General features: G+C 39.9%; 1 protein-coding gene, 1 non-coding gene and 2 pseudogenes across 7 annotated transcripts; 3 read left to right on the top strand and 1 right to left on the bottom strand.

Moving 5' to 3' along the window:
- Positions 1-52675: 52675 nt before the first annotated feature.
- KATNAL1 (katanin catalytic subunit A1 like 1) lies at positions 52676-142552 on the bottom strand. 5 transcript variants are annotated; one of them, XR_004054666.1, is made up of 12 exons: positions 142364-142552; positions 115660-115835; positions 112519-112679; positions 96004-96172; positions 82595-82722; positions 82098-82203; positions 72374-72532; positions 71532-71658; positions 68495-68629; positions 55495-55549; positions 54976-55102; positions 53243-53403 (listed from the first exon to the last, which is right to left on the bottom strand). XR_004054666.1 is itself a non-coding variant. In XM_010367086.2 (11 exons), exons 2-11 carry the CDS (start codon positions 115819-115821, stop codon positions 53205-53207), a joined length of 1473 nt encoding a protein of 490 aa, XP_010365388.1. In that variant the 5' UTR covers positions 115822-115835; positions 142364-142552; the 3' UTR covers positions 52676-53204. The 5 variants fall into 5 exon arrangements, 4 of the variants coding, with proteins under 4 accessions (XP_010365388.1, XP_010365389.1, XP_030777949.1 ...); XM_010367086.2 differs by lacking the exon at positions 55495-55549 and having other exon boundaries at positions 52676-53403; XM_010367087.2 differs by lacking the exons at positions 55495-55549; positions 142364-142552 and adding an exon at positions 141975-142136 and having other exon boundaries at positions 52676-53403.
- LOC115894697 lies at positions 114157-114259 on the top strand. The gene has a single exon (XR_004054827.1). It is a non-coding gene; the product is annotated as a U6 spliceosomal RNA (small nuclear RNA).
- Positions 124773-126420, top strand: LOC104665314 (annotated as a pseudogene). The gene has a single exon (XR_748397.2). The product of XR_748397.2 is annotated as a eukaryotic translation initiation factor 4E pseudogene (transcript).
- Positions 131068-131662, top strand: LOC104665315 (annotated as a pseudogene).
- Positions 142553-144179: the final 1627 nt, after the last annotated feature.

Raw genomic sequence — 144179 nt, 5'->3', positions numbered from 1 at the left:
TCATGAGAAATCGTACACTGAACCAGACCCCAGGGCCAGTTCCCAAAGTGGGTCTCACACCTATCTGTCTGTTTTGAATACCAGATATTCTAAATATAACATCATTGATATAATCTGAGGTTCTAGATGATGTTATCCGCCTGCCTGCAGAGGATTTACTTTTGCTTTTGGCAGGCACTTAGGCCAGGGGCAGATTGCCTTAGGCCAGACTGGATGAGCTGATTCAAAGCTGGTTTCAGTCTTTGTGAAGATGGGTCCATTTCCGGTTCAGCATTTTGCCTGGGGGTATCCCCTCTGCTGCCCCACCTGAAAGTCTGGAGTGCTTGCTCAGCCCTCTCCTGCACAGCAGGACCTGAACACTGAGGTGGGTTTCCCCAGCCCTGTGAGACTGCCCAAAGTTCTCCTCAGCTTCTCAGCCCCTCCACAGACACTCTGAATTGGCAAATGCCTCAGCGGGGAAAGTAGACCTGAATGTCCGGGACGCCTCTCTGCGATCCCCTTCTCCTCTTGATTTTGGTTCCTCAAGTCCTCACTGCCCTGGTAGCTCTCTGATACCCTCAGCAGTTTCCAAAATATTTTATGCAGTTTTTCTAGTTGTTCTCAAGGGGAGGGTTCGTTGGAGAAGAACACTGTAGCCAACCATCTTGGAGGTGACCATTCCTATTTTACTTTAATGCTTATTTAGGTATTTTAAAAATTATTCTGTTTTCCTGTATGTCTTCTTCATTTGGGCTGCCATAACAAAAATACCATAAACAAGGTGGCTTATAAACAACAAACATTTTTTTCTCACAGTTCCAGAGGCTGGGAAGTCCAAGATCAAGCCACTAGCAGTGCCTGGTGTGGGCCTCTTCCTCATAGATGGCACTTTCCATGTGTCCTCACATGGTGGTAGGCACTGGTTAGCTCTCTGCAATGTCTTTTCTAAGGGTACTAGTCCATTCATGAGGGCTGTGTCCTCATGACCTGATCACCTCTCAAAAGGCCCCATCTGCTGATACCATCACCTGGGGTGTTAGGATTTTGCATATGATTTGGGGTAGGGGCACGAATATTCAGACCTTAGTGCTATGCTGCACTGATTTAAGGAAGGTCTCATTGGGATGTTGGGGGTAGCAAAGATCCATGTCTTCCATGCTAGTCTAGGAGTGCATTCTTCAGGAGGCAGAATGGCAGAACAGGAGGAGGGTCTCCAATCATGGATGCTGGTGGCCCATTGTTATAAACCACAGGGCAAGGTCAACGAGGGCACATTGGCTGGTGGTTTCCTCCAGCTGAGTTCAGAAGGCATTCTTCCTTGGCAAGTCCACAAACTAGTTTGATCAATAACTTCTCCTCCAAGTAGTACAGTTTGGAAATGAAGTAAGAGAGCCATCTCCTGGTAAGAAATATGGCAGTGTGTGAGGGAGGCCTGCAGCGACTCCGGCACTGTGTGGAGCCCTGTGGGTCCCTGGAAAGTCTGGGGTTTGGGAAGGTGCCCAGAGTGAGTGGATTCCTGGCCCTGTGTTCACCTGATCTTCAACAAGTGCAGGTCCTGTTTTATCTGTTTTATATACTGGGTTCCTAAGAAAGGTTTTCCACCATCGTGGAATTTCAGAAGTTGCTCCACCATCAGATAAATTGGAAAACCACCTATCAAGTTCAACTGCTTCATTTTATAAACCAAAGTCCCCAGAGGTCAAATGACTTTCCCAAGGTCTTGTAAATGATTCATGGTGAAAACAGGACAAAACAGTCTGACCTCCATCCAGCGCTCTTCCTACCACCCTACGCTCTGTCTTTGGGAGATGCGGTTTCCTAGAAGATCTTTATTTTAGAACAACACTTCTTTTATTTTTTTTTTTTTTTTTTTTTTTTTTTTTTTTTTTTTTTTTTTTTTGAGGCGGAGTCTCGCTCTGTCGCCCGGACTGGAGTGCAGTGGCCAGATCTCAGCTCACTGCAAGCTCCGCCTCCCGAGTTTACGCCATTCTCCTGCCTCAGCCTCCCGAGTAGCTGGGACTACAGGCGCCCGCCACTTCGCCCGGCTAGTTTTTGTATTTTTAGTAGAGACGGGGTTTCACCGTGTTAGCCAGGATGGTCTCGATCTCCTGACCTCGTGATCCGCCCGTCTCGGCCTCCCAAAGTGCTGGGATTACAGGCTTGAGCCACCGCGCCCGGCCCAACACTTCTTTTAACGAGCACTGCTCTGTGTTTTTGTGTAGAGCTGCATGGACTTTTCTCACAAACTTCCCCAGAGGACATGGAGCAAACAGGGCTGTTGATATTTTCCTGCAGGGAGGTCAAAGGCAGCCGGCCCACCAGAGGAGCTCAGTGCCCTGCCAGGGGCATGTCCTGGCTCTCCTGCTCACCCTGTGACGCTGACTCATCCTGCCACCTTGAGGGTCTCTGTTTCTTCTTTTGTAACATGAGAAAACCAGAAAGCCTAAGATCTTCACATCCTGTGGGAAGCACTTCAGGGGAATCCCCAATGTGGTTAGAGTCACCCTAACACCACCACATAATGATTCATCCTTCTCTTGGGGAGCCAATGAGATCAACGAGCCCAGAATATGGGCTCTTTGCAAGGGAGGAGTGATGTCTGCATCAAGGGAGAAGAAACACTACATCAGCAAATCCCTGCTTGAAGATCCCCGATTCCCTCTTTAGGAATCATTTATATTGCCGGGCATGGTGGCTCATGCCTGTAATCCCAGCACTTTGGGAGGCTGAGGTGGGCGGATCACCTGAGGTCAGGAGTTCCAGACCAGCCTGGCCAACATGGTGAAACCCTGTCTCTACTAAAAATACAAAAATTAGCCGGGTGTGCTAGCAGGTGCCTGTAATCCCAGCTACTTTGGAGGCTGAGGCAGGAGAATCGCTTGAACCTGAGAGGCGGAGGTTGCAGTGAGCCAAGATCAGGCCACTGTGCTTCAGTCTGGGCAACAGAATGAGACTCTGTCTCAAAAAAAAAAAAAAAAAAAAAAAAAAAGGAATCATTTATATTTGCTCTTTTGACAATGTCTCTATCAGTGAATTGGAGAGAAACTCATCGCTGTGGCTGATTAAGATAAAATAAAGTTATGATGACATGTTACTAGGGACCTACAATTCTTCCCTAGGGAAAAGGTCACACACACACACACACACACACACACTCTCTCTCTCTCTCTCTCTCTCTCTCTCTTTTTCTAGAACAGGCTGGAACTGTCCTTGCAAAGACTGGGCTGAGATGCACCAGTAAATCCGATGTGTGCACCCTCATCTCTACGGGATCAGCACCAGCTCTGGGGCCCAGGACTGCCTGGCTCATTGAAGAATCCCGCCATGCAGGTATGACCTGGATAGTACTTGATATTGCATGTAGTGGGAAAAAAATAAAAAGGAACATGAAACCTATTGGCTGGTCTTTTATGTCCTCTAATTCCCATCTCATTGGAGTAAAATGAACCAAAGTACCACCTGGTACAGGAAAGTGAAGTTGTCCTATGTCTGTCAGACCCTAAAACATACCTGACTGGGTTTACTGACTTGGGGCTAGATGGATAGCTGCTCCATCAATTGAGAAGAAAACAAAACTATAGCTCCCAATACAGAGATATGTTTAAAGAACTACAGATAAACTCCTCAGATTGGCATGATCAATGGCTGTGCAATAGCTGGCCACCAGCCATCATCCCCAACCCCCACCCCCATCAGCACTGAAGCCACACCGTTGCCTGAGTTCAAAGGCTGTGGAAAGAGCATGAGCTTTGGGGCCAGGCCTGGCTTCAAATCCTGGCTCTTTCACTAACAACCGTGTAACTCAGGCTCTCTGACCCTCAGTTTTTATTTTTTATTATTATTTTTTTGAGACGGAATCTCCCTCTGTCGCCTAGGCTGGAGTCCAGTGGCTCAATCTCAGCTCACTGCAACCTCCGCCTCCCAGATTCAAGCAATTCTCCCGGTTCAAGAAATTTTCCTGTCTCAGCCTCCTGAGTAGCTGGGACTACAGGCACATGCCACCACGCCCGGCTAATTTTTGTATTTTTAGTAGAGACGGGGTTTTGCCATATTGATCAGGCTGGTCTTGAACTCCTGACCTCAGGTGATCCATTGGCCTCGGCCTCCCAAAGTGCTGGGATTACAGGCATGAGCCACTGAGCCCAATCAGCTTTCTTATCTGTAAAATGGGGATAATAATGGCTTCCTCATTGACGTCAATGAGACTGGGAGCGGTGGCTCACGCCTGTAACCCCAGCACTTTGGGAGGCGGAGGTGGGTGGATCACTTGAGGTCGGGAGTTCGAGACCAACCTGGCCAAAGTGGCAAAACCCCATCTCTACTAAAATTACAAAAATTAGCTGGGTGTGGTGGCTGGCGCCTGTAATCCCAGCTACTCAGGAGGCTGAAGCAGGGAGAATCGTTTGAATCTGGGAGGTGGAGGTTGCAGTGAGCTGAGATCACACCATTGCACTACAGACTAGATGAGACAATGAGACTCTGTCTCAAAGAAAAAAAATAGTAAATGAAACAAGGACATTTCGAAAGTATCAAGTGCTCAGAATGTGGACAGCCTGTCATTTGCCACCATTAGAGAGAGCACCTTCCACCTGTCCCATCACTGAACCTACGATAGGGCTCTGCACACACGAAGGTATGACCTCATTGAAATTTCTATTGCATTGTGAAGTTGGATGGGGCTCAAAGAGCAGAGAGACTACTTTTCCATGGCTTAGAAAGACCAGAGGACAGGATACACATAGGATGACACAGTGCCTGAACCCTCTTCAGTGAAGCAGAGTGCAATTTTGTACTGTATTAAAGCTCCATCTGGGTGTGGGGGCTCACACCTATAATCCCAGCACTTTGGGAGGCTGAGGTGGGGCAGATCTGCTGAGGTCAGGAGTTCGAGACCAGCCTGGCCAACATGGCGAAACCCCATCTCTACTAAAAATGCAAACAAATTAGCCAGGCTTGGTGGTGTGTGTCTGTAATCCCAGCTACTTGGGAGGCTAAGGCAGGAGAATCACTTGAACCCGGGAGGTAGAGATTGCAGTGAGCTGAGATTGTACCACTGCACTCCAGCCTGGGCAACAGAGCAAGACTCTATCAAAAAAACAAAAACAAAAACAAATAAACAAAAAAAAAAAAACCCTCCTCCTTTCGGTTTGTTTGCCAACAGACTTCGGCCTCTTGAGCAAAACCCTCATCAGTTACTTTGCTCCAGAAGCTGAAGTCTGTTGGCAAATAAACCAAAAGGAGGAGTTTTTGGAAGAACTAAAACACTGTGGCCAGCCATCAGTGAGCAAAGTTCACTGATACCATGTTCAAAAGCACCCACAACTCTAAACGTCTCAATTAAACTTGAAGGAAGGGCCGGCACAAGGAGAGACACATGTCTCTTAAAACAGCTCACTGCTCCTCCAGTCTAGCTAAGCAACAAATAGAATCAGTTCTTATGTGCATTGGTGGTCTTTACATTGTAGCCCAAGGTAAGGACTGCGGAGAGTGTAATTATCCATAATTAGTCTCCCACTGTTGCCAGGGCTTAAACCTGACAAATTCCAACACGCCTAGAAGTGTGCTGCAAGGGCCGGCTGCTTATGTGACGTGATCTGAGAAAGCCCCTGTGTGAGTCTGTTTTGCATTGCTATAAAGGAATATTGAGGCTGGGTAATTTAGAAAGAAAAGAAGTTTATTTGGCTCATGGTTCTGCAGGCTGTGTGCATGCATGGCACTGGCATCTGCTTAGCTTCTGGTGAGGCCTCAGGAAGCTTACAATCATGATGGAAGGTGAAGAGGGAACAGGCACGTCACATGGTGAGAGGGGGACGAGAGAGAGGTGGGGAGGTGCCAGGCTCCTTTCAACAGCCAGCTGTCATGTGAACTAAAAGAACGAGAACTCACTCATTACCGAGGACAGCACCAAGCCTTTCATGAGGAATCCACCACATGACCCAAACACCTCCCACCAGGCCCCACCTCCAACACTGGGGATCACATTTTCACATGAGATTGGGAGGGGAAAACATCCAAACTGTATCAGCCGCACAGGCCAGCCTGCCCTCAAATATCTTCTGCCACAGTTGTGTTAGGCACAGCCCCAAGAAACCTATGTTGACTGTACCCAGGTTGCCAGAGAGGGACATGGGCCCACGATCACTAATCACAATCTTCACACTGCCAGTCCACCTTCATCAGAAAGTAACTCTGCCAGGAACACAGGGCAAAGACACTTTCTGATAGAGGTAGAAGAGTCAAGGAAAGATGCTAAAAAAAGGGGCCATTTCCTGGAATCCCCAGGCCTAGCAGGAGATGCTAGATGAAGCCCTGGTCTTTCCGAGTCAGACGGACCTGGGTTCCAATTCTGGCTCCACCACACACCTACCAGCTTTGTGATATAGAGAAAAATATTTAACTTCTCTAAGTACAGACATCTGCAAAATGAAGCTATTTTCTATTGTGTGGTATTGCAAGGATTCAGGGAGATCATACAGAGGAGGTCCTAGAACAGTGCCTGGCACATAACAGATGTTCATTAACTACGAGTGTCTCTCCCTGTGGGCAGGAACCATGGGAGCTTCCTCTTTCTTGTAACCTCTTCAGTGTGGAAACTTCTCTCAGATCCTCCCAGCCTTGCCTTTGCTCTTCTTTCAATGTCAGGTCTGGCAACACCTAAGGGCCAATTCCAGCAACTCCAGGCTAAGGTTGAGGCTGGAGGCCACCTCCCCAATGGCTCTGTGCCATGCCCTGGCATCGCCAGCTCAGGCACACATCAGGACGTTTACATGTTTTCCTTCCTGAGGCGTCTCCAGAAGCGCATCTAGGAAGGCTATTAATGCAAAAGTCTTTTTTAAAAATTGTATTAGAATTATATTTACCTCTATGCTTAATTGCAAGACTTGAATTTATAAGATCTGAAGCAACAATGAGTTGTGAGTTTTCTATTTGACCACGTGTCAATGTGGAAAATCTAATATCAGCAAACTTGATGAAATCCCTGCCGTTCCTACGCACCATACTCGGCACTAGGAAAACAGACAGATTTTAGATTAATCTATGTCCTCGTGGAGTTTACGGCCTCGGTGGGGAAATGGAAATTATGCATGAGAAGAAAGAACGGTGTTTCACAGAGGAAAGCATTGGGTGGCAAATGGAAAGTGCAGGCTGCGAGCCAAACAGGAGATTGACATGTGTCCTGGAGGGCTTAGAACTGGAGGAAATCCGATTGCTGAGGCAAACCGTAAATCAGTCAGGATGCAGAGCCTGCTTAGACAGAGAGAACGGCTCTGAGGCCGGGAGACATCACCGTAATCTGATTGTAGGTATTTATATCTAAGGAAAGAACGTGTCAATCTGAAGAGCAGCTGGATTCCCAGAGCCTAGAAAAAACAAGAATCAGTGAGATGGAAGTGGTGACCACGAAGGCAGTGTGGGCACCTGCATCCGAGGGATGACCAAGAGGATCCTGCAGGTCACGGGACAAAACAGAACTTCTCTTTATATCTTGCTTATCCCTTAAAATGTCTCTGTGACTTGTCCAGTGTGACTAATTAAGTCTATGACCAAGTCAAGCACATTGTCAAAATCGATCCCTAATCGTTCAATCTAGAACCTTAGTAAGCAGGTGCTCCCAGTATCTGCCAAATGACTTTAAGACATTTTTGGCCAATTCTCTATATAGGTATGCCTTATACTGTGTAAAATATTTTAGCCCATTAGAATACACTTTGTAATAATTAAATAGACTTAATGGGCATTCGTGCTCAAAATGTTTTTTTTTTTTTTTCCAGTGGGGCACATGACAAAATTTATCTGGAGACCACAGTAAAACAACTGTTATAGACTAAATTATTTTTCTCGCAATGTGTATATGGAAGACCTAAACCCTAGTTCCTCAGAATATGCCTGTATTTACGGGCAGGGTCTTTAAAGTGGTGATTAGGTTAAAATGAGGTCATTAGGGTTGGCCTTAATCCAATATACCTGGTGTCCTTATAAGAGGAGGAGATTAGTGCCCAGACACACAGGAAGACCTTATGAGGACGCAGGGAGGAGATGGCCACCTACAAGGCACGGAGAGAGGCCTCAGGAGAAACCAACGCCACCGACCCCTTCATCTGGGACTTCCAGTCTCCAGTACAGTGAGAAGATAAGTATCTGTGATTTAAGCCACCCCATCTGTGGCGCTTCCTTATAGCAGCCCTGGCCACCCTACACAGCAACCCTCACATGGACTCTCCCATCTGAATCCAATCCTTACCTCCTTATTTCACCCCAGGGGTTCTCCAGCTCCCAGCCTCGCTGTTCCCTCTCCCACATGGTGGAGTCCATCATAAGCTGCAGAGACTACATCAGGAAATGCCTCCCCAGCCCGGCCTAGGCCTCTCTGTCCCTGCCATCACCATCCTGTCTTTACACTTGCCTGCAGAGACTCTTGTTCTAGCCCCTACCAGGACAGCACCATCACTGGGTCAGTGACTTGTCCACTGTGACTAAGTAAGTCTATGACCAAGTCAAGCACATTGTCAAAATCTATCCCTAATCATTCAATCGAGAACCTTAGTAAGCAGGTGCTCCCAATATCTGCCAAATGACTTTAAGACATTTTTTATCAATTCTGCCTCTTCAAGAGAGGGTATCTGCTAGTAGTCCGAAAGAAATTAAGATTTAATGGGAATTCCTCATTGCCACCATAATGTCTTTCTTTCACCTGAGCCTCTTGGCTGGAGTTAACTTGTCATGCTACTGTAGCCCAAATTTTATAATTCTTTGGTTGTTGTATAATCAAAAACTTTCAAGTGGTACAAAATGCTTGCTCTAAATCAGGGCTACAGGTTTGAAAAATAAACCATTTAAAAGGAGTTCTAAGCCTTACCATCCTACACAAACCTGTTACTCAGTGTAATTGGTTACATGAGTCTGCAGCATCTCTTTAGGAGTTGACATGCACTGTGTTAAACTCTTTGGCAAAAATGAAGCCTGAAGTATTTTGGTTCAAATTGTGATTGCTATGCAAAATGCACAAACTTGGAAAATAAGAGCTTCTTCCTGCGAGGTGCTGTTGATCTCATGAGGGGCAGCAGATGCCATTGTGAAGAGCACTCACTGGCTGAGCTTGTGTGTGGCCTTAGGCAAGATATTCAAGTTCTCTGGCTTTCATTGCCTGGTTAATAAAGTTGGATTAAAAACAAGTTTCCTCACCTGGTTGCTGTGAAGACGGAAGGAAGTACTATCTATAAGCATTGCGTTTGGTACATAGGTAAAGCTCAGCAATAATTTTTTTTAAATGTAAAGTTGCATGACATATGCATAAACATTTCATCTATTTCATAAATATCCTGTGACAAAGTGAGGGCTTGCAAAATAATGAAAGGAGACAACAGCAGATGGTTTTTCACTGATATGAAAATAGTGGGGGTTTTTCCATCACAGAATTATGAGTTGGTCAGAGGAAAGAATGGTGAAGGCTTCAGTAAGGAGTAACCCAAATGTCTGAATAAAATATGCAGAAACAATTGATTTTCTTCCCGAGGACTGGAAGTGTCATGGACAGTTGGGCAATAAAAGAACAGCAGCAATTTTCTGCTCCATTTCTACAACAACAAAAAAACGATGGCAGAAAACAACGCCAAGTGGAAATCTTCCTTCCTTGGGGATAGAAAAACACATCCCTCTTCTTTAAGAACCATAACCACAGATTGCAGCAACAAGATGCTGCAGAGAAAAGCTTGGTTGGGTTGAGCCAACCGTATATGGCAAATGATTAGAAAGATGGTTTCCCTCTGGGAGAGCAGAGGGCCAGTCACCAGGAGGAGCAAGAGGAACAAAGAGCTCTCATTCACATCCACAATGCTGACGGGACGTGCGTTTTCCTCGGCAGACTGGCAAGCTCCCTGGAAAGGGAAGATTAATACGAGCAGGGAATACGAACTCTCTCCAGCAAACCGTGCCCACTGTCAGCCTGGGGAGAGTGCTGAGAAACCAGTGGACGGTCATTGATCCTGGACTAGGAGGACTTGAATGAATTCCTTCCCCTGCTTCCCAACTCCTCCCACCTCTCATACGCAGCAGTTCTTATTTATCCAATGTCCCTGGGCAAGAGCTCGTCCACGTGAATTCATTTTACCAAAAACTGAGCTGATCTGTTTGAATTTCAGATGCACGCTTAATTAAGGTTTAACTTTTCTTGGTAGAAATCTTTTAAAAATTAACGTCAGAGCTCTTCGCCCTCTGGACGTACAGGGAACTTTACTGAGATGGCCCTGGAGGGAGCCCCGAGCGTGGAGTGCACACCTGGGTGCTCAGCTGCACCCCGCGCTGTTGCTTTGCTCATTTATTTCTATTTATGAATCAAGGACTGTCATTAATTCAATGATACCTCTGTAGAGGCAGACAGGGTGGGAGACAAGGCTAAGGAAGGACAGAGGGCTGTGTTTCTCCGGTATTCTCGTCTGTGATGTCCATCCCTCCTGCCCTGAACTGGAAGGCTGGTATTGGTCATTTCCTCTCGTCCCGTCTACTCCTGCTCATCCAGACTCATGGCTTTCATTGCCATCTATATGTCCACGCCTTCCCTCAACAACAGACTTGTTTAGACATCTGCCTACTAGGAAGCTCTCCGTGAGGATGTTGAATCCGTAATTCAAGCGAAACAGCCCCAGACTCAGCCTTGCTCCAGTTCCCCAGACCTCTTCCTCCCACTCTGCCGCATCTCAGCAAGGACAACTCCATCCTTCCAGTTGCTCAAGCCCAACAACTTGAAGTCATCCTTGGCAGTTTTCTTTCCTCATTCCCTACCTCCAGGCCCTCAGTAAATCCTGTAAGCTTTGCCTGCAAAATACAGTCTACAGAGGCTGACTGCTTGTCACCTCCACTGCTGCTCCCACTTCTGACCACACTGCTACTGCTCTTTCCTGGATTACTGCAAAGCTTCCTGCCTGGCCTTTCAGCTTCTGGCCTTGTCTCCTTGTTCTCAACACAAAAATCAGTCATCCTTCTAATCACATCACTCTGCAAAGTCAAACTCCTGTCAGTGGCCTGCAAGGCCTGATGGATCTGGGTCCTCATGCCTTCTCTATCCTCATCTCCTCAGACTCTTCCCCTGCGCTCAATCAGCTTCATTCACCACCCAGGCCCCTTGCTGTTCTCACTCAGGGCCTTTGCACTTGCTGCTTCCTCTGCCAGCAATGCTGTTCACCTGAATATACATGTGACTCCTCCCCTGACTTCAGGTCCTTACTCAAACATTGCTCTCAAGTGAGGCCTTACATGGCTACTTTATTTAAATATTGACATGGTTTGTCTGCATCCCCACCCAAATCTCATCTGGAATTCCCACGTGTTGTGGGAAGGACCCGGTGGGAGGTAATTGAATCATGGGGGGCAGGTCTTTCTTGTGCTGTTCTCACGACAGTGAATACGCCTCATGAGACCTGATGGTTTTATAAGGAGTTACCCTGCACAAGCTCTGTCTTTGCCTGCCACCATCCACATAAGATGTGACTTGCTCCTCCCTGCCTTCCATCATGATTGTGAGGCCGCCCCAGCCATGTGAAACTGTAAGTCTGTTAAACCTCTTTCTTTTGTAAATTGCCTAGTCTCGGTTATGTCTTAATCAGCAGTGTGAAAACAGACTAATACAAACATCCTCCCACATCCATCCAATACCCTCTTTCTCTCCTTATTGTATTTTAACATGTTTCACTACCCTACATAAGATATCGCATGCATATATATCTTTTTTATTGTCTGCCTTTGCCAATGAGAATGCAAGCACCATGAGAACAGGGAGTTTTCTTCTTTTTTTCTTTCTTTTTTTTTTTTTTTGAAATGGAGTCCCACTCTATTGCCCAGGCTGGAGTGTAGTGGCACTATCTCAGCTCTCTGCAACCTGTCTCCTGGGTTCAAGTGATTCTCCTGCCTCATCCTCCCTAGTAGCTGGGATTACAGGCGTGCACCACCAGCCTGGCTCATTTTTGTATTTTTAGTAGAGATGGGGTTTCACCATGTTGGTCAGGTTGGTCTCAAACTCCTGACCTCAAATGATCCACCTGCCTTGGCCTCCCAAAGTGCTGGAATTATAGGAGTGAGCTAACACACCTGGCCAGTTTTTTCTGTATTGTTCACTGTTATATCCCCAGCCCCCAGAATAGTACCTGCAAGGTCATCAGTGTTTGTCAAATGAGTAATTTTTTTTTTTTTTTACTATAGTCATTAAGCCTGCATCTAGAAATACAGGGTCGTGATCATAAACATGGATTTTAAAGTCACACAAATAGATTCCAAAACCTGCTCTAACCCCATTTTAGCTGTGACCTTGGGCAAGGTATTAATACTTTTATCATTGTTAAAATAGGTACAATGATGTACAAAAGAGGAAGCAAAGCACTGAACACAGAACCTGGCAAGCTGTCATCATCTGGCACATCTGAACTGTTTGGGTAGTGTCTCCGCTGCTACCGCCTCAGTGCAGGTTTCCATCATCTGTTGCCTGTTGACCACAAAACTCCCAACTCATGCCTCTCACTCCAGGCTTCCTCAAACCCTGGTGTCTTCCACACACTAGGACCAGAGAGATCCTCTGAACATAAAACTGATGGATAACAGAGCATCCAAATGGACTAATAACTGACCAATTAATAACTGACAATCAAAAAATTCTCTCCTCCAAAAAAATTAAAATAAAAATAAATAAGAAAACTGGCAAAAATTGTCAAAATCAACTTTTCTAGAACTCTGAAAGTTAACCACCAAAGGCTTGGAATAATCTGGGAAGCTTTTATTTAATTAAAATGGCCGAGTCTTGGTATGAACAGCAAACTTTGTGATGTTTCAACTTGCTCTATTGCTATCTCCCTATCTCCCACATGGTGGTTCCCTAGAAAACTAGCAATCACAATAAAAGGCAGCACCTGATAGCCATCAAAGAGAGAAAAATGGAGTCAGGGGTCCTTTAAAGCCTCATTCCCATGGAATCGTCATTATTTAGCCTCTCTAGTAGTTCCCAGGAAGACCCCATTTATAAGGTCATCTTTATTTGGCCTGACTTAGAACTCACCTAGTGCAAAAGTCTTTTCTCCAGGGGTGTTTGTAAAAAAATAAAATAAAAACATTAGAGACTGTTGTTTAACTTTCTGGCTGGGTGCTTCGTGGCTGGCTGAGGCTGTGGGTAACAGTTGGGCAGACAATAAGCTGATCATAAACCATAAAAGGAAAATCTGGGGAATGAGCTCTCCATGGGGTCTCAGACAAGCTTCACCCACTTCCTGGGCATCTAGAAGGTCACGGGCCTGTGTAGGACTCTGCATGTGTCCAGGGCTGTGCACATGCTCAGAAAATACCGACGAAGGCCCAAAGAGCTCACTTCTGGCCGATCCTGGGGCTCTGTAGAACCAGAAAGTGAAAGCTGAGGCACAGTTTCAGCTGCCTGGCTGAGTGTTGGAGGAGTGCCCAACGTGCACACAGAGCAGCTTTCCCAGGACTGGGAGATTTGCTGGTCCCTGGCGTTCAAGGAAACCTCTGTCCATTCATTAACTGACTGCTGAGCTCACTGAGCAGAGAGCTCAGTGACTAAACATGATAGAGAATATAGACTTTACAGAAGATATTTAGAAATATCACTAAGTAAAATAATAACAAACAGCAACAACAACAGGCCCAGGGGATGGAACAGAATCTGACTTCCAGAAAGCCTATCAGGGAACTTCTTGGCCTCTATAGTCGTGTGAGCCAATTTCCATAATACATTTAAAAATACTTTGAGATTAATGAAAATGAAAACACAACATAGCAACAATGAAGGATGCACTAAAGCAGTGCTTATAGGGAATTTTGTAGCTGTAAACACGTATTTTTAAGAAAAAAAGAAAAGTTTCATATCAACAATCTAACATTCCATCCTCAGAAATTAGAAAAAGAAAAACAAACTAAACCCAAAAATAAGCAGCAGGAAGAAAATAATAAAGATTAGAAAGAAAACAAATAAAATGGAGAATTTTTAAAATAGAGAAAAATCGATAAAACCAAAAGATCACCAAAATCACAAAACATTTAACTAAACTGACCAAGACAAAAAGAGAGAAGACTCAAATTACTAAAATCTGATATGGAGAAAGGGCATTACTTGCAAAACTAGAGTTTGAAGGAAATACTACAAGCAGTTATATGCCAACAAATTAGATAACCTAGATGAAACAGACACATTTATAGAAACAAACTACTGAAACTCAGAAAGAGAAAAATCTGAATACACCTATAACAAGAAAGATGTTGAATTAGTCATAAAAAATTTCCCACGAAAAAAAAGCCCATGACCAGATGGCTTCACTGATAAATTCTACCAAACATTTAATGAAGAATTAACATCAATCCTTCACAGATTCTTCCAAAAAATAGAAGAGGAGGGAACACTTCCCAGAAGCTGTCTCAGAGGCTGCCTGTCAAAATACTCTATTCTAAGTCTAAATCCTGAACACAGCATTACCAGTTTTTTATAATCCGGCCCCTGCACCACCTACCCCATCCTAGTGCGTGTGGCACTCTAAACTTCCTCTGTTGTTTCTAAGAGTGCACCATGCTCTCTTCTCACCTCCTGGCCTTCATACCCACTGGTCCTTCTGCCTGCTATGGCCTCTCTGCCTCCCCTTCTCTTACTGATTCCTGTCCATCTTTTGAGACAGCTCCATCCGCAGGAAATTTCCCTGCACCCCCCTACTATGTGAGGTGTCTCTCCTGAGGGCACCTATACCATGCGCCTATGCTCCTGCAGCACTTCTGACTCTGGAAAAAAAATATGCCCATGCATTTATCTGCCTCTCTTCCCAGTCCTGGCAGACAGGAATGGTGATTTCAATAGCTTGCAGGGTGCTTCTCACTAGCAAGGCACATCAACCTTTGCTGAATAAACGACCTCAGGATAAGATAAGGTATTCCCAAATGACTGCTGTTTCTGGGGCTAATTTTGACAATTTTATCCTAGTCCCAACAAGGACTCTCCCTCTGTAGAGACAGCATTCACAACAAAATGAATCTTTCTCAAGACTAAAATAAAGAAAAGAGCATTTCTAGGTTCAGACGGGCTCGTAGAGTAAAATAGACACGGCCAGTCCATGCCTGTCTGAGTACACGAGCTGCGTTCTCTGTGAGTGCCCTGGTCACCTCTTGGGACACAGCCCACCAGCAGCAGCCTTGCCTGAGGCCACGGTGCTGTGTGGTGCTGGAGATGCCAGGAGGCAAGGCTAGAGGGATGGGAGGCAGGAGACACCAGCCTGGTCGCTAAGGAGCTCAAGCATCCAGTGAGAAGAAATGGGCTGGAAAGTAGAAAAAGGCAACGTTGCTTCCAGGAAAACTCAAATCAGTCAAGGAAGTGAGGCCAGCAGTCACTGCTCTAAGGTGCAGGGGCTGTGCTCAGAGTGGCCAAGGAGCTCCAAGAAGGCAAGACTTTAGGGAGAGGAGAAACTGGGTAAGGCTTGGAGGTCAGAAAGAACACAGTGTGTTGGAGTGTAATGAGAAGGGGCAGGGAAGAGACAAAGGAGATATACATTTGGGAGGGTTTTAAATACTTTGCTAGTGAGTTTAATTTTTGCCTGTTTAATTAATTTAAACCTGCCAATGAATTTAACTTTTCAATATGGGGGCCATTAAATACTTTTGGGCCAAGGAGAAAGTGATGTGCATGCCAAGAGGTGTCTGATGAAGGCGAAGCAGGCAGGAGTCCATAGGTGGTGGTTAGAGAGTAGAGGCAGGGGGCCCAGCAGTACAGACTCCAGGCGGCTTGGCCCTAACAAGAAAGGAGCCAGTGGGAGGAATATAAGGGCAAATAACTTGCCCTGGTCCTGCAGTGGCAAGCTGGCAGCGAAGCTGGGACATGAACCTAGGGGTCTGACTCCAGCAAACTCACCCTTTGCTGCTAGGCACACCTGCGTGGCAACCACCTGGCTGTGCCTTTAAAATAGCGGTGAGCTGCTTAAGGCTTCAATAGCTACATATATGCATTTCTAGTGTTATGCCCAGACTGTTTGTTCCCTGAAGAAGACCACCAGAGTCCAGAGTCAAAGCCAAGCGGCAAGGATCTTTAATGCAAGTTCGAACTTGGTCCCTCCGTTCTACAACATACAAGAGGGCCCCGAATGATGCATGTGCCCGCTTTTTATAGCCCGATGTATATAGGATATGTAAGGTTACAGAGGTACAAAGGAATTCTTTTGGTTGCAGCATCACAACTGGTAATTGGTTAATATTTTAAGTTTTACAATTAACAGTTTTCTATTTGTTCCCGCGCATTTAGTAAAACTACAAACGGTTGTGACCTTATCAGGGGCTCTCTAGGTGGTGTTTCTGAGATGTGTGGGTGGGGGGATGTGTTTGTGTTGGGCTCAGGAAGTTGGGACAAAATAGAGGAATGTGTTTGTACTGGGCCCAGGACTAAGATATGTGGCAGACATCGGTAATTAGAACAGAACAGAGCAGGACAGAGACTTTCACAACGTTTGTCCTTACAATGTCTGGAGTCTATAGATAACCTAATTGGTTAGGTCCGGGGTTGATCTTTAACTAGGCTCAGGGCGCCGCCCGGGCTGTCAGGGCGCCGCCCGGGCTGTTTGCCTGTGGACTTCATTTCTGCCTTTTAGTTTTTTCACTAGCAAATGACAAGAGTGATATTACTTATGCTAATGTAAGGGTCATTATGTATTTAAGTGCAACACTAGTCTCTTACAAACACTAAAGGGGTGGAATTGGTCTTCCCTTTCCACGTACCTGACAGTCGCTTAAGACAGTCTTCCGCCACACTAGATACTTCGTAAATGTCCATTGAGGGGAAAAGTCCAGTGGCCAGTGGAAGTCACTAGAGTGAGGCTGTCTGAGTCAAGACACTTTCATGTGTCATATCTATAGGTTTCCACTTGGAGGCTGAATGACATTCATGATGCCCTCTGTCCTCTTTCACCCACAGGCTATGGGTGGTTTCTTCACAGGCCTGTTTCCTGATGGACGTTCATAGATGGGGACCAAGTGACAATTTTAAAAACATGTTCAACTGGGAATTGGCACATTTTTGCTTGTGTCTAGTAACTGTTTAAAAGTTGAATATATTGTCTAAACCTGGCCCTGCAGTCTTGCAGGGCTAAAAGACTCTCAGGGTCCCTGCCTGACAACTAAGAAGGCGTGTAGTGTTAGCATCCTCTGCATTGCATCACTGTAAAGTGGCATGCTGAATAAAGGGACTTAAAGCAGTATTTCACAAGAAAAAACAATTCTATTACATCCTCAATTTAAAAAACTTTTAATTTTGTCTTTCTTTCCCTTTTGTAACTAATAGCTTAGTTTGAGCATGAAAATAAACTGGGGGGTGGGGAAGAATGGCCTCCTTTGTTTGCTAATGTTTTTTCCTTTTACTCACTATTGTGAAATGTGATTCTTTAATAGATGGTGTTGAATGTTCTGTGTTAACTTCCCTTAAGGCTCTGTTGAGCATGACAAATATGTGGATCGTTACTTCTCAGTTCTCCTTGAAAAGATAAAACAATAATACATTGAAGTTTGTATTTTAACCCAGTTTTTCTGTGTGAGGCCTTTAATTTTTAGTGTTGTTGACAAACATACGTGTCCCATTTTCCAAGTGGATGCTACCCGTCCCTTTAGGACGTCATCGCGGCTGGGCATAGTCTGGCTTCTCAGCGCCTTCTCCACCGGTTCTGCGGAGCGGGGATGTTGGTGTCAGTGCAGCGCCATTGCACGCTCACTTCTGACTCTGAGGACTATGGAGCAGTTGGGTGTCCTTCACAGTTTAGGAAGCAAGGTCACTGCTTTTGAATCAGATACCCTCTCTCTAGAATGAACCTCTCAGAATGCGCTCGGGATTGCAAATTCGCTTCCTGTCTCAGCAACATGTCATGGAAAGTTTTGAGCCGTGAAACAGCCTGTCCTTTTATCTTCAAAGCTTGAAAGCTCTTGGATCTAAGAAGGAAATCATTTATTTGGGTTGAAAAAGACAATTTGGTTTTAGGATGATTAAACACAGAGTTAACAAAAAATGAAAACCAAATGACTTTTAGCCTAATAAGAAACTCACATGTTTATAAATCTGCTGTTCTTAACTCATTAATGTCATCCAAAAACCAGGCATCCTACTGTTGGAAACTGCAGTATTGAAGTACAGAATGGGTGGGGTGAGAGGAAACGAGAATCTGCCAAGCAGAAGAGTCTGTGCTTCAATCACCTTATTAGGAACTCCAAGAAAGCAGGCAGAAAAACAGGGTTTGAAATAGAACTACCGACCATGGGACAGTAACAAGACGGTCCAAAGTTATCCACCCCCCACACGTGCACACACACCCCATACACTTATAAATGCTTGCAAAGGTTACTTGCTTACTAGGTCAACAGGCATTCTGCTAATCACCATGTCACTGAATTGCAGGTTCTTCCGAATCCAATTAAGAAGAGCACTTTCCTTCTACCAGAAAGAAAGCTTAGGGGAAGAAGTACAGGCTTCCTGTCTTATGGCTACCACTTCACTTTTGGAGCAGAATGTGGTAAATTTTGGCTGGGCACAGTGGCTCACACCTGTAATCCCAGCACTCTGGGAGGCTGAGGTGGTTGGATCACCTGGGTCAGGAGTTCTAGACCAGCCTGGCCAACATGGGGAAACCCCGACCCTTCTAAAAACACAAAAAATAGCCAAGCATGGTGGCAGGCACCTGTAATCCCAGTTACTCTGGAGACTGAGGCATGAGAATCACTTGAACCTGGGAGGCAGAGGTTGCAGTGAGCCGAGATCGTGCCATCGCACTCCACCCTGGACAACAGAGTGGAAAAAAAAAAAGAAAATGGGCAATTTTAAAGCGGGGTACTACACAGTGGTGGAAGTGAGCAGGTGAGTGGGATGTGGGGGGTGTCTGTGTACTCCCTTCAGTGCCTTATCTACTGGCCAGTTGAGCTGGCGTCTTCCTGGGAAAAAATAGGTTGTAAAAGTGGTCAAAAACTCTAGTGTGTATACTTTGGGTTGAAAATGGGCTATTATCTCTTCAGGCAACCTCCTGGTGGGTAGAGTTCTGCTCTGGAGCTTCTAAGAACAGTTAGATGAACTTGCCCTGTAGGGAGCGTCTGGTGAAGAGGAGGTAAAAGGCTATGATTACATTTCTAAAGGGCTAAGTAGGAAGTGTGGAAAAGTAGGAAAAAGAAAAGAAGAGAGAGGAAAAAATTAAAGTATCTCTTAGAAAAATGGGGGTACTAGCCGGACGAAGTGGCTCACGCTATAATCCCAGCATTTTGAGAGGCCGAGGCGGGCAGATCACCTGAGGTGGGGAGTTTCAGACCAGCCTGACCAACATGGAGAAACCCCATCTCTACTAAAAAATATAAAATTAGCCGGGCGTGGTGGCACATGCCTCTAATCCCAGCTATTCGGGAGGCTGAGGCAGGAGAATCGCTTGAATTTGGGAGGAGGAGGTTGCGGTCAGCTGAGATCGCGCCATTGCACTCCAGCCTGGGCAACAGAGTGAAACTCTGTCTCAAAAAAAAAAAAAAAAAAAGAAAAGAAAAGAAAAATGGGGTACTAGGTGGTTACAACCACGGCCTCAAAGGACTCTGATAGAATAGGTCTGATATAGTTATTTAAAACATTATTATTAGGTTTTTGGACTAATTGTGTGAGCTTAGTCACGGTGTCCAGGCTTTGTGAGCCTCAGTTTATTAATCTATGAAATAAGTTAAATAATTCCTTTTACACAACGTTGTGGGTGGGGATTAACAATAACATGGGTGAGCATCAGCACAGCACCTGGAGCAGAGCAGACGCCCACTACACAGTGCTGATTGATGTGAATTTGTTCTTATTTATAATTAAGGTACAAAGATAAGAAACTGAACAATATGAATTTCAATGATCTTTTTAAAAGGAATATCCAAGTGCTAAGGTAGCTTTTCTTTAAAATATTGCTTATAGCATCCTATCTTTGTAGATTTTTTTTTTTTTTTTTTTTTTGAGACGGAGTCTCGCTCTGTCGCCCAGGCTGGAGTGCAGTGGCCGGATCTCAGCTCACTGCAAGCTCCGCCTCCCGGGTTTAAGCCATTCTCCTGCCTCAGCCTCCCGAGTAGCTGGGGCTACAGGCGCCCACCACCTCGCCCGGCTAGTTTTCTGTATTTTTTAGTAGAGACGAGGTTTCACCGTGTTAGCCAGGAGGGTCTCGATCTCCTGACCTCGTGATCCGCCCATCTCGGCCTCCCAAAGTGCTGGGATTACAGGCTTGAGCCACCGCGCCCGGCCTCTTTGTAGATTTTTAAGACTGTGGCTACGTATGTGTGTGTGTGTGTGTGTGTAATAAAACCTGCATATAGAGCTATTTTTAAATCTTCTTAAATGTGTGGAAATCTCATGTTTAAAGAAAAGGATACCTTTAGATAAGACAGTTTGTAATAGAAACCACTGTGTGAAATTATTTCTAGAGAACTGTTTAGATGGTATGCCACCTATATCCAAAAAAGGACACAGGCAAAGAAAATGAAAAGTTATAAAAAATAAAAATCGATTTTTAAAGTTTTTTTTAAGACCAACTACAAAGCAATAAAAATTGAGAGAGAGTTGTATCTAAAAACCTAAGCCAATATACCTTTTATGACTGAGCATTAAAAAATCTAACTAAGAGCTAAGGCAAAACAAGAAACACACAAGTTGTACAGCTTTCAATATGTAATAAAAGGAAGTTCATCAATTTTAAGGCCTCCATTTTGAAAGGAACCAGTCATATATAGGTCTTCAAATAACAGTGATTTTATATGATGTTTCTTACATGAATCCTCTTTCAAAGTCAAGGGTGCCATGGATTTATAGGTCTTTAATGGGATTTCCCTGGGGAACCAACACAGTATAGCCTGGGTAGGTAGCTTTCTGGTGATCAAGTTGGCATGATGTTAGATGTCCACACACTACACATAAGGGTGACCCAATGAATGAGGAGAATGTGAGCTGAGCACTAATGCCTTGGTGGTATCTATTGCATGCCAAGGAAAGCCCAGCTGTGCTCACTGGATTTCCAGTCACATCTCCCTCCCTGGTGTCTGGCTTTGGCAATTTCCTTGCTGCACCTCCCTCTGAACTTCTGCTACCATCTTCCTTGATGCTCTCCAATACAGCTTTCTGAATGGTAAGTCACACCAAGCTTTATTCCTTTACTATTTGGTACTAATGCGGCCCAACTAGAAAGACGTTTCCACTGTTATTCGCATGTTGCCTGGTCTCCCCATTCCGGAGTAGAATTTAATTAGGGAGTCTGGAGCCATCTCACATCATCCTTTAAATCTGTGCCCTATTTGTTGATAACCACAAGAAGCTCAGCCCACTCATGGGGGATGCACAAAGGATGAGCTTTGCCATTCCATTACCTCTATCTGCCAGAAGAATCCACAGAGCTTCACATTCTGTGGTTTTTATTTTTTAAAATGATCGGTCATTTTTCACTTTGCGAAAATGAAATTATATAAATTGAAATATTCCTTTTCCAAGCCCACCTCCCCCACACTCCAATGTTGGCGAAGGGTATGCCCCCTCATCTCCAAGAGCCACTTAGAGGAAAGGAAGGTTAGCAGGCCCTTTGGCTTTTTATTGAAACTCATCTTCCTCATTGCTGTGTTTATTCATGCAACACAGGAGTTAGAAAAAGTATCATAACAACAGGTGACTTGCTTGACAGACAGGTATTCTGGGAAACTGACTGAAAAGAAGGCCCAAAGCTTTGCTGGCAATGATTGTAGGAGGCAAAATTACAAATTTCTTGTGAAATCTGAAGCGTCAATTACGTATTGATATAATTCAATCAATTACTGGATAAAAGATCATCTCATCTCCACCCAGGGTGGATTAGAGGAGAACATGGATGCAGGGCCAAGACTTTTCTCAGGAAATGATTTCCTGAATATGTCCAAGTGCTGAAGCGCACGGCTGAAACCCCAGGGCTTCCCCTGTAGAGACAAGACAAGGCCTAGGAGAGCTTTAACATGGTTTCTAAAATGTGTGGTTTTGAATGGCCACATCATGTGACCTGCTAAAATGGGTTGGTCATCAAATACACCTTCAGAAAAGTTAACCTGCTTACTGGAATTTAAACAGTCCACCTGGATGCTGAAGAGAGTTGCCAAAACCAGTAGCATTTAGCAAAATGTATACTGGGTATGAATATTAAGCAGTACTTTCTGATTATAACTGGACAGCAGGTTTTCTTGCCTCCTGAGAAGGTTACTGGCACATGAGAGGAAGATCATGTCATCACGAGTCACTTGGCACTGTAGAACATATGCTCATCTGAAGAGAACATCCATTTTTCTAATGTTATCAAACCAGAAGTTGAGAAGGATAGGACTATTACATTATCTAGTGTTATGACACTTGGAGTTGAGATTTGCCCTCTCGGGGCAGTTTTTACCTTTCTGTGCCTTGAGGTGGTTCTTTATACACTCTCCAGAGGTGGATGACACACCCTTGCATAGGCCATTCTGGGGGAAGCTTTTATGTAGGGAATCAAAGACCAGTGGTTGATTAATAAGTTTTCAGAGTTTCAATATTGCAAACATTTTCTTAAATAAATGAAGCTGAGCGTGGCAATAGTTCATGGTAAAATAATTCTGCCTTAGAGTACTTGCTTTTCATGTCATATATAATACCAAGAGGCTCAGGCCTGTGGTTTCCAAAGAAGAGAGCTGGTGTCTATTGACAAGAGCCTGAATGTTCCCCACAAAAATCAATGCTGGAGAAACTGCAGATGTACAAGAGAAGCAGGCATGGATCTGAAGACAGACAAGGAGTGGTGAGACAATCCTGGGGAGACTGAAGGTTGTGCTACCTGGCAGGTGAGGGGCAGGTGGGTGGGGCTGTCACCAGCAGAAGGATGGAGTTCAGAATGACACAGGCTCGGTATGTAGTGGCCCCAGACGACTCTCCCAACATCATCTCCTGCCATTCTTCTCTAATACCTCCTAATCTAGCAACACAAAAATCTGAATCCCAGGATGGCCAAGAGCACTGATGCTATAGATTTGCTATACCTATCTGGAACCCTTTGCAGAGGAGGAAGAGGAGAGATTGCTGTGGTTGGTCGGCTCATCAGCCATGGGTTTGGGAAGTGGGGAGTGATGTGACATGCTGTGAATTAACAAGCCTCTACTAGATGTTACCCCCACACACTATGGTTTGCATAACTTCATGCCTTTGACAATGCTGTTGTAGCTGACTTGAAGGTTGTTTCACACCCTGTCCACTGATTAAATTCCCACGAATCCTCCGAGACTCAGCTCCATGACACTCTTTCTCAGAAGCATCTCTTATCCCCTTCCCAGCCCCAGCTTCTTGCCAGCAAAGAGAGTGTCAGCCTTTCTCTGTGGCCACAGCTGTGGCTCCAGCACCAATCACATGGCACTGGTAGCACTTGTGTATGGATCCATCTCCCCAGCCTTGAGCTCCTGCGGAACAGGGACCATGTTTTACAACTTCTTTAATCCCCTGTGGGATGTGCAATGCCTGGCATATAGATGCCATTTAATAAATGCTTAATTAATTAATTAAATATCAATGTCTAACTAGCTAATTGATTACAATGGGTAATTAAACACTACAGAGGACCTGTCCAGGATGGTTCTTGGAAATTCCTGCCTTGAGGGAGGGTAAACTTAGCTTCACTTGGCCTGGCTCATCCTAAAGGCCTGACTCAATGGCACACCTACCCCCAGAAGGCCTGCCTGTTCTCAGCCCGAGGCTTTCCTCTGAGCCTCCTCCAGCTGCCTTCTCTGTGCAGAGCTTGGCTGCCCAGCAATGCTAGCCAATCTCCTCCTGGACCTGAAAGATGGCCTTGTTCCAGCACACCCCTGGGTCTGTCGCAGGACGCTTCTGGTTCTTTTGCAGGCAAAACCTGGCCCGTTGGACCAGCCACAGTGAATGATTTTTAGTGCAGCTCTGCACTTTAGGGTCAGGGTGCCATCCAGAGTCACCCCCAGAGTGGAGGGTACCCCTTGTCTGCTCACCCCTCACTGCACCCTTCCCCCTGTGCATAGCCCTGTGCTGTCGCTTCTTTGTTCTAGGCGCTTCCTCTACCTGCAATTCTCCATGCCCTTCCCCTGCAGTCTGCTGGTGAACGCCCACTCATCTTTCTGGGGAAGCCTTTTCGGATCCTCCCCCACCACTCCTACCCCCTAGCAAGCCCTGATCCCTCCCTCTTCCAAGCCTTTCTGTCCTAGTCACCATCATTCCATAATGACCCTAGCTGTGGGACACAGTCTGCTGAGATTCCTGCTGTGAGGCCGGGACAATTAGAGAAAAAGAGCCAGGTCCTTCCATCATCACAAGAAACAGTCCTGGGCCGAAGCCTGAGCCACTAGCCCCAGATGCAGTAGGCAGCACCTGGCACAGCAGTGTTAGGAAGGTGGGTTGTGTGGTCCTGCCGAGTGTGGATGATCAAAGGCCAGTGTATGGGCACGGGTGGGCGCACATGTGGGCTGGCAGTCAGAGAGGCCAGGCTCTCCAGGTGATGAGGCCGCCGGCTGTGACTTTTGGGCCTGTCTCAGGAATTTGTCTGTTCTCAGTGGTGACATGCAGCTTTGAAGCACTTCTTTCTTCCCTCTTCTGCTGGAGAAAGGAAACTAAATGGAAGCATAAAAATACTGCAAAATAAATTAAGGTCTTTCCTGCAAGGAACACAAACATCCTTAGCAGGGTGGAGAGGCCACCTGTGGCTAAGAATGAGCGGCAACAGCTCAACCCTGAGAGACAAGGAGCCCTGTGCTGTGGCAACGAGCCAGCTGCAGAAAGACCCACTCAGAAGAGCTCTGGAGTGAAGATTCCCCAGTTGGTTGACAAAGGAGATTGAGAATTTGAGAAAACGGCACCCAGTTTTTGAAGGCATTTCTTCCATTGGTTGCTCTTCAAGAGCCATCTGCTTCAGGAGCTAATATTAACTTTAACTCTTTCAGGGAAGACATCACTCTTCAAAAATTAGACAGAAAAGCATCCGGAATTCCCTTCACCTCTATTCAACCTGGTTTTGATGTTAGCCTTCGTGTTCAGGCTGGGTGGCCAAAGCATGCTAAGCATGGTGCAACAGCGTATTCCTACAGGGGACAGAGGTGAGCTTTTACAAGCTGGCTTACTTCTTAAAGACTAACTTAGCAAAACAGTAAACACCTACCACTTAATGTGTGTGAGGCCCTGTTCTAAATACTTTATATAGATTAATTCATTACTCTTCCCAGTAGCCTTGTAGGGGAGCTACAATTATGATCTAGATTTTATAGATAAGGACCTCAGAGGCAGAGAAAGGCTCACTAACTTGCCCAGGGTCACACAGCTAGGGACGGGTGAAGCCAGGATTTGAAGTGGGCAGCAGCTGGGCTGCAGAGCCCCCCGTTAACCAAAGTGCCATCCTGCCCTTTAGCATGAAGGCCATGCACATAGTGAGGTGTACAGGATGCAAAGGATGGTGGCCTCTGCCAAGGTAGGGTCACGGAAATGCTAAGCGGATTCTTGCAGTGACTATCCATGGGTGAGGATGGATGAGGTGAATCAATGAAGGGAGGAGGTGCTGGAGCATCCAGTCAGGGCTCAGGTCAAAGAGGCTATTGCCAGGATGGGCGATGACCAGGAGCAGCCAGGGGCTGGTACAGATGGGCCCAGGCGAATGTCAAGGCTCAACACTAGAGAGGCCCACTAGATGAATCCCAAAGGTGAGGTGCTGGACAAATGCAGAAGCCAGCGAAATGGATGAGGAAGGAGAGGCAAGCCCCTATGCAGAGAGGTGTGGTGTGGGGTTGATGCTGCTGCCTGAGCCCATGGGTTCAGGCTGGTGTGAGGAGAAGGCCTGGGTTTAGAGGGGTCACGGACAGCAGAAGTTTGAAGTCTGGGTACTACAGTAAAGATGCTACCATAGTGGCCAGGCGCGGTGGCTCACACCTGTAATCCCAGCACTTTGGGAGGCCGAGGCAGGTGGATCACGAGGTCAGGAGATGGAGACCATCCTGGCTAACGTGATGAAAGCCCGTCTCTACTAAAAATACAAAAAATTAGCTAGGCATGGTGGTGTGCGCCTGTAGTCCCAGCTATTTGGCAGGGCGAGTTAGGAGAATCATTTGAACCCAGGAGGCAGAGGTTGCAGTGAGCCGAGATCTCACCACTGCACTATAGCCTGGGCGACAGAGCGAGACTCCATCTCAAAAAAAAAGAAAAAAATAAAAGGTGCCACCATAGAAACCTGAACAAGGACGGACTTAGTAGGAGGATGTGGTCAGGAATGTTTGGGCTGGATCTCTGAGTTCTCTGGTCCGGAAGGCCAGGATGCAGCCCTTCTCCCTAAAAGGCCTGGGGGCAAACCTCCCCTCTGAGGCCACAGCCCCACTCGCTCTGGCCTCATCCGCTGGCCCACCTCACTAGGCTCACCAGGCAGACCTGCCACCACATGATGTCCTGTAAATTTTAGGTACAGAGCAAATGCTAAACTAAAAAGCAAGAGCACAGAAACCATTAACAACATACTGGTGATCTCATAATGCCACTGCAGAGATTTCCCAAGTAAATAATTTCCTTTCCGACCACCAAGTATCATCATCATACAAACATGAGACGTTTCCACTTACTCCTGGCCAGTCCCCCTCAGATTTACATTCCTGTGGTGACATGGGACCTCGCTGCATTTCAATGCATTACTTAATCAAATGGTTCGCTGGTTGACCCCGGCGGGTCTTGAAGTTGGGATTGTTTATGGATATGGTTTCTTACGTGGGGTCACTGTGGGGCCTAATCTGCATTATGTCTCAAGAGCTGGAAAGTTATTTGCATAAGAACCCCAAGGTTTCCTGGGAGGACCTACAAAAGGGACTGCAGAGTAGCTTATGGGCATTTTCCCTACATTTAGGGCGCAGGTGCCCAGAGAGACTAGCAAAATCCCAAAGACAGTATGTTGGGAAAGTAAGCCCCCACCACACCTCAAGAGGGAGCCAGTCCACATTAGCCCTGCTTCCTGGAGCCTGTCCTGAAGAGGAGTGTAGACCTGTGAGTCAGACTGCAAGAGCACTTGACTTCCGCTACAGTTAGTTAACAACATTCCTAAAGCACATCCTGGAGCAGGTGGGGTGAGAAGCAAGACCAGACACTGTGATCTTTACTCTCAAAAGCTCTTCAGTCCCATGAAGAATGAAGAACAGCAACCAGGACAGCGATTGGTCTTTATGTTACTGTTTGGTACCTTCCCGGCAGCTTGAGCCTGCTGGCATTAGCAAATGTCCCTCCTTTGTCTCTAGTAACTTGCTCTGAAGTCTGCTTTATCAGATAAGAATATAGCCACTCTTGCCTTTTATAAAATTCATGTTTGCATGGTATATCTTTTCTAGCCCTTTACCTACATTGTTGTATTTGAAGTGAGTTTCTTGTAGACTGCATACGTTGAATCATACTTTCTTAATCCACTCAATTTCTGTCTTTTAATTGGTATATTTAGACCATTTATATCTAAGGTAATTGTTGATGTGTTAGGGTTTAAATCTGCCATTTTATTATTTGTTTTCTGCTGTTTCTTTTGTTTCTAATTCCTCCATTTCTCTTATCTTACTATAGGTTACTTGAGTATTTTTTAGGATTTCATCTGACATACAATCATGTGTCACTTAACATTGAGAACACATTCTGATACACGTGACATTAGGCAATTTTGTCATTTTGTGAACATCGAAAGTGTCCTTCCATAAACCTAGGGTTTAGTAAGGACCTCAGGTAGTAGGCTGTACTACACACCTACTACACACCTAGGCTGTGTGGTAGAGCCTACTGCTCCTAGACTACAAACCTGTACAGCATGGCGCTGTCCTGAATATCGCAGGCAACCGTAACATGATGATAAGCATTTGTGGATTTAAACAGATCAAATATTAAAAAGGTATAGTAAAAATATAGTATATAAGATAAAAAATGGTACACCTGTATCAGGCACTTACCATGAATGCGGTCTGTAGGACTGAAAGTTGCCGTGGGTGTCAGTGAGTGAGTGGTGAGTGAATGTGAAGGCCTAGGACATTACTGTACACTATTGTAGTGTGGTACAGTTTTTATAAACGCTAGACACAGACTGCACTAAATTTACTTAAAATTTTTTTTCTTCAACAATAAATTAACCTTAGCTTGATGTAACTTTTAAACTTTATCCTTCAATGTTTTTAGCTTTTTGACTTTTATAATCACAGCTTAAAACACACACCCATTGTATAATAGTATAAAATATTTTCTTTCTAGAAGATATATAGAATAAGATGTAAATCTTATTCCAAAAGATTTTTCTATTTTTACATTTATATATATATATTCTTTATGCTTTTTAAATGACTGGCAGCGCAATAGGTTTGTTCACAGCAGCATCACCACAAATACATGAGTAATGCACCACACTATGATGTTACAGTGGCTACATCATTACTAGGAAATAGAAGATTTTCAGCTCCATTATAATGTTATGGGCCACGATCATAGATGTGATCCATCATTGACTGAAACATCATTATGTGGCACATGACTTGTATTTACGGTGTTTTCAAGTATCTTGTTTTGCACAATTTTCTTAGTGGTTGCTATAGATATTACAAGATACATACATAGCTTATCACAGTCTACTGGTATTGAAGTTTGCCACTCGACTGAAGAATAGAAACCTTACTTCCGTTCTTGTCCCTTTAATTTCCCTGCTTTTTAGATATAACTGTCTCAAGTATTTTCTACACCTACACTGAACACCACATTAGATGGTGCTAAAATTTCTGCTTCAACCATCAAATATGATTTAAGGAACTCATGAGAAGTAGGATAGCCTATTTTCTCCTATTTTTACCCACTCTGATACCCTTTTTTCCTTTTTGAAGTTCCAGGCCTTCGTCTGTTATTTCCTTTATGTATAAAACTTCCTTTAGTCATTCTTAAAAGATAGGTCTGCTAACAACAAATTCTCTTAGTTTTTGTCTGATAATGTCTTTATTTCCCCTTCATTCTTGAAAGATGTTTTCCCTTGATAGAGAATTTGCAGTTGGCAGCTCTTTTAATACTTAAAAAATGTTGGCCAGTTCCTTCTGGCCAGATGAGAAATCCACTGTCATTTGAACTGGTGTTCCACTACGAGCAGTGACTGTTTCTTTCTGAGCACCTTCAAGAATTTAAACCTTCAAGAGTTTAATTATGATGTATCTTAGTATGAGTTTCACACCATTTTGGTTTATCCCTTTTGGGTTTGACTCAGTCTCTCAAATCTGTAAATTTATGGCTCAACCCCACAGATACCTTCCCAGCCAAAATAGGGCAGGACATAAACTCACCTTGCCCCCTTACCTCCAAGGGTGTGGGCTCAATTTCCCCCCTGGGCCCCACTGACACCAAGGAAGGGGAAAAGAAATCAGAATCAGCTAGTCCCGCCTCCTACTTCATTCTGCCTCTTTAATACCAGGTGTGAGGCTCTGCTGGCCACTGGACTTCATTCACATGATCCTAATGGGGAAATAAGCACACCATCTGCTTCCACAGAGCAGAGGATGGAAATCTAACTATCCACTCAGCCCACAGACAGCACCCAGTGGGTGCTCCCAGCACCATGTCAGAGATGAGAGATCTGCTTAGCCCTGTTGAGTAGGTTAATTCGAGTGCTATTACCCACTCTGGCAGGGCAGGAAGGCTGCAGTACATCAGCTCCCAGTTCAGCCCTGATGAAATTCCAGGTGAAGGGGTGTATTAGTCCATTTTTCATGCTGCTGATAAAGACATACCTGAGACTGGGCAATTTACAAAAGTAAAAGGTTTAATGGACTTAAGGTTCCACGTGGCTGGGGAGGCCTCACAATCATGGTGGAAGTCAAGGAGGAACAAATCACATCTTACATGGATGGCAGCAGGCAAAGAGAGAGAGCTTGTGCAGGGAAACTCCCATTTTTTAAACCATCGGATCTCATGAGACTTATTCACTATCATGAGAACAATATGGGAGAGACTGCCCCCTTGATTCAATTATCTCCCACCGGGTCTGTCCCACACTCACGGGAATTATGGGAGTACAATTCAAGATGAGATTTGGGTGCGGACACAGAGCCAAACCATATTGGGGGGATGTAGTTTTTCCATCGGTATTTAGCTTAAGGGAGACAGATATTGCCGGAAAGGTTTTCTGCTGTTAGATCACCCATTTCTCAGTGTTTGGGGTATGGGGCACAGGCTTTTCTTGGGGATTTTTGTTGGCAGCTCTGGGTTGAAGCCTTATGTTGGATCCCTGTCTGGAATACATAGGAGGCGATAAGAAAACCTGGGGGACCCGCCACTGTGTTTCTCCTCCAGTTCTGAGGGCCCTGAGAAGTCGGCCATGTTTTTTCCGCCCTGTAGGGGTCTTTTTATGCTTCCTTGTTGTGTCATGTCCAGGGTCTTGAGTTGCAAGAGGAAGGAGCTGGGAGGAATAAGGCTACTTCACCTTGGATGGAACCAAAAGTCTGATTATACTTGGCATGTTTAGGAGAGGTCAGATATGTCCCATGAGACCTGCAGTTCCCTTTGGGGTTACAAGGCAATCACAATGCTTCCTCATAACCAAATGGGGTAGAAAAGTAGCTGAGAGAAAGAGCCAGTGAGTTTGCCAAAGGTTGGTGTGACATGGAAGAAAAAGTTTTTACTGCTTTAAACATAATGCCTTTTCCACAAATTAAAATTAAGTAATGATCCAGGAAACTTGTACATTGAGCCAGTTTCAAAACATAAACTACAAACTTTATAGAGCACAGCTCACTTTCCCATGTTGGGTGAATACACTTGGTTATTATTATTTTTTACTCACTAGACTTTCCAAGGTGCTTACAAGAAAAACATCATGAGGACCATAAGTAAGCCAACATTTCTAGATCCTAAGTTCTAACATTTCTCAACGGTGGGTTTTTGAGACACTATCTTTGAAGGCCCTTATGAAGTGTAACATACATAAGGCGCTATGGTTGCAGCCAAGCATGCTGGAGCAGCATGCATGGTTAATTTAAATGGGATTTTTGGGAAATATAGTGTGAAGGAACCAAATCAGTAAGATGACCATTGAAAGAGAGAATGTGATATGTTTCAAGGAACGGTGACTTTTGTCCCCAATTTCTGACATTTTTTTAACAAGAAGTTTTTAAACATCTGTTTCTGAAGCAGAGCTGGAAATCTCTAAGCAGCCACACAGTTCTTTGGTTGTGTAACATGGTAACTACAGGCTGTCTGCACTTTTTTGTTTAATCCTACCAGGAAATGTTTTTCCTTTTAAACTAGTTCAAAGCACAGGATTTAATGGCCGTTTATATGTAGGGAGAATTTGAGAGGCCACTTTTTCAAACGGTGTCATCAGTCATGGTCAAGGATGTGATTCTGCTTCAGTAGGTTATCAATGGGGCTGCTTTATCAGCAAGCCGGGGGTGCGGGCACCAGAGTCTACGTCAGTCCCATAGAAAAGACCTCTTTCAGGTACTTCTCTTCTGGGCACGACTTTGAAGCAAGAATAACTGTTCTGGCCCTTTGTTTGATTAAATGGCTTTGGGAACTGTGTTTCCGATCTCTGTGACAGGCTTATATCGCTTCAGTGGCCGTGGATTAGACAAAGGGTGTTGTGTGTGTGTGTGTGTGTGTGTGTGTGTGTGTGTGTGTGTGTGTGTGAGAAGGAGTTTGTATGCGGTAGCAGGGAGGTCAAGGCAAGTTTTTTAAGAAATGAAATATATGAGGTACCATATGCGGGAGCAACCTCAGAATGCCAGGTGTGCCTGCATCAGGATCTAATGTGCAGTTACCATGGAGACCAGAGCTCCCTCAGCACTGCAGTGCCTCTGTTTCCCGCCTCTGAGGAGCCTGCTTGTCTAATAGGAACAGGTGCTTTAACATACAAAAGAATTAAGCCTTGAAGGCAAGCCTTCAGCAATTTTCAATTTGTTTTTCCCTGATCCTTCCTAGAGTTCTTTCCTCTGTACTCACAACTCTTATGTGAGCCAATGCCTTGTTGAAATAATAATAGTGACATTTATTAAGGGGATACTTTGTGTTATACATACCACATCTACCCTCTGGAGTCAGTGTTTTATCCACATTTATGAGAAAATCAGCACTTCAGGAAAACGAGATTTCTCTAAGGTCATAAATCTCTGTCCTAGTCAAAACCTGAACCCAGACCTGTCCGGCTTCAGCCTGTGCACTAACTTCCTGCTAATGGTGATGATGGTCATTACATCAGGAGTATGTCTTTACAAAGGATCACCCAGCTTTCTTTATCCTATTTCGGCTTTTATAACTAAATTCACACTAAAATCAGAGATGGGAACAGACTAAGAACTGAGAAGCATAAGAAAAAAACAGGGTATGAAGTTCCTGAAGCCTTTAGAATAGTCAGGTAGTGATTTATTCACCAACACGCCACACCACGCTGAGGATGAATGGCTAAGATTTACTAAGCACATCTGTATGTGTCACTCATTCTTTCAACAAATATGTATTGAGGTCTACTTATGCCAAACGTTGTTCTAAGTCCCGTGGGTACAGCAGTGAAGAAAACGAAGTAGACAGAAATCTGCGCCCATGAGGACTCCCTGCTCCGAGCCTGTGCATGCACCATGGCCCCAGGAACTTGGAAAGGGGTAAAATGTGGTCCTTATGCTAGAGAAGGTTTCCATTTAGGGGCCAAGACAGGCACACAAGTAACCTAACTGTACTGCCCTGTGGCAAGGGCTGGACTCAGGGAAAGTATATAGTGCTGTGAGTGTGGGTTACTGGGTGAGCCTGGGTGTTCCAGGGTTCTTCTTGTTCGCCTTTTAGATGATTAGAGCCTACAAGAGATCTCGAAAGGTCCTACAAGTCCTCTGGGATCCTCCTGACCAACTTCTGAGAAGCTGGAATCCTCCCAGTGACGCATTTAGGAGCCGGCCTTTAGCACGTAGTGGCTAGTGCACTGGGTCTCCCTATCTTATGCATCAAGCAAGCGTAGGATTTTACATTTGTTCCTAACTCATTTCATTTTGCTCATTTCGGCTCTCTCTTCCATCCTACTGAGTTCTTATCCTAAATGTAAATCTATACTTTCCAACTTTGGGTCATCTGGAAGTTTGACATCTTCATCTTCACTTTCAATTAAAACACTTGGAGAACAGGGTCAAATACAACGCTCCATAACATGGAATTAAAGCCTTTTTTTCTAGTCCAGAATAGGTCCATTAACTAACACCCCTTGATGCCGTCATTCAACCAGTCAAGAACCCGCCTATCTTCTAGGTTGCATTTCTCTACCTGTCCACAAAGACATCACTGAAGGTGTTACCAAGTGCCTTGGCAAAGAGCTTTCTTCTGTCCCCAAAGACACACATACTTCTATTTCGGTAGAAGGCTGGGAAGATGGAAATTGATTTGAAATCAAAATGTGAAGTGAGACTACCCAACTACCTGGCTCTGGCCATGCCAACAAACTCAGAGCTCTTGTTTATGCTTGGGCTTTATTGCATGGTGCCAAACTGTCAAACACAAATAAAATGCTAGCAGACAACTGTCCCCTTTTGTTTTCTTAATTTGTGGGCAGACAGACATAGTATCAGGGCAACACACAGAGTTCAGCATTAGAATTAAATAAAATGTACAGCAGAGTGAATCTAATACATTTTAATGATATGCACTGTCATGGTAGTGCTACATGGAAGTTAAATAGGAATGATGAGACATTCACAAAAATTGAAATAATTTCCCTACACAGACAAAAAATCTCTGGAGTAGATTTGAGTAAAGAGAGGTCTGAAAAGAAGGAAGATGGGACACAGGGGAGGGAATTAGGGCCATGTATAAGGTCAGGTTTAGGGGTAACTTCTTCCCTGTTTTAAACCAAGAAATTCCAAGGATTATAGTGTATCTTTGTCCAAGTGTTTCCAATCCCTGGAAGTGGCTGAATTTACAAGCTAGAAATTTGGGCAGGGAGAATAGAATATTAAGAATACTTGTTCAATCTAAGAGAAAATAAACTAAAGAATTAGCTCCTGGGAAGCCAATTCTAGTATTATGAAGAAACTAACATGAAAAGTAAGTACCTCCATCTATTAAGGCAAACAACAAAAGCAGGCTTTCCTATGCAAGAGTTCTTTGCCAGGTATGTCCATTCAAATCACCCAGGAAGATCTTCAAAACTTCAGACGCCCCCAAACCTACCAAATCAATCTCAAGGAAAGGGGTTTAAGCGTGTGTGTATATATATATTTTTTGAGACGGAGTCTCGCTCTGTCACCCGGGCTGGAGTGCAATGGCGCGATCTCGGCTCACTGCAAGCTCCGCCTCCCGGGTTCCCGCCATTCTCCTGCCTCAGCCTCCCGAGTAGCTGAGACTACAGGCGCCGCCACCTCGCCCGGCTAATTTTTTTGTATTTTTAGTAGAGACGGGGTTTCACCGTGGTAGCCAGGATGGTCTCAATCTCCTGATCTCGTGATCCACCCACCTCAGCCTCCCAAGTGCTGGGATTACAGGCATGAGCCACCGCGCCCGGCCATTTTTCTGAGACGCAGTTTCACTCTGTGGCCCTGGCTGGAATGCAGTGGTGTGATCTTGGCTCACTGCAACCTCTGCCTCCCAGGTTCAAGTGATTCTCTTGCCTCAGCCTCCCGAGTAGCTGGGACTACGGGTGCATGCCACCATACCCAGCTAATTTTTTTTTTTTTTTTTTTTTTTTTTTTTTTTTAGTAGAGACACGGTTTCACCCTGTTAGCCAGGATGGTACCGTTAGCCAGGATGGTCTCCATCTACTGACCTTGCGATCTGCCCACCTCGGCCTCCCAAAGTGCTGGGATTACAGGCGTGAGCCACCGCGCCTGGCCAAGTACGTATATTTTTTAAAGCTCCCTAAGTTGTTCTAATAATCCCCCTGGTTGAAAACCATTATGTGTACAGATTTTGTACACAGAGATAGTTAGAAATTGCAACCAGAGAGAGAAAAGATTGGGGAAGTCAAAATGAAAAAGTAGGATCCATAAAATGCTAGAATCTCAAAATGCATAATAAAGTTTAATCAGATTGCTTTCCTAACACCCATCACTTAGGGAAAAGGTGAGCAAGTTTTCCTTCCAAAACTGACCACTCAGGTTGTGTTTTATTTCTCTCCCAGAAGGGGTACGATTTCAGGAACAACTGAGCATTTTATTTTCCAATTAGGAAAGTAGCAACTCTTCTCTAACATTTCCCAAGCTGATGTTATGAAGAAAGTACTGCAGTGAAGTCCTGTTGTGTGATCTTGGGCCAATCACCTCACTAGGCCTCAGTTCCCCTACTAGAAAAGCCAGAGCAGGCCAGGTGCAGTGGCACACGCCTGTAATCCCAGCACTCTGGGAGGCTGAGGCCAGTGGATCACATGAGGTCAGGAGTTTGAGACCAGCCTCACCAACATGGTGAAGCCCCGCCTCTACTAAAAATACAAAAAGGAGCCAGGTGTGGTGGTGGGTGCCTGTAATCCCAGCTACTCGGGAGGCTGAGGCAGGAGAATCGCTTGAGCCCAGGAGGCGGAGGTTGCAGTGAGCAGAGATCATGCCATTGCACTCCAGCCTGGGCAACAGAGCTAGGCTCCGTCTCAAAAAAAAAAAAAAAGGAAAGGGAAAAAAAGAAGTCAGAGCACTAGATAAGATCTCTAAATGTCCCAACCCTAAAGCTTTCTGACTTTCTAATTCTGAAACTTCCAAATAAGAAAAAATGTAAATGAAAAACAGAAATTCAAACTGAATAGCCCAGTCAGCCAGAGCGGTGGGCAACTGGCTGCCAGTGAGGTGCATGGGAGCCGGATGCCCCGGAGTAGAGCGTGTTATTGTTCTCAACCACAGTCTCCCTCCCTGGTAGAGGATGGCACATCTCCACCCGCTGCCATGGGAAGCCTTGCAAAGAGAATAACGTTTCCTGGTTCTGATGACAGGAAGTTTGGATGTATGACTTGGTCAGTGGAACCCAAGCAGAAGTGACATATGCCACATCGAAGAGAAGTCTTTAGAGCCCCTGAATGTTGCTGAGCCCTCTTGCTCTTTTCCCTATGCCTCAATAATAGAGGCTACTGAAGACATCTTGGCTCTCAAAATGAGATGATGCACAGGGCAAAATCACAGCTATGGCAAAAATGCAGGTGACGTATGTATGTGAACAAGAAATACCTTTATCACTGCAAACTGCTGGGATCTTGGGGTTATCTGATTAGCTCCGTCTTACTCAGAGGAAGCTGGCTGGCTCATCACCCTTCAGTGGACATATATGTGATACATACAAAGAATGACAGGGATGGCTTGACCGACACACACCCTTAGAATGAGAGCTCCTGGCAGCAGAAGCTTTGCCATTTCAAAAGAACCATGGATACACAACTATAAAAGAACCAATGATACACAACTACACAAATATGTAATGCCAGCTGCTTCCCACAGGAATTTGGGGCTGGCATGACACAGTCGTCATGGCCATGCCCCCCATTCACCATATCTCCAGTTAGAATTCAATTGGCCAAAGGAGGACTCTGGACTCATCATCTGGAACACCCAGGCCACTCCTTAATTGCTGAATCCCTCTCGGTTGCAGACTTTGGTCCTATCCCTGGAGTCATGTGACCTTGAATCTCAATTCAGAGAGGTCATCCCTATGGGCCAGATTGTGTTCATATTTCTTGTGGTTGCTGCTCTGAATGAAAACACAGTTACTTAAAAATGTCTCCTAGAACAAATGAACTCTCTAGCTCAGTCTGAGAAACACTGGAGTCAATGGTCTGTAATAGAGGAATCTGAAAGCATTACCTAATCTGGACATAATTTTCCTCACCACTTCACCGGTGGGTACCATATCTACCGGCGACAAACATCAACTGGATGCAGCAAATTACGGCAGAAAAAAAAAAAAAAAAAGATGTATTTCCAAGTGAAGTGCCAGGACAACTCAGGTAAGATGAACATGGTTAGAAGGTAAACCTGCCCCTGCTTATCAGTCTTTGTCCAGAGAGCAATGTGCATGCGACTTTAAGAGAAAAAAATCCCAGAAAACTAATTAGATTTACAGTCTGTGAACACAGTCAAAATAAAAAGCTCAAATCTATTTTTTTTTTACATAGCCTGAGGGCAATAGCCAAAAGAAATTACTATTAAGCCTGAGTAATGCAAAACAGATTGTGCGAATTTCAATCTGAGATGTGTGAATGTAATATACAACTGCAAATTAGGAAGCACCTTTTGAGTTTCAAAATAGGCTCAGTTCACAAGTGGAACAAATTCTACATCATAGACAACTTCAGGATGGGCTAAGACCAGATGTGGGCCTGGAAAAATGGAGGGAAATGTTGTAGCACTGAAAAGATATTGTGACTGGCAGCTGTATCATCATCCACGGCAAGTAAATAATAAAGCACTGAGAGGAATGCTTTTGCAAAGTCAGCATGGCTGCAGGACCTGCTGCGGTGGGGCAGTCACCCTCCCTCTTGAGAAAGCAAGCAAAGCAGTTTTATTAGGGACTCAATAAACAGAAATCGGCCGGGTGTGGTGGCTCACGCCTGTAACCCCAGCACTTTGGGAGGCCGAGGCATGCAGATTACCCAAGGTCAGGAGTTCGAGACCAGCCTGGCCAACGCGGTGAAACCCCGTCTCTACAAAAATACAAAAATCAGCCGGGTGTGATGGCGGGTGCCTGTAATCTTAGCTACTCGGGAGGCTGAGGCAGAAGAATCGCTCAAACCAGGGAGTCAGAGGTTGCAGTGAGCTGAGATCGCACCATTGCACTCCAGCCTGGGCAACAAAGTTTTGTTTCTGTCCTCAAAACAAAACAACAGAAATCAATATAAGGCACCTTCAAGCTACAAACTCTAAAAGACAATTTAACTCTGTATGCATCTTGACCATGTCCACAGACTAGACAATGACTTTGCTCCAGATTACTGCTTAGGAGCTGATTTTGAACCCCAGCTCTGGCGTCATCTGCAGCGAATTCAGTTTTTCCTATCAGTGCTCTTTGGAACTGCTTTGCTTACAGGGTCCCAGTGAAGAAGGGAGATTTTCTTTTTTTTGTAGGCTAAGGTTCTCATTTCCCATCTGGGATTTGAGCACCTACAACTTGCAAAACCCCGTGGAGGAGGCAACAAGAGTGCTCGTCCTCACAGAGCTGTCCATCAACAGCTGTCAAAGAAATCATGCTAAGGGGCAAATGTAACTAATAGTAAATCATCCGGAAGGTGGGGACTGTCACCCACCCCTGGGTTAGTATTCCCTCCTTAGCCACCTGGCAAACTCCTCTGCTTGCTTCAGCACATGGCTGACCTCACCTCCTCCGTGAAGCCTTCTTTGTCCTTCTCCTCCTCCAGACCATTTCTCAGGTGCATGCTGTTATAACCACACACAGTATCCTAGGACTGCTTCATGGCTTTCTCTACCAGGACATGAGTTCCTTGAGGGCAGGAGTTGTGTCTCAAATTTGTTGGCATTCAGTAAGTTGGACTAATATACAGGTGTAAATAATAGGCCTATATAAATATTTGTATAAGATTCAAATTAGAATAGACTAAAATAAGTCCTGGCGAGTCTCCAGACTGCCTCCCTGTGTAATCTCCCACGAGCTGCACAGAAACTTTCGTATGAAAGATCTTGGGAAAGTCCCCGTTATGGAACCTGAGACCCTCGGACATCATGTAATGCTTTTTCTTGTGAAAAGCAAATGGGACTAACAAATCATGACTCTAGTCTGCAATTTTTAAGCAAAGTACACAAGAATCTGTGTGATTTTCTCTAGAAGGTATGTTTCACAGCTGCAACAGGAAAGACAATGTGTAATGTTTGTAAATTCCCTATTTGAAGTGCCTCTTTATTGAGCATTTATGCTTTGCTTCTATTGAAAATACAGAGAAATTTGATGATCAGTGTGCTAAATGAGGCAAGAGTTCTAATTCAGTGCTACCACCAACTTCCATTTTTTGGTTCGGGTATTAAAAATAGGTGAGAACAGAACCTCTCTTCTGCCTTCCTCTCCCAACTTTGCTGGAAAAGGTGCCAAATAGCTCTCACAAGCCCTCAGCAAAACACCTCCATACACACGTCTACCACAGCCACTAGGTAAGCCATGCCAATCATGGGACTCAGAGCCTCCTGGATGACTGATGAATTCCACTTCCGGAAAAAGCCTCAAGCCAGTGTGGATATTGCCTAGATACAGCTCAGACTGTATTTCTCAGGAATTAAAAGGGAAGTGGAATATGCCTGTCCACGACTAGTGTCCTAAGACTTCTGTAACATTGCAATAAAAGTATCAGAGTATATAGTCTAGTTCAGTAAAGAGAGGGGCCCCTAATTTTGGCAGACACCAAAACAGCCATTCACTGAGTCCAAAATGGCTCACTGAAAGTCAGACGAACCTGTTCATGACGACTGGCAAGCTTAGGAGTATTACCCAGAGGGAGTGACGAAGAGCCAGGCTACACACCTGGACCCGTATTACTTGCAGTGGGAGGAAAAAAACCCACAAAAATTAAAAAGAGCTAACCTGTGATACGCTGGTAGACTAACTCTTCCAGGGGGATGGGGGATGGGTAAAGCCCTGGTGTAGTATTTGCCGATTTCCACGTGTGGATCCTCTCACCGCGGCTACACTTTCAGCTATCAATGGTGGAAAGGTTTGCAATATTCCTTAACGTTCCACAACTGGCTTTGGGACAGCCTGGTACGTACCAGCCCTCGCACATCACTGCAGCTAACATTAAGGGTTTGTATGGTGCCGTGATGAGCACTTTAAATCCAGTATGTCATTTAATCTTCCCAATAGTCCTACAAAGGAAGGTCCTGTTATCTCCATTCTGAGGTGAGATAGATAACACAGCCACAGAGAGGATAAGTAACTTGCCCAAAGTCACACAGCTTAGAAGTGGTAGAGCTGAGGATAAAATCGTTTTCTGACTGCAGAGTTGAAGTGCTCACACTACCCAAATACGTCTCATGATCCAAATGAGGCCTTGTTTTAAATATCTAGTCAAATAGCAGGAACAGTGCTTTGGCCACAGGAGGCACAGTCCAAATAAGACCAACTATTTGTAGCTTCTGTCAACTGTCTTCAGGCGGTCACAGCAGAACACATAAGCACTCCTTTCCCTTGAAAACTCGATCCTCTCCTTCCTTGATTCTTCCTTGCAGTCTGACTCTCAAACCTTATCACTTTCCTGTTAGTGACTAAGAGTCTCTGTTCCTCTCTTGGTCCTCCCTTGAATGATTCCAGTCCCATGTCCTGTAACTCAAGAGCCCTATTCCTCTTCCAGGAACAAGGAGAGGTCACCAAGCAGCTGTGCTGCCCTGGGGAGCTGGCAGCTATCTAAATGTCCTATACTAGTACAAGAACCACAGTGACCTGGTCCTTCCCCAGGGGATGTTTGTAACATCAGTTGGAGAAACTGTTTTTGACACTGGCACAGGGATCACTGCTGACTTTTTTAAAAAGAAGGAATGAACAGTGACATATTCATATCATATCTAGAAGTCAGGAATAATCTTAAGACTGAGGAGAAATGAAAACTCAACAGAAATTAAGCGTGTCTTAAATCTTTCAAGAACTATCATGTCTAGACTGATCAAAATCAAGAAAACCACCACTGGGACAGAGTTAGAATCCCCAGGCATTTGACGTTCAGGGAGGCAGGCAGAGAGAGGGCAGATGCCCAATGCCTGACCCTGAGAACCTGACTGGTCAGGTTCAAACGATAAAGAGACTTACAATGGCCTGTCAGGAACAGCATGGTGAAGGATGAGCCCCCGGGTGGCCAGGAAACCAGGCATGGCCACTGCTGCTCACCAGACCACTTATCAAATGTGTCACTGAGTAATCCGCACAGAGGAAGCTGGGAGAGGGCCAGGGCTGCAGCCAGTGGCACCCTGCAGTCCAGGAGGAGGTCTGAAATTGCAAGCTGTCCACCATTAACAAGTAATGAAATCAATTTCCTGGGGCAGGTCCAGGAATTTTACAACATGAAACCAATTAGAAAATATCAGAATGTATCAGATGTAATAAAGGCAAAGCTATTGTTTTTATTAAATTTTTGCTGTATGCACAGTAACAGGCTCATATACACATCTAGGTAAAATGAAATGCTTATTTCCTATACTCTACAACTTTTTTCTTTTTTTTTAAAAGGGATGAGAAAATAATTACTATATGAAAGAAATCCATCCATGTTACATGAAGAAAATTGATGTTGGGAAATATTTTTCCATTGTTACATGGTTTTGTTGGCAAAAACACTGAGCCTCTTTTTTAAGAACTCTAATATGTGCAACTTAAAATAATTTTCCAGTTTTAAAATCTTCCAAATGAAGAGGTACAGTAGGTTCTGCACATTCAACATAAAATGCCATCTTTCAATTAATTTGCAATAACTCACTGACATCAAGAACGATGCAAATAGCCAAATAAAAACTTCTGCATAGTGGGCATGGTTTTAAAATGAAGCTCATTACTTGAGATTGCAGCCAATGATCTGCTTCTTCCATTTGGATCTACACACCTTTGTGAAGTTACATTTTTAGCTGTAATGGTCATTATAACTAAGCATTGAAATAAAAAATAAAATCACTGTCCCTAAGTTGTTATCCTAAGATTTTAAAAAGTAAGAAAGTATATTTAATGTCATGGCTCTCAATGAAAATATTACTCATGTTTTTTGGAGGGATTTTGTAGCAGTAAGGATTACTTTTCAGTGTCTTCATATTATAGACTTTCATATTTCTACATTTTATGGATTTTTATAAATTATATACAAATACTACTATAATTTACAAGTATCCTTAAACTACCAATGTAGTCACAGTGTGTAACTCACACATTTATTGCTGGAGAGACATTGTTAATGAAGCCTGGAGAGCGCTGTCCTAGGTGAGAGTGACAGTGGTCAACACACTCCTTCCCTCTGGGTCAAATGAAATGGGGTCAAGAGCTATGATTGACTCTTATTTAGGCCAAGGGCTTTTGAAAGACAGAAGGGCAGACACTGATTTGATTTCTACAAATATTGCTTTAAAAAATCTTTATAATTTTATATTTCTTTTACAAAGTAAATAATTATCATATGAAAAAATACAAAGTAAAAGGTAAAAGTCTCCCTTAATGCAAGAGGTTTTGCATTTTGATTTAAAGACAATTTTAAGTGTTGGTTTTAAAAAGGAATGATCATGAAAGTTTTTTCCTAAAATATTAAGAGTTCATCCATGGCACAAACTAATGAAATATGTAAGAAATCAGTTTATATTTTGAAAAGTACAGAAAAGATGTTTTTATTGTCTAATAATCCCATACTAAACAACTCAGGGAAAAAGTTTCCACTAAAAGGAGGAACTGATTATTTCTTGTGATGAACGAATATGTATTTTACACAATTCCCTAATGAGAACCAAGGAAATGGTGCCTTTCTTTTAACATGAATATTGCTGAATGCAGTTTCTAGCTGCCTTGAACAGACTCCCTTCTTTTGTTGCTACGTTTCTGCAAATCTCTTCCAGATCCGCTGTGGTTTATGACATTCTATCCAATTAGTTGTCAGCATAGTTCCTTTTACCTTCACTGCAATGACCTTACTTTTGCTATGATTTCATGCAATCAACCTGTTCAATTAAAGCTATACAAAAAGCTATTCTCAAAAACCTACTGCTAGGCAACAGAAACCTGTTGAACTAAATCTCAGGCGAAAAACATTTCTAAATAGAAATGAGAACGATTGTAGCCACTTCACACAATAAATTATTAATATAAAATAAAAAATAAACTTTGTTAAAATTTGTAAGTACAGGTAAACACACACAAAAATGACTTAAATGAGTATTTTCACATGTACGTATATGTGTGACTATGTACTGTATACGTATTTAGCATACATGGTAGATCCCCACTAACTAGCTGACTTAGTTTAATGTTTGCTCAGCCCACCTATGTCACCTTTGCTGTGAATCTGAGAAGACAGTATGGAATGTCAGTGTTCTGTGTTTTCAGGAGAGCACAGTTATTGCAAACCCTTTGCAGTTAGTTGCTTTGAAGAGCAACATGCGAAGTGAACTCTTACGGTAAAGGCAGAATAGTTTATTATCCTAAATTCACAACTAGGTTAGATTTTGAAATGTGGGCTTTGTATTGTAAACCAAACTAAAACATTTCATCCACATTTATTTATCTTTGGGGAAAAAAAGTTTTGATTGGAAAAAGGCTTTTAAGGGCTGACAAAATTCATGAGAAGAGTTCCACAGGCTTCTTAGAAACCTAATTCTTAAGAAACAACTTTGATGAGTTCATTGTAAATGAATCAGAAACACATGGATTAAATTTCCCCTTAAACAAACACTTTAAAAAGGATTTAAAAATTAAAGGAAATATGTTTAGTAAAGTATATTTGAGAAATGTTACAAAACATATTTCGAAATGTTTGAAAAATAGCTTGAGGTATTTTACAAACTCCAAATGAAGTTCAATTCATCCACCTCTAATTACGTAATAATTACTAACACTATAGTTTAGGATTTTTGTTATGGAATACAGTAGTCATACCATGGTTAGTTATTTGTTTAAAAAATTATTTAAGATGCAGTGACAGACGTTTTGAATATTCAGACGAGATTAGGGGCGTTCAGGCGTGGCCATGGTCAGTAATTTGAACATTCAGAATAAACTTTGTTCTGATGCTTCAAAGTTGGACAATGAGCCCCCTCCATGACTTGGTGATGCTCAGATGACAAGTACACGTCCAGCTAAGGACTCTGAAGCTGTCACCCAGTCAGCAGAGGACTGCTGGAGGTCCCAGGAATAAAAGTAACTGTCAGAGCTCTATGCCACCTAAGTTGTTGGCCCAAATATGATTCGTGGGACTTCTTAGAATGATCAGTTCATTTCATTAAGCGTTGCCCTTAAAAACAATAGGTATATATTTGCACTCTGATAGAGCAAACGGCAGTCACTAGTCTCAAATTCATTTAAATCCCACAAGAGCCCTCTTTTCTTGTCTTATCAACATAGATTCTGAAACAGAACCTATCACAGTAGTCTACCTAAAATCTGACCAAAAAAGCATTAAGAGAAAGGGAAGATTAAAAAGTGATTCATAACCTCAGAAAAATGGGTGAATGCTACATTTAAAAAATTGAGTGCTTTTTGTGTGTTTTTAACATTGTTGAGAGTAAGCTTAGAATATGGCAAATGAATGGGTTCTGATACAAAATTGACCTAGGTTCCTATCCTTCTTCACTTCTTAGGAGCCATTCAACTAGAACAAGTCACTCTATAAGCCTTAGTTTTCTCTTCTGAAGAAAAAGAATAAGAATAAATATATCTTTTAGGGCTAATGTATGACTTTAGTAAATAAAAGTATCTAGCACACAGTAAATATTATGTTAGTTCCAATCCTATGATGTCAACTTATCTTACATTTCTTACTTTTAACCATCATCAGCTCAGGTAATTGTCTATTGGTACCTGCTACAATCTTAAAGGTCCTTAATAAATGTTTTGCCATCTGACCTGCTTTCTTTACGCCTTGTCTGCAGCACTCTTCAAGATCAGAAACGGGTATAAGTTCTGCTTCCAGGTCAGAATATGATCTTGAACATAATATTTTTAAATTTTCATGGGTTCAACTCTTCACCTCTAAGATGAGGGGACCAAGTCATTTGCTCTTAATTTCAGCTCTCAATGCTGTAGGTTGCTGGTGAGTCTCTCAAAACTTACAGTGGAGGTCTTAAGAAGACATTAGAATAGGTAAAACTAGGAAAGAGTTGCCCATCAAGCTTTTCTGATTGTAAAAAGGATAAGAAGTAACCACCGAGCACATGTGCTCTCTCCCCTGATCCCTTTCTGCCCTGTTCTGGGTGTAGCAGGAGCCAGAGGAATGCCCAGGTGAAACCCCATGTCTGCCTGGCCAGGTGCAGTTGACGTGGTGACATCCAGCCAGGGAGGGGGAGGAGCACCTGAGACCAGCCTCCAGCCTTGGGGCATCTGTTGTTGGAACCCGCCAGGTGAGACTTGAGCCCACCCTGCCTTTCTGCTTATCATTAGAAAGGTAGCAGCTGATGCTGGGAAGGGACGGAGCCAGGCAATGCTTCTATCTTCCCTCACGATTTCTACTTAAACTCCTGGCATCTCTGGGCAAACACTCCAACACTGCACCATGCTCTGCCACGGGAGCCAGGTCAGTCACAGGTGGCACTGGTCCTATGCACTGGAGAAAGGACTGCAGGGAGAGTGGGAGGGCTCTAGCCACAAATGTCTCCTGTGTTGGTCCCACTTAACCTAATTCTTTTTCTTTATACCTCCGAAGAGATCGAAACCTCCCTTATGGTCATAGGAAGAAAACCAGCTGGGGCCATGGAATTAAATTGTTGCTAGCTCCCTTCCAGTTGTAAGTATTACACAACTGCATGGCACCATAATTATGCAAAAATATCTCCTTCACACTTGGTCCATCAGGAGCACTTCTGGGATCCAAAGATAAAGCTAAAATGGCCACGGAGAGCCCAGAGAAACAACACACAGCATTAGAGCCCAAGAACAGACCTCCGCACCACTCCTCATCCCTAAACTGCAGTACTCATTTACACATGATGCTAACAAGCCTAACAACTATTTCTCTAGGTTCACTCAAGACTGGAAACAGGACATTGGAAGAGGAAGAAAGGCTGGTAAGAGACCAGTGGAAATGTTATAAAAGCAAACATCAAAACTCAAAGACCAGTCAGTAAGAGAGATTTAAAAAAAAAAAAAAAAAAAAAAAAAAAAAGCCTTCAAAACTCAAAGACCAGTGAGAGAAACTTAAAAAAAAAAAAAAAAAAAAGCCCTCCTACCCCTCCACTAATTGCAGAGAGTGGCATAAAACAAGGGACTGACCTCATAACTCTGAATCCTAAAGAAAAGGGTAAGTTCCAATTCTTCAGTTTACAAACTCAAGGAACAAATGTGATACGGTTTAGCAAAGTTTCAAATTGATAAGCATATGAAAAAATGTTCCACATCATCTGGAAACTGCAATGGAAACAACGAGGTACTGTTACACACCTATCAGTGAACCTAGTGAACCAGCTGTTAGGCTTGCTAGCATCATTATTGCTATTAGAATGGCAAAACCCAAACTACCGACAACACCAAATGCTGGTGAGGATGTGGAGCAACAGAAACCTTTATTCATTGCAAGTGGGAATATATAACGGTACAGCCACTTTGGAAGCTAGCCTGGTGGTTTCTTATAAAACTATACGCACTCTTACCATACATTCTGGCAATCACATCCATAATTACTCAAGTAAACTGAAAATTTATGTGCTTGCAAAAATCTGTACATGAACATTTAGAGCAGCTTTACTCATAATTGCTAAAATTTGGATGCAAACAAGATGTTCTTGAGTAGGTGGATGGATAAACAAATTGTGGTACATCCAGACAATGGAGTACTATTCAGTGCTAAAAAGAAATGAACTATCGTGCTAGAGGAAGACATGGAGGAACCTTAAATGCATACTGATAAGTAAAACCAGCCTGTCTAAAATGGCTACATCCCATACGATTCCAACTATATGACATTCTGGAAAAGACAAAACTAGAGAGTCAGTAAAAAGCTCAGTGTTGCCAGGAATTGGGAGGCGAGAGAAAGATGAATAGGTGGAGCACAGGGAATTTTTGAGCAGCGAAACGATTTTGTCTGCTGTCGTAAAGATGGATACATGACATTATGCTTTTGTCAAAACCCATAAAAGTGTATAACACAAAGTGAACCCTAATGTCAACTATGGACTTGAATAATAATAATGCATCAACATCAGTTCATCGATTATAACAAATATACTACACTAATGTAATGTAAGATGTTAGTAAGAGGAGAACCTGGGGCGGGGGTTGTGAGTAAATGGGAGCTCCAAATTTTCTGCTCAATTTTTCTGTAAACCTAAAACTGCTTTAAAAAAATGAAGTCTATTAACTAAAAAAAAATGTTTGGAGGAGGTCATAAAGTAAGACTTAGTCATCTAGAAAATTCACCATATGGAACATCCACTTTGCAATGGTGCTACACAAGTAAGACAAGTGTATTGATTATGCCAGTTGGAATTAATTGAAAAAACACACATCTTACCCGAATCGACCTTGAAATTACTGGCATAAGCATAGCCAATACAAAATGTCAGGTTTACAATATGTGATTTTATGAGAACAAAAATCTGGGGAAAGCCATTCCTTACTAGTGAGGGGTTTCTTGTTCCCACTGGTGGCAAGAAGTGTGTCCGTGACTCTAGATCAAAATGAACCACAAAGAAAGCAACGACAACCAACACTCTATAAGTTTATTTCCAAATATAACCTATGCACAAACACAACTAAGCTAATGAGATTGGCAAAGTAGCAGCACAAAATGTAAGGAAAAACATATTTAATAAATACAACTTGGAAACGTCTTTTTCTTTAAATTAGGTTAAGATACTGGGAGACAAACACTGAAACAAAAGTCTTAACAACGCACTTACAAGCCATCATAATGTGCAGTGATCCTGCTGGACACTGTCCACTCACAACCATGCTAACGGGGGCCACTCCCTGCTGCCGTACCATCATATGAATATACATTTGTCAGTGAAAATGTCACAAAAATGTGACATTTGTCCAGGTTTGTGTGTTTTCATAAAGTTACTCAGGTTTTCAGAGAATGAACATAGGAACATGTAGGATCCACAATTTTTAAGGTCATCACATTAGTAATAAATACATTAATGTATTTATTTCATAAATACATTAGTTCATGTATTTATGAAACTATAAGAAAACAGATGTGTGTCATGTTTGACACTGCTGCTTTGAATGCAATACTTCCAAATAATGAAGCTGACCACAACAAAGAAGGGAAAAGTAATTCAGACATTTCACAGAGGCCTTATATGGAATATAAACGCTTTGCTAGGGAAAGAAAGACGAAATATTTTAAACAATTTCAAGATTAAAAAGAAAAGTTAATGGGAGGAGGGCAACAACAGGAGAGAAGGACGTGCCTAAAAGAAACAAACCTGCATAGATGATGAACTGAATTTAATTCAATTCATTCGTGCCTAAAACTAAGCCTGGTTAACTGAGGTAGACTCTGGGAATTACATGTGCAAAGATCAGGTTTTCCAAAGGGCAATATTTTGTCATTTCAGATATGGTAAAGTAAAAGTGCATTTTATAGTTTCAAATAATCAAATGGGAGTCCTTTTACAAGAGGGAAACTTCTCTATACTAATTCCCTATGTTTTTGTGCCAAATTTCCAAATGTACAAAAACCTACACACTGCTGGTAATAAAGCAATATCCAGGTTTTTTCATTTAATTTCTCAGGAAATGAGAAAGGTAAAATAAATTTCATGACATTATCTAAATATCTTTCCTGATTTTATTAATAAGTCACTGGGAATTCAGAAATATCATTAAAGAGTTGTCTGGAGCCAAAAACCCAATAAAAATTCAAAGATCTATTTGTTAATGAGGTGAGTGTTTAAAAATATACCTACTATCCTAAGAATTTGATTATTAAAACACACAATTTCCACATTAAGAAACAAATATTAAAAACCAATGTCGAAATAATTAAATAAGTACGAAAAGCCAAATTTAAACGTATAAATAAGTAAACTTACAATAATTACAACAGAGTTTTTAGCTTTCTGTAAAAATAGTTAGTGGAGATGAGAGTAAAACATTTGAAGCTTAAATATTTTTATCCCCCTAACACATCCCTCAACTATAATTTCTTTTTTCTATTGTGACATATTCTTAGGTTCACATAAATATTATGTGCATCACAAATTAAGCGGTTTCTTAAAAATATACAATCAAAACAGTTAAAGAAAAAAAAGATACATAAAAGAGAATAGTTAGGACTTTTTCTTCATACGAGTTAAGGTGGCCTTTTCTTGGAAAAGGCCAGCATTCACCCTTAACATTTTATGCCTGTCATACAGAATATACCCTAAAGTGATTTATCATTAATAAGATAAAACTTATGTTAAGAGTGGGAATCCACTATTAGGCAGAGAAAGACTCAATAACCTAGGCAATATTGAAGGAAGCAAAGTCCACTCACACAACATGAAATACTTGCCCAGGCCCTTCATTTTGTCTCAAGTTAGGGTGGGGAGAAAGTGAATCACAGCTACCTCAGCTGGTTACTCTTTTGATTCTCATCACAGATTTAGCAGTGTATATAAAAACTTATTCCTAAGGAAGGAATTCAAATGAACTCAGGCTATCCAAAACCTAGAGTACTAACAATTTTATGTTCAACAGAGTCAGGCTACATAAAGCAAAGTCAAATAATGACAATCATATTGTAAATTTGGGTTGTACACACACATTTTCCCCTGATGTATGTGTATGACCATAGATTCACCAGGTATTGGTTTGCTTACTTTTTGAGCAATTTGTGCTCTAAGCCTATGTTTTGAGAGTGAAATATGACATCCCAAAAACTGTGCGCTCAGAAGCTGAAATTAAGCCCCAAGCTATAGCGCTAGACCACCATGTTTTCCCCTTCCAAAATGGCTCAGTATTGTGGGAGGTAGTGGTCAGACCCGAAAGTGTGTAGGTACAGTCTGTGATGCCACCATCTATTGTCTACTTGGATCACTAGAAGGTTGCAGCTTCCATTAAAGAGGTGTTTGATATATTTCACTAATATTAATTTCCTTTAAAAAAAGAAATTATGAAACAAAAGGTTTATAGTAAACACATTATGCTTATAATAGGCAGCTTGGGAAATGGTAAAAATTGTTCATTAAAATAGATCCATAATAGTTACACACTATTCAAACAAATGGATATCAGTTCTAATTTCAAAACAGATTTAAAGTGCTAAAAGGAGGGGAAAAAAACTTTTATATATTATTTTTCCAAAGTGCAAACAGATTACTATGCCTCTCCATCAGTGATCTTGTTTCAGTAGTAGAAGCCAAAGCTATATAGAGCCGTTAGAGAAACTGCCAAGTTGGAACTGTACTCTCTAGTTCAGCTTTGTCTTGGTCCACAGAGCTCCCACCCACTGTGTCTTGGACCAACCAATATACATCTACAGAATGAAGGGACTATCTGATCAGATATCTGCAAAGCAGACTTAGCTTAGTCCTACAGTCATTGTGCTGCAGAACTCAAAATACTCATGTTTTCAGAGGAATTAAAGGAGCCAAATATTTTTCCTTTGATAATGCATCTGCTACCACAACACAGAATAACAAAACAAAACGAAGGAAAACAATTCAATCTCGTTCTGGGTAAGGCAACACACTGTCTTCTGCAATAAAGACAGAGTGTGTGTGTGTGTGGGGGGGTGTGTGTCTGTGTGTGTGATGTACATTAAAAGGGCTGGGCACCGTGGCTCACACCTGTAATCCAAGCACTCATTCTGGGGAAGGCAATGCACTGTCTTCTGCAATAAAGACTGTGTGTGTGTGTGTGTGTCTCACGCCTATAAGACAACACACTGTCTTCTGCAATAAAGACTCTGTGTATGTGTGTGTGTGTGTGTGTGTCTGTCTCACGCCCGTAATCCTAAAACTCATTCTGGGTAAGGCAACACACTGTCTTCTGAAATAAAGACTGTGTGTGTGTGTGTGTGTGTGTGTGTGTGTGTGTGTGTGTGTGTGTTGTACATTGGAAGTTGGGGCTGGGAGCAGTGGCTCACGCCTGTAATCCCAGCACTTTGGGAGGCCGATGTGGGTGGATCACCTGAGGTCAGGAGTTCGAGACTAGCCTGGCCAACATGGTGAAACTCTGTCTCTACTAAAAGTACAAAAAAATAAGCCGGGCGTGGTGGCACCTATAATCCCAGCTACTCAGGAGGCCGAGGCAGGAGAATGGATTGAACCTGGGAGGCAGAGGTTGCAGTGAGCCGAGATCACGTCACTGCACTCCAGCCTAGGGGACAGAGCAAGACTCTGTCTCAAAATAAAATAAAAATAAAATTAAAAAAATAATAATAAAATAAAATAAAATAAAAGTGAAATAGAACACCTGAGGGATGTCTTTAAGATCCTTTAAGGGATTTAAGACATACAAAGCATTTACCATCCACTGACAGGGCAAAATGAGAGGAAATACAAAGCACAGCTGACTCACTGAACATGGTAAAGATAAGCTCCTAGGAAGTTTGAGTTGCCAAATACTGATTAACTGGTATTAAAAGAATCACAATTACTATGTCATTATCCATGAATTCAGAAAAATAATTAAATGCACACCAAGATAATTAATACAAAACCCAGAAAAGATCTCAGTAAGCAACCATTAGGCTGGTGCAAAAGTAATTGCGGTTTTTGCCATTGAAAGTAATGGAAAAACCACAATTACTTTTGCACCAACCCAATACAAACAAGTTTTAACAATCACAACACTAACGTTTTAGTGATGGCTCCCACAACTTCAGGGGAAAAAAAGGACATTTCTGAATGGCAATAGTTTGCAAAATAATCTCAATGAAACTACTAATTTCTTTATTTTAAAAGTTAATAAAAGGAAACTTCTCTCAGTTTTTAGGAAGAATTCAATTACAATAAAATCATGTTGTCTTATGATCTGGCATCTTATAATCTGTGTCTCAGAAAGAAGGGCAAGTTACAGCATCAGATGAATACTGGAGTTTAGAGTCAGACTTAAGTTATCTGAAAAGAACATAAGGCATTTATAGTTTTTAGTGGGGAAAAATAATTAATCTTTTTTTAAAAAAAAAAAAAAAACCTTCTTAGTATCTTGATTAAGTGTCCAAAAAGCTGTATTATTTTTAGTTTTAAACCAGTAGGTGCTATTCAAAACTGAGAATTCAGGATGTTATCAAATACAAAGTTTTAAAAGCTTAACCATTAAAGCATAAATTGCCTAATAAGACACATGTAATCATAAAAACTAACGCCAGGATCATTTACTTGTGATTGGATATATGCCATTCACTTTTTCTGGCTTCTTTCTAAGGTGTAATTCCTGCTGCATTGAGTGAGCATGTCAGATTTCTATCCTTATCTTACTGTGTGTAAAAGTTCTCAACCTAGACAAGGACAAATTTTAGAATTTTCAAATGAACATCATTCATTATGTACAATGCTATTTTGTTAAACTAGCTGTCTGGAATACTATAAAGATTTCATTTGTTTTGTGTTAGCCACAGAGAGTGGATTTGTTTAGAACGCAAAAGTATTTATCTCAAATACTAAAATCGAATTCAACAAAAATCAAACAATGTTGGAGCTGAGAAAAATAACGGCTATACATTTGTTAGAACATATTGAAAGAAAAGTGAAAACACAGCCAGGCATGCTGGTGCGCACCTATAATCCCAGCAACTTGGGAGGCTGAGACAGGAGAAAATTGCTTGAATCTAGGAGGCGGAGGGTGCAGTGAACCAAGATCATGCCACTGCACTACACAGCCCGGGTGACAGAGTGAGACTCCTTCACACACACAAGAAAAGTGAAAACAAACTTGGAAGTCTAGAATGAAGAATTACATCTAATGCAATATTCTTCCCACCTTTCCATATTAAGTATAAGAAGCACCAGCAAAAAAACACTAAAGACAGAGAAATGACCTGGCAAAATGATTCAAATACCACAGAGCGTGAGAATATTCCTCAATAAAGCTCAAGACGTTATTAAGTAGCTAGTAGAAGAAATGGCAGCGGGAGGGGAAGTAAAAATTCTAACCATATGACAGACTCCTAACAGTAAGTCATAAATTCTAAAGGTTTAATCAGTAAATTCATTATTTCCTCCAAAATACACTGTCATTCTTCTCTTAACAATAAATATAGAGTTTGACACAAATCCAATTTTGATGTTAAAAGTCAACCTATATAGATAGGTCCCACATGTTGACAGAGCAAAGAAGTGGAAAAAAACAAAAACAAAGAAAAACAACTGCAAATGAGAAATAGGGGCATTTCTAAATCTTCTGTAAACAAGTTCCTAAAATAGCACACTGCTCCCTCTCTTCAGCCTTCCTGATAGCCTGGTCTGGGTGTGCAATATTAATGCAGAAATACGTGGAATACCAGCACAAAGCCAGGAAGGGAGACCAGCAAACTCTCGCCCTGAATTATTTCTCAACTACATTTAGTATTCTTCACAGTTTTAGATGTTTTTTTTCCTTTAAGTGAAAATCACTCCACTGAAAAAAATTCCAAATCTGTTTTTTAAAAATTGCAGGAATTTCTTCATATTTTATAAACAAAAATACCAGAAATTAAAGAGCTGACAGAAATTCAAGCAGATCCAAATTCAACCATCCATTTTTCATACTTCTCCAAGTCTGCAGCAGAGACAGACTTAGCAATTTTCTTTAGGGCCAATTCAAAGTCTCCTTTGGTAACAGGCATCTGAAGTTCCTCTTTAGAAAGTGCACGGATCTCTTCTGGACCTAAGCCATTGATACGCCGTCTCATTGCCATTAAAGAGGCATCCCTAAAAACACACCAAAATCAGTCAACAGTAATTTCTGTACGTTTTAAACACTTTCAATTGTAACAAAGTTACGAAAAAACAATCAAAAGATTATATGTTTTCTATGAGGCTTCTTAGAATTTTCTACTTAAGAAACATCCTGGGGGTTCAGCAGAAGTTAAAACAGGATGCAAATAACCAGAAACATGAAATGTACAGTTAATGAACCCTAAAAGTCTAAGTTAAGCTCAAACAGTACTGAATTTTATTTTCCCCACTTGCTCCTCAAAGACAGCCAAGAAGTTTAGGAAACCAAAGTCGAATTTTGAAATACTGAATTGTACACTTGGAAATGAACACATGGCTAATGTTAAGATAATTCAAATCACAGACCAGTTTGTCTACAGCCTAAACAGAGGAATAAAGCCACGAATCACTCTCTCTGAAACATGAATATCCACATACAGTGGACATGGAATTCCCTACATGGAGTATTTGCAGGCAACTAAAGGCATAAACTCTGGCTTCTCTTGATCCCATGTGCAGCTCTCTTTGACCAACTATAAATAAATATGAAGGTACGGAAGAAAAGGATAATTCATAAACACAAAAAAGCTATTAGGAAGGCCAAGCCAACAAAAATGTCAAGTTCTTAAATATTTTACTATAGTAGCAGTAGAAACTATTGCGACCTTATTGTATGCTACTAAACTTGGATGCACATGGGAAAAATGCGAGCAGAAAAGATGAGAAAAACAGATGCTACGGCTTTAAAGAAAGGCTACTAAAGTCAATTTAAGTACAGTTAGAAAAATAAGGAAAAAAATAACTGCACAGACAGGAGCTGTCTAAAAATTATGATGTCGCTAAACTGAAAAAATTTTAAATGTGTATCTTCCCCAGCTTACACTGATCATTTTTGCTCATCTGCATGTGTTTAAATAATGCCAACCAAAACTAAATAATATTACTTTATGTTGATGTAGAAAGGCTCCAACACAAAGCTAAACTAATCTTAGGCTGTCAAAGCCATTATCATCAAGTTAGACAAAACAGTTGTTTTTTTTTTTTTTTTTTTTTGCGACGGAGTCTCACTGTCTCCCAGGCTGGAGTGCAGTGGTGCGATCGCGGCTCACTGCAAGCTCCGCCTCCTGGGTTCACACCATTCTCCTGCCTCAGCCTCCCGAGTAGCTGGGACTACAGGCACCCGCCACCACACCCAGCTAATATTTTGTATTTTTAGTAGAGACGGGATTTCACTGTGTTAGCCAGGATGGTCTCGACCTCCTGACCTCGTGATCTGCCTGCCTCAGCCTCCCAAAGTGCTGGGCTTACAGGCGCAAGCCACTGACACAACAATTTCTTAAAAATCCAAAGATCAAAAACATCAGTGACCAATGCTATATAATTTTCATCTCACAATGAAGAATAAAGTTATATGGAAAAAAAAAAGGACAAATGGGAAATCATTTCAAAGAAATGGGTAGCTGCTTTCATGTCTAACTACACTGGGCTAACTACACTGACTTTAAGACCAGTCCTCCTGCCAAGTCTATAACTAATGTCTAACATCACAGATCATTAAAAAAATACCTGCAAACATTAGTGATGTCAGCACCAGAATAGCCCTCAATCTTCTCGGCTATATCTTCCAGTTGAATATCAGGATCTAATTCGACCTCACGAAGGTTGATCTTCAGAAGCTCGGCTCTTCCTTTTGCTGTTACAAGATTTTGGTGGTGTTGTTAGATGTTTTGCTTTACAAATAATTTTGCTGAGAAATGACATATTAACATTCAGGGGGAAAAATGAGGCCAATGCAAAGAAGAGTCAATAACTGTGTGTCCATTAGTATTATTACCAATTCACTGCATGACTCATGGAATCATTTAAATTCCTATGTGCCTCTGCAGCAGTAACTAAAAATTGAAAAAAACAAAAAACTAAAATCAAAAACAAAAACAAAAACCACCTGGGTTTTCTTTATAGACTATGAAGATATCTACTATGAGAACAAAGAATCTGAGATCCTTCATGAAAAATAAAATACTTAGCCTGGTGTTAGAAAATTAGACTGCATCAAGTATAACTCCTATGAATTACTTTGCTCACCTGTTAGTATGACACGGATCTCCAGAACTCTTATCAGTAGTTTAAAGAACATTTCCTGAAAATCAGTAATTGGCACAAAAAGCTCATTAATGTATTTTTTACTTGGAGAGCCAGCCCACAGACATGTGCTGTTCCAGTATGATTTAAATGTGAACTGAATAAGTTCAAACATACTAGAGAATTTTTAAAATAACCAATCATGCTTGCCATTTCACTAGTGCTTTTAGTGGCAAATCTGCTTAGCACAGCACACTAAGATAATGCATTACTAGTTTATCTGGCACTCTACTATTTCCTGAGATACAAAATGAAATTTAATTCTACTTTTATTTTGAAAAATGCTAAATCTACAGAAAAAGAACATCAGTGAATACCCATTTGCCTTTCACTGAGATTCACCAATTGCTAACATTTTGCCATTATCACTCTAGCTGCCTCCTCATCTCTCCTCCCTCAACTTTTTGAATTGAGCGCTAGCTGTAGGCATCACAACACTTTCCCCAACGTGTATCTCCTAAGAAAAAAGGTAGACATAACATTTCTCACCCTTATCAGGAGATTTAATACTGGAACATTAGTGTGTGATACACAATTCAAAGCAAAGTTTCCCCATTTGTCCCAAGCCTTTATAACTTTCACAAACCATAACACACTGCATTCAGTTACCATGTCTCATTCATCTTCTTTCACCTAAAACAGTTTCCCAGTGTTTACTTTTTGGTTCATTTTGTTTTGTCTTTCACGAAATTGACAATTCTCCCCCAATTTATCTTATATAGCCAATGCATTCCAATAAAGATCCCCCTAAAAGGTCTATCTGTAGAAACTAACGGGCAGATACCAAAATGTCCACAGAAATAGAAAGAACCAAGAACAGCCAAGATGCTCTGGAAGAGCAACAGCAAAGTGGAAAGAATTGCTCTATCAGATTTCAAGACTTACTACAAAGGTATAGGACTCAAAGCAGAGTGACGCTCTTGTGGAAATAGACAAATAGATCAATAGCACAGAACGGGGTGCCCAGCAGCAGACCGAAGCATAACTATAGATACTTAATTTATGACAGAAGCGGTTCGCCCACGAGTGGAAGGAGTGCCTTTTCAATTAATGATGCAAGAACAGCTGACTATCCACAGGGAAAAAAGTGAAATTGGGTCCTACATCATACTGTACACAAAAATCAGTGCCAGATATATTACATCTAAATGTAAAGTTGTAAGTATTTTATAAGATAACATAGAAGAATATCTGAATGACCTCAGGGAAGTATTCTCAAGACATATATTTCAAAAAATCAACTAGGAAAAGATTGATAAACTGATCACATTAAAATGAGGAACTTCTATTCATCAAAAAGATACTGTCAACACAGTGAAAACAGATGTTACAGAGTTTGAGAAGATATCTGTAACATATATAAGCAACCAAAGACTTGTATCAAGAATATTTCAGGAATTCCTAAAATTCAGCAAGAAAAAGACTACCCAAGAGCCAGAGTGCCTGGCTATGCACAGTGGCCAGACCCCAGTGCTTGTGTGTTCACGTACCCCTCACCACTCTGTGCCTGGCTTGCCCTTGGCCAGCGTGGGATCAGGGCCGGTAGCTCTAGCCAAGCACAGCCTGCCAGGGCAAGTGGGCGGAACGCTGGGCTCAAGCAAAACTCCAGCAAAGGTGCCACCAAGGATCCTGCAACACAAGCACTTTGGAAGACACATTAAATTCATCTAATACTGCAGCCGTGCAGCACTACCTAGCAATTCACTCCTAGGACGGAATGCTCCATTCTGGCATTCTTACCACTATACATGTATGAAAATGTTCACAATAGTACTGCTCATAATAGCCTAAAGCAAGAAATAATTAAAATGTCCACCAAATAATATGATGGATACATTTTGATATAATCACATAATAGATGGTATGGGTTAAACCATGTCCCTCAAAATTTTTAGGCAACTCCTAACCCCCGGTACTTCAGAATGTGACTGTATTTAGAGACAGGAGAGGTAATTAAGGTAAAATGAGGTCATATGGGTGGGCTCTAACCCAGCATGACTGGTGTCCTTATAAGAAGAAGCTATTAGGACACAAACACCCCTAAGAGGAAGACCACATGAAGACTACGGGACAAGATGGCCACCTACAGGCCAAGGAGAGAGACCCCAGAGTGCAACCACCCTGCCTACAGCTTCGTCTTATGCTTCTAGCTTCCAGTACTGTGAGAAAATTAACTTCTGTTGTTTAAGCCGCCCAATCTTTGGTATTTGTTATGGCAGCCATAGCAAACGAATGTGACAGAATACCAACCACACAGCAACAAAAATGAGGCGGCATCTATATGTGGTAACATGAATGAATCTTAAAATACATTGAACAAAAGAGGCAAGATACAAATGAACACAATCAGTGTGATTTCATTTATGTAAAGTTTAAAAGGGGGTAAAACTTTGGGAATATACTGTTAGGTGATAAAATTATACGGAAAAGCAAGACATTATCTCCATAAAAGGAAATCACTGTAAGGGAAAGGTGGTGACCTCCAGCAGAGGGCAGGAAGGAGCCATGCTGGGAGGGAGCATGCTGGGAGCTCCTGAGTTCCAGGGAGGCTCCACTTCTCCTGGAGCGGGTAACAGGGCTGTCTGCTTCACCAGCTACTGGATACACTAAACATTTTAGGAACTGTTTCTGTATTGAGTTATGTTTCACACACCACAAACACACAGTAAGACCAAGCAAAGCAGTGCCAAAAGCAGCAAGCAGGTGTGATTTGGGATTACCAGAAAACAGAAAGGGCAGGACTGGAAAACCTCTACCTCCACAATTCCCTAATCCCAGGAGCCCCTATCCTTGATCCCAGCCAACAGGCTCACAGGGAGTACACCTGCTCAACATGTGGTTCAGAGCCAAAGAAGTCCTCCAGTCAGGCTGGTGGCAAGAGGGGTAGGGACAGAAAGGGGTGAGGGGAGGAAGCTCCTGTGTCTACTACAACAGAAGGCTGATGTGCGCCTGATGTCCAGGTAAGAACTGATATTAACATAAGAGCATCGTTACACAATGTTCCATATAGAGCCAGCGAATGCCAATGAACAAATACCCCTTTTCATTCTTACAGGCCCAATATTAGAATACCACTGTATGTGTAAATCAAACATTTCACTGTGCCTGTCCTAAGATCCTTAACACCAAGTTTAATATATTCTCTCACTGAAACAAAGTTCCAGACAGCCAACTTAAAATGAACATACATAAACCTGTTCATAAGTGAGGACCTGGTGGTATTGAAGCTTAGCATGAAGTATACTCCATTTCTCTAGTAACTGTCATTGGCGGAGGGGACAAGTAACTGAAAACTGGTTATGTCAGTAATATTTTAGAATATTCTTAAGATTTACTGGCTCTATAAAACTGAATTGATATTCAATAAACTTATGAAAAGATTTAACAAGGACAAAACTACAATGAGATAACACGATACATCTATTGGAATGGTTAGCAAGGGTATGGAGCAACTGGAACTATCAATCATTGCTGGTAAGAATGTAAAATGGTAAATGTAAAAACGGCAACATGTTGGGAAGAGTTTGACAGATAGAAATGATAACTTAACAATATAGTTCAAAAAGCCTTTATAAGAACTTCAGGCACCAGTTAGGAATTCACAGCCCCACAGGCAAGCTCAAAGCCTAGGACTGCACTGAAATGAGTAAGAAAAGACATTTCTTTCCTTTCTTTTTTTCTTTTTTTTGCTTTCTTTGAAATGGAGTTTCACTCTTGGTGCCCACGCTGGAATGTAATGGTGCCATCTCGGCTCACTGCAACCTCCACCTCCTGGGTTCAAGTGATTCTCCTGCCTCAGCCTCCCGAGTAGCTGGGATTACAGGCATGTGCCACCACACCCAGCTAATTTTGTATTTTCAGTAGAGACGGGGTTTCTCCATGTTGGTCAGGCTGGTCTCAAACTCCCAACCTCAGGTGATCCACCTGCCTCGGCCTCCTAAAGTGCTAGGATTACAGGCGTGAGCCACCGCGCCCGGCCAAGAAAAGCCATTTCATGTTAACTGAGTCAGCAGCTCCTTCCTCAAGCTAGCACAGCTCTATGCAATCAAGAGGAAATGTTTACCTCACAACTTCTCCCTCAGGAGAAAAAGAGAAAAGTGGAATGTACATCCAGCATTCCAGCTTTTCAGTGGACTGCCCAAGGGACTGGTTTCTGTCTTGCCACACTTGCAGCAGGCACAAAGAGAGAACTCAGCAAGTTGTTGCAACACTAGCAACTTGTAATACAGTAGACAAAAGCCAACACAGCTCCATGTGGTTGGGAGAAAGCAACCAGCTTGTGGCTCCTTACTTGGGAGGGAAAGAGAAGAGTGGAATATGTGTCTAATGTTTCAGTTTTTCAGAGGACTTCCCAAGGGACTGATTTCTATTTCACCTGACTTGAAGGACTGATGGAACTGGGAGACCCTTGGAGACCCGGGGGCCACAAAGAACAAAAGAGAGTTAAGAGATTTGTTGCATTCCAGAAAGCTACAATACCAAAGATAGATAACAGAAGGAGCAAGAGAGACTACAAGCTCCTGAAAAAGAAATCAGAAAACCTCTCTAATTGGGAAATTACATGCACAAGCCCAGAGAGGCAACAGCCCCACAAAAGGTTTGAGAGATCTTGGAATCTCCAGCCAGGATGATTGGTGAAGGTCTTCCTCTGTACAAAGTGAGTTCATAAAGATCAAAAGGGCTGCCTGTTCTTTCAAATGCACAAATCACAACAAAAAACAAGGCACGTGTTACAGAGAAACATGTACCAATAAAGGGAAAAAATTAATTTTTAGTAATCAATCCTAAAAAACAAAGATCTAAGAATTATCTGACAAAAAATTCAATATAATCATCTTAAAGAACCTCAGCACTATACACGATAACCCAGAAAAACAACTAAATGTAATCAAGAGAACAATGCATGAGCAAAATAAGAATTTAACAGACAGAAGCTATATAAAGAACCAAAAAGATATTATGGAGCTAAAATATACAGTAACTGAACTGAAACATTCACTAAAGAGGATCAACAGCAGTCTTGATCAAGCAGAACACTTAGTGAACCCAAAGACAGGTCATTTGAAATAATCAAGTCAGAAACAAAAAAAGAAAAAGAATGAAGAAAAGTGAAGAAAGCCTAAGGGACTTAGATACCATAAAATAGATCAATATACATACTATGGAAGCTCCAGAAGGAATTGAGTGAGAAACAAAGAACTTATTTGAAGAAATAATAGCGAAAAACTTCCTAAATGCGAAGATATTGCAGGTTTGGTTGCAGACCACCACAATAAAGTGAGTCACACAAATTTCTTGGTTTCCCAATGCATAGAAAAGCTATATTTACACTATACTGTAGTCTATTAAGTGTACAATAGCATTACATCTACAAAATGGATATCTTAATGTAAAAATACTTTATTGCTAAAAAAAAAAAAAGCTAACAATCATCTCTGCCTTCAGCAAGTTGTAATATTTTGGCTCGTGGATGGTCTTGCCTCAATGTCGATGTATGCTGATGAATTAGGGTGGTGGCTGCTGAAGGTTGGGGTGGCAGTATCCACTTCTTAAATAAGAAAACAGTCAAGTCTGCTGTATCAGTTGTCTCTTCCCTGCATGAAAGATTTCTCTGTAGCATGCAATGCAGTCTGATAGCATTTTACCCATAACAGCACTTATTTTGAAATTGGAGTTGATTCTCTTCAAATCTGCTGCTGTTTTATCAACTAAGTTTATAAAATATTCTAAATTATTTGTTGTTATTTTAACAATGTTCACAGCATCTTCACGGGAGATTCTACCTCAAGAAGTATTTTCTTTGTTCATCTGTAAGAAGCAACCCCTTGTCTGTTCAAGTTTTATCATGAGATTGCAGCAATCCAGTCCCAACTACAAGTACCACTTCTAATGCTAGTTATCTTGCTTTTCCATTACATCTGTGGTGACGTCCTCCACCCAAAGTCTTGAACCCCTCAAGGTCATTCATGAGGGTTGGAATTAACTTCTTCCAAATTCCTGTTAAGACTGATGTTTTGACATCCTCGCATGAATCAAAAATGTTCTTAATGGCATCTAGAATGATGATTCTTTTCTAGAAGGTTTGCAATTTACTTTACCCAGATTTATCAGACAAATCACCATCTATGGCAACCATAACTTTACGAAATGTATTCCTTAAAAGTAGGACTTAAAAGTCAAAATGATTCCTTGATCCATGGGCTGCAGAATGAATGTTGTGTAAGCAGGCATGAAAACAACATGAATTTCCTTATATATCTCCATCAAAGAGATATATCCCAGGTGCATTGTCAGTAAGCAGTAGCATTTCAAAAGGAATCTTAGCTAGTTCTTCTGGATAACTTGCTACAGCTTCTGTGTCAGTACTTGCTGCTTTACCTTGAACTTTTATGTTATGGAGATGGCTTCTTTCTTTAAACCTCATGAAACAACCTCTGAGATTCCAATTGTTTTTTCTTGCAGCTTCCTCATCTCTCTCAACTTTTATAGAATTGAAGAGTTGGGGCTTGCTCTGGATTAGGCTGTGGCTTAAGGAAATGTTGTGGCTGGTTTGATCTTCTATCCAGATCACTCTATCCATATCAGCAATAAGGCTGTTTCACTTTCTTATCATTCATGTATTTACTGGAGTAACACTTTTAATTTCCTTCAAGAACTCTTCCTTTTCATTCATAACTTGGCTGTTTGGCATAAGAGGTCTAGCTTTGGTGTATCTCAGCTTTCATCATGCTTTCCTCACTAAGCTTATTCGTGTCTAGCTTCTGATTTCACATAATGTCTTCCTTTACATGGAAAGGAAGATGTAATTCTTCCTTCACTTGAGTTGCATCTTCCTTTTCACTTGAACACTTAGAGACCACTGTAGAGTTCTTAACTGGCTTAATTCCAGTATTGTTGTGTCTGAGGGTATGGGGAGGCCTGAGGAAAGGAAGAGTCATAAAACACACATTTATCAATTAAGTTTGCCATCTTATGTGGGCATAGTTTGTGGTACCCCAAAACAATTACAACACTAACATTAAAGATCACTGATCACAGATCACTGTAACAGATAAATAATAATGAAAAGTCTGAAATATTGTGAGAATTTCGAAAATGTGACAGAGACACAAAGTGAGCACATGCTGTTGAAAACATGGCCCTCACAGACCTGCTTAATTCAGGGTTGTCACAAACCTTCCATTTGTGAAAAACACGGTATCTGCAAAGTGCAATAAAGAGGAGCATAATACAACAAGGTATGCCCGTATAAGAAAAGAAATGAACAAATTCATGAGGCTTAAAAGGACTCCAAGTAGGATGACCTAAGGAAGACCATAGAAACACATAATCAAATTGTCAAAATTCAAAGACAGAATCATGAAAGCAACAAAAGAAAAGTTATTTGTCATCTATAAGGGAACACTCATAAAATATCAACATATTTCTTAGCAGAAACATCACAAGTCAGAAAGGAGTGACATTATATATTCAAAGTACTAAAAGAAAAATCTGCCAACCAGGAATACTATTTTGGCAAAACTGCTCTTCAAAAATGAAGGTGAAATAAATGAAGGAGACCTTTCTAGATCAACAAAAACTTAGGGAGTTTATCACGAATAGACCTGCCTTGCAAAAATTGCTGAATGGAGTCCTTCGAATTGAAACAAAAGGATACTAGACTGCAACACAAAAGCAAATGAAAATATAAAGTTCTCTAATAAAGGTATATATAAGATAGGTACAGAATCCTGTAGTACTATAACGGTGGTGGTATATAAATCACTTTTGATTTAGGTATACAATTTAAAAGATAAAAGCACATACAACTATATAAAATTATGCATACTGTAATTGCTAGAACAACTACTAAAATAAATATAGTCAGGAACAGCTAAAAATCCACTAATGGCATTAAAATGAACAGTAAAAACAGTCAATTAGCCCAAAAGAAATTAGCAAGGGGGGTACAGAGAAACAAACAGTACAAATAGCAAGATGGCAGACTTAAACACAGTTATATCACTAATTACATTAAATTTAAATGGACTAAATACTTCTATTAAAAAGCAGAGACAGCCAGGCACAGTGGCTCATGCCCATAATCTCAGCACTTTGGGAGGCCAAGGTGAGCAAATCACCTGACCTCAGGAGTTCAAGACCAGCCTGGACAACATGGCAAAACCCTGTCTCTACTACAAATAGAAAAAAATTAGGCATGGTGGCACATGCCTGTAGTCTCAGCTACTTGGGAGGCTGAGGCAGGAGAATCGCTTGAACCTGGGAGGCAGAGGTTGCAGTAAGCTGAGATCGCACCACTACACTCCCACCTGGGCAATGGAGTGAGGCTCCAACTCAAACAAACAAACAAAAAAAGAGAGATAGACTGGACAAACAGCAAGGCTCAATTATATGCTGTCTATAAAAACTGCACTGTAAATATAGACAGGTTAGGGTAAAAATTAAAGATGAAAAGCATATTAGCACACCAACAATAGGAAAAGAAAGACAGTGAGGCTAAATTAATAGCAGTCAAAGCAGAAACCAAGTCAAAGTGTATTCTCAGAGATAGAGAGGCATTTCATAGTGGTAATAGGTCCAAGAAGATATAACAATGATAATTTATTTATTAACAACAGAACATCAAAACACATGAAGCAAAACATAACGCAGAAACTGAAAGAACTAAAGGGAAAAATGAACAAGTTCCCAGTCACAGATGAAGATTTCCATAAGCCACTCTCAGTAACTGATAGAAAAACTAGATTAAAAAGTCAGCAAGGATCTTATCACTGGAATAATACTATCACACCAACTTCATCCAGCTGACATTTACAGAATGTTATAACAAGCTCAGAATAAACAATCTATTCAATTGGATCTGGAGCATTCACCAAGATAGACTATAGGCTGAAGGGCAAATCTCAAGAAGTTTAAAAATTGACATCATTCAGAGTATGTTCCTGACTGCAATGGAATTAAATTAAAAATCAACAAAAAGATATCTAGAAAATACCCCAGTTATTTGGCTCCCAAACCAATTTAAATGCTAAATAACTCAAGGACCAAAGAAAGGGGGAAAACAGGAAAATTAGAAAATAGTTCTAACTTAATAGAAAAAAATGATATAGCAAAATTTGGGAGATAAAAGCAAAGCAGTACTTAATGAGAAATTTATAGCTTTAAAATGTACACATTAAAAAAAGAAAAAAAGGCCAGGTGCAGTGGCTCACATGTGCAATCCCAGTGCTATCGGGAGGATTGCTTGAGGCCAGGAGTTTGAGACCAGCCTGGGAAACACAGCAAGCCTCTGTCTCTACAAAAAATAAAAATAAAAAAAATGAGCCAGGCACAGTGGCATGTGTTTGCAGTCCCTACTCAAGAGGCTGAGGTGGGAGGATCTGTTGATTCCAAAAGTTTGAGGCTGCAGTGAGCTACTATCAAGCCACTGCACTCCAGCCTGGGTAACAGAGCAAGATTCTGTCTCTTAAAAAAAAAAGTGGGGCCGGGCTCGGTGGCTCAAGCCTGTAATCCCAGCACTTTGGGAGGCCGAGACGGGTGGATCACGAGGTCAGGAGTTCGAGACCATCCTGGCTAACACGGTGAAACCCCGTCTCTACTAAAAAATACAAAAAGCTAGCCGGGCGAGGTGGCGGGCGCCTGTAGTCCCAGCTACTCGGGAGGCTGAGGCAGGAGAATGGCGTAAACCCGGGAGGCGGAGCTTGCAGTGAGCTGAGATCCGGCCACTGCACTCCAGTCCGGGTGACAGAGCGAGACTCCGTCTCAAAAAAAAAAAAAAAAAAAAAAAAAAAAAAAAAAAAAGTGGGAGAGGGCTGTCCCTAAAATCAATAATCTTAGTTTCTAACTTCAGAATGAAAAAATTATACTCAAAGTATAAAGCAAAAAAAAATTGTTTTAAAGAGAGAATCACTGAAATAGAAAATAGAAAATTAACAAAGCAAAAATTTGGTTCTTCGAAAAGATTAACAATATTGATAAATCTCAACCAAAAATTATGAAGAACAATAGAGACAAATCACTAACATTAGGAATGAAAAATGAGCCATCACTATAGATCCTATGGCCAAAAAAAGGAAAATAAGGTGTGTAGATTTGTATTATGCCAACTTAAGTGAAGCTGGAATTTCATTTCCCAGAATTCTCTTTATTGCATAGTTCTGGGTTATTGTGGACCACATGAGTTATGTCTGAGATGTGAAAGGCAAAAATGAATCATCTCAGAAAGCTGGCACATACTGTCACTTATTTCTTGGTTCTCCATTCTCCTTGTTAGTGTGGGGCAGCACTTGTACCTTCAGCTCTTTGTAGTTTCTGCCACATTTCTTCCTTCAGCTTTATTTTTTTGAGATGGAGTCTCGCTCTGTCACCCAGGCTGGAGTGCAGTGGCGCGATCTCAGCTCACTGCAAGCTCCGCCTCCCGGGTTCACGCCATTCTTCTGCCTCAGCCTCCCGAGTATCTGGGACTACAGGTGCCCGCCACCACGCCCAGCTAATTTTTTATATTTTTAGTAGAGACGGGGTTTCACTGTGTTAGCCAAGATGGTCTCGATCTCCTGACCATGTGATCCGCCCACCTCAGCCTCCCATCGTGCTGGAATTACAGGCATGAGCCACCACGTCCGGCCCCTTCAGCTTTCTTGACTCTTGAACCAGGTATACATTTAGCTGGCTTCTTCTGTCGGAAAGCCCATTCATCAAGGTTAGGAGTCTCAGTGGAAAAAAAAAAGAGTTCAACACAGATTTCAATGTATCCTCATGGACTCCACCTCCACAGGTAGAGTTTGTCCTTACTTCTACCACTTCACATTCATCATCTCTTCCTAAGTGCCCTCCTATTGACTTCAAGTTCCAGAACCAGACATGAAATCCACCATCTCCCATAACTATTTAATCAGCTTCCACATTCACATTAGGTCAAATTCAAAACAATCTGACAACTTACAAAAAATAGACAAATTCTTTGAAAGACACAAGTTACCAAAGCTTGCTCAAGAAAAAAACAAATAACTTAGATAACCATGTGTATGGATTTAAAAAACGATGGAACAGAATAGTATTCAGAAATAGACCCACACATACACAACAAAATAATTTTCAATGAAGGTGCCGAAGTAATTCAATGAAAAAAGAAAACTTTCAGTAAGTGATGCTACAACTGTATATATGAAAAATCTACACACACACACACACACACACACACACATACAAATTCATGCAAGAGGAATCACAGACATAAATACAGTTTCCAAAAGAAAACAGGAGAAAAACTTTGCAGCTTTGGGACAGATAAGATTTCTTAAGACACTAAAAGTACTATTCATTTAAAAAAATTGTCAACAGGACTTCATCAAAATTTAAAATGTCTACTTATTAAGAGACACCATAAAGAAAATCAAAAGGCAAACCACAAACTGGAAGAAAATATTCACAATGCACAGATCTAATAACATAAAAAGCATTAATACAGCAACAAATAATCCAATTAAAAACTGGGAAAAAGAAATGACACTACACAAAAAGTATACCATGACCATAAAAAGTACATAAAAAGGTACTCTATGTAAGTCATCAGAGAAATACCAATTAAAATCATGAGATAGCATTTCATACTTACTAGAATGACTGAAATTAAAATACTGACAACACCACATGTCGGCAAGGATACGGAAGTATTTGAATTCCTATTTGTTGATGATGGAATACAAAATGATACAACCATTCTGAAAAATAATTTGGGTATTTCCTATAAAAGCTAAACATATGCCTACCCTATGACCCATCCTTTCTTTTCTTATATTATCCAAAAGAATTGAAAACATTCATCCATAAAAAAGATGTGTACAAGAAAGTTTACAGCTTTATTCATAATAGCCAAAAAACGAGAAATAACTTAAATACCAATCAAAAGGAGAATAAAGAAATTGTGGTATAATCAAACCAGGAATAAGCTGCTGATACATGTGATCACATGGATGAACATCAAGTGAAAGGAGCCAGACACAGTGAGTACATGCTGTTACGATTCCATTTATATGAAGTTTAACAAGAGAAAGAACTAATCTATGGTGATAAAAATCACGTACAGTGAATGCCTATTGGAGGGTTAGCTGGTGGGAGCACACAGGAACTTTATAGGATGATGGAAATGCCTTACATCTTGATTAGGGTATTGATTAAACAGAAGGACTGATTTGTACTCTTTCAAATTATATACTTAAGTACATTTCATTCTATGCACACTTTACCTCAAAAGAAAAAGAAAAAATTCATGTACGGAAATTTCAGCATTCATTAACAGGATGAAATTATATTTTCCAGGCCAGGTATGGTGGTTCACACCTGTAATCCCAGCACTTTGTGAGGCCGAGACAGGAAATCATTTGAGGCCAGGAGTTCGAGACCATCCTAGAAAACATGGCAAAACCCTGTCTCTACTAAAAACACAAAAATTAGCTGGGTGTGGTGGCACACACCTGTAATCCCAGCTATTCGGAAGGCTAAGGCACAAGAACCACTCGAACTTAGGAGGCGGAGGTTGCAGTGACCTCAGATCACGCCACTGCACTCCAGCCTGGGCAACAGAGTAAGACTCTGTCTCAAAAATAAAAAAATAAAAATACACACACACACACACACACACACACACACACTCACTCCAAAACAGCATATTTTGAAAAAGATTTTAAAAAACCTTCAAGTTTAAAAGTGTAAACTTAAAAGTGCTACCATATTTATTAACATGAATATTGTTCCAAATTTAAGAATTTCTCTGAAATGTAAGAAATTTCAATAGAGTACTGTGGCCTGTGTTCACATCTACTACAAACTAGTTTTGTGATGCTATAAACTTCTTTAAGCAGAATGGCCATGGAAAAAAAGATTCAGACACATGGGAAAGGTAACAGAAAGTAACAGAAAGCTCAAAATAGAGAAGGCATCATACCTGTTGGGAGAGGTATATATATCCTTTTTTCTAACCTTCTTCGCAAGGCTTCATCAATGTCCCACGGGAAATTAGTAGCAGCCAATACCATAACCATTTTGGAAGGATCATCATTTTCTAAAGCTCCTCCAACTCCTACACACAGTGAGGGAGGAAAAGATAGTGTTTTCCTTACAACCCTTTATTCTTTCATTCAGTTAACATTTCTGTTAGCCAAAGTGGCAGAATCAATGATGAAGAAGACAGTGTAGTCCTGACCTCTGTGTGCTGGCAAAACCAGACTCATCAACAGATAACTACAAAACAAAGAAGTAGAAGAATTCACATAACCTAGTGTGGGATTTTTTTTGTGTAACCCACTGCAGGACTTTAATCCAATAAAAATATCCATTTTTCTGTAAGAAAATGAATGTATATTTTCCTGAAAAGAAAAGGCATGGGAGATTAGGCTCTGTTTTATTCCTCTTATTTCCTTGAAATCACAAATTTCCACAAAAATTTTACTTTAGTTTTTAGTCTGTTTTCTCAAGAAGTGAAAACAGAGGGTTCACATTTACTTAATATTCTAGCATGCAATTACAATTCTGAAAGACAGGTTATAGTTCCATGATGTTGTCCTTTAAACTTTTAAATGACTTGTAAAAAATAAACAAGACATTTAAGAATGAACCCAGTAATCACGGATAAAAATAACCAAACCAACTACATATACATACGCAGTGTCTCCTTTTTAGAATAAAAATTCTAGAATAAAAAATTTCAGGTCACACAACAGAAACTCTAGAAAATATGTAGTGAAAAATAAAAGATAAAAAACCCATAAACTTTACTGATAAGACTTTCTAGTCTGGCATAATAAAGTACTAGTGGATTTAAAGCAAACTAGTTCAATATAGTTATTTTTTAAAAAAACAAGGTCTGGTTCCGTTGTTCGGGCTGGAGTGCTCTGGCATGATGTTGGCTCACTGAAACTTATAATATTTTCTTATTACTAAACTCCAATCATTATGACAAAGAATCACGCTGTCCAACTAATAATCAACAATAATCACAAATATCCTTCAATGAAATTCAGCTGACTAAATTTGTATTCAGTAATTTCCTTTTCCAATTTTAAACACCTAATGTTTTCCCCTATACCCCACCTCAAAAATAAAACGCACTCATTCCTTTCTCTCATATTTTAGCAAAAGTTAAAATGGTAAACTCATTGAGGGTAGGGTCTCATAGTACGTTATAAGTATTCAGTAAGTATCCACAGTTGAGGAATAACCATGACTGTTTTGAAACAATACAACTTGGATATTACTGGTGTTTTGTTGTTGTTATGAGACACGTTCTTGCTCTGTTGCCCAGGCTAGAGTGCTATTGCACAATTACAGCTCACTGTGGCCTCAAACTCCTGCGCTCAAGCTATCCTCCCACCTTAGCCTCCTGAGTAGCTGGGACTACAGGCACATGCCACCACACCTAGCTACTTTCTAAAGTTGTTGCTTCAAGTCTTGCTATGTTAACCAGGTTGGTTTTGAACTCCTGGCCTCAAGTGATCCTCCCACTTCAGTCTCCCAAAGTGCTGGGACTACAGGCATGAGCCACTGCACTCAGTCCCTCACCCTGGATATTTTTAAACATATTTTATCTGTTCTAATGTTTTGCTTGAACAGCCCCTTGTCTACCACACAACTAACTACCAGCGTAACTTATCTCTAAACAGCAGCTCTGAGCCCATAACCCTCTTCCTTCTATGGCTCCTCAGGGCCTTTTTTCTCTGTCTGGATAACTCCTACCAACGCTTCAAAGTCCAACTCGGCTATCTGTTTCCAAGACTCCCCTTGAGTCTTGGTGGTGCCTCTCCTATGTTTCCACTGCACCCAGACTTTACTTCTACCCCAGAATGTACCACAATGTATTATACTCATCTGATCAGTTGCCTGCTTCTCATCCAGATCAGTGGTTCTCACACTGTGTGATCTCAGGACCCTTTTATACTCTTAAAAATTACTGAGGCTGCATGCAGTGGCTCATGTCTATAATCCTAGCACTTAGAGAGGCTGAGTCCAGAGGATCACCTCAGCTCAAGAGTACAACTACAGCCTGGGAAACATGGCAAGACCCTGTCTTTACAAAAAAATAAAACTTAACCAGATGTGGTGGCATGGGCCTGTGGTCCCAGCTACTTAGGAGGCTGAGGCAGGAGGACTGCTTGAGCCCAGGAGGTCGAGGCTGCAGCGAGCTGTGTTCACACCACTGTACTCCAGCCTAGGCAACAGAGCAAGACTCTGAATCTTAAAAAAAAAAATAATAATAAATTATTGAGAACCCCAAACAGCTTTTTTGTGTGTGGAGTGTATCTATCAATATCTTTAAAACTTAAAATAGATGGTGCATGGGGAAATTGTAAGAAAAAAAAGAAAATCCCTAAAATTGAAATTTAAAAATATTAGTTCACTTAAAAAATGATAAATTCATTACTTGTTTACACATTTTAATGAAAAGTATGTTTTCCAAAATATTAAAAAAAGAGGGGCTTTTATTTTTACATTTTTGCAAATCTCTTTAATGTCTAACTAGAGAAAAGCTGGATTCTCATATCTGCTTCTGCTTTCTACCTTTTATGATACCCTACATCTTACAGCCTCTAGAAAACTCTACTGTACACTTGTGAGAGAATGAGAGTGAAAAAGAAAAGGCAAACAATGACTTGATATTCCTATGAAAATAGTTTTGACCTTGCAGATTCTTTAAAGGGTCTCAAGGATCCCTAGGACTCTAGATCATACCTCTAGAACCTTTGCTCCAAATAGTAAGCTCCTTGAAGGCCATAGTAGCCTTTTTCTTTGTAACCTCGGAACCTGAAATGGTGCATGATCTCTAATAAGTATGCAAGCAATGCTTTCTGAGTGCATGAACAAATGAACAAACGGGTGAATGAACAAATAATTAAACTTAGGTTGCCTTCTAATCCAGCCATTGATTATGAGTTTACACAAAATATTGAAAAATAAGAGTTTCGAAACAATAATTAAATATCAATTACCATCCATCTGAATGAGCAGTTCAGACTTGACCCTGCGACTTGCCTCATGTTCATCAGAGGTTCCTCTTCGACTGCAGATAGAATCTATCTCATCAATGAAGATCGTGGTAGGGGCATAAAATCTAGCCTTTATGAAAATATTTTAAAGAAATCATTTAATAATCTCAAAACAATCGGAGTAGTTACAAAAACCTTTTAAAACAATGGCAAAACAGAGCAGAAACTTCTCACTGTTTTAATGCCATTACCTGGTTATGGCAAAGGCTAAATCAATCATTCCCATGAGAAAAAAGAAATTTCTAAAAATAAAGGTTATATGGCTGGTGAAGTTGGGTGATAGATACATAGGGGTTCACTGTACTATGCTTTCTACATTCATGTCTGAAAATTCCCATAATGAAAAATTTTTCAAAAATAAGTCAATCTCAATCCTCAAATATACATTCTTAAGTTACTGCAAATCCCATATGAAAAGGAATAAACTTTAATGACAGGTCAGGCTCTGATTTTTAAAATACATATTAAAATATTCTTCTCTTCCATCAGCTTACTAGAGATGCAGAAATACTAGTCAACCCACACACACCACCAAAGTCTCTTCTTCCACCCTCAGTGGACAGGGTGCCAAAAGGCCTTGTTGTACCTTAAAGAAAAAGATACACTGAACATACACCAACTACCCCACAAAACTCATCATCCCATTTCTCGTCAGTGTGTCAAGAACTACTAAAATAGAACTACACTGCCCTTTTCAAAAAAGATTCCAGGTGGACAGAACTGATTTATGCGAGCATCATAGGCCTACACACACTACTTTGAAATCTGAATTTATCGTCACTCACCATCTCAAACAACAGACGAACTAACTTCTCAGATTCACCTCTATATTTAGATGTCAGCGTAGAAGAGGAAACGTTGAAGAATGTTGTACCACATTCAGTGGCAACAGCTTTAGCAAGCATAGTTTTACCAGTGCCTGGGGGTCCAACCATCAGTACACCCTGACATTTCAAAAGATGAATTAAATGATTTATCAGATTAAAAAAGTTTTATAAATTATCATCAGCTATTAATGTACATTAAGATTTTTCCATCTTTTCCATCTTTTAATGAAAAGATAAACTCAAAATTACCACAGTAAAATCATGATGTATTTAGCAAGAGTATCATTTTATAGCTAGAAAAAAATGAAGAAATTTCACAAAATGTCTCAAGTCAGAGGTAGTCAGAGATAATCTAACAAAAAGCCTAGACAACAAACAGTTTTCTCATATATTTAGATAGAATCTCAGTTTCCTGAACCTGGCATATGATATATATATATAAAATACTGAGCACTGCTTAAAAGCAACTGTTCTGTTTACACATATTAAAAATAAGACATTTTCTATCACATGTGGCAGAATTACACATTCCTTACCCTCTATAAGAGACAGAACCTATCTTCCACAGTGCATTTATAATATACAGCTTTCAGTAAAAAATAAAGACCCATTTATGAGTTAATAAGGTAACAGTAAAAAATCCAGTGGTGATTCAAACATAATCAAATTAGCAAGATTTGTATCATTTTAAAGTGTTAAGACAGTTTATATAAAACAGTGATAGTGATGAAAGAGCCAGTAAATGCAGAATAAAAACCAAACTTTAGTTACTTCTTAGTTTTGAAAACAAACATAAAAGTATTCTATAAAAACAAATCAGTGAAGAATAAAAATTATTCAAGGAAACCAATCCTCTAGTCTTAAAAAACTAATGGGTTCTTAAATAATTATTTTCTTCCAGTACTTTTAATAGAGTTTAAATACATAGCTCACACTAAATTTTTGTGCGTAATATTTGGTGATTCCTTAAGAGGAATTCTGATCCAATTGCTACTTTGGTTTGACAAGCTTCTGGGGATTTAAGCTTTGAAAACTATGTGTATGTCAAAGTTCCATAAACTCCAAATTCAGAAACTGTCCAAATGCTTTTCTAGCTATAGAATTTTGATACACAGATCAACCAGGAATCACTAAGATTTGAAACATTAGTTTTACAAAAATATTTTTTTGTTTTGTTAGGGAACTCTCAACTTTGCATGAGGTTGAGATTTTAAAAACCATGAAAACGACCAATTGATGCTATAGGCGTAGCCAGAGCAAAGTTCTTATTTCTGCGATGTCTTTTTCCATTCTCTCTGAGAGGGCCATCCTGTAATGCCATTAATGTGGCCACCTCCTATAGGAGTTCATTTCTAACATTAGCATCTGTTCATAGCTACTGTATGATATTTATAAACTTCACCTTCTCATGACATTACTCCTTTAATTAATTTCTCTCTTTCCTGTATCTCTTTGTCTACTGGCTCTTTCCCCTTGGTATATAAATACACTTTAATCTGTCACCTTACAAAAAGCCCTTAAGGAAAGAACAGTCTCTTCAATAAATGTTGCTGGAAAAACTGGATAACCATACACAGAAGAATGAAACTAGATGCCGATCTCTCACCATATACAAAAATCAAAATGGATTAAAGACCATATACGAAAATCAAATCAAAACAGGTTAAAAACCTGAAACTATGAAACTACTAGAAGAAAACACTGGGGAAATGCTACAGGACATCAGTCCAGGCAGATTTTTTGTGTAAGACCTCAAAAGCACAGGCAACCAAAGCAAAAACAGATAAACAGATTATATAAAACTAAAAAGCTTCTGCACAGCAAAGGAAACAACAAAGAGACACTCCCACAATGGGAGAAAATATTTGCAAAATATCCATCTGACAAGGGATTAGTAACCAGAACACATAAGCAGCTCAAGCAACTCAACAGCAAAAAGACAAATAATCCAATTTTAAAATGGGCAAAAGGTCTGAATAGACATTTCTCAAAAGACATACAGATGTCCAATAGATATAAAATGCTCAACATCACTCATCATTAGAGAAATTCAAGTCAAAACCAAAATGAGATCATCTCACTCCAATTAAAATGGCTTTCACCAAAAAGATAGCTCATAATAGATGATGGTGAGGATATGGAAAAAGGGGAATGCTCCTATACTGTTGGTGGGAGCCACTGTGGAAAACTGTGTGGAGGTTCCTCAAAAAACTAAAAGTAGATCTACCATATGATCCAGCAATTCCACTACTGGGTATACATCCAAAAAAAGAAAAAAAAAAGGGAATCAATATATCGAAGAGTTATTTGCACTCCTGTTTATCACAGCACTGTTCACAACAGCCAAAATATGAAATCAACCTAAGTGCCCAACAATGGATGAATGGAGAAAGAAAATGTGGTATATATATAAAATGGAATACTATTCAGCCATAAAAAAATAAAATCTTGTCATTTATAGCAACATGGATGGAGGTGGAAGTCATTGTGTTAAGTGAAATACACCAAGCACAAAAAGACACATATCACATGTTTTCATTCATTTGTGGGAGCTAAAATAGCATCCATAAAGACAGAATAGACTGATGGTTACCAGAGGCTGGGAAGGGTAGGGGTCAAGGGGGAATTAAGAGAGGCTGATTAATGAGTACAACTTGATAACTCAGTAGTGTGACCATAGTTTACAATAGTCTATTGTATATTTCAAAATAACTAGAAGAGAATAATTTAATAATTTGAATGTTCTTAGCATGAAGACAAATGTTAAAGGTGGTGGATATCCCATTTACACTGATTGGATCTTTACAAATTATGTGAATGTATTATCACATGAACCCCAAAAGTATGTACATTTATTATGTATCAATTCAAAAACACAAATGTTTTAAAAAGATAGATACAATTGACACCAAAAAATACAAAAAATCCTTCACTTGACTCTACAAATCCTCTAGCTACTATTAACCTCTCCTTCCTCTCACAGCCGACCTTCAATGGTTTATGCTATTTCTTCTTCATAAGCTACAACATGACTTTAGTCTTCACCAATTCACTAAAAATACTTCATTTACTAACCTAATGACCACTCTTCAGTCGGGCCTCCCTGACTTCTTTCTGGCCTTTGACACTGCTGATACATGGTATTAATCCCCCTCTTCTCGAAACCCTGACACTGCCCTTTTCCTGACACCTCTGCTCTCTGGCTACGTTCACCACCTCAGATCTCCTCTTTCCTCTGCCCTTTACATCCCCAAAGCAATTCTAAACCTTTCCCTTTAAAAACTCCTGAACAAACTCATCCACACCCATATCACCAACCAACCTTTCTATCTCACAATTTTACACTCACACTCTATCTGAAGCTCCCGGCCTCTATTATGAATTAGCTGCTGAGTATTTACTGAAACACATTTTGTTTCTATTTAAGCCTGCTCCTTTCTCTATTTCCAATATCAGTTCCCTGCACCCTGTATAATAAAGAATTTAGCTGGCCTTTGTCCCCAGTCCCTGGAAAATAGCCTCTAAAACCTTGGAAATACCCTAGTGACAGGATTATTTTTGTTATCACAACAGGCCCTGAAATTTTATGCTAATGAGGTGACTCATGGTGGGCCCTATATAGTTAACACCAACAAGACAACTCAGAATGGGGGGTGACCATGCCAGGAAAACCAACCATGTGATTAGAGAGCTGGGGCTTTGAGCCATGTGATATCAACTCAACCTTTGGGGAGAGGAAGAGAACAAGAGATTAAGAACCACGGGCAATGATTCAATTGATCACGTGAGCTTCCCTAATTGGCAATACTCTATGTATTTCTCTTAGTCCATTTGTGTTGTTACAAAGAAATACCTGAGGCTGGGTAATTTTAAAGAAAAAAAGGTTTATTTGGCTCACAGTTCTGCAGGCTGCACAGGAAGCATGGTGCCTGCACCCGTTCAGTTTCTAGTGATGGCCTCATGCTGCTTCCACTTACAGAGAAAGGTGAAAGGGAGCCAGCAGCATGCAGAACTTACATGGCAAGAGCAGAAGCAAGAGAGAGGGGCAACAGCCACTTCTCATGAGAATGAACAGAGTGAGGACATGCTCATTACCACGAGGTCGGCACCAAGCCATTCATGAGGGATCTGCCCCCATGGCCCAAACTCCTCCCATTAGGCACCACCTCCCAACACCACCACATCAAGAATCAAATTTCAACATGAGATTTGGTGGGACAAATAACCAAACCACATCCAAACTATAGCAGTACTATCACACGTCCATGTGATGCCATCATCTCCCTATTGTCACACTTCCAGGAGAGTAAAGCATCCTGACTCCAGGAAGAGAGGGCGAAAGAAGCGTCACCTTGCGCATCCTTCTAGACCTCGCCCTGTAAGTTTCTCCTTTTGGCTGGTTCCGATTTACATCCTTTGGCTATAATAACAATATCATTGTAAGTACAGCTGCTCCCTGAACGACTCAGGGGTTGGGGCACCAGTCCCCTATACAGTCAAAAATCTGCATATAATTTTTGATTCCCAAAAAAACATAACAATGAATAGCCTATTGTTGACTTGAAGTCTTGCTGATAACAAAAACTGTAAACACATATTTTGTATATGTATTGTATATTGTATTCTTACAATAAACCTAGAAAAAAAAATTATTAAGAAAATTATGAGAAAAATATATTTATTATTCATTAAATGGAAGTGTGTCACCTTAAAGGTCTTCAGCTTGGATAGGCTAAGGAGGAGGAGGAAAAGGAGGGGTTGGCCTTGTTGTCTCTGGGGTGGCAGAGGGAGAAGAAAAGCCATGTGTAAGGGGATCCACGATGTTCATGACTATGTTGTCCTGGGCTGGACTGTAAGGCCTCCCTAAGTTCTGTGAGTTGTTCTAGAGAATTATCAAACCTGAGAGGGTAGTGGGAACCCCTGAATTTGTAGCCAGCTGGTTGTAAGAGTGACCTAGGGATCCCCAGGTTTGCAGCTAGTGTCTGAAGTGAGGGCAGTCTTGCAGAAAACTGTGCTCTCAACCTGTGAAGTTTGGCCCAACTCTACGTAGGTCATGTCAGAAGTCATTCAATTCAAGCCTGGAATCTGGGAGTCATACAACTTGTCTCTCTCCCACATCCCTGTAAACAATGAGTCACTTATACCTTCTAAACATCTCTCACAAATCCATTGATTTTTCACTAATCAAAAAGCCCATGCCTTTCTACAGCTATCTGTCCTCATTGTTTGGCTAGATTATTTCAACAGCCTCCTCATGAGATTACTTTTTCATGTCCATCTATGTCCATCCCCAACCTATCCTCCATACTGCTACAGAAAAGATATCTTCCTACACTTGCAAATACTCTTCTACTAAAAACTCTTCAATGGCTCACTGACATCTTTAGCATGGCATTGCAGGGCTCTTTGTGAGAAGCAGGTCACACCAACCACTCCAGCAGTGTCTTTTGTTACTATGTCCCATATAAACACTCTATACTTCCAGCCACACTGAACTACAGAAGATTCCTCACATATACTATGTTCTCTTACACTTTTCATGTGTTTGTACATGATATCCACTCTGCCTTAGAGCCTTTCTTCATCACATCTACCTGTTTAACTTCTATTCATCTTTCAAGTCTCAGCTCAGAGTCACCTGCTCTGGGAGGCCATCCCTGATATTATTCTCCACAGCAGACTAAGTCCCTCTTCCTCTCTCCTGCCATAGCAGTGAGTTCATTACTCTTTCAGACACTAATCACACTGTCCTCAACAAATACTGCACTTAACACATGGCCTCCATTAAATACACGCTTATTCACCCAAAGACCATGAGCTTCTTGGGGGCTATTATTATTCACTCATTTTGGTATCCTCCGCACTTAGCCTATCACGTGACACAAGGTAAATACTCAATAAATATGTATTTCCCCAGTGTAAATGTATCCAATGCTTACTAAGTACTAGGCCCTGAGGAAAAAAAATTGAATTTGTCAGGAATCACACATAAATCCTCAAGAGACTTTTAATCTATTAGAAAATATAGATAAATTATGATGCAGTCTGAGAAGTGCTAAGATAGGCTGGATGATAAATGGATAGATGACTAGAGTCTCAATGTAAGAGTGATTCAAGCATATGTTTATACACTTCAGCCACTGAAAATACAGTAGTCTATTTCTTGGGCATCTCCTTATTTTCTAAGTATAATTTTAAATGTTGCCTTTATAAAAAATCATATAACCTGATCTTAAAACTTGTAAAGAAGGACCTCGCTATTATTCTGTTACAGAAAAGTTCATCCCAGAGATATGTATTTTTGAAAAGGCACTTAATATCTCCGTCTTTTACCTCTCTCACAAGCTTCAGCCCTGTATTTCTTTTTTTTTTTTTTTTTTTTTGAGACGGAGTCTTGCTCTGTCACCCAGGCTGGAGTGTAGTGGCGTGATCTCGGCTCACTGCAAGCTCCACCTCCTGGGTTCACACCATTCTCCTGCCTCAGCCTCCCGAGTAGCTGGGACTATAGGCGCCCGCCACCACATCCGGCTAATTTTTTATTTTTAGTAGAGACGGGGTTTCACTGTGTTAGCCAGGATGGTCTCGATCTCCTGACCTCGTGATCCGCCTGCCTCAGCCTCCCAAAGTGCTGGAATTACAGGCATGAGCCACCGCACCCAGCCAGCCCTGTATTTCTAACTTGGTGCATTTCCACGTTAATATTATACCAAAATTTAAAACTCAAAAATAATTCCATATCTTTTTCCCCAGAAGCACCCCCTGCTCCTACTGAACTTTCAACATCAAGAACAATAAACCAGCGTCTTTCTCCTTCCTGAGCTCCATATTTATGTTATCATCACTATTCTGCCACAGGCAAAACCCAATTATCTTTGCCCCTGCCTTCTTCTTGACATATATATTACATCCAAAAGGTTACCAACTTCCTTCAGTAAGTATCACTAGCATCCGTCCTTCCATTCCTAATTCATAATCACCATCCCGATTCAGGCTCTTTGAATTTTAAGCCTAAACTACTGCCAATCACTTCTGCACATGCTCTTTGCCTCCCATCTTTCTGTGTTCCTTGCAACCAGATTGTTTTTTCCAACTCACCAGTTTAATTATGCTACCTACCTGCTCAAAGAGGTCTCCCAAACATCTATAGAAAAAGAATCGAACTCCTGGGAAATACAATCTGGCCTCAACCTACCTTCCCATTGGAATCTTCCCCTAATTTATTTTTTCAACCTTTACGTAATTCTACGGCCTCATTAACTCATTTTAACCTCACTATATCCTATAACTATTATTATTCCCATTTTATAGATAAGGAAACTGAGGCATGGAGAAGTTCCATAACTTGCTCAAGATCAGAGAATAAGTGGAAATGGTAAGAATTCGTATGCACCCAGTCTGGATCCAGGATCTGTGCCCCTTACCAATATTCTATGCTGCCTTCCTTACAAAACTTCAACGCATCTATTCCCAAACACACTTACACTTTCTCACTATATTCCACTGCTCACGTCATTCATCCCCCTCAAGTTCCTACATCTCCAAAATGTCTCCTCCAACATAGTGAAATCCTCACAACCTTACAAATTGCAGCTTGAATCCCACCTCCTCAAGCATAACGCCTTCTCTAATCATGTCATGTTTGTGCTTTGCTGAGCTTTCCAAGTACATGTGGACTGTACCACCCATTAGGCTCTGCTAGTGCCTAACAATGAAAGCTATCTGTAACTGCCCAACTCTCTATTTAGAATGTCTCACAGCTCAGGGACTATGTCTCGAAAAACAAGGAACCTTACAAATAACAGGGCTAAGTAAGTGCCTGAAGGATAAAGGAATGGTATCACACAATGCAGAAGAAAGTGTGCTGTGGGAAAGGCACATATAAACATAAGAAGCTGAGACACATTGAATTTTAAATTTTCTAAAGGTCTATTATGGTTGTCACAACCTATTTGGACTTCAATTTTCTAGTCTGTCAAATAATGCGGATTTAAGATGATCTCAAAGACTCATTCCAGTTCTGAAATTCTGGAATTTACGTTTTGAGACAAATTTTATAAACCTGAAAAATTTCTGAGGTCTCCTTATTTTCATGTATTCTTTAAAATACATTTATCAGCCTTGAAACAGTGGCTCATGCTTAATATCTCCGTCTTTTACCTCTCTCACAAGCTTCAGCCCTATATTTCTTTTTTTTTTGAGACGGAGTCTTGCTCTGTCACCCAGGCTGGAGTGTAGTGGCATGATCTCGGCTCACTGCAAGCTCCACCTCCTGGGTTCACACCATTCTCCTGCCTCAGCCTCCCGAGTAGCTGGGACTATAGGCGCCCGCAATCTCGCCCGGCTTGTAATCTCAGCACTTTGGGAGGCCAAGGTGGGCGGATCACTGGAGGCCAGGAGTTCAAGACCAGCCTGGCCAACATGGCAAAAATCCAGCCTTTACCAAAAATACAAAATTTAGCTGTAATTGTAGCCACTCAGGAGGCTGAGGCACAAGAATCACTTGAACTCAGGAGGCAGAGGTTGCAGTGAGCCAAGATCACGCCACTGCACACCAGCCTGGGCAACAGAGTGAGACTCAGTCTCAAAAAATAAATAAAATAAATTTATTGTCCCATTTTAGTAAATAATCTATTCTCACAAATCCCTAAAGAATTCAAACATGATCTTTTAAAAAATAATAATAGTTCTAGTCAAGAATTTTATTCTGCTGTTGCAGAAAAAAAATTATTTGGTCAGGAAAAAGATTATTTAGAAATATATCTCATTTTCTTAAGCCAGTTTGCCAATAAATACCACAAAAGCACAGCAAGGACAAAATAAATTCATAAAGTCAGATATTTTGTAATGACATAAGAAGTGGGTTTTTTTTTTTTGTTTTTGAGACGGAGCCTGGCTCTGTTGCCAGGCTGGAGTGCAGTTGCACGATCTTGGCTCACTGCAACCTCCAATTCACGGGTTCAAACGATTCTCCTGCCTCAGCCTCCCGAGTAGCTGGGATTACAGGCACACACCACCATGCCCAGATAATTTTTGTATTTTTAGTACAGATGAGATTTCACCACGTTGGGCAGGATGGTCTCGATCTCCTGACCTCGTGATCCACCCTCCTCAGCCTCCCAAAGTGCTGGGATTACAGGGGCGAGCCACGGTACCTGGTCAAGAAGTAGTTTTTTAAAACACAGCTAAAGACCTCTGTTTAGAAAAAACGTTTGTGAAAACTCAAAATATAGCAAATGTAGTCTATAAAATAGTTAACAATGAGCTTCAAGTCAGTGACAAGTAAAACAAAATAACCATCAATGAGAAATATTCCAACTTCTGAAAAATAACTGTTTGATCACACCTTTCTTCTATAAGACTATGCATTATTTCTGCTTAATCTGCTTAACTTTTTATTTACAGAACCATATATCTAGAAAATTCTTAAAGCTAATCTCTAGCTCAGCATCCCTGAGGGAAGTGACCTCAAGACTACATAGTTTCAACACTCTAAGCCCATCTCTCCTACTATGCAGATGTAACACATCACAACTACAAATTCAAATCCAGATGTTTTGGGTGTATATAAACTTCTCCCAACCTTTTCAAAATGGGTTAAATACATCAAAAACTACAGCAATGCTGCCTTTCATTCTGATGCAAGCAGCATTTTTATACCAAAACCAATTTAATAAATTCTCACCTTCCATGGCCTTCTAATCCCTTTGAAAAAGTCAGGCATCCACATTGGAAGAACAACAGCTTCCCTTAGCAACTTCTTAGCTTCTTCCAGATCTGCTATGTCATCCCTTTGAAAGAACAGCAAAGTTTCATAATGTTTATTCAGGGATCTTAGATTTATGGTCAAACCTAATTCTTCTAATTTTTTTTACTTACGAAATTATTCTCTTATTAAGAACATTATTCTAATTCTTACTGCATAAAAACATCAGTGAAAACATTAGTTATTAATGAGGACGTGCCACTGAATTAACAACTTTTGTCAGTTATATATCAACTTCAAATTAACATGTAAAATGTCCTGGTTACATTCGACAGAACTCTCCCGTCAATTCTATACTTTCATATTACAGAGGTGGTCATAATCAGATTAATGAATAACAAGAGAAAACTCACACCAAGCCAACCTATAACTTGTGTTCGCCTCTACTTTAATTCAATAATTTCAAAGACTCTAACCAATGAATGCTAGGATTCCTGGATACAATGTCTCTTTCAAGGGCTTCCACCAGATCCTTATCATAACCAGCACCATCAAATTTTGGCATTTCACCATCACTTGCACCATCTTGCATATTCTTCCTTCCCTGGGGATAGGTATAAAAAAAAGTACTAGTCAATAACTGGATAATTTAGTTAACATCATTACACTTTGAAAACATTACAATGCCATCACTTTCTAAATAATTTTTTATTATTTAGATAATAGTAATTATAAATATATAAATAATAAAATAATAATAATTATTATTTTAAGGTAGTATTTTCTGATTACTCAAATGCCATTCTCCTCTATGTAATTCATCAGAAATACATGAACTGGTCAACTTTATTAAAAACTTCAAATCTACATTCTTGCAGGGACAGTTGCAGGTAAGACTAAACATCCTTGCTAGATCCCAAAAGACTGGGAAAGCCTACCTTTGAACTGGTAGATGCAGAAGATTTCCACCACTACTAGAAAACATTTTGAATATTAATGTAGAAGGATCTTTTTAAATGGTATTAAGACCATTAAAGCAATATACTTTACCCCAAATTCTTCATTTAATAATATCGTTGTTTTAAAAGGAACTATATGCTATGATTTCTATGGGGTTCTGCCAAGATTTACACAGCTTTGAAAAGCTTTAAATGAAATTTACTTATTTGCCAGAGACAGTCCAACTATGGAAATACTTCAGCAAGCATAGCCAAGTGCCTCCCCAGAGCTTTAGCCCCAGTTACTGCCTAGAGTAAAAATGAAACAAGAAAATGGCCAAAATGAGTCAATCTCCTAAACTTCAACCTCAAAAGAGACAAAAGAACAAGACAAACTTCTCTAATCCCACTTCTGAAATAGTCAAAAGGCTCAATCATAAGTGCTGGGAGGAAACTAAATGGCTCCTTTGGATAGATGCTCTGGTTCCTTTAAGCCACTACGAAGTGACCAAATGGTATTCTGGTACTTCAACCAAAAAACCACAAATTATTTCTGGGCAGTATGGCAGCAGTATTACATTTATTAGTAAATTTTCAGGAAGATTCTTGCATTCCAGATGACAGGTATCAATATTGACACTATTAAAAGGAGTAAATTTTTGGCACCTACACAACAAATACATCATCAACATACTTAAGCTTAGGCTAGAGTCACATTTTATAGTATGGATAGGCCAAGGTTACCAAGTCATATTCAAACAACAAATGGCTAGGAACATTCTGTAATCATTTTAAAACTATTCTAGAAATGTATCAACAAAGAATACAACAGAAACTGACATATCTGGAGCTTGAGCCTTCATATGGCATTGTAATTTATATTTACCAAGTTAAAATTAAAATTTCATTTTAATATGAATGTCCAAGTGGCCGGAAAGAACTTAATAAACACTACATCAGGAGAAAGAAAAAGCTGCATGCCTATCTGAAAGTAATAGCAGTATCACAGGATTTTTTGCGCATCTTTTACGTGCAACACATGTTATTGCGCATTAGGTTTTAGAGCAGTGAATGAAAATGCATTATCTGCCCCCATCAAGCATCTAGTCCAGAGGGGGAAACAAATAACAAGTAAATAAAGCAAAAACACACATAAACTGTGAAGTGCTGTGAAGAAACCTGAGCAGCCAGGATAGATAAAAGGTATTGCACAGAAGAAAGAGGTTGAAGATACGGGCAGAGGTGGGTCTGGATTTCTTCCCCCTCCTATAGAGGATGGGGTAGAGAAGGAGAATCTAAGAAGTAAAAGCCTCTCGCTACGCAGAAGGAGAAGTGTGTGTATAGGCCGGTTAAATGACCTGCCCGAGAACCCAAGGTTTCTCAGTGGTACACATGAGACTTGAATACAGATCGAGTACCACACACAAGATTCTGGAAATGTTTTCAAATCAAAATGGTGAGGTTATAAAAAACAGACGTAAGAAAACTAAGATTAATTTGGCCATACCAGGAAATCAGTAAAATGGGTGACAGTTATTCTTCATAACAAATACTTAAATTAGAATATAGATATCAAATATAAACAGCTAGATTAAACGCAATACCTAAAGGAAACTATTAAAGGCAATAAAGCTAACCTCCCCCAAGATATTATTAAGTGTACATAAATAATACTAAGTACAATGTCACTGAAATGATCTTACAGTTCTTTCCTTAGATTCTCATGTGAGTTGACTAACGTCAACATTAGCAAGAATTTGATTTTTAGCATGAAGGTTGATATACTTTTTTTTCTCATGAAAGCAGAAGACTTTAGCTTCTTTTTACTAACATCGCAATTTCCAACATCGAGAAAGCTTTGTTACTCATCTTTCATTAGTGTTGGATAATCTTCTGTTTGAGGAAAACTAGGCTCAAAGTGACTAACAATTAATGATACAGTCTGCCCTAAAATGCAAATTTGTTTACATTTTACTATGCAATCTCTCACACTGGCAGATTAAGTGAAACATGATCAGTTACTAGCTCTGGGTCTTGCATTTTAAGAGAAATGCTGATAAATTACACCCAGGGAAGGATAATCAAGATGATAAAGGATTCAAAACCCATGTCGTATGGAGGAAGACCAAGGAAACTAGAGAGATATAAGCTGAAGAAGTAAATCCTAATGGGGCAATACAACCAACAGGCCTATTAAGTATTATGCTCAAAAAAAACCAAAGCAAGGGCCAGTAACAAAAGATACAGATTTCAGATCAGCAAAAGAAAGAATTTTCTAACAATGGATTCTGTCCAACAGACGAATCAACTCATTAGGTAGTAAGCTACCACGCATCGGAAACTACTGGCCAATTAGTAATAAAAATCACTGGGTCATAGTCACAGGGATGTCTAAGCTGAATTATAGCTGATCTTTTTCCTGTAAAGCCACTGCCTCTCACTTGCCTAATTTATTCATCTGTTGCCTGATTTCAAAGGCCCAAAGAAAGTACAAAGTTTCTTGGAAATCTCATTATTTTTCTTTCTTTCTTTCTTTTTTTTTTAAATTATAAGTTCTAGGATACATGTGTGGAACGTGCAGGTTTGTTACATAGGTATACAAGTGCCACGGTGGTTTGCTGCACCCATCAACCAATCATCTACATTAGGTACTTCTCCTCATGCTATCCTTCCCCTCATCCCACAGCCCCCAACAGGTCCCAGTGTGTGATGTTCCCCTCCCTGTGTCCACGTGTTCTCATTGTTCAACTCCCACTCATGAGTGAGAATATGCAGTCTTTGGTTTTCTGTTCCTGTGTTAGTTTGCTGAGAATGATGGCTTCCAGCTTCATCCATGTCCCTGCAAAGGACATGAACTCATCCTTTTTTATGGCTGCATAGTATTCCGTGGTATATGTGACACATTTTCTTTATCCAGTCTACCATTGATGGGCATTTGGGTTGGTTCCAAGTCTTTGCTATTGTGAATAGTGCTGCAATAAACAAACGTGTGCATGTGTCTTTATAGAATGATTTATAATCCCTTGGGTATATACCCAGTGATGGGATTGCTAGGTCAAATGGTATTTCTGGTTCTAGATCCTTGAGGAATCGCCACACTGTCTTCCACAATGGTTGAACTAATTTACACTCCCACCAACAGTGTAAAAGCGTTCCTATTTCTCCATATCCTTTCCAGCAAACCCTTCAAAAAACCAATGAATCAAGGAGCTGGTTTTTTGAAAAGATTAACAAAAGAGATCGCTAGCCACACTAATAAAGAAGAAAAGACAGAAGAATCAAACAGACATAATAAAAAATGATAAAGGGGATATCACCATTGATTCCACAGAAATACAAACTACCATCAGAGAATACTATAAACACCTCTATGCAAATAAACTAGAAAATCTAGAAGAAATGGATAAATTCCTGGACATATACACCCTTTCAAGACTAAATCAGGAAGAAGTCAAATCCCTGAATGGACCAATAACAAGTTCTGAAATCAAGGCAGTAATTAATAGCCTACCAACCAAAAAAAAAAAAAAAAAAAAAGCCAAGGACCAGATGGATTCACAGCCAAATTCTCCCAGAGGTACAAAGAGGAGCTGGTGTAATTCCTTCTGAAACTATTCCAAACAATTTTTTAAAAGGGACTCCTCCCTAGCTCATTTTATGAAGCCAGCATCATCCTGATACCAAAATCTGGGAGAGACACAACAAAAAAAGAAAATTTCAGGCCAATACCCCTGATGAACATCAATGCAAAAATTCTCAATAAAGTACTGGCAAACCAAATCCAACAGTACATCAGAAAGCTTATCCACGACGATCAAGGCGGCTTCATCCCTGGGATGCAACGCTAGTTCAACATACTGAAATCAATAAATGTAATCCATCACATAAACAGAATCAATGACAAAAACCACATGATGATCTCAATACATGCAGAAAAGGCCTTCGATAAAATTCAACACCCCTTCATGCTAAAAACTCCCAATAAATCAGGTATCGATGGAACATATCTCAAAATAATAAGAGCTCTTCATGACAAACCCACAGCCAATATCACACTGAATGGGCAAAAGCTGGAAGCATTCCCTTTGAATACTGGCACAAGACAAGGATGCCCTCTCTCACCACTCCTATTCAACACAGTATTGGAAGTTCTGGCCAGGGCAATCAGGAAAGAAAAAGAAATAAATGGGATTCAAATAGGAAGAGAGGAAGTCAAATTGTCTCTGTTTGCAGATGACACGATTGTATATTTAGAAAACCCTATTGTCTCAGCCCAAAATCTCCTTAAGCTGATAAGCAACTTCAGCAAAGTCTCAGGATACAAAATCAACGTGCAAAAATCACAAGCATTCCTATACACCAATAATAAGAGAGCCAAATCATGAGTGAACTCCCATTCACAACTGCTACAAAGAGAATAAAATACCTAGGAATACAACTTACAAGGGATGTGAAGGACCTCTTCAAGGAGAACTACAAACCACTGCTCAAGGATATAACAGAGGACACAAATTAATGGAAAAAACATTCCATGCTCATGGATAGAAGAATCAATATCATGAAAACGGCAATACAGCCCGACGTAATTTATAGATTCAATGCTATCCTCATCAAGCTACCATTGACTTTCTTCACAGAATTAGAAGAAAAAAAAAAAAACACTTTAAATTTCATATGGAACCAAAAAGAGCCCATATGCCAAGATGATCCTAAGCAAAAAGAACAAAGCTGGAGGCATCACACTACCTAGCTTCAAATTATACTACAAGACTACAGTAACCAAAACAGCATGGTACTGGTACCAAAACAGATATATAGACCAATGGCACAGAATAGAGGCCTCAGAAATAATGCCACACATCTACAACCATCTGATCTTTGACAAACCTGACAAAAACAAGAAATGGGGAAAGGATTCCCTATTTAATAAATGGTGTTGGGAAAACCGGCTAGCCATATGCAGAAAACTGAAACTGGACCCCTTTCTTACACCTTATACAAAAATTAAGATGGTTTAAAGACTTAAACGTAACACCTAAAACCATAATAACCCTAGAAGAAAATCTAGGCAATAGTATTCAGGACATAGGCATGGGTAAAGACTTCATGACTAAAACACCAAAAGCAATGGCAACAAAAGCCAAAATTGACAAATGGGATCTAATTAAACTAAAGAGCTTCTGCACAGCAAAATAAACTATCATCAAGAGCGAACAGGCAACCTACAGAATGGGAGAAAATTTTTGCAATCTACCCATCTGACAAAGGGCTAATAATATCCACAATCCAGAAGGAACTTAAACAAATTTACAAGAAAAAAAAACAAATAACCCCATGAAAAAACGGGCAAAGGATATGAACAGACACTTCTCAAAAGAAGATATTTATGCGGCCAACAAAGAAAAAAGCTATCATCACTGGTCATTAGAGAAATGCAAATGAAAACCACAATGAGATACTATCTCACACCAATTAGAATGGCAATTATTTTTTTTTTTAAGTGATTTTGTATTCTATTTCGTATCTGTGTTAGTCCCCCACTTTCATGTTACAATTGATAACTAAAACCCATATATTGCCTACTCAATGTGCCAGGTACTGTTCTAAGCACTGGATATATATTAACTCTCTTATTAATCCTAAAAGTCCAAGGAGGTAGATACTCTTATTATCTCCATCTCATAGATGAGAAAACCAAGGCGCAGAGAGGGTAAGTAAATTGCCCAAGGACACGCAGCTAGATCCTAGGGAATACAGCTCCAGAATCAGTGCTTTCAGCCACTCTGTACTCTAGCAAACTGCTGCACACCCCTGGGCTACTCTTACCCCAGCGTGAGAAGCAACACAGGAAAAGCTAGACAAGGTTTCTAAATTGCATCCCACTCTAAGACTTTATTATTTTACAAAGTAAGGTAGGTTAATAAATGCAAACAGTGCTTACTAATTTCAGTATCATGCCCTGCATTTGAGTGTTAATACATTTAAATTGAAATTATGAATCCATAGCATTCTGCACACCTATCAATATACATGTTATTTCAACAATATTTGCCAGTACTATGTGCCAAGCACTATTCTAGGCACTGGGGATATCGCAGTGAACCAAACAGAAACCCCTGCCCTCATGAGACATATATTATTCAAATTAGGAGGCACAATATATTAATAAGTAAAATATATAGTAAAACAGAGACAGAATAGCAAGTTCAAATGTGTCACAGTCAGCATATACTGCACAAGTCTGAAGAACAACACAGAAATCAACAGAAAGAAATGAGATGAGGGGAGAAAGAAGATGAGGTCAAAGAAGAAATGGATGCCAGACTATGTAGAGCCTTGGAGGCCATTATAAGGACTTGGCATTTAATCTAAGATAGGAAGCCACTGAAAGTTATGAGCAGAAGAAAGACACAATCTGACCTATGTTTAAGAGGAACTCTCTGGCTCCTCTGATGCCAACAAGCCCGGGACGATGTGTTCTCTCATGTTTTATTTTACACTTTCTGTAGTATATAGAATGGTTAAAATGAGTGGTAGAGTCTGAGAGAGGATAAGAAAAAACACACACGGCTATTAAGGCCCCACATTTAATCTTACTATATAAGAAATACCAAATACCACATTAAGTAAGAGCTCATGCACTCCTATTAAGATAGCCTTGAAAGTGGAAAACTTAAGATAGCTCAATAAGGATATACAAATTCTAAAATCAAGAAGCTAAAGCACTCTCACTTGGCAAGGCTGAAATACAGTAAGACTGTTCAGTCTAAGAAAAATATGTGTATTAGTCTTCTGAATAAGAGGTTAAAATATTTGAACGCAACTCTTCCTTTGACCTAAGACCTCATCCCCGTCAAAGACTAAGCTGACATTTGCACAGGAAAAGAAAATCAACAGTGGGTGAGTAAAAAACCAGAATAGCACACATTTCCACAAATGGGTTTAGAATTCTAAATCACAAGTTTGGTCAAATAGTTACTTAGATATTAAAACTACTTTACTAGAATCTAGTACAACAAGGTAAAAAAATAAATAAAAACAAAACCCAGCACTATAAATTAGCTACCACCACAGACAAAATGTGTGGAGCAACTTAATATTCAAAGGCCAGAACAAGGTATTTCTTAAAAACAAGTCATAATGATACAAATAGCCAATGAACATATGAAAAAGCTTTCAATCTCATAAATTATCAGGTAAATACACAACACACAGTAAATATCCTGGGAAAATCACAATGAGATATGATTATGCCTAAAAAAGACAGACAACATCAAGTGTTGCCAAGGATGTGGAACCAACTGAAACTTCACCCCCGTAGGTAAGAGGGAAAACTTGTATAACCACTTTGGAAACTGGTGTTATTCACTAGTTTAACTTATGCATAGCCTATGACCCAGCAGTCCCACTCCCAGGTATAGGCTCACAGCATATGCATATATATGTCAAAGGATAAGCAGAAAACCATCCAAAGCAGCATGACTCACAGGAGTCTCAAGCTAAAAGCAACCCAAATATCCATTAGTAAGAAACAGATTTGAACTGTGACATACTACTACTATATGACAATGAAAATAAACTACAAATATATACAACACCAGGAAATAATCTCACAAATGCATGTTGAACAAAAAAAGCTGGACACAAAAGAATACTTGCTGTACATAAAGTTCCCAAATAGGCGTAATTAATTTATGGCATGAGAAATCAGAATAATGGTTACCTTTGGGAAAGAGGTAAGTGGCAAGGATTGGGAGGGATCATGAACATGGCTTCTGGGGTGCCAAATGTTCGATTTCTTGACCCCAGAGCTGATGGTTACACTGAATTACAAGGCTTACATGCAGTGAGATGCTGAAGCTGTTTCTTACTAGTTTTTAAGTGTCAGCTACTAAATTTTCAGAAATTTTGTGAGCCAGCTGTGAAATGCACCCACTAATAAATATTAAATTACACAAACTTTGAATAGGTTATATTTTTAAAAAAGGAAATAAATACTCGAAACTCCTCACATCCTAATTATTTCACTATTACCTATTCTCTTGAGGTTCCATAGTTTATTGCATCTCTATGGTGGAAACACCATACAATGGTAGGCTGCTACCCAAACTCATCTCAACTATGAGTTCAGTGACATGATGTTGAAATCCATCACACAGATGGTATTTACATCACAGAATTAGCAAATGCTATAAATCAGGGCTTGATTTATTGTTTTCCTAACTGCCTAGATTTAGAAAAGTAATGGGGAAAATGTTAATAATGCAGACTAAACTTAAAAGCATGTCATTTTTGCTGTTACACTGTAAATAGCACAAAAAATCTGATTCTTCTTCCAGTATTTGAAAACTGCTCAAGTCATTGATCGATGAGTGAAGCTCTAGCATGTTTTTGTTTCACTATCATCTTATTCTTTAATGTGTATACACACGTACACCTTTTTTTCATAAAAGTAGTTATTAATATACACCACTGGCTAGATTATCATAATTCATCAAAAAAGCACCATTAAAATTTGTGCACTTTTCTTCAATAAAAATATTTTTTATGGAGTCACTGTTCATTTGTATAATCAATAGCTCTCAAAAGAATACGTCAATCTAGTTTGCAACATCTCTCCATATCAGATATCCCTAGACTTACTCATGAGAAGGAAAGCCTTCTCATGATAAATGGCCATTTGTTATGTATAATTCAATGAAATAAAGTCCTTTAACAACGTCAAAATGAATTCAGAGAATATAATTTACCGTCCTTTAATCTGAATTCTATTTAAAAGTATATATAGCTTTAATCATGAGATAATGGAAGTACTGCTCATTTCACTGAGTTAATTAACCATAAAACTATAATCTTAAAAATACTTGAGAATCAGAGTTTTATAAATTAAGGTTATAAAACAAAAAACATTTCTTCTACTACCTGATATTTTACTTTTAGATTATCCTTCTTAAATAAAAAAATCCTTTCGCTACTTCTATGTATATTTCTATTTGACTCTAAGTTTAAACAGCAAAATAATAATAAATCCGATTTTCCCAGGTGCTATGGTCTAAATGTTTGTGTCCTTCCAAAATTCATGTTGGTATCTAAGCCCGAATGTGATAGTATTAGGAGATGGGGTTTTCGGAAGGTGGTTAGGTCAATGAGGTTTCTGCCCTCATGAACAGAATTAGCGCCCTAACAAACGATTCCCAAGGCAGCCTGTTGGCCTTGGGAGCATCCTGTAAGGACATATAAGACGGTGCCATCTAGAAGGAACAGACCCTCAGCAGATACCACATCTGCTAGTGGCTTGATCTTAGACTTCTCAGCCTCCAAAACTGTGAGAAATAAATTTCTATTCCTTCTCAATTACCCAGTCTAAGCTATTTTGCTATAGCAGGAAGAAGAGACCAGATACATTGAAATAAAACTGAAAAAAATATAACTTAAAAGTTAATTCATTCAGGCCAGGAGTTACATTTCATTAATATTTGTATTTCTAGCACCTAGAATTATTACTGACACAAAATGTGCACTTAATAAAGATGTGTTCAACAAACAGAGTACTAGTTAGACTTATGGCTGACCCTGCAGACCTCAGGGGGAAAAATGATAAAGCCTCAACAACGGATCACTATGCAAAATGACTGTTACTTACTGAAAAACAGCATTTTAAGCTGGGACCTAACCTGAAGCCTGTCAGTAATTTTGAAAAAGAAAAAGAAAAAAAGACATAATCACTCTCAGAAAACAAACTGGTACTGTTACAAGAAGATAGTAAGCATTTTCAAATAAGAGGCTGTATAGCATAATGATTAAAAAACTCAGGTATTACAATTAGACAAGGTTCAAATCCTAGTTCGCCATCTATCTGCAGTTAAGACTTCAGTGTCTCAATTTCTTTACACATAGAACAGGAAAAGTAATGCTGAGCTCACAGGATTATGCAGGGATCAAATAAACCAATAAATGTAAAAAGCTTCAAAGAGGGCTTTTTTTGGTAGAAAGCTTCAAAAAGGGTAAGTGTGCTCAAGAAAGACTAACATTTGCTACTACTGCTATTATTAGTTGTTCCATCATACAGTTCCCAATACCAAATTAAAAATCCAAAAATATACCAGGGACCTTAAGCAAGATATGTCTAACTTCTCTTATCCTCACTTTTTTTACATCTATAAAGTTAAGTACATAGAGTGCTACAGCAGCTTTCAAAATTCTGACCCAGACATAAAGTAATAAATGCATTCTGGATCATGAGCTGGTGTACATAAACGTATATGAATAAATTTGTATATATTTTATAAATAAATTTTTATCAAAATAATACTGTACTTATTGGCAATAAACTCTGAATTTTCTGTTCTTTTCTAGTTCAATTTTAAAGCTGGTAGCAACACACAAAACTGATCTTAAGAAAAACAAATACAATAAACACTGGGGACCCCCATACCTCTGAGGGTACTTCCAAACAACATGAATTTTCCTTTTTTTTTTCTGAGACCGAGTTTCGCTCTGTTGTCCAGGCTGGAGTGCAGTGGCAGGATCTCAGCTCAATGCAACCTCTGCCTCCCAGGTTCAAGCGATTCTCGTGTCTCAGCCTCCCAAGTAGCTGGGATTACAGGTATGCACCACCACACCCAGCTAATTTTTGTGTTTTTAGTAGAGACGGGGTTACACTATGTTGCCCAGGCTGGTCTTGAACTCCTAGGCTCAAGCGATTCACCTGCCTCAGCCTCCCAAAGTGCTGGGATTACAGGCGTGAGCCACTGCCACTGGCCCCAACACTCATTTTCAAATCAGCTTTTAGCAGAAGTAGATAGCTATTAGTTTCACCTAAGCTGCTTCAAATCCTATTGCAGACTTCAGTGAGTTTTAGGAACTTCAGTATCCTAATGAATATTTGCGTGGTTACGAAAATTGTAACTGCATCAAATATAACTTTCAAAGGCTAACGAAGTTGGCATGAGTTTGTTTTGAAAAACTGTAGTCCCCTCTGTTTCCACAGTGACTCAGAAAATATCTTTTATCTCCAAACAACTGCAGAGTTCTTTTCTTTTCTTACATAAAAGGGTTACTTTCTAGTGACATTCTGAGTACTTACATGTCAATGAAAGAATAAGACTTAGAAAATCATTTGATAACATTATAAATGAAAGACAATTTATAATTTCCAGAAAAAAATGTATTTGACATTCAAAAAATGCTGCTTATTTTGTTCTTTGCTTAAGAGTCACATTTAAAAACCAACATTTAATTGTTCTGGATCTCTTTTGTTAAATCCAATCCAGACTTTTCATCTAGCTCGGTAAGTGGGGATACTACATAATGTGAAAAATCTTAAGGTTAAACAGGAAAAAGAAGCGTGACTTCACAAATTCCATTCTTCCAGTCTTCATCTCTTACTGTGAGAGCTTAGCAAGTTTTAGCCCTCTGTACCACAGCTTCTTCATCAGTAAAGTGGGGATAGTAAGACACCTACTTCACAGGATTGTTTCGTAAATTACTTTTTAATCACTCTGAACGGTGCCTAGCAAAGCAGCATCCAGTAAACCATGACCATGGTTCCTCTCTTATGTAAATTCAAAACTGGAAGTTCCTTACCCTGTTCTAAAGGTTTATCTAAAAGCTGCTAGCAAACGGGGTTGGATCTCAGCCCCTACTGTATTCTCTATAACGCAAACCAATGCATTTTTATGCAATGCATAAAAATGAAGAAAAGAAACAAAAACAACATTTAAGATACAGAGTTTCAAGTATCCATTTATGTGGCTTTTGATAATGGGGAGAACAAATTCAAAGTTAATGTATTTATCTACTACCCTTTGCTAATCCCAAAAAGGATCTGAAATAGAATCACTTGCTGTTTCATGGCATAAAAGCTCCCACAAATTACAAACATTAAAAAAATCTAATTCCATTTTCAGTGTCCTATTGAGGCAGGGAGGTAGAATATGTCTTTGAATTATCTCAGAAATACTCAGAAAGCACCAATTTTATTCTATCATGGTCTATGGATTAGGGATATAAGACCTAAGAAGTTGGTCTCGAGTCCTTATCTACAGATCAAAATTACATGTAATAAAAATATTCAAATACAGTTTCGATGGATAACCACTTTTTATTAGATATGTCTTTATTATACATATCATGGCCTGAATGTGATGACAGATCCTGAATCTCTAACTAGTAAAAAACTTCTTTGCGGCAATTCAATTACATTATCATTCATTTATGACATCACAGTAGAAATGGGAAATACTATCACTTAAAATTTTTTTCTCTTTTTACTAAAATTAAGGCCTCAGAGACACATCAGCTCATCCTGGCTACCTCCTTCCTCTGTAAGATTATCTTCAACCCACTGTCCTAAGTCCATTTTAAGGGAAGTACACAATTTCCACCCAGTACTATGTTTATTCACCAATCAATTTCCTAAATAACTAAATGTGCACAATGAACTCTAAGCAAGGGGAATTTTCTCAAGGCAAAAAAAAAAAAAAAAAAAAAAAAAAAAAAATCTTGTTCTGTGATAATCTACAGATAAATCAAAGATACTTATTTTTGGCAGTAGTAAATGATATCCCTCATCTTATTCTGTGAACATATACATCTACTTTCTTGTCTTTCCCCATAACTGTTTTCACTTATTGCTCATTTCTATTCAGAATACTTATTAAAATATTTTTCAAAAAAGTTTTAAAGCCGTATTTTTTCTTACAAGGGATCCATTTCACTGAATATTTTTATACATGTATGTGTATATATATATTTACTATGCCTCTGAGGTCATTTGCATTGCAGCATGGCCGTCAAAATACAATGACTACTTAGGCTTTGGATGAGACTTGTTTCTAGCTCTTCCCCGTCAAAACCAGAGGATCTGGAAAAGCCAACACAAATTGTAGCATCCACCACAAGTCCTGGGCTTCGAGCGGGTGAATTGGAGAAAGACAGCGTCTTGCCTTGTCATCTCTCCCTCTTGCTCTACAGTCCTTGTCCCTACTTGTAGAAGGCTTTTCACTCTTTGATATAGGATGCGCTCGGCCTACGGGTCCCCGGGCTCCTACTCCTGCCATTTCTTTCCTCAGAGGTCTTACTTCTCGATTGGGACGCCTGATCTGAGGTGGAGCTCTGACAAAAAAAAAAAAAAAATTAAAATTAAAATTAATCAAAGGCAAAAGTATCTCAGTACTACCTTAGTCAATAAAATTGTTAAATCAAAAAGTCCGAACTCTAATTTTTTCACCTTTGGCCAATTCACACCCACAACTACAGGCTGGTTTTCCCAAATTCTTTTTTCTAAAATACACTGGCTGATACAATTATTAAATATACAAATGACACACACAGCAGCAATTATTCCGTCAAAAGTTAACTATTAATCACCAATAGAGGGCAACACAGACTATTCCCATCTAACAATCTTAACAACATAATGGAAAGGCAGTAATTTTATTCATTACTGTCCTAAACCAAGAATAAGCAACTTTTTTTAGAAGAAAGCATTAAAAGCTGTAAGGACAGGAATTCTAAATAAGTCTATTTGTACAGTTTACTAATTTCTGTTTGACGACCAAGATGATTTTCTCTGCTTCTATAATGGAAAATGAAACATTTTATTCATCAAATTACAAATGGCAGAGCTAACAATGAAATCTTTAAGCAATTTATGTTTTAAAATATTCATGTTTTGAGAATGTCTCACAGAATCATTCAAATTATACAGTCCTCCAAATGCGATTAAAAATTTTAATACATATAAGTATGCATTCAAAACAGCATATTTTGTTTCATCTACTGTGGAACCTGTCTCTGCAAACAGTGAAGGTTTGAGGCTTCTCGGCAGTTTTTGTCTCTTGTTGACTCTTGGGAAAGGGACTCTATCACTTCGTGTCTAATCTTCGTTCTCTCCTGAAATGTCTCTACCTCTGTTTTCCTACCTTTTCTCTCTCTATAGCTATGTATGTATCTGTAGCCCTCCAGATCCCATATGTGTATTCCATTTTTAACCACATGCCATATCTATTATTATCCCCTTTCCAGCCTCACACTTACAATTCACCTAACTCACCATGGAGCTCCATTCCTCCTGTCAGAAAAGGTGACACATATGCATAATTCAAAGATAGGAAAATGGATAAAAAGCTATGAAGGTTGCAAACGAAAGGCCAAAACGGTAAGAAAAAGAAAAAAAATGCGTTCACATGTTGCAAATCTGACACAGCATATTTAGATGCTGGAATTAGGCTACTTCATGAAATTGCTATAAGACTGGTGCAAACCGTGTCTACCTATGAGGTCACCATACACTGACATCTTAATCCTTAGAGTTCAGTCCAGTTAAACAAGTATTTACTAAGGCACCCATCAGGAGGTATATGGCCTCTACCACTCTGACCCTAGGAGGAGACAAAGACAAGGAACCTTGTGAAAGAAATCCACAGGAAAGGAACTACAGAATAGTGCATAGTAACGGCTATGAGGCATTTTGAAATTTAAAGTATTATTACATTACTGTCTTTAGGACATCAGCAGTCTTTTCAGTATTCTGCCTATAAAATAAAAATGGGGTGAGTCTGGCAAATAATGAAAAATTGTAATTGTTAAATTGTTCTATTTCTAGTATTTCGATGTGACCACTGTTTTTTTGTTTTTGTTTTTGATGAAGGGGTGGAAAGTACTAGAGTACAACTTTACTTTTGTTTGTATATACTTGTGTACACATAAACATCTTTCCTGAATCAGATTTATGGGTATGGCCAAAGACAGTAAAATGAGACCAGGAATCTTTTCCACACAGGATTTGTATCAAGTCTGCTCTTCTGTGAGCGGCTTCACCTGCTGTTTAAACAGTGTTTTCTTTGTGGTCCTGCTTTTCAGACTCAACAGCTAGCCAGAGCCTCCGCTCACCAACAGCAAGCCCATCCCTCCCAGCGGGATGGCCGGCTGCTTGCCGGCGGCTGGGCCTGCTCTGCCGGACCTCATTGCTCAGGGTGCGCTGCAGCAGGTCTCAGACAACATTGCTTCTGCCTCCTCAGCGTGTGCTTTCCCTTCCTCAGCTTGCAATTCAACGACCGCCTAGGAGTCCTGCTGTAGTCCATTCTCCACACACATTCCGTTCAGTAAAGCTGTATTGTGGAAGAATTGGTTCAAAGCTCTTACACCGCCTGCATTCTGGGTGTTCGCCATTACTGACCTTGTCCTGCCACTCAATATTCTGATGGGCTCCTAAATGGTCTGAGTGAAACTGCTCAAGAAGCCAGATGTGTTGTTTGTGGCAAGGCCCCTGTCTCACAGGAAGTGTGCCTCTGCTTTGTCAGTCTTCAGTTCCATCTCACTGCAACGGGATATTACATTTGTAACAGACTCTGCGGACTTCCCAAAGGACATCCTTGATTCTGTTCTGTACCTCTTTGTCCACTAGCACATCACTGCACAATGTCATGCTTCAATTTAAGGACTCAGTGACAGCTTCCAGGCTGTGTAAACAATAAAGGTCTCAAGGCTTCTTTTACTAGTCTCTCTTTAAAAAGAGACTTTGGTAGGATTACATAGCATCCTTGACCGCTGCCCTAATGGTCAAACAGACTGACACTGTACTAGCTTATAGCACTTCATATTTACAGAATAACAGGTGAAAGACAAAAGTATCTATACTGGGCTCAATTCTCCTATTTGAGATTTCCCTATAGGAGTAAGAAAGATGCCTTATTCTATCACATGCAAATAAGCCTCATCTCCTTTGAAATCCAGTACTTCCTCTTTCTAAGCTATATTAAGTATCGATATTATATGTACATGTTCTTATTGGTACTGCTTTATATAGTCCAGAAACAAGTCCTCTGTCACATACATGCTTCGCAAATATCTTCTCCCACTGTGTGATTTGCTTTTTTCTTTATTTTTGCATTTTATTTTCAACTTTTATTTTATTCAGGGACACACGTACAGGTGCAAGTCTGTTACAAAGGTATTTTACCTCTCTTAATGGTGTCTTTCTTGATAAAGAGAAGGTCATAATTGTAGGAGTCCAATTTATCAATATTTTATATTTAATGTTTTAGTGGCCAGTTTAATAAATCTTTGCCTACCCCGAGATCATGATGATATCCCTCCCATGTTTCCTTCTAGAAGTTTTACTTTATTACTTTTAATATTTTAGGTATTGATTATTTTATATTAATTTTTGTAGGATGTGAGGTGGGGAAGAAAAGCATCTTGATTTTTTTTCGCCCAAATGGATAATCAATTACCCCAGAGGCATTTACTGATGCGACCCACCTTTTTCTACTAAATTTCAGTGGTGTCTTCACAAACCAAGTGACTTTTCAGAATTTAATCATTAAGGATACCTTCTGGTTCTAAAAAGGACTTTAGAAGTTTTAAATTATTTGCTATCAGATTATAAACAAATATTGTAAGTAGGAACCTTTAAAATATTATTAATTATTTCAACGAATAGCTAAATCTTACTGAATGTAAGGCACTATGCTATACAATGTAAAAGGCTGTATTAAGGGTTGGATGCAGTGGCTCACACTTGTAATCCCAGCACTCTGGGAGGCTGAGACAGGCAGATCACTTCAACTCAGGAGTTCCAGACCAGTCAGGCCAACATGGCGAAACCCTTTCTCTACTAAAAATACAAAAATCAGTTGTACATGGTGGTGGGCACCTGTAATCCCAGCTACTCGGGAGGCTGAGGCAGGAGAATCACTTGAACCTGAAAGGCGAAGGTTGCAGTGAGTTGAGATCGTGCCACTGCATTTCAGCCTGGACCACAGAGCAAGGCTCCATCTCAAAGAAAAAAAAAGGTATGCCCTCATTATCTAAGCAAATCAATTACATTCAGAAATATATGGAGCACCACAGACAATGGTATGATACAAGTTGACATGAGTTGTTTTTTATCAAGGGTGCTTTTTGTGCAGAGAATACTCTTCAGAGGCTTACTTTGATTTTTAAAATATTCAATTTATTAAATTTAAAAATACAAAAAGTCAGTTTTTCCTTAAAGCTTTCAGATTCAGCTACAATGTTTTTCTATGTATGAGTCTAGCAGATTTTAGAAGTCACTTTTAAGAGATTTTTTTTTTTTTTTTTTTTTTTAATCAGTTTCTCGGCCAGGAGTGGTGGCTCACACCTGTAATCCCAGCAGTTTGGGAGGCTGAGGCGGGCAGATCACCTGAGGTCAGGAGTTCGAGACCAGCCTGCCCAACATGGCGAAACCCCATCTCCACTAAAAATACAAAAAATTAGCCAGGCATGGTGGTGAGCGCCTGTAATCCCAGCTACCTGGGAAGCTGGGGCAGGAGAATCACTTGAACCCAGGAGGCGGAGGTTGCCGTGAGCTGAGATCGTACCACTGCACTCCAGCCTGGGCAACATGAGTGAAACTCTATCTCAAAAAAAATAAAAAAGTCTCACTTACTCTGCTGCCCAGGCTGGAGTCCTGTGGCACAATCTCAGCTCACTGCAACCTCTACCTCCCAGGTTCAAGCGATTATCCTGCCTCAGCTGGGATTACAGGAATGTGCCACCATACCCAGCTACTTTTTGTATTTTTGTGGACACTGGGTTTCACCATGTGAGCCAGGTTGGTCTTGAACTCCTGTCCTCAAGTGATCTGCCCACCTCGGCCTCCCAAAGTGCTGGGATCACAGGGGTGAGCCACTGCACCTGGCCCACTTTTAAGAGAGTTTAAAATAATGCTTGGTCCCATTGATGAACCTCGCTAATAAAATGCCACCAGAATTTTGTAACCAACATTTATAAATTTAATATATTTTCTTCTTAGTTCTTGTCTTACTTAGTAAAGCATAATTTACATATAATTACTTTTATAAACTTAAATCAAGTTTACAAATAAAATATTAAATTTCTCCTAAGAGTTCCAATACAGTACTTAACATACATTTTCATGTACGAAAAAAATCACGAGTCTAAATTATTCCATAACACATTTAAAGTGGAATTGCATACATGTCACCCTCATTAGCCTATTTTCTTAAATATTCCAAGTACATAAAAAATAAATATGCAAATATATACATATCCTTAAACAGAAAAACATTATTACCATAGTTTTCATCCTCTTAGACATGTCTAGTCTTAATTTTAAATCTTCCTGGAGTTAAAAGCTCTGCTTAACTACTACAGAAAACACTTATCCAACTTAACCAAGGTAATAGTAAACCAGAAATTTCAGATGGTTTAAGATCTGGAGCTACAGACATACTTCTCACACCAAAAATTATACAATCCCATTTAATATGTTGGGGGTTGGATTCCTAGCATTTTGATGTTACCCACAACAGTTATTTAAGCTGGGATATTGAATGGATTCTTGTCAGTGCTTCTGATGAGCCATACTAAAATCTTATTTAAAGTTGCTAAGCCATTTATTCAATCATTTCAAGAGTGAGGCAAGGGGTGTGAAAACTACTAAACCTTTCACTAATGATGGAATTCCATCACTCCCAGGCAAGTTCATCACTGCTTGTATCTTGGTTTTCTTTGGCTCTACAGATAGGTCATTGCCTTTACCATTAAATTCTAAAAATCTTTGAACTTGAAAAACCTAAGATATTTAATTTATTTTTTGCCTAACTCTAAAGACTTTAAGACTTGACGAACAATGGTATTTTTTCATATTATCAGGACTATACAACTTCTGCTCTACAGATAATAAAATAGTATCAGGTGAAGTTTAGAAAAATTCTCACAGGTCTTTGTCCAGTTTATTGTCAACTCCTGAGATTATTCTACTGATTTATAAAACCAAGTGGATATTAAAAGCATGTGACATACTACCAGCATTCACTAAGCCTATAATTTAGCTGAATGTACATACATATTTTACAATTATACTAGACATCACTTTCTGTTCACATCACAGTGAACTTTCTGTTCACTCTTGCTGAAGAAGAGTCCTCAACTCAAATATAAACAAGTCACAAAAAAACCCAACAAACTATAAGATAAGCCCCTCAAGAACTGATGATAGAACTACAAAAATAATATGTAGTGACAAAAATAAATAAGCTGAAAACCTTCCCACAATATAACATGTAGGAATTCTAGGTAAAATGTAACCAATATCCTTTTATATACATAGCTGACCTTACCATAAGGTAAATGAAATACCTAGTAGCCGAGAGAGAGAGAGAGAAACAGAAGCACATGAGCTGAAGACATGGCAGTCCGTCAGTGTTTTGGGCCTCAGATATCTGAGGGCTTGAGATTTCTTGACCACAAGTGAGATCTGAGACAGGGTCACAGCCCCACACAAGTCAAAGAAGTTGAATTGAGACTACCACATAAAGCCAGGACCCTCAAAGGACAATCACTTTGGTAAAAGGGTAGAATTTTAAAGACAGAAGAAATGAGTACATTTTTCTACTTGGATCTATGTTCTACATTTGTGGAGTGAGGCAAAAGTACCCCCTAGATATAGCAGCAAAGGGCCCATCCTCATGTGATTTGTGACTCAACTTTACACTACCTTAAGCAGAGAAAGTGGGCCTAAAGGTGGGCCTAGGCAGGTAACATCCCTAAGGCACCTGGCTGAAGCAGACACAGATGTCTCAGGAGTGACACCTTCTTCCAAACAAGCCACATATTGAAATGACTTGTTAAACCCTTGCTGAAGAAAAGTTCTCAACTTTACCACAAACAAGGCTCACCAGAAGTAACATAAAGCAAGATGACTCTCAATAACTTTGATAAGAGAACTGCCAGCTATAGGCTACAAAATAAGTATGTTTAATATGATTAGAAGCGTTTAAAAATTTGAGCAAAAGATGCACAAATCTTTAGTATAAATAAAAATAAATCTACACTTAAATAATTCACAGTGACACTGTTTAACACAAAGACAAAAAAAAAAAAAATCTTAAAACCAACGAGAAAAAAGTTACCTATAAACAAACCAGACTGGTAATACAAACCAGAAGACAAAAAACTATTACTAATGTCATCTTCAAAGCACAAAGACTAACTACCAAACTAGTATTTTATATTAAAACATCATGAGTGATAGGAAAATACAGATATTTTGAGAAAAGAACTGTTAGTTTACCACTAATAGAGACCTTGGCTGTAAAAATTACTAAATATTCTTCAGCAAAGATGAAACTGAATCTAGAAATAGTGAAATGCAAGAAATGGTAAACAAAACCATTGGCAAACGCATGGATAAACCTAAATAAGTATTTTATTTACTCGTTCTTTCAACAAATATTTACTGAATACTTACACTGTGGCAGGCAATATTCTTGGTGCGGAGGGTAAAGCAGCAAACAAATAAAAGGCCCTGACCTTACAGAGCTTACAATCTAGCAGGGACGGTAACACACACATAATATAATATAACATATAATATAATAATATCAGATGACAATGAGTACTATAAAGAAAAATAAAGCTGAGTAAGGGAACAAGAGTGGTGACAGTGAAGGGTAAATATTTAAAATAGGGTGGTCAGGGTAGGACTCTCTATGTGCCATTTGAACAAATGAGGTGAAGGCATTTGCCATGTGAACATCAAGTGGGTGGAAGTAAGGGACAGGCAATGAAAATGGCAAACACATCTTGAGCTCTTCCTATGTGTCCGGATGTTCTTCACACTTTACATGCGTTAAATCATTTAATTCTCGTAATAACCCCATGAAGTAATTTTCATGCTGATCCTCAACTTACAGAGGAGGAAATGAGGGACAGGTTGAATGATTTGTCCTCAGAGAAGCCATGTGGTAGGGCTAGGAGAAGGACCTGTTCTTGCACTGCTATAAAGAAATACCTGAGAATGGGTAATTTACAAAGAAAAGAGGTATAAAGTGGTTCACAGTTCAGCAGGCTGTACAGGAAGCTGGCATCTGCTCACCTTCTGGAGAGGCTTCAGGAAACTTACAATCATGGCAGAAGGTGAAACATCACATGGCCGGGGGGCGGGGGGGCAGGGAGGGGAGGTGGAAGGGGCAGTGCTACACACTTTTTAACAACCAGATCTCTTGAGAGCTCTATCATGAGAACAGCACCAAAGGGGGAAATCTGCCCCCATGATGTAACCACCTTCCACCAGGCCCCTCCACCAACACTAGGGATTACAATTCAACATGAGATGTGGGCAGGGACATAGATCCAAACTGTATCTAGCCTGGTGAATTGTCAAGTTCTGTGCAAAGGAAACATGAGCTCCTGGAGGGTAAGGACCTTCCTTCTACTTCTCTTTGGCTCCATAGGGCTCACAAAGCTAAGGACTAGGGAGCAACAAGTGGAAGAGATAAGAGAAAGAGGCTGCAGTCAGAATAATAGAGGAAAAAAACAGAACTGTGTAATGTCACAGAAGCCTTAGGAGGGAAAAGAGAGTTCCAAAGAAGATGGTCAACATGATATCAAGTACTATGAAAGTAAAACAGGCCGGGCGCGGTGGCTCAAGCCTGTAATCCCAGCACTTTGGGAGGCCGAGACGGGTGGATCACGAGGTCAGGAGATCGAGACCATCCTGGCTAACACGGTTGAAACCCCGTCTCTACTAAAAAAATACAAAAAACTAGCCGGGCGAGGTGGCGGGCGCCTGTAGTCCTAGCTACTCGGGAGGCTGAGGCAGGAGAATGGCGTGAACCCGGGAGGCGGAGCTTGCAGTGAGCTGAGATCCGGCCACTGCACTCCAGCCCGGGAGACAGAGCGAGACTCCATCTCAAAAAAAAAAAAAAAAAAAAAAAAGTAAAACAATGTTAGTCCAGAGAACATACATTTTCATTATTAAGTGAGGAAGTTATTTGCTATTTTCAAGAATTCAGTCCCAATACTGCAATGACTGAAGAGCAGCAGGATTTCTTATAATTAAGAAAAAAGGGGCTGGGCGTGGTGGCTCAGGTCTTTCTTTAATCCCAGCACTTTGGGAGGCCGAGGCAGGCAGATCACGAGGTCAGGAGTTCGAGATCAGCCTGACCAACATGGTGAAACCCTGTCTCTACTAAAACTACAAAAATTAGCCAGGCGTGGTGGCTCACGTCTCTAATTCCAGCTACTCAGGAGGCTGAGGCAGGAGAATCGCTTGAACCCAGGAGGCGGAGGTTGCAATGAGCTGAGATCTCGCCACTGCACTCCAGCCTGGGCGACAGAGCAAGACTTGGACTCAAAAAAAAGAAAAAGGAAAAGAAAACAGGGGCACTGAAGGACGACAGATGTATACGACACATTAAACAGCAGTTTGCACGGAGGAGGGGAAATGACAGTCACTAACATGCAACAAGGCAAAGATCTTTTCAACAAAAATGTAAAAGTAATGTGTTACGGCTCCATTCTGACTTACCACTATCTTGCTCCCACTACTTAATCTTTAATGAATTATAATTTCTATCTTTCAGTTGCCTTTTCTGTAACATTAAAAAAAGATAGAAATGCCAAGTTTTTAAGCACTTATTGTATTACATACCTAGAACTGGAGGATGGAAATTTAAGAGTGACCACTGAGTTCTACAAAATAACACAAATGCTCCCTAGAGAAAACTTACATAAAAGGAACAAAAAAAATAAAATAACCAAATGGAATGTCCTCCCACCCTTGGAACACATTAGATCAGAATTTAGACCCTGAAAAACACCCTCTGTTCTCAATCTCAGATAGTCTTGCTTGCATTTTTCTCCTTGCTGAAATGATTGCACAAGCGCTCACATCTCTATCTGCCCACCTCTCTACAACCACACCCTTACATGCCCCTGCCTCCCTGCTGTGACTCTGAGCCAGCTGCCCATGCACTCCCTGTACATGTGCATTAGATCTCATCTCCTCCGGTCACCTAACGGCACTGCTCCAGTAGTTGTTCATCTAGCCCACGCATCATCAACTTTCCTCTTTCTACTGCAGCATTCCACCAGCATACAAACCTCCTGTTATTCCTTTCTCTCTAAAACAACAAATCTCAAAGACTTGTCTTCCCCAACTGGCACTCACTTTCCTGGCTCCCTTTTTCAGCAAGACTCATTGAGGGAACTGTGCATACTTATCGTCTTCGGCTCCTCTCTCTGCATTCTCTGAACCCATTCCATCGTTCTCTACCATTTCACCAAAACTGTGCGTCAAGGCCACCGGTGATCTCCTGCTGCTATATCAATGCCAGTTCTCAATCCTTATCCTATCTGACCTTTACGCATTTGATAACGTAACTTAGAATCTTTAAGCCTCAGTGTCTTCTTCTGAAAAATAGGGATGATAATAATAGTACCTATTTTAAGGACGGTTATGAAGATTTAAAAAGTAACCATGTAAAAGCACAATACCTGGTTCACAGTTAAGAACTCACTAAATGTCAGTTATTAGTGTGCTTCATCAGCCCTGCTACCTACGTTCCACTCAGTCTAAAAATAGAGTCCATCCCATACCTCAGAAACAGAATTTTAGAAGATAATAAGACTCCAGAATTGTAAGAAAATGAGTATAATCTCAATCTGCCAATAGTATTAGGCAAATAACCTATTCCATCATACAAAGCATGACCTTAAAATTTGTCATTAGTTGCTGATGATTCTGAAATAACTACACAAATCCCAATCTCTCTCAAAGTCTGGTTCTCATTTCTAACTCCTATTCAACAGCTTGATCTAGATATTATCTGCTCCAATTTTTCTCTCATTCTCTATATCTCATTAATCACCAAATCCAGTCCATTCTAACTCTGTAATGGCTTTCACACCCATCAACAAAATCATAAGCCTAAGAGAGCAGGGAACATGTCTGCTTCGGCATCCCACCATATGTCGGACAGCACCAGGCACAGTACTAGGCATATTAGAAGCTAGCATCCTACAAAGCAATCTCACTTCAATATACATTTTACAGAAGGGAAAATGAGGTATAGAGAAAGGAACTTGCAGGATCACTCAATTAGTAGTGGAACTGATAGAAAAACTTGCTCCCCAAACTTCTAATCCCAGAAAAATAACTGAGCCAGAGCCTGGGTGAAACACCTGTATGCAGGAATGATAGTTTATTCTCTATCAGTACTTGACTTAGACCTTTACTGATCTTTTTCACTGCAAATTGGGATATAAAATACTGTCAGTTACTTAATCTCTCTGAGTACCCAAAGAAACATAAGACAACAACTTTAATACCAAGTCAATACAAATTTCCTCTTTGCGGATTTTCTACTGAATAGCACTAATTTGATCCAAAAAAAAAATCAATCTTCCTATCTATATGTTTACAGAAACACAGTATACCATTCCCCTTGGTTCTTGAGAAGGCCTATTAAAGTTTTAGTGCGTCTATACAGAAGAAATAAAATGATTAATTTCAGGCTTGTGTATCCTATTCTCACTGCTATCTCTCCCAAAATATGCAACTTTGAAAGACCTACCACTTCGAATAAATTGGTACCATATAGCCATTATAAAGAACAGTATGGAGAGTCTTCAAAAAATTAAATAGAACTAACTTATGATCCAGCAATCCCACTTCTGAGCATACAGCCAAAGAAAATGAAATCAGTGTGTCAGATCTCTGCACTCTCATGTTCATTTCAGCATTACTGGTAATAGCTAAGATATGGAAACAAACTAAAAATACACTGACAGATGAATGGATAAAGAAAATGTATGCATATATGTTGGGGGCGGGGTGTGTGTACACACACACACACACACACACACACACACACACACACACACAAAGAGGAATATTATTCGACCTTAAGAGAGGGAAATCCTACCATTTCCTTGTGGCAGGTGAAATAGGCCAGATGCAGAAAGACAAATACGACATGATCTGACTGTGTTAGTCTGTTTTTTTGTTTTTGTTTTGCATTGCTTTAAAGAAATACTTGAGGATGGGTAATTTATAAATAGAGGTTTACTTGACTCATGGTTCTGCAGGCTGTACAAGCACGACACCAACATCTGTTTGGCTTATGGTGAGACCTCAGGAAGCTTACAATCATGGCAGAAGGCAAAGGGGGAAGCCAGCATATCACATGGCAAAAGAGTGAGCAAGAAGGGTTGCAGGGGGCAGTGCTACACTCTTGTAAACAACCAGATCTCATGTGAACTGAGCAAGAACTCACTCATTACCAAGGAAATGGTACTAAGCCATTCATGAGGAAACTGTCCCCATGATCCTGTATCTCCCACCAGGCCCCATCTCCAACAATGGAGGTCACATTTCAACAAGGGATTTGAATGGGACAAGCATCCAAACCATATTACTCACTTATATGTGGAATATAAAAAGAGTCAAACTCATAGAAAGAGAGTAGAGTGTTTATTACCAGGGGCTAGGGGAGAAGAAAATGAGGTGATATTGGTCAAAGAGTACAAAGTTTCAGTCATGCACGGTAAGTTCTGGATATCTAATGTACAGCAAGGTGACTATAGTTAACAATACTGTATACTCGAATCTGCTAAGAGGGTAGATCTTAAGTGTTCTCACCATAAAATGAAAACAAAAAACAAAAGAAATGTGAGGTAACTGATATGCTAATTAGCTTACTGTGATAAGTACTTCAAAACACATATATATATCAAATAATCAACCTGTATACCTTAAATATGTACAATTTTTAATTGTCATTTATACCTCAATAAAGTTGGGGGAAAAAAGGACCTACCATACTTACTTTTTAAGCTAAATGAAGAATAGTTTATTGAATATATACCACGTTGAATACTGCTGCAATATAGAAAATACTACTTTCATGGCTTCAGGTATCACTAGAAGAAACCAACTCATTAAAGAAAATGTAGTTAATAAGCCTACATCTAAACTATTAAAATCATTTCATTAATACAAGAAATATTTTAACTTAGGACACTAAGAATGAGCTAGAGACTTCATCTCTTTGGAGTTTAATTCCAAAACTGCCACTACCTACCATCACGATCCTACTTTTATAGCTCAGTTTACTCACATTTAAAGCAATGAATCAAAATTTTAAAATATTACTTTGATTTATCCAAGCAACTGCTGGTGATTTAAACCTTAATTATGATTAAATTCAGCAGATTCATGACACAGAAATAGAACTTCAAACAATGCGGCAACACCACTGATGGAAAACCACAGTACACAGATTACCTTGGTATGCAGCAACAGGGATGGAGAAGTGTCTGTTAAATGTCAATGAAGTGAAAAGAACAGAACCATAAACAGGGCTACCAAATTAGTGGCTAATGCCAATCACACCAGAAGCATCTCTGAAATGCTTTGTATAAAACAAGGTAAATTACAAGGTGATAGATGGCAAAAAAAAAAAAAAGAGAAAAAAGAAAAGAAAAAACAAAACAAGTAAATATCATATTTTCCTATTGACTTAAATTGTAATTTCAGTGTGGTGCTCGCTTGGAAAGTTCTTTTTAGTTACCCTTGAAATATCAAAATTTCATTAAGCATTTTCAGTTTGTTTATTCTTCCACCACTGCTAGTAAGAATGTTAACAAGTAGATAATACCAGGATATACAGATGTGTATCAAAATATACTCATAATATACCCACTGAGTATATATGCATAAGTAATATAGCAGAGTGCATACAAATAAGACTCCTGAAGATGAAGAGACTTGGGTTCAAATCCTGGCTCTGCTACTTTCTTGTTCAGATGACTTTGGAAAAATTACAAACTATAAGCTTCAGTTTCCTCAACTGTAAATGGGGTTCATAATAATAAATTAGCGATGATAATATGGATACACAGTAACAGTACCTACACTTCATGGGATCACTTGGGTTTTAAATAAAATAATGCATATAACATATACAGTAAGTAATAATTATTAGCTATCATCCTTCCCCTGGAAATAATCACCAACTGCTTAAGACCTGGACATTTAAAAAGTCATACCCTCTCTGTCAGAGTTCTTGAAATGTTTCAGGAAACTAAGGAATTAGGTAGAATCTGCAGTGAGAAAATAAAAGGACTTGTTTTATGAATGAGGCTATCACTTTTAATTGTTATTCTTGCTATTTCTCTGAATGTTGTAGTCCTTTATTTCAGAGATGACCATTAATTTTAATTACTTATTACATGCCAGTTGCTGTCTTAATTTTTTTTTTTTTAATTCCATGAAGTAGAGATTCCCATTTTACAGGTAGTGAGATTAATGTTTAGGGAGGGTAAATAGATTGCTCAAGGTCATAAAGCAAGTAGGTTTCAGAAGCAAAATCCATAATCTCATCAACTGAAGTCAAATGTCTTTCCATTAAACCAAGAATATCCAATGACTATCTACCATTCACTATCGCTAGGTGAAAATCTTATTATATTTGTTTTACATGACCTGGAGAAGAAACAAAGTTTGTAAAACAAGAAAAATATTATACAACTCTAATCCTCCATAACCTTTAAATCTAACTTTGCAATCTGAATATTTATTTTATCAGCCCTTGCATACATTCTGTGCCACAAACCAGCATAAGATTTAGTTCATTAACATTCGCCTTACATTGTTAACTGATGAAGGACCCACTGTTTTTGCTTACATAAAAATTTTATTCATAAAGTTTTAAACTGTTAATCCCATGCTATTACTCAATGTCTTATATTTCCTTCTCCAGTAGAACCTTGTGGAGTTGTAAGGTGTTTTCTTATTGTTGTTGATGATATACATGGGAATGAAAATCTGTTTTTTCCCCAGACAATATACAATCTGAGATTTGCTTTTATTCAGGGTTTCTGATCCACAGAGGGAAAAAAACAAAACAAAAAACCCACATACAATGGCTATGCACAGAGAAAACTTTTTTTTAAAAATTTAGTACAAAGAAAGGAGAATCAGAGAAATACATTCTGGTCCATTCATCTTTCACTTTCATTTAGAAAAAGGATTTAAAAACAAGCACAAAAATAAGTCAGATCTGTGTTACGAACAGTTAAGAAAGGACAAAGAAAAGAAAATAACTGGACTAGTGTCATTCTAGTGACACGTTTCGAGATTAGTATTCATCAACGGGAAAATGGCATCCACAACATTTTATTCAGTTTGAGCCATCAATATTAGTTATTATCTGCAGACACTGCTGCTTGAAATGAATCATGGTACTCGAGCAATTCAGAGCATATATTCCTATATTTAAAGTTATTGTCAGCTTTTAGCTTTAAACTAGAAGTATATTTCAGAATTAATGACTTTCAGTAAAAAAACAAGGTATTTCATTATACATACATACAGGAAAATTTCAAGTTATAGTAGGTTAAAATGTCATTCGTTCAGTATTTTCGAACTTCCATAGTAACAATGATATGACTCTTAAAACACTGCCCTTCGAGGGATATGGGTTACCTTAGTATAAAACACCTGAAGGTGGTTACATCAGAGGAAAACTACATTGTTGTAGAGCTTAAAAAAGAACTTCATCTACTGCTTTCACAATGAAAATCACAAAATTATCTGAAATTCAGTGGAAAAAATCCAAAGGAATTAACCATTTTTCATAGTTCTTAAAATGTTTTCAGAAAATTTCAACAGATTATTATAGCTACTGGCCAAAGGAAAATGTATTTTCTATGGTGCAATACTCTGGCCACAATACCACCTCACAATAAAGCAGACAGAAAGCCAGAGAGACCTAAACTCACATCCTGATCTAGCATGATTAGGGTCTCTCAGATTTCAGTTTCCTCACTTGTGAAACTCATTCAATGTTGGTTGAATGCCTACTACATGCCAAACCCTGCGATAGCAATGAAAGTTTATTATTTAATTTTTGTTTTAAATAAAACCATGGTCCTTATCCTTGCAAATCTTGTGAAGTGACAAATAAATGCAACATGATAACCACTACGAACAAACTGCTATGTCTGGGCAAATCAAAAGAGGCCGCAGAGGGGATAGTCAGTTGAGTTGAGACTTGAATGAATATGAGTTGTTTAGAGATGGGGATTATGGGTATTCCTCGCAGAAAGAAGAGACTACACAGACAAGATGACAAAAAAGGGCAAAAACAGAGAGAGCTTTAACGTAAATGATGCACAGGCTGGGTATTAGAGAAAACTGGTGGGAGACGCCACACTGAGGAATCTGACTTTAAGCACTAAGCCACTTAAACATTATCAGTAAGGTTCCTTCTACACTAAAACTCTGGAAATTGACTGTAGGCCCAACCAGGAACATTCAATTGCTCCACCACTTCATCTGAAGTTGTTAGAGTCTCTTCAAGCAAAAAAGCAAAACTATCCAAGTTTTGATGCTGCCATTATGAAACCTAAAAGACCTCTCTTAACTGATAAATTTTAGGACTAGCAATAGGCATCTATTGTTATTAGCGTAATAAAGCATTCTAAAAGCAAGATATATAACAAGACATTTGCTTCTGTACTTTATCAAATACAAAACTGTAAACCTATAAATGTGAATATTAAAAACAGATACTGAATTTACATGTCCCCAAAAATGATTTTTCACACTTTGCTCAAAGCATGCTTCACTGTGAACATCAATTAACTAGAAGAACCTAAAGAGAATATAAAGTTCTACTCACCTGTGTTCTGCAGGAACAGGGGGTGGCCAAACAGCAGGATCTCTAAATGGTTCATCTTGACAGGACACAGGGAAATCTGGAGGCTTGTCGATTTTAAAACTTTCTAAAGTGCTGACAATACTTTTCACTTGTTCATATTCTTCCAATAATTCCTGCCGAACCTTAAAAAAAAAAAAAAGGTTTTATGCTAGAAGCTGTTTAAAGACTTCATAAATTGTAAAAAATTGCTATAGAGTGCATGTTTTCTTAATGTCAAAGTATGAAAAATGAATCATTAAAACATTCATAAACACAAAGAACTATTTCAAGTAATACTGAGAAAAGGGCAGAAATTAGTTTGAAAAAACCATAATTCTATACCTTTTAATAAGTAGTTATATCTCTTTCATAATGGAATTCCATTTCTACCAAAGAACGTGATGATCATTAATACAATTTAAAACAATCAACTAAGTAGGTAACAAGTTAAACATTCCAAGAAATCTAAAATATTGTGCTAAATACTTTTATTTGTAAATAGATTCCAAAAAATTGTAAGCCAAAATTTTCAACAGCATTTCCTATTCCCAATATCACTAAATATAAAACGCCTGTCATGAGTGTCTGAAAGCTAGAAGTGGTATTATACTATGAATTACAAACTTCCAGTTTTTATTTAAATTCTCCTTCACCTATTGTCTTATTTAAATTATTTTGAGTTCTGAGGAAAGTTTATTTTGATTTCAAAGACAAGGTTTTTCCTGTATTTAAAAAATTTAACTGAACACATACTATGAGGAAATTCTTATTTTCAAACTTTGAGCACAAACTCATTTTTAAAAGTAAACAGATAAAGATTAAAAATTACATTCAAGACCAGCCTAGGGAAACAAAAACATTAGCCCAGGCACGACAGCGCAAGTCTACAGTCCTAGCTACTCCGGAGGCTGAGGCAGAAGGATCATTTGAGCCCAGAGACTACAATCACGCTACTGCACTCCAGTTTGGGCAACAGAGCAAGACTCTATGTCAAAAAAAAAAAGAAAAGAAAATTACAATTAAAAATCATTTTAACAATTGTTTTTTCTCTAACCAGAAAGCATGTCATACTGGAAAGCAGAGTATAAAAAATTTTCCCTCATCTTTATATTGAATAATATATTAAAAGGAACATATGAAGGAGTTACAGATCCAAAGAAAAAGCAAGGTAAAATTCAACGGCTAATACATGCAATTACACAATATGCTACACTGGAAGAAACGTAATTTCAGAACCCAGTGGAAAGAAACATAGCAGAACGTCTGAGTAGAAATGGTCACTATTTAACATACACAATTCAGAACATGTCAAAAATACTTCCATAATAGATTAATAAAATACCCTGCCTGCAGCTAACAGGAAGAAGAAAACAACTAAACATTTGAGCCTGAGTTGGAGTGAGTAATTGTTCTCAATCAATATAATTTGGTAACATTTAAGTTGGAAAATAAGTCAAATTTACCCTCAAAACTTAGGAAAACATCAATTTCTGACTAATGGAAAAACTAGAAGAAACACTTGAAAGGCATTAGTACATAAAATGGAAACTTCAAAGAAACACTTGACTTAGTACTTTTAATTTTTAAAAGATTTTAAATTTTAACACCAAGTGGGGAGTGGTCTGCATTGGCAGCACATATACTAAAATTGGAATAACACAGACAAGACCAGCATGTCCCCTGCACGGGATGCACACAAACTCCTGGAGTATTCCGTATTTTTTTACTTAATGTTTTCTAAAAAGGATGTTACGTTGTTTCAGTATAACAGGTGAAAACACAAGCTTAAATAATAAACCCTTATAAAACAAAAGCCAATTTTGTTTAAACATCACTGAAGATGCTTTTATTTATTTCCTTAAAGATCTAGTGCTTGTAAGTATGATTTGTAAAAAAAAAAAATGGTTTTTAAAAGTTACAATTAATTTGAAATTGGAGCAGCAAAGCAAGAACTATGCTAAAAGATACTGATTAAAACATTAACTTTAAAAAACAGTAAGTGGGTAAATTAGAATTCAAGTTTTTATTAACTGCCTTATCAATCAAATTATACAGTCAAAAGACAGCAAGTATAGTAATGTTTTTATTAGATTTACTGACTCATTTGTATTTTTAAGGAGTCTTTCAAAAGAGTTTTGCAAAATGGGTCAAAACAACATGTAAATATGAAGGGAAAAGGGCAAGTATGAATACTTTATTTCAGGTCCAGCACAGTGGCTCGCATATGTAATACCTGTGCTTTGAGGGGCCAAGGCAGGAGGATCACTTGAGGCCAGGGGTTTGAGTCCACCCTGGGCAACAAAGCAATACTCAGTCCTTACAAAAAATCTAAAAATTAGCTGGACATGTGGTGTGAACCTGTCCCCCTAGCTACTTGGGAAGCTGAGGTGGGAGGATCGCTTGAGCCCAGAAGTTTGAGGCTGCAGTGAGCTGTGATGGCACCACTGCACTCCAGCCTGGGTGACAGAGCAAAACCCTTAAAAAAAAAAAAAAGAAAGAAAAAATGGGTCGGGTGCGGTGACTCACGCCTGTAATCCCAGCACTTTGGGAGGCTGAGGTGAGTGGATCACTAGGTCAGGAATTCAAGACCAGCCTGGCCAACATGGTGAAACTCCGTTTCTACTAAAAGTACAAAAATTAACTGAGCATGGTGGTGCATGCCTGTAGTCCCAGCAATTTGGGAGGCTGAGGCAGGAGAACTGCTTGAACCTGGGAGGCAGAGGTTGCAGTGAGCCAAGAACGTGCCACTGCACTCCAGCCTGGGCAACAGAACGAGACTCTGTCTCAAAAAAAAAAAAAAAAAAAAAGAATGAATGAATGAAATACTTTATTTCAAAAGTTTATGTCACATAATTAGGTAACTGATCATGAAAACAGAAAAAAGTAAAAGTAGATTCAATTGGAATTAAATATCTTCAAAATATACCTCATGAAATATATGATCAAAAAACAAAACATTAACTAGGTAAGATACTAAAATATACAAGAGCATATTTTAAACATAGTTCAGTATTCAGATAAATAGGAACTATTTCCATCTCAAACCCATTTTTCAACTCTAATCTCTCAAGTAAAATAGGGTACTGCTGTCCCAACACATCTAATACTTTAGTATCATCTTACCTGTTGCCATTTGCCTTTGATAGCTGGATCTCTGACTGACTGACAATGTCTCTGAATTTGCTGTATCACCCCCTGGTAATAAACCATCGATGAGTCATAATTTCCAAGAAGGGCATATTCTCTTCCTTTCTTTGCATTATCACAAATCTCAGCCAAATTCATCTTCTTTCAGAGACCTAAACATAAAATATAATGACTTTTTAAAGTTTTCAGCACTGACTTTAAAACATTTATTGTTCTTTAAAATATGTTTAAAACTACTTTTTTTTGAGTCAGAGTCTCCCTTTGTTGCCCAGATTGGAGCGCAGTGGCATGATCTTGACTCACTGCAACCTTCACCTCCCAGGCTCAAGCGATTCCTGAGCAGCTGCGACTACAGGGGTGCACCACCATGCCCGGCTAATTTTTGTATTTTTAGTAGAGATGGGTTTCACCATGTTGGCCAGGCTGGTCTCAAACTCCTGACCTCAGGTGATCCACCCACCTCGGTCTCCCAAAGTGCTGGGATTACAGGCATGAGCCACCACGCCCAGCCTAGAACTACTTTGAAAGTCAAAACAGTTACCGTTCTTTTAGGTTATCTGTATGCATCTTATAATACTAAACAAAGTTTTCAAATTTGGAAGTACAAAGGAGATTACAAAAGAACACCCATGGAAATAATAGGGAGAGAGGTTACACAGCTCTGAACTACTGATTTACTTACAGGTACACAAAATTGGACACTAGTTTTCCTTATTCCTTTATAATTACCATAGGCTGCAATAATAGATGAACTTGTTTTATTCAATTTATGCTTGACAACATAAAAAATATGAATATCACATAAATATATGAATATATTTTCTACTAAAGTCAGTTGAAACTGTAAGAACTAGTTCTCACTAAAACTTCTTGGCCCCAAGAATAAAAAGTTATACTTAAAGAATAGATTTTAAAGACAGTCTATAGTTGTCCATGTACCATTTATACTCATGTAATTGCCTCAAACTTAAATCTAAGCAAACACCTATAAATTAAACTCTTTGAACCCCAATTTGTAATCTTCTAAGACCCCATGATTCTCTATAGCTCTTTGGCCATGCAAATAACTATCATTATTTTCCTTTCTATAAGATGTTAGTCAGAATACCCTCTAAATTTCTGGCTTCCACTAAAGCTCTCCAGTCCAGTAATTCTGGCTTTTCTTCCAGGCTTTCCAAAAGTCCCCTAGAACCATCCAAGGCTTCTATGCAAAGATACTTTCCTCCCAAGACTAAAAAGAATAGAAGTCCAGAGATACAGGAGAATGATATCCTGAGAAAGAGTCAAAATTGCCTTCCGATTTCCAGGAACAGTAAACCAATGAATACACATAAAGAAGAAAATCAAAATACTACTCCATGCCTTATTCAGGGAAGTAAACTTTAGTTTGGGGAGCCTGACTCTTCCACTCTGACTCTCAATCTCTTATCTGTTCTTCAGGAATTCAAAAATTCTTCCTGAAAATTAACCATCACTAGTTCTAGGCATTTCAACTGACTCCAAAACATTTTGAAAATAAATGTTTATGTGTTTGGCATGTTATTTTCCCCTTATAGGTTCCATGAAGACAGAGTTATATTACTTGAGAATCACACTGCAGCAAATAGTACACTACTACTATGGTTTGGCTCTGTGTCCTCACCTAAATCTCACTTAAATTGTAATAATCCCCATGCGTCAAGAGCGGAACCAGGTGGTGGTAAATGGCTCAAGGGGGCAGTTTCCTCCATGCTGTTCTTGTGATAATGAGTAAGTCTCCTGAGAGAGCTGATGGTTTTTTTGTTTTGTTTTGTTTTTTTGTTTTTTTAGATGGAGTCTCGCTCTGTCACCCAGACTGGAGTGCAGTGGCGCTATCTTGGCTCACTGCAAGCTCTGCCTCCTGGGTTCATGCCATTCTCCTGCCTCAGCCTCCCGAGTAGCTGGGACTACAGGCGCCCGCCACCATGCCCGGCTAATTTTTTTTGTATTTTTAGTAGAGACGGGGTTTCACCATGTCAGCCAGGATAGTCTCAATCTCCTCACCTTGTGATCCGCCCTCCTCGGCCTCCCAAAGTGCTGGGATTACAGGTGTGAGCCACCGTGCCCGGCCGAGATCTGATGGTTTTATAAGCGTCTGGTATTCCCCCAGGTGGCATGCATTCTCTCTCCTGCCCCCCTGTGAAGAGGCACCACGATTGTAAGTTTTCTGAGGACTCCCCAGCCATGCAGAACTGAGTCAATTAAACCTCTTTTCTTTATAAATTACCCAGTCTCAGGTTTTTCTTCATAGCACTGTGGGAAAGGACTAATACAGTAGATCAGTACCAGGAGTGGGGTGCTGCTACAAGGATACCTGAAAACGTGGAAGTGACTTTGGAACTGGGCAACAGGCAGAGGTTGGAACAGTTTGGAGGGCTCAGAAGAACACAGAAAAATGTGGGAAAGTTTGGAACTTCCCAGAGACTTGCTGAATGGTTTTGACCAAAATGGTGATAGTGATATGGACAATGAAGTTCAAGCTGAAGTACTTGCAGATGAAGATGAACTTGTTGGGAACTGGAATAAATGGGACCCTTGCTATGCTCTGGCAAAGAGACTGGCAGCATTTTGTCCCTGCTCTAGAGATCTGTGGAACTTTGAACTTGAGAGAGGTGATTTATGGTATCTGGCGGAAGAAATTTCTAAGCAGCAAAGTGTTCAAGAGGTGATTTCGGAGGGGTGGGGAGTTGCTCTTAAAAGCATTCAGCTTTATCCATTCACAAAGATATGGTTTGGAATTGGAATTTATGTTTAAAAGGGAAGCAGTGAATAGAGGTTTAGAAAATGTGCAGCCTGACAATGCAATAGAAAAGAAAAACCCATTTTCTGGGGAGAATTTCAAGCCAGCTGCAGAAATTTGCATAAGTAACAAGGAATCAAAAGCTAATCACCAAGACAATGGGGAAAATGCCTCCAGGGCACGTCAGAGATGTTGGCAGCCCCTCCCATCAGGAGCCCAGAGGCCTAGGAGGGAAAAATGGGTTTCCTAGGCTGGGTCCAGGGCCCCCCTGTTATGTGCAGCCTTGGGACTTGGTGCTCTGCACCCAGCCACTTCAGCCATGGCTAAAAGGGGCCAAGGTACAACTCAGGCCATGGCTTCAGAGGGTACAAGCCCCAAGTTTTGGCAGCTTCCACATGGTGTTGGGCCTGTGGGTGCACAGAAGATGAGAACTGAGGTTTGGGAACCTCCCTCTAGATTTCAGAGGATGTATGGAAATGCCTGAATGTCCAGGCAGAAGTCTGCTGCAGGGGCAGGGCCCTCATGGAGAACCTCTGCTAGGGAAGTGCGGAAGGGAAATGTGTGGCTGGAGCTCCCAATGAGTCCCCACTACGGCACTGCCTAGTGGAGTTGTAAGAAGAGGGCCACCACCCTCCAGATCCCAGAATGGTAGATCCACTAACAGCTTGCACTATGCATCTGGAAAAGCCACAGACACTCGAGGCCAGCTGTGAAAGCAGCCAGGAGGTGGGGATGTACCCTACAAAGCCACTGGGGTGGAGCTGCCCGAGGCCATGGGAACCTACCTCTGACATCAGTGTGACCTGGATGTCAGATACGGAGTCAAAGAAGGTAATTTTGGAAGTTTAAGGTTTAATGACTGCCCTACTGGATTTCAGAATTGCATGGGGCCTATATCCCTTTGTTTTAGCCAATTTCTCCCATTTAGAACAAGTGTATTTACCCAACGCTTGTACTCCCAATATACCTAAAAAGTAAGTAACTTGTTTTTGATACAGGCTCATAGGTGGGAGGAACTTGCCTTGTCTCAAATGAGACTTTGGACTTGGACTTTTGAGTCTGGAATGAGTTAAGACTTTGGGGGACAGTACGAAAGGCATGATTGTGTTTTGAAACGTGAGGACATAAGATTTGGGAAGGGCCACAGGCAGAATGATATGGTTTGGCTCTCTGTGCCCAACCAAATCTCACCTTGAACTGTAATCATCACATGTCAAGGGCAGGAGCAGGTGAAGGGATTGGATCACGGGGGCAGTTCCCCCCACACTGTTCTCATGATAACGTGTGAGTCTCATGAGATCTGATGGGTTTATAAGAATCTGGCATTTCCCCTGCTGGCATTCATTCTCTCTCTTGCAGCCCTGTGAAGAGGTGCCTTCTGCCATGATTGTAAGTTTCCTGAGGCCTCCCCAACCATGTAGAACTGTGAGTCACTTAAACCTCTTTTCTTTATAAATTACCCAGTCTCAGGTATTTCTTCATAGCAGCATGAGAATGGACTAATACAACTACTTTTAATTTCAATGTCCAGTGGATTTATCCACAGAATACAGGACAACCATGGAATGTCTCATTTTCAAATTTAGAATATTAACACAAAACAATATGGTCTTACTATAATGAGTAATATGTGATTAATAAATCCAGTAGAAACAAAGATGCTCTACAAATTATTTCTCTTTAAAGTCATTGTGAAACAAAAGCATTAATCCTGCTCACAAGTACAGACACAAACTTATAAAAGATAAAAATATCCTGATACAAAGGAGGGGTTGGCAAACTTCTTCTGTAAAAGACCTGACAAGTAAATACTTTAGGTTTTGAGAGCTAACAAACAAAATGAAGGATATTCTATAACTACTTACATAATGAGACAAAAAATTCCATAATTCTTATCGATGCAATTCAAAATATTATAGAAACAATAACAGAGTACAACTTTCTGTAAGACAGGTTGACTAAGGAGAAGAATGAAACTCTGGGGACAATATTTCACTTAGTTGGGATTCAAAGTTAGTGTTCCCTATCATGAGAATCAATCACAAATGTTCACACATTCTAATGTTTACCTTGAATACAATAAATTTCATGTTTGAAAATGTCTTTTTTCAAAAGTACCAATTAGGTGCTACTTTATACTGATAGTAAATCACAAGTATATGATTTCAATTCAGCATAATCATTGTTTGGAAGGCATTTAAAGGATTTACTCTTCTCTTAGTATTTACCTTTTAGCATGTCATTATTTGCAGATTAATCATTCCAATTAAAGGTTAAATAAAAAGTGCCTCAACTGCACAGTTAAATGGAAATTTCCTTGGCACTTACATCAAGTTCTAAAACATGCTGCTGAAGCTGTAGTTTGAACTCAGAAAACACACCTATTGCAAACTGGGTAGGAATGGAGACCTTACTTCTTTGTTTTAACTTATAACAGCATGAAAAGCGATATAAAATGACTTGATATTACTTGTGATTCAAAGAATAATGGTTGCCATTGAAATAACTTTACTGCAGTATTAGTTTTGATCCAAGAACTGTTTAGTCTTGTAATTTTAGGTTGAATTCATTAAGAAACACTATTGAGTTTACATCACAAATTGATTTCTAAAGCCATTCAGCATTCAATATTCAGATTGACAGCAGTTTCTCACATTCAGAAAAATTTCAGTCTCACTTCTAAATTCAAAAGTTTGCAATAAAACCTTACAACTAATAAGCCATCAAACTGCCGTACAGCAGGGCAAGTGAAAATATTCAGCTTCTATTTCTGACAAAAATTCCTAGAACTGACAATGGCTAGGTCCACAAGAGCAAATGTTGACACTACTGGTTTAATATTACATGTTCGATTCGAATATTCTCTGCAAAATACCTGCTAAGAAATAAAATAAGTAACCATAGACTCTAAACATCTTACACTTTCACAGCTTTATAAATTTGTCCACCTGAATTTTTTCTATTCTACACAAGTTTTTGCCACCATCAGTTATAATGCATCTTAGCAGACTACACTTCACTCAGGTTGCATGCCATTAGAGTTTTCCTAACTTTTTGAAATATCTTTAGCTATTCTACACACACTATTCATTAAGATTATTTACTAACTTCAAACTCAACCTTGACTTTTCAAATAAACAACTGAGCAGTATTGGTAACATCTGTCAACTCATCAAAAGCCAAGGAAATCCACTCAAAATCATTAGCCTTGTTTCTTAATTGATTATTGATGTCCTCAATTCTTTGAGTAATTCTTCCTGCCAAAAGACTAATAGTCTTAAGTTTACCTTCTCCGGATACAATTCTGCGCCTGTTGTAACCAAACACAATTTAGTCACTTCACTACTGAGAAATGACTTCCTTGCCTGCCTAACAAATGAGCCACTTAGAAGTTTACTCTGGGTGCAGCCTGATTTTTATTTTCTAATTTTGTGAAGAAATTCTACTGGAATAAGATATTCCTTTTTATGTTTTCTCATTTTTCTGACCATTAACTTCCTGTAAGTTGGGAATATTGTGATGAATGTAGAGTCTGATAATATCAGTGTATACTGTATTTAACACAGCTATAGTGTCACTGCATAATACAATGCCTTGTCATAATTCAATAATCTATGCTTCAGCGTGCTTTAAAAGTATAACATTCCAAGTCTATTTTTTTCATCTTTTCTTGTTTTGACATGATGTGTATGCATTGATAATAAAGTAAAATGTCACAGCACAGTGATATACATGGCACTTAAAACAGTGATTACAGTTCAGAAACAGCAGTGCAAAAGCAATGAGAATGCCACATGGTTTCTGTCACAACCCCTCAACTTTGCCATTCCAGCACAAAAGCAGCCAGACACAATTTGTAAACAACTACGTGTGGTTGTGTTCCAATAAAACCTTATATGTGGACAATGAAATCTGAATTTCATTTAATTTCCACATGTCACAAAACAGTATTCTTTTGATTTTTCTTCAACCTTATAAAAATGCAAATATCATTCCTGATTCATGAGCCATTCAAGAACAAGTGGCAAGCTATATTTGGCCCCTGGACTGCACTTTGCTGACTCTTGCTTTCAGCTTCCATCTTAAGAATCTAGCAGGGGAAGCAAATTAAAACCAAAAGAAGCAGAAGGAACAATGTAATTAAGTTAAGGGAAGAAATCAATGAGATAGAAAACAGAAAAACAAGATAAAATTTCAATGTAGCCAAAACCAGGTTCTTCACAAAGATCAATAAAATGAATAAACCTCTAGGTAAGATTGACCAGGAAAGGGAGAAAAGAAAATACATATTAGGGCCGGGCGCGGTGGCTCAAGCCTGTAATCCCAGCACTTTGGGAGGCCGAGACGGGCGGATCACGAGGTCAGGAGATCGAGACCATCCTGGCTAACACGATGAAACCCCGTCTCTACTAAAAAAATACAAAAATCTAGCCGGGCGAGGTGGCGGGCGCCTGTAGTCCCAGCTACTCGGGAGGCTGAGGCGAGAGAATGGCGTAAACCCGGGAGGCGGAGCTTGCAGTGAGCTGAGATCCGGCCACTGCACTCCAGCCTGGACGACAGAGCGAGACTCCGTCTCAAAAAAAAGAAAGAAAGAAAGAAAGAAAGAAAGAAAGAAAGAAAGAAAGAAAGAAAGAAAGAAAATACATATTACCAAAACAAAAAATGAAGGAGGGCTATCACTACAAACCTTGGAGCTACTGAAAGACAAAAGAGGGTTTAATGAAATGGACAAATTCTATGATGGTCACATAGCAAAGCTTGCCCAAGAAGAGATAGAGTACTTAATCTGAAAAGTCCTATATCAATTAATGAAATTGAATACAGAAGAGGTAGAAATATCTCCAATTTTTTTTTCTTTTTTGCCAGAGTTCTTTTGGCTAGCCAACCCATATTTTAAAGCCAGTGTTAGCCTTACACCAAAATCAGACAAAGATCTTATCAGAAAATTACATATCAGTATCCCTCACAAACATAGATACAAAAAAAGTTTAAATTTTAGCTAATCAAATCCAGCAACATGTAAAATGGATAATGTATTATGACCCAGTGAGGTTTATCCTAAGAATTCAAGATGGTTCATTTTAAAATCAATCAATATTAAGAGAATAAAAATGAAACATTATAAATCATCTCAACAGATACAGAAAATGTATTTGACAGAATTCAACATAATTCATAAGAACACTTAGCAAACTAAGAATAAAAGACAATTTCCTCAACCAAGTAATGGACATCTGTGAAATACGTACAGCAAGCATATGTATTATGAAGGACTAAATGCTCTCCAAGATCAAGAACAAGACAAGGATATTTGCTCTCACCCCTTCTACTCCACATTAGAACTGAGGTTCTAACCAGTGCAATAAGGCAATACAAAAATAAAAGGCATGCAGATCGGAAAAGAAGTAAAGCTGCTTTTATTTACAGAAAACATGACTGTCAGTGGAGAAAATCCTAGGGACTCTGCAAAGAGCTCTAGAACTAATAAATGAGTTAAGGTTGAGAACTAATAATGAGTTAGGTGTAAGGTTGCAGCACACAAAGTCAGTATACAAAAATCAATCTTATTTCCACACACAAGAAATAACCAGAAACTAAAAACAGTAAAATTATCCAAAAATATTAAATATTCTGGGATAAATTTAACAAAATATGTGCAAGACTTGTAACCTGAAAACTATGAAAACCTAAGAGAATTAAACATGACCTAAATTAATAGATACGTGTGTATTTGTTTATGAATAAAAACACTCAATATGGGTAAGATGTCAAATTATCTTGAAAGTAACCCATAGAGTCGATGGAATCCCAATAAAAATCCCAGCAGCTTTTGGGAAAATTGACAAGTTGATTCTAAAACTTAAATGGAAATGAAAGAACACAAAATAGACAAAAGTTTTGAAAAACAGTGAAGTAGAAGGACTTACTAACACAGATGTATTCAGATGGGGTACTTCTAAGGGGCTGAGGGGAAAAATGCCTGTTGGGGGTCGATGTCAACTATATGATTTTAAAATTTACTATAAAGTTACAGTAATCATGGCCAGGTACGGTAGCTCACGCCTGTAATCCTAGCACTTTGGGAGGCCGAGGTGGGTGGATCACCTGAGGTTGAGAGTTTGAGACCAGCCTGACCAACATGAAGAAACCCCGTCCCTACTAAAAATACAAAATTAGCCTGGCGCAGTGGGGCATGCCTGTAATCCCAGTTACTCGGGAGGCTGAGGCAGAAGAATCGCTTTGACCTGGGAGGTGGAGGCTGGAGTGAGCCGAGATCCTGCCACTGCACTCCAGCCTAGGCAACAAGAGCGAAGTTCCATCTCAAAAAAAAATTAGAGATAGATCTAAGATGGCGACTGTCGAACCGGAAACCACCCCTACTCCTAATCCCCCGACTACAGAAGAGGAGAAAACGGAATCTAATCAGGAGGTTGCTAACCCAGAACACTATATTAAACATCCTCTACAGAACAGATGGGCACTCTGGTTTTTTAAAAATGATAAAAGCAAAACTTGGCAAGCAAACCTGCGGCTGATCTCTAAGTTTGATACTGTTGAAGACTTTTGGGCTCTGTACAACCATATCCAGTTGTCTAGTAATTTAATGCCTGGCTGTGACTACTCACTTTTTAAGGATGGTATTGAGCCTATGTGGGAAGATGAGAAAAACAAACGGGGAGGACGATGGCTAATTACATTGAACAAACAGCAGAGACGAAGTGACCTTGATCGCTTTTGGCTAGAGACACTGCTGTGCCTTATTGGAGAATCTTTTGATGACTACAGTGATGATGTATGTGGCGCTGTTGTTAATGTTAGAGCTAAAGGTGATAAGATAGCAATATGGACTACCGAATGTGAAAACAGAGAAGCTGTTACACATATAGGGAGGGTATACAAGGAAAGGTTAGGACTTCCTCCAAAGATAGTGATTGGTTATCAGCCCCACGCAGACACAGCTACTAAGAGCAGCTCCACCACTAAAAATAGGTTTGTTGTTTAAGAAGACACCTTCTGAGTATTCTCATAGGAGACTGCGTCAAGCAATCGAGATTTGGGAGCTGAACCAAAGCCTCTTCAAAAAGCAGAGTGGACTGCATTTAAATTTGATTTCCATCTAAATGTTACTAAGATATAAGAGAAGTCTCATTCGCCTTTGTCTTGTACTTCTGTGTTCTTTTTTTTTTTTTTTTTTTTTTTTTTGGCTAAAGTTTCCACTATCCCAATCAAAGAATTACAGTACACATCCCCAGAATCCATAAATGTGTTCCTGGCCCACTCTGTAATACTTCAGTAGAATTACCATCAATTACATACAGATTTTACCTACCCACAATAGTCAAAAAACAACTTGGCATTAGTATACTTTACAGGAAAGAAAATTCTGATGTTCCATTGTATGCAGGAGCATATTTTGCTGGTTTGAAAGATTATGATGCATACAGTTTTCTAGCAATTTTCTTTGTTTCTTTTTACAGCATTGTCTTTGCTGTACTCTTGCTGATGGCTGCTAGATTTTAATTTATTTGTTTCCCTACTTGATAATATTAGTGATTCTGATTTCAGTTTTTCATTTGTTTTGCTTTTGTTTTTTTCCTCATGTAACATTGGTGAAGGATTCAGGAATATGACACAAAGGTGGAATAAACATTAATTTTGTGCATTCTTTGGTAATTTTTTTTTGTTTTTTGTAACTACAAAGCTTTGCTACAAATTTATGCATTTCATTCAAATCAGTGATCTATGTTTGTGTGATTTCCTAAACATAATTGTGGATTATAAAAAATGTAACATCATAATTACATTCCTAACTAGAATTAGTATGTCTGTTTTTGTATCTTTATGCTGTATTTTAACACTTTGTATTACTTAGGTTATTTTGCTTTGGTTAAAAATGGCTCAAGTAGAAAAGCAGTCCCATTCATATTAAGACAGTGTACAAAACTGTAAATAAAATGTGTACAGTGAATTGTCTTTTAGACAACTAGATTTGTCCTTTTATTTCTCCATCTTTATAGAAGGAATTTGTACTTCTTATTGCAAGGCAGTCTCTATATTATGTCTTCTTTTGTGGTGTCTTCCATGTGAACAGCATAAGTATGGAGCACTAGTTTGATTATTAAGTTTATTACAATTTTTAATAAATTGAATAGGTAGTATATATATGGAATTAAATTGATGTGGCTATCTTTGTTTTTTATAAAGTAAGGCACAGTCCTTCAGTCTTAGGTAAATAATGTACTCTTAATATGTTAATACTCATGAGAATTAGGATCTGATGCATCACCATTTGATTGGTAACAACAGTGGTTGTAAAACTTGGTTGCTGAATTGAGTTGTTTTTGTGTAAGTGTCAAAATGATAGTGTAGGGAAAGTACAGGTGGTGGGAACATAATGCATTAAGAGTTTTGTTAGTGTTGCAATCTAAATAGAATGGAATAAACAGGTATTAAGACATTTATAGTGGTAAAAAAAATTAATAATAAAGTTACGGTAATCAAGACAGTGTGGAATTGACATAAAGACAGACACAAAGATCAGTGAAAGAAACTAGAAAGTCAAGAAACAGATTCATACATACAAAGCCAACTAATTTTCAACCAAAGTGCCCAAAAAAATTCAACGAGGGAAGGACAATTTTTTCCAGCAAAAAGGTCCTGAAAGAAATTGGCTATCCATATGCAAAACAAAAACTGAATCTCGACCCTTCTTTCACATCACATACAAAAATGAATTATGGATTAATGGATGACTGACCTAAATGTAAGAGTTAAAACTATTACTGACTCAAATGGATGACTGACCTAAACGTAAGAGTTAAAACTATAAAGCTTCCAGAAGACAACCTAACCTAAGGTATTTTTTTTTCCGCCAGTTCCCCAAGCCCCAATTCCCATGGGGCAATTTGAAAAGGGCCATGTAACATCTGCAAATGAAGTAGTCTGAATTACAGGAGAGACCTAAGCTTAGAGAACCTGCATCTATTAAGTTTTATGCTTCTCCATCCCTTGTTCCAAAGGGAGATACTGTATCTTCCAAGGCTATAAGCAAACCTGACCTTTGCTCTGGAGAAAGACACTATCTCTTTCTACCCTCCAAGGCTGTTCAACTTGGTACCTCCCTTCATCCTAGGGAGCCCTTCGGCCTCTCCTATGTTGTCCTTTTTTTGTGTATCACATGTCGTTGTCTTTCTTGGTTTACTCTCTTACCTTTATGGAGCACATTTTCTACAGATGGGAGATAAAATTTTTGCAACTGTGCATATCTGTAAATACCTTTATTCTACCCTCATACTTCCATGAGAATTTGCCTGGCTACTGAAGCTTAGCTTGGAAATAATTTTCCTTGAGGATTTTTATGGCATTTCCCTAATACCTTTTAGATTTCAATATTAGGTTAAGAAGACTGAAGTCATTTAAATTCCTAATCTGTTATATATCACTTGTTTTTCCCCCTTTCTGGAAACTTGTAGGATCTTCTCTTTGACATGAGTTTTCTAAAATTTTTGATGATGTGCTTTGAAATGGGTCTATTTGGGGTTCTTTCAATGTAGAAATTAATGTGTTTCCATTTTAGGAAATATTCTGAATTATTTCATTGAAAATTTCTTTCCATTTTTTTTTTTCTGTTATGAAATGCCTTTTATCCAGGAATTAGACTTCCTAGGCTGGTCCTCTAATTTTCTTAGTTTTTCTCTCCTTTTTTCCATCTCTCTGTCCTTTTGCTCTACTTTCTTGGAGATTTTCTCAACCTCATATTATAATCCTTCTTTAGAACTTTTTCCATTTTTGCTGAGGTATATAAAGTGCACAAGTCTTAAGTATGCAGCTCAATGACCTTTTACACTGTGCACATACACTGTGTACACCCAGGCAACACCCACTTCAAAATACAGAACACTTCCAACTCCCCAGAAGGATCCTTCATCCCTCCCAGTCAGTACTTTAATCACTATTCTGATACCACAGATGAGTTTTGCCTGCTTTTTAAAAATCAGCTTTGAGGTATAATTTTCATAAAATTAAATCCACTAATTTTAAGTGTACAAGTTGATGAGTTTTGAAAACTTTATAAACTACATAACCACCACAACAAACGTAAAGAACATTTCTATCACCCCAGAAAACTCCCTTTTGCCACTTTGCATTCGACCTCCAACTCTCGCCATGTCCTCTCCTGTTTCCCTCTCCCTACACAGGCCCACCTCACTTTACCGCGCCTCATTTTACTGCACTTCGCAGACACTGTATTTTACAATTTGAAGATTCATGGTAACCGTGCATCCAGCAAGTCTACCGGTGCCATTTTTCTAACAGCATGTGTTCACTTTTGTCTCTATGTCACATTTTGGTAATTCTCACAATATTCCAAACTTCTCCATTTTTATTATATCTGTTAATACATAATGTTACCATGGTAACTGTATGGGGCACCAGAAACCATGCCCTATAGCAAGGTGAATATCACTGATAAATACTGTGTTCTGACTGTTCTGCCAATAGGCTGTTGTCCTGTCTCTCTTCTCCTCGGGCCTCCCTTTTCCCAGAGACACAACACTGAAATTAGGCCAGTGAAGAACCCTACAATAGCCTCTAAGTGTTCAAGTGAAAGGGAATAGTTGCATGTCTCTCCCTTGAAATCAAGAGCTAGAAATGATTAAGCTTAGCGAGCAAGGCATGTTGAAAACTAAGACAGGCCGAAATGTAGATCTCTCGTGCCGAAGAGCCAAGCTGTAAACGCAAAGAAAAAGTTCCTGAAAGAAATTAAAAGTGCTATTCCAGTGAACATATGAATGAAGAGAAAGCAAAACAGCCTTATTGCTGATATGGAGAAAGTGCGAGTGGTCTGGACAGAAGATCAAACCAGCCACAATATTCCCTTAAGCCAAAGCCTAATCCAGAACAAGACCCTAATTTTCTTCAATTCTATGAAGGCTGAAAGAGGTGAGGATGCTGCAGAAGTATGAAGCAAGTAGAGACTGGTTTATGAGGTTTAAGGAAAGAAGACTTTTCCATAACACAAAAGTGCAAGGTGAACCAGCAAATGCTAATGCAGAAGCTGCAGCAAGTGCTAATGTAGAGGCTGCAGCAAGTTGTCTAGAACTAGCTAAGATCATTGATGAAGGTGGCTACACTAAACAACAGATTTTCAATGTAGACAAAACAGCCTTCTATTGGAAAAAGATTTCATCTAAGACTTTCCTAGCTAGAGAGCAGTGAATGCCTGGGTTCAAAGCCTTAAAGGACAGGCTGGCTCTCTGGTTAGGGGCTGATTTAGCTGACGACTTGAAGTTGAAGCCAATGTTCATTTACTAGTACGAAGATCCTAGGGCCCTTAAGAATTATGCTAAATCTACTCTGCCTGTGCTCTGTAAATGGAATAGCAAAGTCTAGATGACAGCACATCTGTTTACAGTATGGCTTATTGAATATTTTAAGCCCAACTTTGAGAGTTATGGCTCAGAAAAAAAGATTCCTTTAAAAATACTGCTGCTCACTGACAATGCACCTGGTCACCAAAGAGCTCTGATGGAGATGTACAAAGAGATAAATGCTGTTTTCATGCTTGCTTATCCATTCCACAGCCCATGGATAAAGGAGTTATTTCAACTTTCAAATCTCATTATTTAAGAAATACATTTTGTAAGGCTATAGGTGCCATAGATAGTGAACTCCTTTGATGAAACTGGGCAAAGTAAACTGAACACTTTCTGGAACAGAGTCACCCTTCTAGATGCCAAGAAGAACATTTGTGATTCATGGGAGGATGTCAAAACATTAACACTAACAGGAGTGTTACAGAAATTGATTCCAGTCCTCATGGATGACTCTGAGAGTTTCAAGACTTTAGTGGAGGAAGTCACTGCAGATGTGGTAGAAATAGCAAGAGAACTAGAATTAGAAGTGGAGCTTGTAGATGTGACTGAATTGCTGCAATCTCATGATAAACCATAAACGGGGTAGGGCAGTGACTCACACCTGTAATCTCAACATTTCGGGAGGCAAAGGCAAGAGGATTGCTTAAGACCAGGAGTTCAAGACCAGCCTGGGTAACACAGCAAGAACCCATCTCTACAAAAAATTTTTAAAAAATTGAACAGATGAGGAGTTGTTTCTTATACATGAACAAAGAAAGCGGTTTACTGAGCTGGAATCTACTCCTGGTGAAGATGCTTGTGAACACTGTTGAAATAACAATGAAGGATTTAGATTACTACATTATCTTAGTTGATAAAGCAGCAGCAGGATTTGGAGAGGATTGACTCCAATTGTGAAAGAACTGCTACTGTGGGTAAAGTGCTATCAAACAGTATAATGGCATGCTATGGAGAAATTTTTCACGAAAGGAAGAGTCAATACATCCACCAAACTCTGTTGTTGTCTTATTTTAAGAATTGCCCTGGGCCAGGCACATTGGGTCATGCCAGTAATCCCAATGCTTTGGGAGGCAGAGACAGGAGTATCACTTGAGGCTAGACGTTCAAGACCAGCCTGGGCAACAGAGCAAGATGCCAATTCTACAAAAAAAAAAAATTAAAATTAAAAATTAGTCACATGGGCAGAGAACGTAGGTCCACACGTGTGATCATCCGTGCATCTAGCCTTTGCCCACACAGCTTTCAGTCATGGCCTCCGGTAACGCGCACGTGGAAAAGCCCGCCCCTGACTTCAAGGCCACAGCCATGGTGGACGGCGCCTTCAAAGAGGTGAAGCTTTCAGACTACAAAGGGAAGTACGTGGTCCTCTTTTTCTACCCTCTAGGCTTCACTTTTGTGTGCCCCACAGAGATCATCGCATTCAGCAACCACACCGAGGACTTCCGCAAGCTGGGCTGTCAAGTGCTGGGCATCTTGGTGGACTCTCAGTTCACCCACCTGGCTTGGATCAACACCCCCCAGAAGGAGGGAGGCTTGGGCCCCCTGAACATCCCCCTGCGTGCTGATGCGACAAGATGCTTGTCTGAGGATTACAGCATGCTGAAAACAGATGAGGGCATTGCCTACAGGGGCCTCTTTTACATTGATGGAAGGGTGTCCTTCGCCAGATCACCGTTATGATTTGCCTGTGGGATGCTCATTGAATGAGGCTCTGCAGCTGATCCGGGCCATCCAATACACGGATGAACACACGGAAGTTTGTCCTGCTGGCTGGAAGCTTGGCAGTGACAAGATTAAGCCCAATGTGGATGACAGCAAGGAATATTTCTCCAAACACAATTAGGCTGGCCAATGGGTAGTGAGCTTGTGCCCCTACCTAGGTGCCTGTGCTGGGTACCCACCTGTACCCCCACCTAGGTGCCCTGTGCTGACCCAGAAAAGGCCAGACCTGCCCCTCCAAACGCCACAGTGTGGGACCCTGGAGGGCCAGGCCAAGGCCTTCTCATGCTTCCACCTGGGAGCTGAATAGTGACGCCCTCCCCAAAGCCCGCCCAGCTGCAACAGGCCTAGAGGTGACCAATAAAGTATTAGGGAAGGGGAAAAAAAATTAGTCACATGTGGTCCTAGCTACTCAAGAGGCTGGGGCGGGAAGATCGCTTGAGTCCGAGAGTTTGAGGCTGCAGTAAGTTATGATGGCACCACTACACTCCAGCCCTCCAGCCTGGGTGAAAGAGTGAGGCCCTGTCTCTAAAAAAAAGAAAAGGAGAAGGAAGAAAGAAGAAGGAGGAGAAGGAGAAAAAGAAAGAAGAGGAAGGAGGAGGAGGAAGGAAGAAGGACAAGGAGGAAGAGAGGAAGAGGAGAGAAGAAGAACAAGGAAGAAGAAGAAATTGCCACAGCCACCCCAACCTTCAGCAACCACTACCCTGATCTGTCAGCAGCCATCAAAAGACCCCCCACCAGTAAAAACTTTAAGACTTGCTGAGGCTCAGATAACTGTTAGCGTTTTTAGCATTTTTTAGCAATATAGTCTTTTTTAACAACAGATGCTGGCAAGGCTGCAGCGAAAAGTGAATACTTATACACTGTTGGTATGGAAAGCAGTTTCGAGATTTCTCAAAGAACTTAAAACAGAACTACCATTTGACCCAGCAGTCCCATTACTGGGTATATACCCAAAAGAAAACCAATCATTCTACCATAAAGACACATGCACTCATATGTTCACTGCAGCACTATTCACAATAGCAAAGCCATGGAATCAATCTTGGTATCCATCAACAGTGGATTGGATAAAGAAAACGTGGTACATATATACCACGGAATACTACATGCTCTTAAAAAAGAACAAAATCATGTCTTTCGCAGCAACATGGATGTAGCTGGAGGTCATTATCCTTAGCAAATTAATGCAGGAAGAGAAAACCAAATACTACATATTCTTATATACAAGTGGGAGCTAAACATTGGGTACTCCTAGATATAAAGATGACAACAACAGATACTGGAAACTAATAGAGGTGGGAGGGAGGCAGGCAAGGGTTGGAAAACTATCTTTTGGCTACTACACTCACCGTCTGGGTGACGGGATCATTCATATCCCAAACCTCAACATCATGCAATATAGCCATGTAACAAACCTGCAGACGTACCCCCTAAATCTAAAATAAAAGTTAAAAAATGTTTGTCTTTTTAAATTGAGACATGTACATTTTTTAGATGTACTGCTCTTGCATACTTAATAAATTATACTATAGTGTAAACATAACTTTTATACGCGTTGGGAAACCAGAAAGTTTGTGTGACTAGCTTTATAGCAATATTTGCTTTACCAAAATGGTCTGGAACAAAGCCACAGCATCTCCAAAGTATGCCTGTAGTTTTGTCAGTTCTAGAATGCAAAATAAATAAACTCATACAGTATGTACTCTGATTTCCTTCATTTAGAATAATGCTTTTGAGATTCAACTACGCCCTTATATGTATCAGTAATTACTTTTTATTGCTGAATAGTATCCTATTATATAGACACACTAAAATTTGTTTATTCACTCATCAGTTCTCCATAGGGCACTTCACAGAAACAAATCACAAAAGTACAGGACATATCATTTACCCAGGCTTTATTTCCACTGAGTTTACATCAAAAATTACAAGATACAAAGAAAACAATCCACTACGAGGGAGAATACAACATAGAGCAAAATTAAGGCCTTTATCTAAAGTCCTTGATAATCCATTAGATAGCTACTGTAAAATAAGTACATTTAAAGACATAGGGACAAGAGATCTTAAAATAAATAAGCTTATTTGAAAAATAATCAAAAAGAACTTCTGGCATTAAAATATATAGTCACTGAAATAAAAAAAAAAAAAAAACCTCAGTGGACTGAGGAAGCAAGAGCTTAGACACAGATGAAAGGAGAATCAATAAACCAGAAGACAGAGCTGTAGAAACTGACCAGAATGCCGTATATACAGAAAGAATAAGTAAATAAGAATAAGAAATGCAGCAGAGTAGAAAGAGAAGATCCATCATATATGTCTCTTATGAATTCCAGAAGAAGAAAAAAGAAAGGCAAAATTCAAAAATATAATGGCTGAGAATTTTCCAAAACTAGCAGAAGACAATAATTTTCAGTTTAAAAGCAAATCAAAGTTCACACCTAGAGACAAGGTAGTAAGACTGAAGAACATTTAAAATGGAAAGAAATGACAAATTATATACAAAGGAAAGAAATCATATTGATAGGTAACTTTTCAAGAGGAACATCGGGAGGCTGGAGACAGTGAAATAATATCTTCCAAGGGGTAAGCGGGTAGGGGGTTGACAATCTAGAATTGTATACCAAACCATTCAAGTTTATGTTTGATAAAGGCCACATAAAAATTTCAGACAGAAAAACCTAGGTATGAATCCAGGCACCATAAATGTTTAGTTGTGACCTCAGACAAATCATGTAATTTCAATAGGCCTCAGTTCTGTCTACAAAATAGGAAAAATAATATTTATCATAAGGTTATTTTAAAAATTAAATGTGATATGTTAACATCACTCCTCACATACAACACTGAATCAATGTAAGGAGTATTTTTACTCTACACTCAACATCAATACAGATAATTGAAGCAGTTCATTTTTCCTCTGAAAAAAGAAATCAACTGATTCAATTTCATTATAAATTTCTAGAAGCTATACTATAATTACTTTTAGTCACAATCTTGAAATACACAGTTTTTTTTAAATCTCCTTTACTATAAATTAGAAGAATTTCTAGGACTTTTTAAAATGTCAGGTTAAATCTAAAGACAAAATATTTTAGCAATGTCTAATATTTGACAATATGTCTCGAGTTTATTATATATTCAAAAATAAATTAAGCATCTTCTTACAGTATTTACTGCTGAACTGATGCAGCAATGCTGCCCTATACAGAATGCTCCAGGTAATATCTTCAAGGAGAGTCCTAGGCTCAGACTGAGAAGAGCTCAGTCCAAGTTCATGCTCAGACCAAGAAGGAATACTGCTTTATCTGGTCCCAGACAATTATTTTTGTAACTGTTTCATGACTCAGATCTAAACGTAACACATAAAGTCAACTCCTCAGCTACACCTCCAACCTTTCTGTTCTCTCCTTTAAATCTACCATCACCCACAACACACACACACACACACACAAACCTTCTCTCCCAAAACACTTGAATTTTTTATCTAATGCCAAGACTAAGACACATAATTGAAAAAATGAAAAGCTAGCTTGTATCCAGAACCCAACCCCACCAGGGACATCACTCATAATTCCTATTACAAATGGAATCATATTTATCATTCTTTTGTCTCCACAGTAATGGTTTTTAAAGAGGAAACAAACATTTTTTAAACTAATTTTATGTGAATGATGTCAATCTAATTCAGTTATACTTACAATACATAGGAGACTAAGAAAATAATTTCTGCTTTAAACTATTTTTATTCTGACACTTCCATATTTTTCTCATATTGTTCCTTTTCCTCCTAAAACGTATAAATTCCTGAAAGTAGATGCCTATTTCAGAAACACCTAAGTAACCTGAACTATAGCAATGTGAACTAAATAACACTAGAACAGTGGTAAGCAAAACAACAAAACAAGTTTTATTTTCAATATTTTGTACCACAATGAATTTTATCAATATGTCTAGGCTTTACATGTTTAACGGAAAAAAAAAAAAAAAAGCTTCTCCAAATCACCGAAGTTCAGTTTATGTCATACAATGGCTGCTATAAATAAAAGCAATTAAGCAAACACAAAACCACGACTTCTCAAATTAATGCATCTTGAAGTACGTTTCAAGGGTAATAAATGAAGCTACTATGTGAGTACTAATCAACAAAATAGTTAATTTTGAAAACCACAATACCTCCCATCTCTTTATGTTGGGTAACAGTCTCAAGGACTACAGTTTGCCAGGAATAATAGAGAAAACAACTTAATCACAAACCCAGACATTACAGAAGAATGTATGTAGTAATGAAGCCTTTTCATTTATTTTTTACACATATAGAAATCACTTCTCAAATATTTAGAAACAAAAAAAAACTGTTCATAAACATAAAAGAATCTAATATATTAATATTGGATTCTAAGAGCTTAAATGTTTCTCAGAAGTGTAACCATTACAGTAATTTCTGCTCATGTTCCAAATTCTACTGGCAACTTTAAAATATTACAAAGGACAGAAAATGTGGATCATCTGTTACTGTGTCTCAAGATGACAGCTTAAACCATAAATTTGGCCAGGTGTGGTGGTTCAGGCCTGTAATCCCAGCACTTTGGGAGGCAGACACCAGCGGATCTCCTGAGGTCAGGAGTTCGAGACCAGCCTGGCCAACATGGCGAAACCCTGTCTCCACTAAAAAAAGTACAAAAATTAGCCAAGCGTGGTGATAAGCGTCTGTGGTCCCAGCTTCTCAGGAGGCTGAGGTGGGAGAAGCTTGAACCCAGGAGGCGGAGGCTACAGTGAGCCGAGATGGCACCACTGCACTTCAACCTGGGTAACAAGAGTGAGACTCTGTCTCAAAAAAAAAAAAAAAAAAACTATAAACTTTATCTTAAGTGCGTAAATACCCTTTTTAGCACCAAAAGTAATAGTGGCGACGTTTATTGAATGCTAACTCCCCACCAAGTAATATGATAAAAATGTTTTTCTAGGCATTATCTCATCTAATCCTTATAACACTACAAAACAATAACAGTTACTCACGATTTAACAGAGCAGGTGACTGAGGCTTTAAAGAATTTAAACAATTTGCCCATAGAGCTGGATTTGAACCCAGATGTGTCTCTCTCAGAGCCTGTCCTCCTAGCTCATTACAGTTTACTGCCTCAAATTCCTTTAAAGTTACGCAACTAATCTAAAAATAAATATAAAAGGCTTATTAACAGAAATAAAGATATTTTGTTGCTGTTGCCTATATAATTAAATACTACTTGTTTTTTAATTTCATGGTGCTTTGAACATAAAACCTTTCAAAGCCATCTGCTTCATATTACTTTATTTTATGAAGTATGTAATTATGTATGTATGTACTTATTTATTTTTGAGACAAGGTCTTGCTCTGTCACCCAGGCTGGAGGGCAATGATTCAATCTTGGCTCACTGCAACCTCGACCTCCCAACCTCCTAGTCTCAACCAATCCTCCCACCTCAGCCTCCTGAGTAGCTGGGACCATGGGTGTGCGCAGCCATGCCTGGCTAATTTTCGTATTTTTTGCAGAGATGAGGTCTCGCCATGTTGCTCAGGCAACTTGGCTCAAACTCCTGGACTCAAGCATTCTGCCCCCTCAGTCTCCCGAAGTGCTGCGATAACAAGCAAGAGCCACCACACCCAGACTCAAGTAGTCTTTGAACAAGTAATTTTATTATCATATTTTCTTACTCATCCATTCATTATCCAATCTAAATGGTAGGCACCTACCACATTAAGCAAATAACCTATGTATACATAAGAAACAATGTAAGGCCACGTGGAGTTTACTAACATAAAATGCTTGACTTCAAATATCTAACAATGCAGAGAAAATACTAGTATAAAAATACCAGGAATTATGTGTTAAATACCAGTCATGCATATTCTCACATAAGTAGGTAAGAAAAAAAGAAAAAACAGTCACTACTGATTCTCTCTCTCATTCATTTCTCTTCCTACTGCCAAAATCACCAGGAGAAATGGAAAGAGGAAAACCTCAGAAAGAAAAGAATACTAACATATAAAGACACTCACAGAGACATAGGAATAAACGAGAATTAAGGAACAAGTTATTGAAATACAGCAAATGAAGTTATATCGTTTGTCCCTCAAACACATAAAAGCTAAGAAAATAAGAAATAAAATACATTGTTTTTTGGAGACGATTTCCTTAAAAAACACAAGAGTGTACCAAACTAGTCTGAGCACTGATTGAAATGTAACATCCTTTGAGAGAGGGGCCAGATCTTAGTCATGTATGGTGTATCATTTGGTACACTGTTTGACATACAGACACACAATAATGTTTCTTGAACTGAAATGCAAGACATATGTGTTTGATAAATGTCCATAAAATCACCATTCTAAAGAGTTCTATAATACCCTGGGAAGTAAATACAATTGGGTGTCAGCAACTGAGCACTAACTTCTTTACAAAATGCAAAACAATACTCAGACGTGACTAAAAACTATAAAAAATGTTTACTAAAAACAGCATCATAGCAAAATATTAAAAAGAATAAGATTTCAAACCAAAGCTCACTTTTTAGTAGACTGCTTAACAGGAGCTTTTACAATTACTAATGGACAGAACAAAGTTACAAAAGGACTTAGAAGGTCATTTACTCCTTTGCCCTCCGATCAGTTAGGACCACAATCAAACCATACCCCAGCAGGAAAAACATATCTAAAGACATCTAGTGTAGATTAGACCACCTTGAAAAACTATTTCATTTTTTTTTAAAAAAACTACTCTCACAATCTATGCCTTGAGTTTATCTGGCAAATGCCGATATCTCACTTTTATCAGGTATTCTAGGGCACAATTTCCCTGGGACTACCATATATAAGTATAGTTATCACTGAAGAGAAAAACGTTTAAAATAATGTTGAGCCAGGTGTGGGCACATGCCTGAAATCCCAGCCATTGGGGAGGCTGAGACAGGAAGGCTGCTTGAGCCCAGGAGTTCAAGGCTGCCGTGAGCTATGACTGCACCACTGCACTCCAGCCTAGGTGACAGAGTCAGACCCTGTCTCTAAAAAATAAAATAAAATAAAATGAAATATTCTTGAGCACATTAAAATATAAACATATATTCATTTACAGATGTTCAACTATCAGTGAAATCACAAATCAGTCCAGACATGAAATACTGTCAGAATTGAAGAATTTTAGAGCCATTGGGCTCTCAAATTATCTAGTGGAACTTCCTGTTTCTTTGAAGATGAAAACAAGGCAAAAACACATTAGTATTAATGCCCTATACAATAACATTTTATAGCATTAAAGGAAGCTTTATTTAAAAAAAACACGATTAGTCCTCAGACTCAAATCATCACTTTGTAATATAACTACTACCTGATCCACCTGCTTAATATGGTCAAGTAAAGTCACGGAACAGGGCCTTTCTATCAGACAGAACTGGCAGTCCTGCCACACTGTTAGTAAGGAAGCGGGAGAAGAACTGCTGTCAGTTGTTGAGCACTTTAGGGTTTACCTCCACTAAACTGTTTCAACTTCCCAAAATCAAATAAAATAGCATTAACACCTCATACGAAATAAGGGTACAGATTTGGAGACCTGCCTATGATCATACAGAAAATAAGTTGTAGAAACAAAATTAGACAACTTACTTGCTCTCCTTATTGTCCCCTCCTTTGTTATGCTCTCTCCAAGTTCTTCTTCCTCTCTGCCTCCTAACCAGGGTCTCATTTGTAGGCTCCTCCCGCAAACACATACATACAACTCTGTTTGTTTGGTTTTTTTTTTTTTTTTTCTGACCCGGAATCTTGCTCTGTCGCCAGGCTGGAGTGCAGTGGTACGATCTTGGCTCACTGCAACCTCTGCCTCCTGGGTTCAAGCGATTCTCCTGCCTCAGCCTCCTGAGTAGCTGGGACTACACAGGCGAGTGCCACCATGCCCAGCTAATTTTTGTATTTTTGGTAGAAATGGGCTTTCACCATGTTGGCCAGGATGGTCTCAATCTCTTGATCTCCTGATCTGCCTGTCTCAGCCTTCCAATATGCTGGGATTACACGCGCGAGCCACTGCGCCCGGCCTACACACATCTCTTAAGTGAGAGTTCCATATCCAAACCTCTTCCTTTTTCTTTTCTACTCATTACTCCAATGTGAGCTGGTCCATTCTCCCGTCGCTTTAACTACTTATCTATACGCAAACTTCTAACTCCAGCCTGCTCTCTCTGAACTCCAGACTCAAATGCATCTCCACCTGAATATCCCACAGGAACCTCAAACAAATGCTTAAAACTGAATTAACATCTCTTTCACCCTAACAAAACCCAGCTCCTGCTCATCTCAATCAGTGGGTTCACTATTACCTCAGTCTTGCTAGCCAGAAACTGAGGAATCAATCAGCTGAGAGCTCCAAATCTCTCTAACTCCCAACATCCAAACTCTATTAAGTCATACCAATGTTATCTCTTAAATATTCCTTGAATCCATGTTTTCCTGTAACTCCAACGGCTTAGTTCAGACTCTCTTTATTTCTCTACTGGACTTGGTGTTTTTTTCTATTATACAACTGGCTTTTCCACTGCCTATAATCTTTCCCCTCCCAGGTCCATTCTCTACACTGGAGCTGGAATTATCTTTCTAAAATACAAACCTAACGACACCACCACTCTAGCTAAAATTCTTCAATGGCTGCCCCAAGTCAAGAAAAATTCTAAACTCTGAATATGGTGCCAAGTACTTCAAGATCTGGCCTCACCCACTAATGGTGAGCATTCTGGGATCCGGTCGTTCAGAACTACCTAGCGTTCCCCAAATACAAAATACTCATTCTTCAATCTATCCTTTGTTCGTGTTGTGCCATCCATTTGTCCTAGAATGACTTTCCTCTTCATCACTCCAGTGAAAGCTTATTCAGCTATTTTAACACAAGTTAAAAGTCAAATCATACTGAAGGCCTCCCCTGACTTCCTTAGACAGAGTCAGGATCTTCCTACTAATTGACAGAGAAAATGGTCGGTGCTTGAGATCATGACCAGACCCACCTGGGCTGAAATCACAGGTTCACACTTGACTGACTAGGATTCTGTGCAGGGCCTCTAAAGCCTGTTTCCTCATCGCTAAACATCAGTAACTACTTCACCAACTGTTTGGGGGACTTACTAACGAGCTGCATGCAAAATACTCCGCACAGCACCTGACATATTCAATAAATGTTACTGTTAGGTGATTATTTCCTCTGGGCTCCTATAGCTACTTGCACGTATCTCTACCACACTATTGTGATGACATGACTGCCCATGCAGGACACAGACTATCTTTTTTCATCTCTTTATTCTCACACCTGGCATAATGCCTGGCACATAGGTTCTTAACGAATTTTGAATGAATAAATAAAATACGTCAAACCTTATATTGTATCACATAAGGCCTCAATTTTGTTTTCTACCTGTCTTACAAACCTACTTTCCATCTCCTCCTTGTACAAAATTGTTACCTCAAGTAAAATTTACACAGGTCAACTTCATTTTAATTCAGAAAGTTTTATAGGATTTGTGGTCTTTTTGTTTTTAAACACACACACACACAAACTCACAATAATATCAACAATTCTCCAACTTACTCCATAAAGCAGCACATTTCTAGGATGGTTATCTACCTATTGAAAAATTTTAAAGGGTCGTCAAGGAAGGTTTTCTAAATCTGTGTCAGCTTCGTTTACCACCAAGTCTTGAGTCAACTCTAAGGACTCAAGTGTACTCCTGAGCATAAAAAAATATATAAATAATTAATTAAAACATGGTATTTTTCCTTCCGAAAACATGCTGAGAAATTCTGAATAACACTGGAATAATCAAAGAAAAAAATTATTGCTTCCTACTGCTAAAAAAAAAGTATGTTTTTAAAAGTTACTAGTAATTTAAAACTGAACTAATCAAAGTATGTGTAGGCAGTGTTCAGGCTGGCGGGGGGAGGTGGGGTGGAGCACCCATTTCACAACCTTGAACCTCAAGAAATAAAATGCAAAAATGCTAAAAGTTAAAAATGCCAGATCCCACCATATAATAGCAATGACATCTTTTTATCTATTTCCACACTTAACCTTTAAACATTACGGCCCTTTGAGTAATTACCAATTGATGGGTTTAATATGCAAATACCTCTGAGCTACTTTAAAACAAACATGACTAACCCAGAAATAAACGTATCCAGGAAAGGAGAAAAGCCTGTTAAAACACGGTTTCTCGGGTCTCACATCCAATGTATGACATACATACGGTTCTGCACCGAGAGGCAGCAACCTGCGAGGGTCAGAGGCGCCGAAGACCCGAGGCCCTGCAGCTTGGGCGGCTGCTCATCCCTGAGACTGTGCAGGGCGGTGGCCCAGCCGGGGTGGAGCTGAGCGCTGTAGCTGGGGCGGGCCCAGCGACTGGGCTAGAAGCCCGAGGCTCACCTCCACTTCCCTTTCCCAACGCACAGAGCCCTGGTCCGCGACCACCCAACAGCCCTCTCAAGACAAAGAGATTTTTTTTTCTGTCCCAGTCCGCTCAAAGTTTAACAGTCTTTCCCGGCGGTCGGGGCCGCCGGGCTTTGTAGTTCGCCAGTCCGAGCTACCCCGCCAAGGCCGCGAGCCCGAGGAGTCACTGAACTACAATTCCCAGGATGCACCATGAGCCTGGCGCGCCCGCGCCCCTCCCAGTCCCCGCACTGGGCCAGCGCCCGAGGAACCCCGCAGCCCACTTCCCTGGCGTCTCCGGCGGTGGGAGGCCTGGGAGGGGCTATCGGCTAGAGCCCCGCACCACCTGCTGTATCGCTCGAGCCCCTGTCCCTCGGATTCATTACCTAGAAGGCGCAGGTCCGGGCACAGCCGGCGATGCGGTCCAGACGGGTTGGGGGTGGGGCGCAGGCAGCCGCCGCCACCGCCGCCGCCGAGTCCGTTAGTTCGCGACGTGCGTGAAGAGGCGGCGGCGGCGTAGGGTTGCCATGGCAGCCCCGGCCGCGCGGTGGGTGCAGCGCGGAAGGGAGCGCGGGGGCTGTGAGTCCGCTCTGGGGCGGAGCTTGGGACTCTAGCCCAGGTTGCCGGGGGAGGGAGGTGCAGCGGCGCGGGGTGGGAGAGCAGGGAGACGGTGACATTGAGGAGGACGTGTGGCCGACTGAGCTCTGGTAGTGCCTGATGAGCCCGCCTCCACTGCGTCCAGCCCCCGTGGCGGGGCACCTTCGTGCCTGCTGTTTTCGGAGGGGATGCCAGTGGCGTCGAGGGTGGGGGCACCCGGGGCGTCGCAGCGCCCTTCCCCCGCCGCCTGTACGGCTTCCGCCGCTGGGTCTGCCCCCATGGGATGTGTGGATCCTACGCCACCTCTGTATTTTTCTGCAGTCAAACCGAATTGAAGTCCTTCGCACCCGCTTTCTCCATTCTTTGGGGAGTGGGATGGAAAGGATCCTTCCATAAGATGGAATGCATATGCCCTTTAGGATTATTCAGGAGGTTTTAGAACTTGCAAATGGCATTGCTTTCGACTGAATTTGGATTTATGCTGTTTCTTGGGCAATCGTTTGTGGACTCTAGGATATACAGGTTAAGAGCGTGGGCTTATAAAACGAATTCTTAGTTCACGTCCTGCCCCTAATTGGTAGCTGATGACCAGGGGCGCCTTTCTCACCTCTTAACGCTTTGATCTGCAAAAATGGAGATATCCATCTTGCAACTCTTGTAAGAAATACATGCATTAATACTGATGAAGCTCTATAAAACAAAGCTTAGCATTTAACAATAGCTATTAAATATTAATTAATCAATAGTGATTGGCCGGGCGCGGTGGCTCAAGCCTGTAATCCCAGCACTTTGGGAGGCCGAGACGGGTGGATCACGAGGTCAGGAGATCGAGACCATCCTGGTCTACACGGTGAAACCCCGTTGCTACTAAAAAATAGAAAAAACTAGCCGGGCGACGAGGCGGGCGCCTGTAGTCCCAGCTACTCGGGAGGCTGAGGCAGGAGAATGGCGTAAACCCGGGAGGCGGAGCTTGCAGTGTGCCGAGATCGCGCCACTGCACTCCAGCCTGGGCGACAGAGCTAGACTCCGTCTCAAAAAAAAAAAAAAAAAAAAAAAAAAATGATAAAAGTCAGAATAGTGGCCGTCGGGGAGGCGTTTGAGAGAATTTTTTGTAGTGATGAAAAAATTCTATAGCTAAGGGTTTCAGTTCCAGAAGTATATGCATTTGTCAGAACTCTTGGAATGGAACATTTAAGATTTGTCCATTTCACTGCATGTAAATTTACCTCAAAACAGAACATAAAAATGTGTTGTTATTATTATTAGAGCTATATAGACTGTAATAGAAACCACAGAGATATTATAAGCCCAATCTCTAGATTTTATAGATGAGAAAACTGAAGCCCAGAGATTTAATAGGAAAAAAGAGGAAGGGGAATGAATTCGTGACCTTGTCGTTTTCTGGTAATGAATATCTCCTGAAAAATTATGGTTGAAAATAACAAGGCACTATGCCTGTAATTCAGCTGAGTCATCGTACCACAGAGATTTTCTTGAACTTGACTGAGTCGCTTATCCACCTTTTGTTGTTCCCCACGGACAGTGTCCTCTCAAGGATTCCACCGTCACTTCTGGCTCTCAGTTCTTGCTTTTTCTGAACACTTA

The sequence above is a fragment of the Rhinopithecus roxellana genome, chromosome 18 (genome assembly GCF_007565055.1).
Source record: "Rhinopithecus roxellana isolate Shanxi Qingling chromosome 18, ASM756505v1, whole genome shotgun sequence".
Classification (NCBI taxonomy): domain Eukaryota; kingdom Metazoa; phylum Chordata; class Mammalia; order Primates; family Cercopithecidae; genus Rhinopithecus; species Rhinopithecus roxellana.
This window is presented reverse-complemented; position numbering and strand designations above follow the sequence as displayed.

Coding starts and splice junctions, on each gene's coding strand:
- KATNAL1 (XM_010367086.2), bottom strand. CDS start 115,821: ATGAATTTGGCTGAGATTTGTGATAATGCAAAGAAAGGAAGAGAATAT. Junction 82,204..82,594: donor AGGAATCCTAGCATTCATTG/GTTAGAGTCTTT, acceptor GTTCTTTCAAAG/GGATGACATAGCAGATCTGG. Junction 71,659..72,373: donor TTCGTCTGTTGTTTGAGATG/GTGAGTGACGAT, acceptor ATTTTCATAAAG/GCTAGATTTTATGCCCCTAC.